At 35.2% G+C, this 144,179-nt stretch overlaps 4 protein-coding genes and 2 long non-coding RNA genes across 8 annotated transcripts; 4 read left to right on the forward strand and 2 right to left on the reverse strand.

Moving 5' to 3' along the window:
* Positions 1-5,071: 5,071 nt before the first annotated feature.
* LOC127149452 (uncharacterized) lies at positions 5,072-6,092 on the forward strand. The gene is made up of 4 exons (XM_051084957.1): positions 5,072-5,168; positions 5,244-5,435; positions 5,517-5,871; positions 5,957-6,092. The coding sequence occupies exon 3, from the start codon at positions 5,523-5,525 to the stop codon at positions 5,862-5,864; it is 342 nt and encodes a 113-aa protein (XP_050940914.1). The 5' UTR covers positions 5,072-5,168; positions 5,244-5,435; positions 5,517-5,522; the 3' UTR covers positions 5,865-5,871; positions 5,957-6,092.
* Positions 6,093-32,743: 26,651 nt separating this feature from the next.
* LOC103496918 (eukaryotic translation initiation factor 4G) lies at positions 32,744-85,185 on the forward strand. Of its 3 annotated transcripts, none has more exons than XM_051084593.1 (10): positions 32,744-32,945; positions 33,074-33,334; positions 33,492-33,598; positions 33,857-33,982; positions 34,095-34,168; positions 34,313-34,369; positions 34,776-36,233; positions 36,339-39,490; positions 84,337-84,531; positions 84,655-85,185. In XM_051084593.1, the coding sequence occupies exons 2-10, from the start codon at positions 33,168-33,170 to the stop codon at positions 84,983-84,985; spliced, it is 5,667 nt and encodes a 1,888-aa protein (XP_050940550.1). In that variant the 5' UTR covers positions 32,744-32,945; positions 33,074-33,167; the 3' UTR covers positions 84,986-85,185. The 3 variants fall into 3 exon arrangements, with proteins under 3 accessions (XP_050940550.1, XP_008457179.2, XP_008457180.2); XM_008458957.3 differs by lacking the exons at positions 84,337-84,531; positions 84,655-85,185 and adding exons at positions 40,743-40,937; positions 41,058-41,502 and having other exon boundaries at positions 32,755-32,945; XM_008458958.3 differs by lacking the exons at positions 84,337-84,531; positions 84,655-85,185 and adding exons at positions 40,743-40,937; positions 41,058-41,502 and having other exon boundaries at positions 32,755-32,945; positions 33,863-33,982.
* On the reverse strand, positions 43,906-45,889 carry LOC103496917 (uncharacterized). Its single transcript, XM_008458956.3, has 3 exons — positions 45,701-45,889; positions 44,702-44,771; positions 43,906-44,219 (listed from the first exon to the last, which is right to left on the reverse strand). Exons 1-3 carry the CDS (start codon positions 45,833-45,835, stop codon positions 44,173-44,175), a joined length of 252 nt encoding a protein of 83 aa, XP_008457178.2. The 5' UTR covers positions 45,836-45,889; the 3' UTR covers positions 43,906-44,172.
* Positions 56,889-71,821, reverse strand: LOC127149380 (uncharacterized). The gene is made up of 4 exons (XR_007820911.1): positions 71,646-71,821; positions 71,205-71,275; positions 57,288-57,342; positions 56,889-57,144 (listed from the first exon to the last, which is right to left on the reverse strand). It is a non-coding gene; the product is annotated as an uncharacterized LOC127149380 (long non-coding RNA).
* Positions 85,186-90,736: 5,551 nt separating the features above from the next.
* LOC103496914 (uncharacterized) lies at positions 90,737-97,142 on the forward strand. Its single transcript, XR_539276.3, has 2 exons — positions 90,737-91,320; positions 96,691-97,142. It is a non-coding gene; the product is annotated as an uncharacterized LOC103496914 (long non-coding RNA).
* Positions 94,617-96,023, forward strand: LOC127149466 (aromatic aminotransferase ISS1-like). The gene is made up of 3 exons (XM_051084984.1): positions 94,617-94,746; positions 94,980-95,136; positions 95,764-96,023. Exons 1-3 carry the CDS (start codon positions 94,651-94,653, stop codon positions 95,769-95,771), a joined length of 261 nt encoding a protein of 86 aa, XP_050940941.1. The 5' UTR covers positions 94,617-94,650; the 3' UTR covers positions 95,772-96,023.
* Positions 97,143-144,179: the final 47,037 nt, after the last annotated feature.

Genomic DNA, 144,179 nt, shown 5'->3' on the forward strand with positions numbered 1-144,179 from the left:
TTAAGATGGACAAATGCTCTTCAAGTGTAGTTCCAATTCATAAGGGAGATAAATTTAGTCTCATGCAATGTTAAAAAAATGAATTGGAACGAAATCAAATGGAAACTATTTTTTATGCACATATTGTTGGAAGCTTATTGTATGCACAGACTTGCACTAGACTAGACATCAATTTTGTTGTGAATATGCTAGGCAGGTATCAAAGTAATTCCGGAATGGATCATTGGAAAGCTGTAAAGAAAGTTTTAAGGTATTTACAAGGAACAAAGGATTATATGCTTACTTACAAGAGATCTGATAATCTTGAGGTGATTGGATATTCATATTCAGATTTTGCTAGATGTGTGGATACAAGAAAGTCCACTTTTGGCTATTTGTTCCTATTAGCTGAAGGAGCAATTTCATGGAAAATTGCAAAGCAGTCTATTATAACTGCATCCACTATGGAAGTTGAATTTGTAGCATGCTTTGAGGCTATAATTCATGGTTTATGGCTGCGGAACTTTATCTCAGGACTTGGAATTGTCAACAGTATTACCAAGCCACCGAGAATTTATGGTGATAATTCTGCAGCAGTTTTCTTCTAAAAAAAACAACAAGTATTGTAAAGGTGCTAAACATATGGAATTAAAATACTTTGTCGTTAAAGAAGAAGTTCAGAAACAAAGGGTGTCAACCGAACACATTAGCACTAAACTTATGATTACGAATCCACTGACTAAAGAATTGTCACCAAAGACGTTCAATGATCACGTTGAACATATGGGCATCAGTAGATATCATTATTGAGATCAAGATTATGTTATTTGACACTTTGAGCTCATTTATTTATTGTTTCTGATTTTATTTTATGGTTCTGTTCTTATGATTAGTATATACATAAATGAATTATGTAAACCAAACAGGACATCGTCTTTGATAAAGACACTTATTGTTAGACCATTATTGATTATCTTTATTATAGATCATGTTAATAGAAGAACTATTTCAGTGTTACATGGAAGAGACTATGTTAATGCAATGACGTATGACCGTCATGATCCTTTAGTAGTTTCTTTGACTTGACATGATATGTTATGAAGTTTAATTTTGCGCATTATGTCTATGAGCGTATATGGTAAACAATGTCAATAGGCCAAGTGAGAGAATGTTAGATTTATTCTTAAATTTAATATTACTTTTAATGTGACCCAATTGCATTATATATTATTTATCTCTTTTGGGCTTATTATTTTATTAGACCCATTAGGTTTAAAGATAATGTCCTAATTCAACACCATGATGGGTGGTGTCTATAAATAGAATCTTAGGGATTGGTCATCTCACTGCCTCATTGAGTAGCTTATTCTTCCCATCAAGAAATCTAAATTAAGTCCTAAAGAAAGGCAAGTGAAAAAAACATAATTCTTCAACAAGATTATCATGGATCAAGGTATGTTGTTCCTTAACTAATTTTAATTTGTAAAATTATCTAGTTCAAAGATCTTGACACTTATCGTTATATATACAGTGTTAGGGTTTTATTGTATAATCATGAAACTAAAGTTTACAGAAGTAAGGAAAAAAATAAGAGAGTATAAGAAAAGAGAAAAAAGAGAATAAAGTAAGGGGATTGCTCCTCCTTCTAGGGGGTGCGAGTAGCCAAGTTGATCAGGTAACTCGTGATTTCCCTTATGCGAAAAATGTCCCTAAGAATTGAGTAAGTCTAGACAACTTAAAAGGTTAGGTTGCTTGTTGTTTGCTACCTCCATCACCCCATAGTTGGTATGTCAAAACAAAGGTAGCGTGGACTGGATTTGGTTTTCTCTTTAGCAAAAACGAAAACAACGAAAGATAAGAAATAAAATTAAATTAAGTTTGAGATTTCTTTCGTCCTACATTTCTAATTTGAGTCAAAGAAGCTTAGCACTAAATCTTCCGAGCCAAAGTATAGAGAAAACGAATTGAGGGTCCTTTAAATATATTTTGAGCGTTGTTTTTAGACTTAAGTAGAATAGGTTTTGAACTTGTTTATACATGAATAGGTCTGAAGAAAGAATTCTAATCTTGCTTAAACTGATTGCTTGTTTTTTTATTGCATGAAAGATGATTTGCTTGATTTACGTCGAGTATTAAGGCAACAATATGGAAATAGGCAGGTAAACAAGCTATTTTGTGTGATGGCATGTTTTTACCTTGCTCGGGGGGGATCAAGGATAAAAATTGGACATGGCGATAGTATCTAAAATACGTTATCATTCACATCTTAATTCTCGATCATTCCCGTGTTTAATGAGTTTAATTAAATGTCTAATTTGCAGGTTATAAGAGGTATAACGGAGCATTTGGAGCAAAATGGTGCAAAAAAGAATTGCATCAGGTAGAAAATGACTGAATCACCCCTAAGGAAGCGTAGCGAAAGGCGTAGGAAGTGTTTGGCCGATGCAAAGTTTTCAGAGCTGCAACACTATACGACTTTATAAATAGAGGATTGCCGAATTAGGTTATACCATACGGCGATTGATCTTCTCCTTCACCATTGTCTTCTCTCCTCTTTTCACATTTTTGGGGTGTATTAATGCCCTTGTAGTCTATTAGCACTGGGTTGAGTGCTCATCCGCATCTCTCAATACGAGCAGAAAGCTAATTATGCGCTTCCAAATCCAAGTCCAATTGAAACTTTCATCATATAGTAGTGATTTTTTCGTTAGCAATTATGAGCCAACAAAAACTCCCCTTCTTCTCAGGCTTTATCGGGCCCTAGGGAGTGATTTTTTCCTTTTTTTTTTTTTTGTTTGAGTTTCACACTTTTCTTGTTCGAATAGAATGTGAACTCCATAAATTTTATTATGTCCTCTAATCCAAACCTACCTATAATATTAAGGCCTCAGTCCCAAGTTAGGATAGGTTTCAATCAGAGACCAATATGGAAGTATAACTCAGATCGCCCATTACTCAACTTAACATTCTTTTTTCAACTAAGGTTTTTTTTTTATCGATCGAGTTTATGATTAACTTACTACTTCTGTGTCTATATTTTTTTAGCCTACTTTTTATCAACCAGGTTTATAATTAACTCACTACTTCTGTACTTTGTTTCTAATAGTGTTAATGCGATTTGTCCCTCTTGTAATTTCCACATGAACAAATTGGGTACGTATGTGAAGCCATGCATATTCCTATTGGAAACAAAATTAATTTGAAGCACAACTTTTGAAAGTTTTTTAAATGATATTTTTCTAAGATATTTTCTAAATTATTTTTTCCTAACGAGTCATATTCCTCGAGTTATTTTTACAAATTACATTTGTCAATTTTTCATAAATATAACAAACAAAGCGCATAACGCTAACCATTTTTTCGTGTATTAAATAATCTTGAAAAAATCGTTTACCTAAATCGATCGTGTACCAAATCTTTTAAAAAATCATTTAGGTATAGAATTTGTACGTAGTACATAAAATTGACGAGATATTTTTCATATTTTTCATTATGGGTCTACTTTTGTTATATTTTTTTAGAGGGTAATTATAATGGATAGCAATTTTTAGAATAATTATTAAACATGTAGCAATATTTTTTAAAAATTGCAAATATAGCAAAATCTATCGGTAATAGACTTCTATCGTTGATAGAATCTTATGGTTTATCAGTTATAGACCAACATTCGCTACATGGTCTATCAGTGATAGACTCTTATCATTGATAGATTTTACTATATTTGTAATTTTTTTAAAATGTTGCTATATACTTAATTATTTTGAATATTTACTACATTTGCAACTATTCCTTTACTAAGATCCCTTTATTATTCCTAACCGATTTTTTTTTTTTTTTTTTTTTGCAAAGTTGTTATTTTTCCTCTTATTAATTCCTTTCCTTAGTTATTTTTGCGTTCTTTTAGAAAAGAAAAATTGTTGATAGTTAATGACATCAAAGAAAATCATGAAAATGATGCTAATATATTCCTAAGAAAATTATAGTAATATATTCATTGAAAAGTAATTAAGAAAGCCCACATACACAATTCAATTCGGGTACAAAGATTGTTAAATATATAAGTGCCTAATTCTTATAGTAAAAGTAAGAGTATTGAAACATATGAAAAACAATGCAAAAAATAGTCTGCAGAAGCCGTCAACGAGAAACGGACAGAGATATGATTCCATTCGGGTGGTTCATGGTTTTCAAAAGTTACAATTAAAGACCCATATCAGTAACAAATCTACTTCGTTCAATAACTTGAACTCAATTCTGACAAAAACAACAAAATATTGCCCGCAAACAAAGACAACAAAAAATTCATGCACTGGAATCCTATCGAACTCATGAAAAATGCAGAAATCTTGGAACAATTAACTGAAGTACACATAACTGCATTTAAAATTGATATTCAGAGAAAATTGAGGGCCCATTCCAAGTCCCCTACAAAGGCAACCGATAACAGAAAACGATTGAAAAGGAATCACTAGTATTATTGATTATAAATCAATCCATAAATAAATCACAAACATCTGCCTGAGAAAGAAAATTAGAGCCCTTTAACCATGAATTTCAAACAATAGGAGAAACAAAACAAAAAGTAAATAAGTTCCGACGAAATATCGGATTCCAAGTTTTTCCTCTTCCTTTTCCTCTTCCAGCTGAGAATTGTTGTTCATTCATATATATAAAACAATATAATTTTCCCTCCAGCTGATGTATCGCCGAGAAGGGTTTTTCTGGCAGTTTCGGCAGGTGTTAATTGACACAAACATCTTTATTAGAACAATGCCTGAAAAACATCTTTTTTGTTTTGTTTCTCCTATTATGTCCAATCTCATGAGACAAGAAAATGGAGCATTCCCGACGCCGAAAATCACGTCGGCATAAAGAACGTCGGGAATAAGGGCTTTCCCGACGCCCTCAACAACGCGTCGGGAGATGCGTCGAGAAAACAATCTTTCCCGACGCACCACGAAGGCGTCGGCAAGAATACGTCGGGAAAAGGGGCTTTTCCCGACGCCGTGCACAGTGCGTCGGAAGCGGCGTCGGGAATAGGGGTTTTTCCCGACGCCGCGTGAAACGTCGGGAAAAGGGGTTTAATGAGCGACCCGGAGGAGGCTCGTGCCAACCCACCAAACGCATTGGTTGGACGTGATGAGGATTGGCACTTCCTCTGCGACCATTATATCAGCCGTGCATTCCAGGTATTTGTCATGATTAATTATGATAACAAGTTTTTATATGTATAAGAAATAAACAATATAATTGTTTTAATGCAGGAGCAATCACGGACAAACAAGGCTGCTAGACAGAAGCAGCCTTACAATCATAGTAGCGGGTCCAAGTCGTTTCTACAACGACAGTATGAGCTCGCTGAAAGAAGAGGGCAGCCGGTCGATCGTGTGGAATTGTTCCGGGAAACACACGTTCGAGCTGGGACATTCGTGTCGCAGGCCGCCGAGGATGCGCATGTAAGTTATACCCTTATTAATTATCCACTTTTATTATATATTTTTGCGCGTTACCTAACATAATTTTTAAATTTGTTGCAGAATCAAATGCTGGAACTCCAATCCCAGTCTACCCCAGAGGGTAGTCAGCCACTCTCTGAGGATGAGATATGCGATCAGGTGTTGGGTAGACGACCAGGCTACTCAAAAGGCCTTGGTTGGGGACCCAAGCCGAAGGCCCGCAGAACGGCAAGTGCAAGCAGTTCGTCGACATCTTGTTCGCAGTCCACACAAAAAGAGATTGAATTACAAGCTAAACTTCATGAAGCTTTGGAACGGATTGAAGTACAAGATAGAAATCGCCAAGCATTAGCTTCACAAGTGGAAGCTATGAAAAAGATGATTGAAGACCTAACTCGTGCACAACAGGGACCACCACATGATCCCTAGCCCTGCGGTACGTCGTATATGTCTCTATTATTCTTAAGTTTTTGCAATATATGATTATGTATTAAACTTAGTTATTTTTATACCATTTTTAGGACCGAAGGTGTAGAATGACGCGCATACGCACCTCGTTGGGAGATTGGGTCTTATGTTTATGTTTTTTGTATATTGAGAACTATATTTTCTTGTAGTCAACTTATTCGTATTATTAATTTTAATTCTATTTTTTAATTTGTGTTTGTATATTTATTAATTTAATCCAAAACGTCGCCAAATTTTTTTGAGCAATCCGAACATCATTGTGAATGTTTGAGCAAAATATTATAAGGAAAAAAGTAAAAATAAAATATTTAAAAAAAATATAAAAAAAATATTTCCCGACGTTCATTACGTCGGGAAAAAAACGTCGGAAAATAGGCTTTCCCGACGCCGTGAGATGCGTCGGCATAGACGGCGTCGGGAATAAGGTTTTCCCGACGCCGGGAGATGCGTCGGCATCTCCCGGCGTCGGGAAAGCCTTTCCCGACGTCGTACCAAATCGGCGTCGGGAAAGCCTCTCGCGACGCATTTCCCCCGACGTTCTTCCCGACGTCGTTTTGTACGTCGGGATATCCTTTCCCGACGTGCTTTGCATTTTCGCCGACGTATTTGTGCGTCGGGAGTACCCACGTCTCTTGTAGTGTCAGTTCAACGCATAAATCTCAACCTCAAATTTCCAACTCAAAGTCTTGTTATAACAAAATCAAAACAAAAACTTCCTCAAAGTTTTAACAAAAGGAAATGCCCATGCATTAACAAAAAACAAAAATAAATAAATAAATAAATAAACAGTGCGGCAAATATAATATAATCACGAATCTTGAAAAAGAAAATGTAAAAATAAAAAAACAAAAACTACCGTTTCTTAGTCTAATACTGGACTCTTCGGTGTTGATGTTGCAGAGTACGCCTTCGTATCTAATTTCACTCTTGGAAGTTAACCTAATCAAGCTTTCAATCTACGAATCAACAGCTAAAGTTGGTCTGGAACAAGTATCCGAAGGCATAGCTATGAAAACTTGAACATGAACTACCAAAATGAGAAGGAAGGAGAGAAAAACGAAAACATTTTTTTACGACGGAGAACAAATTAAAGATTCACGGAGGAAAATGAAACGTTTTTGCACGAAGAAATTCTTCGGGAGAGGAAAACGAAAGGGCTTTTCACGCAAGAGATGGCATTAAATGGAAGAGAAAAACGGGAAGTAAACATTAAGGGTGCGTTTGGGGGAGAGAAAGAGTTATGGGGAAAAAGATTATAATAATCATACGATTATCATAATCCTAGTGTTATAATAATATGTGTTTGGGGGAAATGTTATTATTGATAGTGTTATGCTAATATGTGTTTGGGGGAAGAATATAAAAGGTACTGTTATGATAGTATGTGTTTGGTAGAGGAATTATGATTGTAGTAATTTAAAAAATAATAATAGAATTTGGATTGGGTTATTTGAGTAGGGTAATGTAGGGTTGTAAGAAAGCAAAAGAGCGGATAAGATAAGGTTATTTAGGGATTAGGATAAACCTAATCCCCATTTATCATATTTCTTGGACCAAACGATTTCATAATCCTTTTCCTAATCCCACTCCAAACACACCCTAAGTAGATGAGATTTGGAGAGGAAAACGAACAGGGAAACAGGGAAAGAGGAAGAAGACTGATTGGTCTGAGAAGGGAAGGAATATTAGCATAAAATCAGGAAGGATTGGAATAAAATCAAGAAGGATTAAGCACTGTTTTAGGGGGTATTAGAGCAGAGCGAGGGAGTAGTGTGAAAGGGATTTAGGGGATTATAAAAACCCTAATTCTAGGGTTTTCATAATATGGGCCCCAAATAAGAAGTGGGCTATGATACTTGTCACGTCCTGTCCCAAAAGTCGCTTTCTGCAATCAAGTGGAGGTGTACCGCCTAAACCCTCAACACGCTTACCAAACCGCATAGTAAACATCGAATGCCTAGTAAACGGAGCTTCTTTTTTACAACCTCAACGCAGAGCTTAAACAGCCAGCTTTCTTAACAAGGCAACAGAATACAACAACATAAATTTCATTAGCTTAGCCTTATGGTCAAGCCTTTAATACCTAGCTTAGCAATACCTTTCAACTACTTATGCGACAGACACAATATAATATAACAACATGAGTATAAAAATTTTTCTTTATTAACTTAACACTTTTACAAAGTTCAAATAGAACTTAGACTTTTCCTTACAACAAAACTTAAACATAATCTTTAGGTCTCCCTTTGCCTAGACCTGCTTTTCCAACTTGACGTCTAGTTTGCTCGCCTCATCGTGTAGTAATATGCCTTTTCTCTCTTCGTCACTGATATTTTTATTGAATATTGGTATTTTTCATTGATATTTACCAAAGATACAAGCCTAATTAGCTAATTGTCACTTAAGGAAAGAATATGCAAAATAAATACAAGAATAATATCCCAAAATATATTCTAATTACGATAATACCCTCCCTCAAACTCAAGATGGTAGAGTAAAGACCACCTTAAGTTTTTGAAGTAACAGAGTGAATAGAGGAGAATGGAGAGCGGAGAACTTTAGTGAAGATATCTGCTGGTTGGTCAGTGATGGAAATGATATGGAGATGAAGAGTGTTGCTCTGAAGATGATGGCGAACAAAATAACAGTCATTATCAATATGTTGTTCGTTCATGAAGTACATCATTGTGTGCAATCTGAATAGCATTATAGTTATCACAATGAAGAATAGTGGGTGACCTTTGTGGAACCCCCATATCAGTAAGAAAACAAAGAAGCCATAGTAATTTTGAAGGGGCATCAGCCAGAGCACGATATTCAAACTCTGTCCTGGAACGAAAAACAACATATTGTTTCTTGCTACGTCGAAGATTAGAGTATCACCTAAATAGAAACAATAACAAGTAGTAGGCCTTCTATCAGTGCGATCACCCACCTAATCAGCATCAAAGAATCCAAAAAGAACCATAGAGGACTATAAGGAGAACTATAGACCATGACCCAAATTGCCTTTAATATAGCAGAGAATACAAAGAATAGTAGTAAAGTGAATAGTGTGAGGAGCAGCCATGAATTGAGTAACAATATGAACTGCAGATGCAATATTTGGACGGTCAAAGTTAAGTCAATTAGGATGCCAACAAGTTTTCGATACAAAGTGGGATCGTCAAGAGGAACACCATCAAAAGGAGTGAGTATAACATTTTCATCCAGAGGCATTGAAGACGTGGCAGAATCAGTAATACCAGATCGACTGAGGAGATTAGAGGCATATTTTGCTTCAGATAAGTAGTATCCATTAGCCGAGGATGGGATCTCAAGACCAAGAAAATAGTTTAGGGTTCCTAAATCCTTCATCTCAATGTGCTTATCCAAGTAGCATTGTCTATTAGATATGGCTTCTGGTCATCACATATAATAATCATGTCAACAACATATAAGAGAAGGAGAACAATACCATCGGACATCTTGGCGAGTAAATAAGGTCGAATCATGAGAGCTAGAGGTGAGTTCAAGTTGGGTAATAGTGGAATTAAATGTTGCAAACCAAGCTCGAGGAGCCTATTCGAGACCGTAGAGAGCACAACGAAGAAGACACACTTTCTGAGGTAGCAGAATTGTACCAAGTGGTGGTTTCATATAGACTTCTTCAGATAGGGTTCCATTGAGGAATACATTTGTAACATCCATTTGAAGGAGAGGCCATAGTTTTGCAGTTGCGATGGCTAAAAGACTACGAACATACGTTTCTTCATAACCAATGCCATACTTCTAAAATAACCTTTGGCCATAAGTCGTGCTTTGTATCATTCAATCGAGCCATCAGAGTACGTTTTGATTTTTAAAAATCCTCTTGCAGCTGATATGTTTCTTTCCAGGAGGTAAGTCAATATAGTCCTAAGTATGAATCTTTTCTAAGGCTTGAAGTTCTTCATTTATTGTTTGCTACCACAAGGGGTTAGTATTAGCTTTTTTTTTACAAGGAATGTTCAACCAAAGATATAATAATGGAAAAACAATGATATCCTTTAAGATGAGGAAAAGTTTCTCTTACCCGAGTGGATCGTCAGATTGATGCAAATTCAGGTTCCTCACAAGAGGCATATGGAAATTTTGGGAGCACAGAGATATGATTAGATTGAGTGAGCTCAGATATGGGTAGAGGACAAGGTGTAGTGTCGGGTGGTTTGTTAGAAGTAAGGAATAGGTCAGTAGAAGGATCGATGAAGAATGGACGATGACTAGGTAGAGATGCATGGAATGAAAAAAAGACTAGAAAACATACGATGTTCTCAAAATGTGACATGATGAGATCTACGTAATCATTAAGAGATGGGATCCTAACAATGAAATCTTTTACTTTCAGTACCATAAACCAAGAAAAAACATAGACGAGCACGAGATTCAAGTTTGGTATGTTGATGAGGATGCAATAACACAAAACATGAGCAACCAAAAACTTTGAGATTTGAGTAAGAGGGGGGAGTACTGTATAGTCGTTCAAAGAGGGAAACATTGTGAATGACTTTAGAAGGAAGACGATTGATGACATAAACAAAGGTAAGGGCAGCCTCTCCCCAAAAAAATTCAGGACATGAAGCATAAAGAAGTTGAGCACGAACAGAGTCTAGAATGTGCCAGTAGAAACTAAATTACAAAGTTTATCAGAGGATGCATGACCCAAGTGACGATGCCACTAATATATAGTGTTATCAGTGACTGGTGCAGAGATGAGTGGAAACACAAGAGAGTGCTGGAGAGATGTGACCTCAAATAATCGTCCCACCTTTCATCCCGTACCAATCAATTGCCCCATCTGAGGATCCTGAACTTGGCACCTATGAGAAGAAAAAACAACGATTAGTCTGAGATTACATAATTGGCCAATAGAGGCTGGTTGAATGTGAGATTTGAGACATTATAAGTGTTTGACAAATTTATGATGGGTGTATTAACGGGGCCAATGTGAGAGATAGACATGTGATTACCATCAGCAGAGTGAACTGGGGGAAGGGATTGAACAGGAATAGGGGAAGATAAGAACGAAATGTCAGAAGTCATGATTACAACAAGCTTAATCAAAGAGTCAAGAAATACCTAGGGTGATAGCAAGAGCAGTGCAGTTGGAAGAGATCACCTGTTTCAGTAAGTCATGAAGATCAATTAACCGAAAGGTCAGAGGTACGGTGATATCAGATGGAGTGGCAGCAACAAAAGATTGACAATCAGTTTTAGGAGAATACTTGGGTTTATGAAAGTGACCGAAGGGCGAGGTGGGCGAGTTGGACAGTTTTCCAAAATATGACCTCGTTTGTGACAATACCTACACTTAATAGTAGGACAGTTAGCAAACTTATGACCATGAAGTTTACAATTTTTGTAGAAAGTGAACTCATTAGCAGATCATGAATGAGTGGTTGTAAGAGCGACATCAGAAGGTAGAGAGAAGACAATGTCAAGTCGTTTTTCTTCAAATAAAATTTCTTAAACAGCGGCGTCGAGAGATGGCAGAGAGTTGCGATGTAACAGAGCAGCCCGAAGGGATTCATACTCTAAGTGTAAATCCATGAGGACTTTTATGAGAAGAATATGGCTAGGACTTATTTTTGCCTTATATAACTGAATCCAAATTGGATGAAGAGTGGCAAGATACCCATTCATAGATTGTCCTCCCTCCCTGTTTAGACTAACGAGATGAGAATGTAATTGACAATAGTGAGCAAGCCCAATAGACTGAAAATGTGTGGACAGAAAATCTAAAAATGCATGGCTTTTTACATTTTGAGAATTTACAGAAACTAAATTTACTATAACCTAAAGGCTAAACTAATTTCATTTAATTTGATATTGAAATTATTAATTAATTTAAATTTAATTTAATAATTAATTAGCTCATATTTAATTAATATTTCATTTAAATCATATTTAAATGAATACCTCGGACATAACCTATAGTTTTAATTTAACTAATTCAATTAAATAAAATTTAATTAAATAAAATTAAACTAAATTGTTAATTAATTCCCAATTAATTCATTGCTAAATTAAATCTCTTACATTTAATTTAATCCAAATTTGATTCATATTTAAATATAAATTTCTCTCATAACTTATAGTTTTAATGTGTATCATACACACATTAAATTTTAACCTACGGTTTTAATAGGAATCTAATTCACATTAAATTAATATTTGAACTTATTCAAATATTTTATTCTCTAATAAATTAATTTAGAATCATATCAAAAATTAAATTTATATAATAAAGTTTAATTAAAATATAAATTTTATATTATAATATATCAACATATATTATATTAATTTCCAAAGTAAATTTGAACATTTCAAATTACAACCAATATATGTTAACCTCATTACCATTTACGAGATAGGAAGAAGACCTAATGGACCTATAGATCAGAAACTACAACGATATTATGAGATTAATTGGCTAAACTCATTAACCACATTAATCAATATTCGTTAACTATGTGTACACTCCATTAAAGATTCACAGCTAAACTGTTCTCACTTTAGATACAATTTTGTGTCTATGTATATAGACCAATAACAGAAAGTTAGTCCTTCACAAGTGTTAGTAACACTAGCTGGGTCAAATTACTGGTTTACTCTTGAGTTACTTCTAGTCCTTAAATACGAGAGCTCCTTTAACGAACAACATGTTTATGGTTCAACAAATAAACAGAAACCTCTCTCGTACCATAGAAAGGGTAGGACCCTTTGTTCAAGTCTTGGATACACCATTTAAGGGAACACTCATCTACTTACCTTAAAGCCGAGAATGACTGAATTCCATCTTATGTGATTATGTTTTTCCAGCATCCCACTCGGTTTTGTCCCTAAAATGATAAGCATATTGAGTCGACAATTTGGTCATTCTCACTTGTACAAATCAAAAGATAATTCCTCACGAACATGAGTTTATAATACACTTAAAATTAAGACTAAGTTACTCAGGTCATCCTAATGAAATAGAAACCTAACTAGTTACATCTAGTGGTTATTATTTTGTGGTCCAACCTTATGCAAACTCATAGCATAGGATACCCTTACTCGCATGTCACCTACACAAATGTGTTGCATCATTGTGTTTGTATCAAATAGAAAGTGAGTTGTATTGATATAGCTGAAGTAACCTCAAGGAGAAATCCACCAAGAACCAAGATTGTGGATCTTTTGTTAGAATGAATAATGTGCTTCATACAAGTGGAGAAAACTCGTACTTATAGAGTTCTATTATAAATGGGGGCAAAAAGGGAATTAACCTAGAATATTACCTAATTACCCAATTAACCTTTAGTCTTCTTACATCATTCTACCCCTCCAAAAAGACAACTCGTATTGAGTTTTAAAAAGAATAAACTTATGAAGCAAAAACAAAAAGGAATGAAATAAACTTGTTCAACGAGTATGACCAAACCAACCTCCTATGTTTGGGACAAAAATATTATGATTGACGGGATAAAATCGAGACAAAAAATCAAATATGACCCCTAAATAATGAACCTCTCCATCAATCGTAAACCCGAAAAAGATGTTTCTGTAACGCCTAAAATTTTGAGGTAATTTCTTAACACTATTGTCCTGAATTTTGAAGATTTTATTTTGTTGGGAGTGGTGTTATTTGAGTTTGGTGAGAAAAAGGAAAAAAAAGAAAGGAAAGGAAAATATAATGGGAGATAGTATAAAATAATAATGAAATAAAATAATTATCTTATATTATATATATTATATTATATTATATTATATATTATATTATTATTATTATTATTATTATTATTATTATTCTATACTTTAAAAAAAACTACACATCTCCTTCTTCTTCTTCATACAACCGCCCTCTACTCTCATATTCTTCTTTTCCTTTACCGAACACTAGCGCCGCCCTCACCTCCTTCTCCTTTTTGCATTCCTTCATTCGGCCACCACCGCCCTCTGTTCGCCAAAGCCCAGCGTCAACCGCCGTAGAGTCCTCACAAAAGCCCAATCGCTTCCGTCTGCTTCCACCTCTGTTGTGCGTCAACTTTCATCTTCGTCGTTCGTTTGAATTTCAACATCAGCCGTCGCTCTTCACCTGTCCGTCATTGACTCCTTCCATCGGTAGTCATCAAGTGTGATCGAGCCAAACCCCGAACGTCTATCCGTCGTCCTTGGTAAGGGTGAATTAATGAGTTTCATAGCAATTTCCATTGCCGATTTAAGTATAATGTTGGATTAAAGCATTGGATTAATTGGGTTCATTATCATTGAATTTCTTAAAGGTGTGGAAGTCGAATTTTTAGATTCTATGATGGGTTTGTTTGGAGTTTGATTCTCCTCTTGCTTGGGTAAGTGGTAGAACTTGAAATTGTGTGTTTTGGTTAAGTGACTTTACTTATTATAGTACTTGAACTTTTATATTTACATTAGGTGAATTTTTTTGACTTCATTTAAGCAAGGATTTTAGCTATTTCGAGGTCAGGAAATTTCCTACTACAGGACTCAAACTTGAGATTTGAAACATAGTAACCGATGTGAAAGTTATGTTATAGAGGCTATATTATATCGATCGTTATGTGTTTATGTAGAAAATGTTAGTGATATACATTCTTGACTGGTTATAGACGACATGATTGTTAGTGTAGTTTTTAATACATTGATGGACTGTGTTGTTGATGGAGTATGGATGATTGGGTGTTATGTGTAGTTTGTTTTGGCTGATGGTTTGTGCTGTTTACTGAATATAGATGATGAGGATTTGATTGTTATATGTAACTTAGATATATTGATGGGTCTTGCTGCTAGCTGAATAATGTAGATGATCTGACTGTCAGGTGTACTTACGTATTGATGGTTTGTACCATAAAAAGGAATTAGATGGTGTAACTTTGATGTATAGTTTAGTTGCATATACTGACTAAGGTACTATGACTACACTTAGATTGCTTGATTGATTATGCATAGAGACCGAACTAATAGTTAAGATGTTTTGTATATTACTGTCATTGACTATTTAGACTGGACCAAGGGGTAACTATTAGCTTTCCCTATGAGGTAGAGTACCTTACGGGCACGATGTCCTACGGGATCACCATATGTTGTGTATCCTTCAGGATCACTAGACTGAGATGTGTATCCCTCGGGATCACTAGACTGATATGTGTATCCTTTGGGATCACTAGACTGATATGTATATTCTTTAGGATCACTAGACTGATACGTGTATCCGACGGGATCACTAAACTGATATGTGTATCCAACAGGATCACTAGACTGATATGTATATCCGACGGGATCACTAGCCTGATTGATGTATGCATCCTGCGGGATCACCAAACTGTTATGTTGCAGGGTACCCTTTAATAGGAAGCTAACTGTTATTACCCCTAACGGGACTAATAGTAGGTCTCTTACTGGGTATATCTTATACTCACACTTTTATGTTTAACTTTTTCAGGTAAAGGTAACGTACGAGGTAGATCGGCGAAGGGCAAAAAGGATTCGTGAATGCCATATGGGGACGCTTTTTCTTTATGTTTCCGCTAAACATCTTTAATTTTAATTGTTTTTAATGATTGAAAATGAGTCCCGTTCAGGATATTTATTCGTTTGTTTTGTTTTTGATAATTTTCTAGATGATAAAATGAATATCTGAATTTGCTTTGAAATAAGGCCCGAAAACGATTTTGTTTTATGTTTGGATGTTTGATGATTTTAATAGGTTTTATAAATTTTATGTATGAATGAAGTGTCTTAGTAGTAAAGTAATTACCTCGGCTTATTCTGAAAGGTTGGATCGTTACAGTTGGTATCAGAGCCTAAGTTTTAGGCTCTGTAGACTGACTTATGAAGTAAGTCTATGTGGTTGAGTCCCTATGGCTAGAACAATCCTTTGCCGCTCTTCAAGTATGCTTCCATGAATTATATGTATAACTCTATATGTATAACCTTGCCTAAGTTAAACTGCGAAGTGAATCATTATTTGAGACTAAAAGAGTTATTGGTAGTTATTAGGAAGATGCCACCAAGGAGAGATGAGCGTAGGGGTGGTTGAGGAGGTCGAGAAAAAGGAGGAGGACGTATCCAGCTTGAAGGTCAGCGTGCAATACAAGTTATCTGTTAGTAATTCTTGCACTAAATCAGAGAACGCAGCGGAACAACCAACCAGAACACAATAGTCAGATAATCACAAAGAAAGCGATAAAAGAGTAAACGACACAAAGATCTATAGTAGTTCGACCAATTTGGTCTACATCCACTTTGAGAACAAGTTTGGAGGGATTTTATTAAGAGCAATTCAAAGAACAATTACAGAAAACAACACAATAAAATGTAATCTGTGATTTTACCGCCATATACGACTTTACCGTCGATCAAACACCAAATATATGAGAGAACCACGTGCCGGATGTCGCCTTTGATACCGAGACTCAAAGTCTACTGAAAACCGCCTTCTTTAATTGAAGACCCACGTATAGAAGTACCCACACAAGTTAAACAACCCACGGTAAAACTCCGTCACCACCAAACCCGCCGGAAAAACAAGCATCACAGACCCAAAACAACGCCGCTAAATCCAACCCGTCGCAACACGCCAGAAGAACACGATGTTACTGCCTGAAAAATGGAGATCCAATACGCCGAAATGCCACCGTCCAATCACAATGCCGTCAACGCCGCTGGACGCCGGAAGAATGTCGCTCTTCTCCGTCTAACTCGTTAGACACACGTCACAACACCCACGACGAATGTTTCTTCTCCTTATGTGTGAAACAAAATTTCTCTCTCCCTACTGTGTTTGCGGCTGCCCCTTTCTCCTCTCTCTTTTTCATCTTCTTTTCTTTTCCTTTTTAACCTAAAGTAAAGAAGATAAGAGTAATTGCAAAAATGCCATTGAGGCATAATTACTATTCTACCCTCAACTTAAAAAACCCATATTTAACCACTTAAATATTTGTCACTTTTTCTACAAATCTCCCTCGTGACAAACTATATAAGTCACCAAATTGATTCTCCCAATTACCCTATCATTCAGAATTAACCTTCAGCTCAGATCGGTATTTAAACCTATGAGCTGGAAGAACCTTGGCTACCAACCTAGCCTTATACCTAGGCTTACTGTCACCTCCTTGCTTAAACCACTTTGGTTGATTGAGTTTCTGAATAGGAGGCTTTGTAACCAATGACCATGTCTGATTCTTTCGCAAAATAAACAACTCCGCTTCCTTAGCATCTTTCCGTTGTTTCTTCAAATCAGATGCAATACTGTCACTGCAAACTCCCTCATCAATCAAAGTCCTCTCCTGTTGAGACTGTACACCATCAAATTCAAATTGCTCTGTAGCCTCTATTTGTGAAACTAGTGGTGATTGATCACTAGATATATCTGAACCTTTGCCTGATGACTGTACACCATCAATTCTGACCTCTGTCACAACATGATCAACTGTCTGCTGTTTCTGTTGCTCTAATGCCTTAGTAGCACTACCTGAAACTGCAGTACCCTCCAACACATACAGACCATTCCTCAATGTTCTCCTCAGTTTAACCAAAGAACCCTTGGTAACTTTCATAATTCCATTCTCAAATTTTATGGTATAACCTAATCTATCTAATTCACCTAGAGATATTAGATTATGTTTGAGTTCTGGAACATACCTTACATTTGTAAGCATCCTGATCATCCCGTCATGTGTTGCAATTAGAACTGAACCAGTTTCCTTTACTTCACAGGTACCATTATCACCCAATAAGACTTTTCCCCCATCACTTTTCTGAAAGTTAATAAAAAAATCTCGATTAGGAGTCATGTGATACGTACACCCTGAATCCATGATCCAAGCATCCTGTATATCTCTATGAGACACCATCAAGACCTCTGCAGACTCATACCCAATCTCTGCTGAATCATACCCATCAGTAATCTTTGCTGAATTATACCCATCAGTAACATTAGCTTCACTAGTTGATGCTTCTCTGCTCTTATTCAAGGGGCAATTTTTCTTAAAGTGTCCTTTATAGCAAAGGAAACATTTTCTAGCTTCCCCATTTGAATTCATCCTGGAACTCTTCTCTTTGCCTTTCCAGTTCTTTTTGTCACTTCTTCCTCTAGCCATAAGTAACTCTCCATCCTTGCGTTCTTTCTTAATTTCGAGATTTCTAGTCTTCAAGGCATCCAACACTATACTCATGGTCAATGAATCTCGACCATATTTAATAGCCGCCTTAACCTCTTGATATGTTTCTGGCAATGAATTTAAAAGAATAATTGCTTGATTCTCATCCGACATCTTCTCACCGATGTTATTGAGATCAACTACAATCTTCTGAAATTCATTCAGGTTCTCTTCTAAACTTTTACTTTGGTCCATTTTCTATCCAAAGAATTTCTCCTTTATATATATCTTATTTGGCAAGGACTTTGTCAAGTAAAGGCTCTCTAGCTTTTTCCATTACTCTGCTGTAGTAGTAGCCTCATCTACTAGCCTAAGAACTTCATCTGACAGATACAGAAGAATAGTTGAATAGGCCATCTCATCCATATCTTGTTTTTCACTTTCTGTAATATTTGTTGGAAGTCTCCTTTCATCTAAGATCTTTGCTACTTTATGTTGAACCAAAATAGCTCTAATCGTTTTTCTCCAAAGGGCGAAATCTCCATTCCCATTAAACTTAGACACTTCAAATCGCGTCGAAGCCATCCTTACAAAAAATTGATTTAACCAAGATATGTAAACTGCAACTACTACACAACACCCAAATCTCTTTTGGATCAAATGGAGCTCTGATACCACCTGTTAGTAATTCTTGCACTAAATCAGAGAACGCAGCGGAACAACCAACCAGAACACAATAGTCAGATAATCACAAAGAAAGCGATAAAAGAGTAAACGACACAAAGATCTATAGTGGTTCGACCAATTTGGTCTACATCCACATTGAGAACTAGTTTTGAGGGATTTTATTAAGAGCAATTCAAAGAACAATTACAGAAAACAACACAATAAAATGTAATCTGTGATTTTACCGCCGTATACGACTTTACCGTCGATCAAACACCAAATATATGAGAGAACCACGTGCCGGATGTCGCCTTTGATACCGAGACTCAAAGTCTACCGAAAATCGCCTTCTTTAATTGAAGACCCACGTATAGAAGTACCCACACAAGTTAAACAACCCACGGTAAAACTCCGTCACCACCAATCCCGCCGGAAAAATGTCGCTCCTCTCCGTCTAACTCGTCGGACACACGTCACAACACCCACGACGAATGTTTCTTCTCCTTGTGTGTGAAACGAAATTTCTCTCTCTCTCTACTGTGTTTGCGGCTGTCCCTTTCTCCTCTCTCTTTTTCATCTTCTTTTCTTTTCCTTTTTAACCTAAAGTAAAGAAGATAAGAGTAATTGCAAAAATGCCATTGAGGCATAATTACTATTCTACCCTCAACTTAAAAAAGCCATATTTAACCACTTAAATATTTGTCACTTTTTCTACATTATCAACCTTGTTGCACCAGTCACTCATACGGACCTCGCTACTATGAAGTAGAGGTTTAGAGACTTATTGATAAAGGCGCGAGCACTGCGACAACCTGCCCTGCCAGCTCCTGTTCATGACCCAGTTGAACCCCAAAACGAGCCAGACCAGTTGTCGGTAGAGGCTAAGCATTTGAGGGATTTCAGGAAGTACAACCCCAAGACATTCAACGGGTCTTTGGAGAACCCCACCAAGGCTTAGAAGTGGTTGTCTTCTATGGAGACCATATTTCGATATATGAAGTGTCCTAACAACCAGAGGGTCTTGTACGTCGTATTTATATTGACAAACCAAGGCACCCCGGTGGCAGATAACAGAGAGGATGCTAGGGGGTGACGTGAATCAAATCACCTGGGAGTAGTTCAAGGAGAATTTCTATGCGAAATTCTTCTCTACCAGTCTGAGAAATGCCAAATGGCAAGAATTTCTAAACCCGAAGAAAGACGATAGAATTGTGGAGAAGTATGATGTAGAATTCGACATGCTGGCCCGCTTTGCTCCTAAGATGATGGCGATTGAGGCTGCCAGGACCGACAAGTTTGTTAGAGGTCTCAGGTTAGATCTTCAAGATCTTGTTCGAGCCTTTAGGCCAACCACTCATGCGGATGCACTACGCCTGGTAATGGATATCAGTTTACATGAGAGGTCTGATCTGTCGACGATTGCAAGGAAAGGGTCAACCTCAAGACAAAAAAGGAAGCCTGAGCAGTAGCCTATTGTAATGTCGTATAGGAACTTGAGATCAGGTGGCGACCTTCGCCATTTTCAGCAGAAACCTTTTGAGGCAGGGGAAGTTGTCAGAGAGAAGCCATTATGTACCACCTGTGGGAGGCACCATCTGGGTCGTTGTTTGTTTGGGACCAGGACTTGCTTCAAGTGTAAGCAAGAGGGGCATACAGCTGACAGATGCCCTATGAGGCTTACTGGGATTGCATAGAACCAGGGAGCAGGTGAACCACAGCATGGTAAAGTCTTTGCTACGAATAAATCTAAGGCTGAGAGAGCAGGCACTATAGTGACAGGTACGCTTTCAGTGGTGGGGCATTATGCTTTAGTTCTATTTTATTCTGGTTCATCACATTCCTTCATCTCTTCTATATTTATATTGCATGCATGTTTAGAAATAGAGCCCCTAGATCATGTTTTATCAGTGTATACTCCATCTGGGGAGAATATGTTGTCAAAAAAAAAAAGATAAAAGCATGCCAGATTGAGATAGCGAGTCATGTAATAGATGTAACGTTGTTAGTCCTAGATATGCATGATTTTGATGTAATTCTAGGTATGGATTAGCTAGCTGCTAATCATGCTAGTATAGATTGTTCTTTTAAGGAGGTAGTGTTTAATCCTCCTATAGGAACCAGTTTTAAGTTTAAGGGGTAAGAACAGTAGTATTACCTAAAGTGATCTCAGCTATGAAAGCCAGCAAGCTACTTAACCAGGGTACTTGAAGTATCTTGGCCAGTGTGGTGGATACTAGAGAGGCTATTGTTTCCTTGTCATCGAAACCTATGGTGAGGGATTATCCAGATGTCTTTCCTAAAGAACTTCTAGGATTGCCCCATCACAGAAAGATTGATTTTGCTGTTGAGCTGGAATCTGGTATTGTTCCTATATCTAAAGCTCCATACATAATGGCCCCAACAGAGTTGAAAGTGTAGTTGCAGGAGTTACTTGACAAAGGCTTCATTCGACCGACCGTGTCACCTTGGGGTGCACCAATTTTGTTTGTTAAAAAGAAAGATGGGTCGATGTGCTTGTGTGTTGACTACAGAGAGTTGAATAAGATAACTATTAAGAACAAATACCCTTTGTCGAGGATTGATGATCTGTCTGACCAGTTGCAGGGAGCCACAGTGTTCTCTAAGATCGATCTTCGATTAGGATACCATCAGTTGAGGATTAAGGATAGTGATATACCAAAGACAACTTTTCGTTCGAGATATGGGCATTATGAGTTCATTGTGATGTCCTTTGGATTGACGAATGCTCCAACAGTGTTTATGGATTTGATGAACAGAGTGTTTAAGGATTTCTTACACTTTTGTGATTGTATTCATTGATGATATCTTGGTGTATTCCAACACAAAGGCAGAGCATGAGAAGCATTTGAGTATTGTTTTAGAGACCCTTCGAGCAGATAAATTATATGCAAAGTTTTCAAAATGTGAGTTTTGGCTTAAACGAGTTTCCTTTCTAGGTCGTGTGGTTTCTGAGGATGGTGTTTCTGTGGATCCTGCTAAGATAGAAGTTATTACTAGTTGGCCTCGACCTTCCACAGTTAGTGAAGATCGTAAGTTTTTGGATTTAATAGGCTATTACTGACGGTTTGTGGAGGACTTTTCTTATATAACTACTCCCCTTACTCAGTTGACCAGGAAAGAAGCTCATTTTGTTTGGAGCAAGGCTTGTGAGGATAACTTTCAAAACCTTAAACAGAAGCTCGTTACTGCATTGGTCCTTACTGTACCTGATGGTTCAAGGAGTTTTGTGATTTATAGTGATGCTTCTAAGAAAGGTTTGGGTTGTGTTTTGATGCAGCAAGTTAAGGTAGTCGCTTATGCTTCTCGTCAATTGAAGAGTGAGTAAAATTACCCTACCCATGATTTAGAGTTAGCAGTAGTAGTAGTTTTTGCACTGAAGATATAAAGACATTATTTGTATGATGAGAAAATATAGATTTTTACTGACCATAAGAGCTTGAAATACTTTTTCACTCAAGATTTGAATATGAGACAGCAAAGATGGCTCGAGTTAGTAAAAGATTACGATTGTGAGATATTGTATCATCCAGGTAAGGTGAATGTGGTAGCTGATGCTCTTAATAGAAAGGTATCACATTTAGCAGCACTCATTACCAAACAGACCCCTTTACATTGAGACTTGGAGAGAGTTGAAATTGCAGTATCAGTAGGGGCAGTCACCTCACAGTTAGCTCAATTGTCAGTGCAGCCGACTTTGAGACAAAAGATTATTGTTGCTCAGCGTAATGATCCTTATCTAGTTGAGAAGCGTCGCTTAGTTGAAACAGAGCAAGCTGATGAGTTTTCTATATCCTCTTATGATGGGCTTTTGTTTGAGAGACATCTTTGTGTGCCAGCAGACAGTGCAGTTAAGGCAAAATTGTTGACTGAGGCTTATAGTTCTCCATTTTCCATGTATCTAGGTAGCACAAAAATGTATTAAGATCTAAAATGAGTTTACTGATGGCGTAATATGATGAGAGAGGTGGTAGAAATTGTCAATAAATGCTTAGTGTGCCAGCAGGTTAAAGCACCAAGACAGAAACCAGCAGATTTATTGCATCCTTTGAGTGTGCCAGAATGGAAGTGGGAGAATGTGTCTATGGAGTTTGTTGCAGGATTGCTTAGAACCCTGAAGGGTTATATAGGGATTTGGGTTGTTGTTGACAGGTTTACAAAATCAGAACACTTCATCCTAGGGAAATTTACTTATACTGTTAGTAAGTGGGCACAATTATACTTGACTGAGATTGTGAAACTGCATGGGGTGCCAGAATCGATTATTTCTGACAGAGATGTCCGTTTCACTTTCAAGTTTTAGAAGGGACTTCAGGCTACCATTGGCACGAGGTTAGATTTTAGTACAGTTTTTCACCCACAGGCTGATGATCAAACTGAGTGTTTGAACCAAGTTTTAGAGGACATGTTGCAAGCTTGTGCATTAGAGTTTCCAGGTAGTTGGGATTCTCACTTGCATTTGATGGAGTTCTCTTATAACAACAGTTTTCAGGCTACCATTGGCATGACGCCATTTGAGGCTCTGTATGAAAAATGTTGCAGATCCCCTGTTTGTTGGGATGAGGTTGGTGAACAGATATTGATGGGTTCTGAGTTAGTTTAGTCTACTAATGAAAATATATAGAGAATTAGAGCACGTATGCAAGCAGCACAGAGTAGACAGAAAAGTTATGCTGATGTGAGACGAAAAGATCTTGAGTTTGATGTAGGAGATAAAGTGTTCTTGAAAGTAGCACCTATGAAAGGTGTTTTACGATTTAAAAAGAAAGGGAAGTTGAGTCCTTGTTTTGTTGGACCGTTTGAAATTCTAGAGTGAGTTGGCTCTGTGGTGTATCGTTTGACATTGTCACCAACACTTTACTGTTCATGATGTGTTCCATGTTTCAATGTTGAGAAAATATGTGACAGATCCATCTCATGTGGTGGATTACAAGCCATTAGAAATTGATGAGAATTTGAGTTATGTGGAACAACCAGTTGAGGTTCTGGTCAGAGATCGTAAAAATGTTGCGTAATAGAGGAATTGCTTTAGTTAAAGTTTTATGGCGGAATCACAAAGTTGAAAAGGCTACATGGGAAAGAGAAGATGACAGGAGAGCTCGTTACCTAGAATTATTCGAGGATTAGAACTTTTGAGGACGAAAGTTCCTTAAGGAGGGAAGAATGTAACGACCCAAAATTTTGAGGTAATTTCTTAACACTATTGTCCTGAATTTTGAAGATTTTATTTTGTTAGGAGTGGTGTTATTTGAGTTTGGAGAGAAAGGAAAAGAAAAGGGAAAGGAAAATATAATGGGTGATAGTTTAAAATAATAATGAAATAATTATATTATTATTATTATTATTATTATTATTATTATTATTATTATTATTATTATTATTATTATTATTATTATATATATTTTTTTTAAAAAAAAACTACGCATCTCCTTCTTCTTCTTCATACAGCCACCTCCCATTTTCATCTTCTTCTTCTCCTTCACCGAGCACCAGCACCGCCCTTACCTCTTTCTCTTTTCTGCGTTCCTTCATCTGGCTGACCACCGCCCTTCGTTCGCGTAAGCCCAGCATCAGCTGTCGTTAAGTCATCACAAAAGCCCAGCTGATTCCGTCTGCTTCCACCTCCACCGTACATCCGCTTCTATCTTCACCTGTTTGTTTGAATTTAAGCATTCGTTGCTGCTCTTTGTCTGTCTGTCGTCGAGTCCTTCTACAGGTAGCTGTTGAGCGTGATCGAGCCAAACCCGAACATATGTCTGTCGTCCCCTCATTAACTGCGTGCAGCCCCCTTTTCAAGTTGTGAGTTTAAACAGGTAGTCACTCTTTTCAGAAAGCCACCACGATCGACTTGCACGTCACATTGGCTTGTTTGTGCATCGCTGCCTCTATGTTTGTGAGCCGCTGTGAGTCCTTGGTAAGGGTGAATTGGTGAGTTTCATAGCGATTTCCATTGCCAATGGGTTCATTACCATTGAATTTCTTAAAGGTGTGGAAGTCGAATTCTTTGGATTCTACGACGGGTTTGTTTGGAGTTTGATTCTCCTCTTGCTTGGGTAAGTGGTAGAACTTGAAACTGTGTGTTTTGGTTAAATAACTTTACTTATTATAGTACTTGAACTCTTATATTTACATTAGGTGAATTCTTTGGACTTCGTTTAAGCAAGGATTTTAGCTATTTCGAGGTAAGGAATTTCCTACTACTGGACTCAGACTTGAGATTTGAAACGTAGTAACCGATATGAAAGTTATGTTATAGAGGATGTATTATATTGATCATTATGTGTTTATGTAGAAAGTGTTAATGGTATACACTCTTGGCTGGTTATAGACGACATGATTGTTAGTGTAGTTTTTAATACATTGATGAGCTATGCAGTTGATGGAGTATGGATGATTGGGTGTTATGTGTAGTTTGTTTTGGCTGATGGTTCGTGTTGTTGACTAAATATAGATGATGAGGATTTAACTGTTATATGTAACTTAGATATATTGATGGGTCGTGCTGTTAGCTGAATAATGTAGATGATATGACTGTCAGGTGTACTTATGTATTGATGGTTTTTACCATAGAATGGAATTAAATGGTGTAATTGGGATGTATAGTTTAGTTGCATATACTGACTAAGGGTACTATGACTAAACTTAGATTGCTTGACTGATTATACATAGTGACTGAACTAATACTTGAGATGTTTTGTATATAAGATTGTCATTGACTATTTAGACTAGACCGAAGGGTAACGTTAGCTTTACCTATGCTTACCTTGGGGCATAGTGTCCTACGGGATTACCACATATTGTGTATCCTTCGGGATTGCTAGACTGAGATGTGTATCCCTCGGGATCACTAGATTGATATGTATATCCCTTTGAATCATTAGACTGATACGTGTATCCGACAGGATCACTAGACTAATATGTGTATCTGACGAGATCACTAGACTGATTGATGTGTGCATCATGTGGGATCACTAGACTGTTATGTTGTAGGGTGCCCCTTAATAGGAAGCTAACTGTTATTACCCCTAACGAGACTAGTAGTAGGTCTCTTACTGGTTATATCTTATACTCACCCTTTTATGTTTAACTTTTCCGGTAAAGGTAACGTGCGAGGTAGACCGACGAGGGACAAAAAGGATTCATGAATGCCATATGAGGACGCTTTTTCTTTATGGTTCCGCTAAACGTCTTTAATTTTAATTATTTTTAATGATTGAAAATGAGTCTCATTTAGGATATTTATTGGTTTGTTTTGTTTTTGATAATTTCCTAGACGATAGTACGAATGTCTGAATTTGTTTTGAAATATGGCTCGAAGACGATTTTGTTTTATGTTCAGATGTTTGATGATTTTAACAGGTTTTAGGTTCTTTCTTTGATCTTCCCAAGAGCTTCTTTTACTTTACGAAGGGTATATAGGGGGAAATTTTGGTATTTGGATATTATTTGCATGAATGATTTGGCCAATCATGAATGATTGGTTATGAGACCATGTAAATGAGAATTTTACTTAATAAATCCTCATGAGATACCAAAAAAATTCATTAATTTCTATTATGAAATGTTCATTTGGTAAGAGTTGATCAACAAAATATTCCACTTTCTTAGTGTAAATTTTATGTTTGAATGAAGTGTCTTAGTAGTAAAGTAATGACCTCAGCTTAGTCTAAAAAGTTGGGTCGTTACAGTTTCCTTCAATCTCACTCAAAACTGTATTCAAAGAATAAATTTCAAAAGAATTAGCTTTCGAAGAAATTCCTTTAAGAATCACATTTTCTTTATCATTCGCTTCAAGTTCTTTGACAGTTTTAAGATTCATTTTCACTACAACCAATATGTCGTTCTTGTTCGATTTTTGCTCGGTGTTCGATACTTCTTTTTCATCTTCTTTGTTGAATTTTTCTTTACTTGTGACCATTTCCAAATCAACATTTTCAAATTCTTGTTCTTTGATTTTATCTTCAAGAGTTTCTATTTGAAAATTTTTCAACCTTGATTCCCTTGATTCTCTTTTGTATATGAAACCAGTCCGTTCTTGAACTCTTACATATGAATTGATAGTTAAACGATATGCTGAGTCATTTTCCCCAATGAACGTTGAATTTCTTTTGTTGCTTTCTTTATTTGTTCCAATGCCATAGGATCTAAGTTGTCATTTTGTTGGATTCTTGAACATGTTTCAATCTAATAGCGAGTATAAGACTTATCCATTGATTTTCTGGAACCAATCTTTCTTGATCGTGTTTCATAATCAAAAGAGTAATTTTAAGTCTTGAACGTTCTTCTTGGATGGTAAAAATCCATTCTTAACCATTCTTTAATTCATCCAACTTTCAATCTTATGTTGATTTCTTGAAAATGGGTTTGATTGGATTGTTGGGCCATTTTTTGATACTGACGCCTTCTTATTCCATTCCAAACTGCCTTAGAAGCATCGTTGAAGTCACTAGAATCAAATTTCCAATTTGGATAATGATAGTTTCTATTAGAAAATCGAGCATGGCCAAAATCAGAATGTTGAAATTCTTCTTCTGAATCACTTAAATAAGAACTCCAACATTGTTTATGAAAGTAAAACTAATTTTCTTATCTATACCAACTATTGGTTTTTGTAACGCCCCGAAGCTCGAGGTAAAAATTTTCGCATTTTTAAGTGAATTTTTAATAATATAATATTAATTATATTATTAGTATTGGGTATTATTGTCATTCAATTTTAATGTTAATATATTTTTTTTCCTTTTACTATTTAATTAAAATAAATATTAATATTATTATTTAATATTATTATAATTATTTAATAGTAATATGTTATTATAAATTATATTTACTTTGATTAATATATATTATTATTGATTATTAATAGAATTAATTAATATTAATATTTAATCATTAGTTATAATTATTATTATATAATATATATATTATTATTATTATTATTATTAAAAGTTATATATATATATATATATATATATGTTAAATTTTTTTTTTAAAAGAAAAACCCTAATTTTGCGCGCCGTCTCTCTCTTTTTCCCTCCCCCGATTTTCTTCTTCTTTTCTTCTCCCTTCCACGCCGCGCCACCGCCCCCGAGCCCCATCCATCTCCTCTTCTCCTCCATCCCTTCCTTCCTCGTCTCTGCATCGCCACCATCACCATCATCTCTCCTTCTTTTCTTCTCCTTCTTCTTCTTCTTTACAGCCCCTCACCGACGACAGCAGACGCTCGTCCGCCGCGGCCTCCATCCATTTCCGTTTCGCCTCCAACCGCCGGCAGCCGATAACTCCCTCTCTCTCTTCGTTTCTACCACCGCCGGCTTCCTCTCCGTCATCAGCTCGTGTTTCCGACGCCGACAGAGCACAGAGGGAAGCGCCGTCGTTCGCCGGAAGGAAGAAGCCTCAGAACCGTGCTGCCGTTTTTCGTCTAACCCGACCCGGTTCCAAGCTGACCCGAACCCGTTTCCGGTCCGAGCCACACAAATCCGGGTGAGCCGAGCTGAGTAAGCCGAGCCGAGTGAGCCGCGAGCCGAGCCGCGAGCCGAGCCGCGAGCCGAGCCGCGAGCCGAGTGAGCCGAGCCGCGAGCCGAGTGAGCCGAGCCGCGAGCCGAGTGAGCCGAGCCGCGAGCCGAGTGAGCCGAGCCGCGAGCCGAGTGAGCCGAGCCGCGAGCCGAGCCGAGCCGAGCCACAAGCCGAGCCGAGCCGAGACCAAGCCGAGCCGAGCCGAGGTGGAGCCGAGCCGAGCGCCTTCAAGCCGAGCCGAGTTCCTTGTTTCACCAAGCCACCTAAGCCTTCCTTCCTCCGCTCCGGGTCACGGTGAGTCTTCGGTAAGGATTGTTTTCGATGAATTCCCTAATGTTGCTACATCCGATTAGAGTTTGAATATTGGAATAAGTTATGGCCCTACTTTTCTCCCTTGAAGGTAGTTTAGAGTTGACACTTGGGTTCTCGGGTCTCGCGGTAGGCTTGGTTGGAGATAGCTTCTTTTCCTTGGGTAAGCCAACGGGTGTCGTTTCGGACCTTTTAAAGCGACTTCTGCTAGAGTCATCAACTAAAATCCTTGTGTTTTCGTTCAGGTTGATCTGTTGAGCGTGGATTTGATCGAGGGGCATAACCGAGTATCAGGTAAGGGTTTTCCTACTACTGGACCCCGAATCCAGACTGAAAACGTAGTAATCCACAGGGGATTACACGTTAGTGATTGTACTGAATAACTGTACGCGTGTTGACTGTTAAGTACTGTTATTATATTTGTCTGATGTAAATATACTGTTACTGCGAGTTGTGGATTGAGATTTTATGTTAATGGACCTTGAAGTACGTTTCAGTATGTAGTAAAACACTGGTCTGGTTGTAGTTCATGGAAATTGGACGGGGATGGACAGTGAGTCCGGTTTTGGTTGGTTAGTCGATTGGACCTAGGGTTTTCTCTATTGGTGTGCGAATCGGTAATGCATATAGCAACTGAGGGTGTAGATGTTTAAACCTATACTATCTGACTGACAAAGCCTATGGCGGGACTGTGATATGAATGCCGTTGGGATGTGACTGATGTAGACAGTTTAGTTTGGACTGAGGGGTAACGGTTAGCTTCATCTATGGGGTAGTGTGCCTTACGGATATGTGCGTCCTTCGGGAGCACTAGACTGATATGTGCATCCTTCGGGAGCACTAGACTGATATGTGCGTCCTTCGGGAGCACTAGACTGATATGTGCGTCCTTCGGGAGCACTAGACTGATATGTGCATCCTTCGGGAGCACTAGACTGATATGTGCGTCCTTCGGGAGCACTAGACTGATATGTGCGTCCTTCGGGAGCACTAGACTGATATGTGCATCCTTCGGGAGCACTAGACTGATATGTGCGTCCTTCGGGAGCACTAGACTGATATGTGCGTCCTTCGGGAGCACTAGACTGATATGTGCATCCTTCGGGAGCACTAGACTGATATGTGCATCCTTCGGAAGCACTAGACTGATATGTGCATCCTTCGGGAGCACTAGACTGTTATGTAGGGTACCCCCGAATAGGAAGTTAACTGTTGTCCCCTAGCGGGCCCAGTAGTGGGTCCCTTACTGGGTATGTTTATACTCACCCTTTTTCTCCTTTAACTTTTCAGGTAGGGGTACCGCGAGGGGCAGATCGACGAGAGGCAGGAAGGATGCGTGAAGGCCATATGGACGCGTCTGATTTTCTTATCGCTTCCGCTATGTATTTTGTCAGAATATTTTGACTTGTGATTTTGAACTGGTGACTTGATATTTTTATTTTGTGATTTTTTTGATTATTTAAAATAGGGCCCGAAACTGTCATTTGTAAGATTTTTAATGTTTTAATGAATCGTAACTGGTCCGTTTTAAATTTTATGTTGAATGGTCGAGTTTTGGTGTTTGGTAGTGACCTCAGCTTAGTCCGGAAAGTTGGGTCGTTACAGTTTTTCTCTTAAACATCTTCTTTGATCAATAGTAGTTCATTCTTGCAAAACCTTGATAAATCTTTGGTATCTTCTTTCTTTATTGGAATTTTAAGGGTTTCCCCTAATTAAATATGTGTTGTTTGGCAACAACAACAGTACTCAAAACTCCCTTTTGTGATCGGCGTCAACAAGAGTTTCCCAGTCTTCCACCGGCGACAGTCAATGTTGGCCCAAACGGTTTGCTATGATACCAAATTGATGTGGCTTAAGTAACCTCAAGGAGAAATCCTCCAAGAACGAAAATTGTGGATCTTTTATTAGAATGAATATACTTCATACAAGAGGAGAAGACTCCTATTTATAGAGTTCTATTACAAGTGGGGGGTAAAAAGGAAATTAATCTAGAATATTATCTAATTACCCAATTAACCCTTAGTCTTTTTACATCACGTATCCATACTGTTAATAGGATAAGGTACCAAATCTTATCCCTATACTATAGACCCTTTAAGCTATAGCTTGAACATTAATCCTTTTATGTCTTTACATACTGTTTAAACTCATCAAACAACTTAGGATGTTAGTTTATTAGATTTAGGTTATTAAGACAAAACTAATAATATAATAAATAACGTTTTATTGAAATTATAATAACACTTTATTAATAACGATCAACGAATTATATAATATGGGTCCATTGAGCTCTCATTAGGCTTGCTTAGGATCACTTTATGGGTCCATCGAGCTATCACTGATCTCATTTAGGTTTACCTCATGGGTCCACCGAGCTCTTACCTGGCTCGCTTAGGTTTGCTTCATGGATCAATTGAGCTCTTACTAGGCTCACTTAAGCTCCCTTATATAGGTTTTCATCTCATGGGTCCCCTAAGCTCTCATTAGACTCGCTTCGACTCTCCCATAGGTTCTCTTTGAATAGGCTAGGTTCACCTCATGGGTCCACCGAGCTCTTACTAAACTTGCTTAGACTCTCCCATAGGTTCTCTTTAAGTAGGCTAAACTTTACCCACAATAGCATATATAACAATATTTTAAAAGATTGTAAATATAGCAAAGTCTATTAATGATTATTATCTTGCTATGCACTTGATTATTATTCTTTTAAAATGTTGCTATACACTTAATTTTTATTCCTAAAATTGCTATCAATTATAATTACTCAAGCAACAAAAGTAAAAAATGCATGGATACACCTGGTACACTTGATACATCATATCTTGATAAGACAATTGATACCTTTTAATACACTTTAATTAAAATGATACATTTAGAATTGAAAAAAAAAGACTCGAACCTTCTCTTCTTCTAAAGCAGCACACCCCTCCCCAACACCGCTCTTCAAATAACTAGCATTGCTCCACACCGTTTGCCATTGCCCACCTCCTCGTTGCATGTTAGTTGATGTTGTTCTCTTTCTCTCTCTATCTTTCTTTCCCCGACATCCCTTTTTCACCAACTCCACACCATTTGTTTCTGTGCACCACTTACCTTCATTGACCATTGACACTTCAAATCATCGATTACTGATTGTCACTCTTCTCTCTCTAACTTTTTTTCTCTCTATCAATTAATGGTTTAGGACAAATAGGTAATAAAAATAATTAAAAATTTAGATTTGATGATTTTTTTCTATTTACAAAACATCAAATATGAATGACACGCCTACAAAATGACATATTCAAGTCGATAGCATTGCGATTTCTCATTATAAATTTGTTTCATATGGTTGAGAAAAATTATAAGTTAGTCTATATATTTTTTAAAAGTTAGAATCACCTTCCCATTGTTATGAAACCTCATAGATAGGTCTATATGCTAAAGAGGTGGTTTTGTATATGTACCCGATTGTGTGAGTTAAATAGCCTGTCTTAATACATGGGGTTTTTGGGTTTATTTAAACAACATTTTGCGTGAAAATTCAAACTTTTTATGTCTTGGTCCAATATTAAATACATGTCTTAACCATTTAAATTATGTTAAGAGAATTAGATCAATAAGTTAAATAATGTGAGTTAGGGGAACTCACTGATGGATTAGGGGTACTCAAGGATTAAGTTGAAAAAGTTTTAAACTAAATCCAATTGTTAGAGTTGTAAGTTTCCCATATACTTGAACAACCAACTTTTCTTAAATAATAACACAAAAATATTTACGTTGATTGAATTGATTCAATTACTTTGAAGATTTTATTTAATACATTATATAAATTTAAATTTATATCGTAATAAAAAATGGGAATTATAAAATGAATAATAAGTTTGAAGTTGGAATTAGGAATAGAGTTAAAAAGTAGTTTAAAGAAAAAAAAAGAAAAAAAAAAGGAAAAAGGAAAAGGAAAATAAGAGAAAAAAAGGAAATAAAAAGGAAATGGTTGAGAAGAGAGAGTGTGTTTGTGAATTGTGTGTGTGTTTTAATGAAAAATGATTTTTAAAATTGTTTTAAGGAGAAAGGGGAAAAGTAAGACTCGGTTCGATCTCCGATCTCCTAAAAAATCTACCTCTTTTGACCCATCTTACCAGTCAGTTTGTTACCCTCTTTTTTTCTTTCTTTCATTCCGATTCTCCTCTCTTCTCATCAATCTCTCTCTCTAAACAAAAACACTTAAAATTAACTTAATACACACAATAACTCTCACACCCCCAACCTCTCTTCTTTCCTCCTTTCCTTTAGCCCTTTCCCCTTCCTTCTTCTCCTCCCCCCCCCCCCACCCCCCCCTTTTCTTCTCTCCTCTCCTTTCCTCTCATCCCATGGTTTCCCATTAAAAACCCTAATCTCTTCTTTCTTCCTCCCTTCACTCCTCTTACTCCTACAGGTTTCTTCATTCTCACTCTTTTACTCTCTCCATTTTTTCTTTTTTTCTTTTTTTCTTTTTTGCTTCTTTCTGCCTTTGCCTTTGATTTTACGGCCTTGTTTTTTCATGGGCTTTCTTTGTTTTTGCAGGGGGTAATCGCAATAAACGATTTTTATTTCTTTATTTATTATTATTCTTATTTCTTTTCTTCTTCTTTTCGGGAGAGATTAAGGGTTGGAATATATGTCCTTCAATCAATCAAGGTCCGATAAGAACGAAGGCTACACTCAGTATCGCAAATCCGGGCGATCCAACAATTTTAATCCACAGCGAGGCTCTTCAGGCACTCACTCTAAGCCCGGCGGTGCCGGTGGGTCCGCCCCTACCTCCTCCATCGCTTCTAATCGTAGGTAATGATCTAGGGTTTCCTTTTTTTTTTTTTTTTTTGGTTTTACCCCCTCCCCCCCCAAATTGTTGAATTTTCGTCTTATGTGTGTTTGTAGTGATTTTTGTATCTTGATTTCTTTGATTGTTTTTATAATTGTTTTGTTGGGATGTTGTGTTTAGTTTTAAGAAGACTAATAATGCTCAAGGAGGGCAATCCAGAGGAGGTCTACCTGCTGTAAATTCTACGGATTCCAGTAATGCTCCTAACCCGCGAGGAGTGCAAAATGGTGAGTCTACAGATTCGCGTGGTATCATTACTAAATATATTGCTTTTTTTGTTTTGTTTTAATTGTTTTGTTATTTGATGATTCTTACCTCTTGTACCGGAGGAATTATGGAAACTGTACCTAGTTTTTTTAAAGGGCAAATTGTTTCGGATGTTCAACAGTTTTTTTCTTTACTGTCCTGTCTGGAGATTTCCTTTTTGTTGTATGTATGCATGTATGACTGTATTGCTATAGCAATATCTGATGCAAAGTTTACAGGTGCAGTTGCCAAGCCTCCAGAAGGACCACATTCCCAGAGAAGCACCAGAGATGTTCCTAAAGCTCCAACTTCTCAATCTGCCCCCTTGAGTTCTGATGGGCCTGCGCCGACTACCCCAGCAAAGGGTAAGTAGTAGTGTACAGTTTCCACGTTTGTTTTCCTAACCAATGTGTATCATTATTTTTCCTCTTTTAGCTACTTAGTGATTAGTGATAGTGATTGCCTTTAATGTCTTAGGTACTGGTGATCAACCTAAGGAATTTGCTTTCCAATTTGGGTCAATTAGTCCTGGATTCATGAATGGTATGCAGGTATAATTCCACAAACTAATACACTAAATGAAAATTTAATTTTCATGTAGGTTCTTTTCCTCTAAATTTTTTGATGCTGTTCTTTGTGTGCATCAGCACATGTATATGTGCATTTGTAATGGAGGTTCCTATTTTGTTTTGTAGCTTCCAGTTAGGACTAGCTCAGCTCCTCCTAATCTAGATGAACAGAAACGTGACCAGGTTTGTATTGCTTCCTTCTGGATTGGCTTATTTCTAACTTTCTAGGAGTATCAGTTCCTCTACTCGGTAGCCACTGATGCAAATATCATTTGGTAGATTGGTTCGAACCACAAAAGAACATTTTGAAGTCTAGTTATTACACTGGTTGATGCAGCATGCAAAAGCACTTGGCATCCTTTTGCATGTTCCAGTGTTACATTTTATATGTCCAAGAAGCTGCTAACTATCTAGGATTTTATCTTGTCTGGATTTGAGATTACTGCTTGTATAATAAAATAGATTGGCAATTATGATTCCTATATAAAAAAAATAGATTGGCAATTATGATGATTCGCTGCACCATGCTTAGCTTTTTATTAGTTCCAGGTTTTAGTTTCTAAAGCTGTATGTTATTGCTGTACATCAGGCACGCCATGAATCTTTTAGACCAGTTCCTCCAATGCCCATACCTTTAGCTCCCAAGCCACAGACACAAAGGAAGGATACTGGAGCTGGTGATCAACCTAATGTCGGACAGCAGTTACAACAGAAGGATACTGGTATTATTAACCAACCTAGTACTGGGGATGCTCATACAGTTCAAAAGGCTAAGAAGGATATGCAAGCATCACCAAATCATCCCACAAACCAAACTCAAAAGCCCACCACTCCCATGTCGGGAATCTCTATGACAATGCCTTACCACCCACCACAAGTACCAGTGCCATTTGGAGGTCCTAACCAACAGATGCAATCACAGGGCTTAACTCCCACTTCACTGCACATGTCCATTCCTGTGCCATTGCAGATTGGAAGCTCTCCTCAAGTGCAACAGCCAATGTTTGTTCCTGGTCTTCATCCCCATCCAATGCAGCCGCAGGGGATCATTCATCAGGGACAGGGCTTGGGTTTTGCAACTCAAATAGGGTCTCAGTTGCCTCCTCAATTAAGCAACTTAGGCATGAATGTAACTTCACAATACCCTCAACAGCAAGGAGGGAAGTTTGGTGGCCCTCGTAAGTCTGCTGTTAGAATTACTGATCCAAAAACACACGAAGAGTTAATATTTGATAATAAGCAATCAAATGCATATGCTGATACTGGTACTTCAGGCCCTAGGCCTCCGTATAATCTTCCTTCTCAAACACAGCCTCTTCCATATGCACCAAGTCATGCAATGAACTACTATCCTAATTCATACAATCCCAATCCTTTATATTTTGCAAGCCCCAGTTCTCTTCCTTTGCCTAGTGGTCAATCTGCACCAAATTCTCAGCCTCACAGATTTAATTATCCAGTTAGCCAAGGCTCTCAAAATGTGCCGTACATTGACATGCATGTTAAGAAGCCCAGTGGGGGCCCAATGCATGGAATTTCAGATCCACCTAATAGAGAGCATACTCGTGATACTCATACTTTCCAACCCCCTGCTCCCTCAGGAACTGTTCACGTTACAATCAAAATGCCTACTGATCCTACAGGTGGCAAGGGTTCTGACACATTGCCGAATAAATTACCTACAACTGAAGAAGGCAAATCACAGAAACCCTCAAGCCCATCTGTAGATTTAATCCCACCTTCTCAAAGGGCAGTAGATACAACCTCGGAGAGTTCTCTACATGATTCAAAACTTGGAAGAGAGCCATCCGGGATTAAGTCTTCACCTGTAATATCTAAACAGTTTACTGATGGACCTCCAATGGTTTCTCTGGAAAGCCAAGATTCCAGCTCTGTGCAATCTTCATTGACTGCTTCTTCTGAGGAATCTGAGTTAGCTGTAGCACATAGTGAAGTGAGAAGGGAAAATTTATTAGGGTCTGATTTGCACAAGGACCATCAGAAGAAAACGAGCAAGAAAGGGTACGCCCAATCACTACAGCATCAGGTATTTTTGTCGGTTCTTAACTTGCTTGGTGACCTTTGTAATCATGGTTTTTCTTACTCTAGATTGTTACATTATTTTGGTATATGTTTTTCATCATTTTTACAGATTAGTGGACAAGCTTCATCAGCATTGGGACTACCTTGTCAAGTGCAGGATACAACTTCTCCTTTAGTTTCTGAAGCAGTTGAAGCTAAATCTTTGATCATTCCTGCAGTTGTGGGAGGAAAGTCAGTATCAGTCAGTGCTGTGACTTCTGATCCTTTAGAATCTAAGGATGCTGGTTTGGTTTCTGTAGCTCATTCATCTTCTCCTGAAAATCCTGGTCTGGGGAATGTCAAGAACTTGGATCTCATTTCTGATGATAATCAGGATACATCTTCAAAAGAAAAGCATTCAGAACCCGTGGTGCTGAAAATAGAAGAACAAGGACAAGCAACATTTTCTGAACCTCCTGTAGATCTTAAGAATTCTGAAAATGTTTTGGATCATGATGTTTCAAAGTCTGTGGAGGTTGCTGAGAAAACAGAAAGGGACTTGATTGTGAGCTCAGCTACTGTTAGCAACGAGGTTTTGACCTCTGAAACTGCTCAAAGGGCTGTGGATGAACCTGTGAGTTGTAATGCAGAAGCTGATGTCTCTGCTTCCGTGAGTTCTAGTTCAACTGTTCCTGAAAATTCTCAAGATGACAAGTTAGTTGTTGATTCTTCTGGTAGATATGACAATATGAGTAGCAATGAAGTTCTGAAAAACGTTGTCAAATCCGACCAACCATCTGAACCTGCTCTAAACCCCGGACTTTCAGAAGGAAAGAATGATGGAGAGGTGCTGGATACTGTTGGTACCGGTGCCAATAGTTCACAAGGTGTTTCTGGTACTAAGGATAAATCTGTTGTGGAGACTAACAGGGTTAAGGGTACTACTGGGAAAGCTAAGAAGAGGCTGAAGGCAATTCTTCAAATGGCAGATGCTGCTGGAACAACTTCTGACCTTTATAATGCATACAAGCGACCTGAAGAGAAGAAAGAAACAGTAGCACATTCAGAGAGTATTGAGAGGACAGAAAGTAGATCATCTAGTGTGGACACAGAGCAGGAGTCCAATGAGGCTATTAAAGAAGATGCTGGTGCTCTGAGTAAAGCTGAGCCTGATGATTGGGAAGATGCTGCTGACATTGCTACTCCTGATCTGGAATCAGCTAATGGCGATGGTGTAGGTACATCAATGCTCGACAGTGGAGACAGAACAGGAGATATGGCCAAGAAGTATTCTAGGGATTTTCTCCTCAAGTTTGCCGAGCAGTTTCTGGACCTTCCTCATAACTTTGAAGTTACATCTGATATAGAGTCTTTAATGAGTACTCATACCAATGTATCCCATCATCATGACCGTGATCCATATCCAAGTCCAGGACGTGTAGATAGACCTTCGAGTGGGGGATCACGGTTGGATCGTCGTGGTAGTAATTTGGTTGATGATGACCGATGGAGCAAATTGCCTGGACCTTTTGCTCCTGGACAGGATCCTCGTTTGGATCTAGCTTATGGAGCTACTGCGGGTTTCCGACCTGGTCAAGGACCCAATTTTGGTGTTCTAAGGAACCCCCGGGCACAGGCTCCTGTTCAGTATGCTGGAGGAATACTTGCTGGGCCTATGCAGTCCATGGGACCACAGGGTGGGTTACAGAGAAATAATTCTGATGCAGATAGATGGCAGCGGGCTACCAATTTTCAAAAGGGTTTAATTCCTTCACCGCTGACACCATTGCAAACTATGCACAAAGCTAAGAAGAAGTATGAGGTGGGTAAGGTGTCAGATGAAGAAGAAACCAAACAGAGGCAATTGAAGGCTATACTAAACAAGCTAACTCCTCAGAACTTTGAAAAGCTCTTTGAACAAGTAAAAGCAGTAAACATTGATAATGGTAGAACGCTAACTGGAGTAATATCACAGATTTTTGACAAAGCTTTAATGGAGCCTACTTTCTGTGAAATGTATGCCAACTTTTGTTTCCATCTTGCTGGAGAACTGCCTGATTTAAGTGAAGACAATGAGAAGATTACTTTTAAGAGATTGTTACTCAACAAATGTCAGGAGGAATTTGAGAGAGGTGAAAGAGAACAGGAAGAAGCCAACAAAGTTGAAGAAGAAGGTGAGGTAAAGCAGTCTGAAGAAGAAAGAGAAGAAAAACGGATTAAGGCACGGAGAAGAATGCTTGGTAACATTAGATTAATAGGGGAGCTGTACAAGAAGAAAATGTTGACTGAAAGAATAATGCACGAGTGCATCAAGAAGTTACTGGGAGAATATCAGAATCCAGATGAGGAAGATGTTGAAGCTTTGTGCAAGTTGATGAGCACAATTGGAGAGATGATAGATCATCCCAGAGCTAAAGACTATATGGATTCTTATTTTGAGATCATGACAATGTTATCAAACAACATGAAATTATCATCCAGGGTTCGGTTCATGCTAAAAGATGCTATTGACCTGAGGAAGAACAAATGGCAGCAGAGGAGAAAAGTTGAAGGCCCAAAGAAGATTGAGGAAGTACACAGAGATGCTGCTCAAGAGAGGCAGGCTCAAACTGGTAGGTTTGGTCGTGGCCCAAGCATAAATTCTTCAGCAAGGAGAGGGGGCCCACCTATGGATTATGGCCCTAGGGGATCAGTTGTGTCATCCCCAGGCAATCAGATGGGGGGTTTCCGTGCATTTCTACATCAACCCCGTGGATATGGTGGTAATCAAGATGCTCGTCAAGATGAAAGACAGTCTTATGAAGCTAGGACATTGTCTGTTACATCCCAAAGAGCAGGTGGTGATGAGTCAATTACTTTGGGACCACAAGGTGGCCTTGCTCGAGGAATGTCCATTAGAGGACCACAACCAAGTTCTGCTGCTCCTGCTGATATGTCCCCACTTCCAGGAGATTTGAGAAGTGCACCAATAGCTTCTTTGAATGGATATAGTTCTGCATCAGAGCGTGCAACCTTAACTTCTAAGGAGGATCTAATTTCAAGACATATGCCGGAGAGATTTGCTGGTCCAACTTCAATGGACCATATAAGTAGTCCAGAGCGTTATTCAAATTATGGGAATAAGGATTTGAGACATTCAGGTCGGAGTTTTGATAGATCTCGTCCAATTTCACCTGCCACACCACCGGGGCCAGCTTTGACCCCAAGTCTTCCATCTGAAAAAGTACTGTCTGAAGATCGGTTACAACAATTGTCATTGACAGCAATCAAGGAGTTTTACAGGTATGCAATTTCTTGAGTACTTTATTTCCTTGCATTGTAAATGAACTTTATGACCGAACATGGATGGTAATATTGGATCAACGTGTAATGGGGTTTTGCTACAAATATTAGTTCTATGATGAAGTTGGCTTTTCAAAATTGTATAAAATGTGTTAATGTAACCATGTCATTAGTTTTTTGAGATCACTTTAGTTCATATAATCCTAAACCCGTTGGTAAGCCTTTAGAATAAACGTGGTGTATTGTGAGACCTTGAGCTTCTCAATCTTATTTAGAATAAACGAACGTTCCTTATGACCAGTCTATGAGATTGTTAGTATTTGTAAGGCAATTTCTTGGATGAAGTTCTAAAGATTGGAACGCGCAACCTTCCTAATTGGTTTTTTTTTTTTTTTTTTTTATACGAGACAGTCATTGTTTATTTTGTTTTGGGGACTTAAATAAGCACATTCAGCCTGAGAACAAGGTAATACTGCGTCATTTTTTGGTGAGGTATCAAATAATTGGACTGATTGTGCTTAGGGAATCTATTTTAGAAGTTAATTTATAACTCTAATAGGCTGAAAGTCCTTTAGAAGCACTTGATGTCCTATGTCTTAGCTTTGTCATATTCTGCCTTCAAAATGGAGTGGTTTTTGTTCTGACCTCATTACGTTGAAGTTTCTTGAGAATCATAGAGCAGCTGATTTTATTCTGCCTTCAAAACTTTGAAGCTCGCGCTTCATCGAATGACTTTTGTCATGGTAATGAGTTTTTTACTAGGGCACTTGATTTTATTTGCCCGAGTCCAAACACGAGTTTTGATGGTTGAAGAGAAGATGTTAAAGTTCATTTTCTTTCTCGATTTTTCTAGTGCATAATGAGTTCTCAGTTGTATAAATGTTTTACTGTTAGAAACTATTGAACCACATGAGTTTGACTGGGCATGGTAATATATTTAATTTACCATTTTAAAATTTTCATATATGCTACTACATTTATTTATTTTTTAAATCTGGATTTTCAATGGCGCAATGATGTCATATATCTTATATTTGGATAAATAGTTGGCCTTGCATAACTGGGGCATGTGAAAGAAGTAAAATTAGTTCAAATTTGTTGGTGGCTACTGAATTAGGATATTTAAACGAGTTCCTTGCAATCAAATGGTTATAGGGTCTGATGATATTATTGTGTGAGAGATTCATACCATAATAAAAAGGGATATGATAACCTGCTTTGCTTCATCTTTTGTTGTTTTTTCTGCTTTCAGTGCCAGAGATGAGAAGGAAGTGGCTTTGTGCATTAAAGAGTTGAACTCTCCAGCCTTCCATCCAACCATGATCAGTCTGTGGGTCACGGACGTGTTCGAGAGGACGAATTTGGAAAGGGATCTATTGGCCAAACTTGTTGTTAACCTCTCGAGGCCTAACAATGGCACATTGAACCAGGCTCATCTTGTTAAAGGGTAATGAGGAAAAAAAAAGCATTAACCAACCATCCATTTGTTGAATGGCATTATATATTTAAGAAATTTTCTGACATTTTCTTTGTTATTAATCTCCCTCCTCTCGCTCCATTGGGGCAGGTTTGAAGCAGTTCTCGGCAATTTAGAAGATTCTGTAAATGACGCCCCAAGAGCTCCAGAATATTTGGGTCAAATTCTTGGGAAAGTGATCACAGAAAGCATGGTTTCTTTAAGAGAAGTGGCAGATTTGATCTGTCAAGGTGGAGAGGTACCTGGGAACCTTCTTCAGTCCGGGCTTGGAGCTGATGTTCTTGGCAACATTTTGAAAACAATCAAAACAGAGAAAGGCGAAGGGTTCTTAACCGATCTGCGCACAAACTCGAATTTGCGGTTGGAGACGTTTCTGCCTCCCGACCCTGTGAAATCAAGAGTGTTAGAGGAATTTATTTAGGAGTAGTCAATCAAAATTGCTGCTGCTGTAATTTTGTTAGATGGAATCGTGATCATCTCTCCCAATGCTTTTTTAGTCTACTTAAATTAATTTGCAGAAAAAGTAATTTATATATTTTTCCTTTTGAGGGTTGGGTGGGAAATTTCATTATAATTGGGGTTTATCCATCATCATCTTTTAACGTAATTAAATTCAACAATGCCTTCTGAAATTATTATTATAGAATAGGTTCAGGTTCGGCTGAGAGTACCAAGAAAACATTGAATTTTTCTCTTTCTTTTTCTTTCTTTCTTTCTTTCTTTTCCTTTCTATGGTTCCTTCCTGCTTTTGAATGTTGTGGAGTGCTCGTTTAGTTGTTTTCTTTTCCTTCTTTGAATCATGTATAGCAAAGTTAATAAAAGCCATGAGCTGTCACGATTTATTTATTATATACTAAATTGCATTAATTTTTTTTGCTCCATTTGTATATTAATACGTAATATAGTTATTTTATTTTATTAAAAGTCTGTTAGGTGGGAAACTTAAGCTATTGTAATTTTACTTGAGATTTAAGGAAGTTGTTAATACTATGTATAGGATATTTTTTTATTTTATTTAAGTGATGGTTAATAAAAGCACTTAAAAAAGCATCTTTTAAGTGGTTTCCATCCGAAGTCATTTAATTATGTTTAGTCCTAGTCCTACTTTAACGTGTTGCTTTCATAGGATTAACATCAATTTGAAAAGCATTCTTAATCACATCTAATTTTATTTTATCTTTTAATTTGGGATTTGCAACAAAAGGTGATCTTTTTTTTTTCATTGGCAAGGAAGGAACATTTTCTCTTTTTTGTAACTTTTTATGTTTTGAGCCAAAAAGTGTGAAATGTTGTCGATACCTTCACTCTTTAGTTCGTAGATATAATAAAAGGCATTTTCAACTCAATTCATATTCTTGAATTGGTTGGACTGCCCATCCTAATAACTCGAATTAAGTTTCCACCATTTAGCATAAATTAAATATGTTTTGCATCAAGTTAAACATAATATGACCAATTTGGATTGGATAGTCCGAGTTGTTGGGTTACTTTGTTATTCTTACACCTCTAAGACACGTGAGGATCAATTCACTTTCGATCTTTATAATCTACTAATTTTAAGTTTCTGTATTTTAATTGTTAAATGATTTTTCAATATGGTAGCGAGAGGATTTTAATACAATACTCCCTCAATAGTTCCAGAACCCTCTTAGATTAGTGTCAAAAAATGTTCTTTTCAAATTCTTTACGATAGACATTGAATTTCTCCCAAAATTTCTCTCAACGATCTTTGAAATTACATCTTTGTTGAGTTAAAAGATATATCTTAAAAATAAATAAAATCTAGTTCGTTATCATTTTAGGAATTTGGTAATTTGTAGCAACGATGGTATTCTTGAAATTTGGTAATTATTAAATAATGAAATATCAATTCATCTGCCATTCAAAAAAAAAAAAAAAAAATATATATATATATATATATATATATATATATATATATATATATATATATATATATATATATATCAATTCATCTTTCTATTTCTTCAATTTCATTCCCATCCCATTCTCTTTTTTATTTCCAACTTTTGTTGCTGTGTTGCAGAGCTCTATCTCAGCAGAATAAAACAGATCCCCACCGCAATTAGTTTCTTTTTCTACCAATCAATCTTAATCTGAAAATATTGGACTCTTAACTATATTGCAACCTTTCTTTCTTCCAGCTTGGAGTTCTTTTATGGTAGATTCTGTGTGAAGTAAAGGTCAATCATTTATTTTAAATGTTTAGATCGCATTTTAGGTTTTTTTTTTTAATTTTTTCAAGAGGTTGATCTTATCTCTGTTTTTAGGAGTTGAATCAAATGTTATTTTCTTTAAATAAAATATATTTTAAATGGGAATAAATCTAGGTTATGTAGGGTATTTTGTAATCAAATAATTAGTAATCAACTGTATTCAAATTCATTTTGCTATTTCTCTTTTAACCTAAATACATTCGGCTATTTTTCAAAATAAAAGTTTACTTCACTTTTTATCCCAGAGAAAAAGGTTTAAGTACTACTATACAATGTGATTGCATATAATTTCTATATTTAAAAAGTTATTGTTTGAAAACAATAGAAACAAATTAAATATGAAGTTTTAAATTGACATTCTTTTAAGTGAAAAGGAAAGGTTTAGGTTGGACTGGAAAAGAAGCCTTCAAATATTCCAAAATTCTTTCACACAAGAAAGTGATATTTCGGATCTCCAAAAAGGTTTCTTTTTGAGTGCCTAAAGAAACAAAAAACAATCCGTTTTCACTGACGAAGCCCCATATTGAAACAGCCAAGATTCTAACTTTCCAATTTAAAGTTCAAATTAATCAAATGATAAAATATCCAACAAAGATATGACACTAATTACACTTTGTAAGATTCCAAGGTAGAGCATTAATGTTATCAACAACTCTACCAAGTGACCACCTAGCCAGAAAGTGGAAATTTGAACATCAATCTAGTTTGGTCAAATGGAGAATTTATTTTCGTCTTAGATGAATTATCACTTCAAATTGTTCAAAATAGTGCATAGATTCTAAGGCACAAAATAAGTAGTATAGCATTACACATTTATAGACAGAATAGGCAGTGATCAAAGTGAAAGAAGTTTTAGCAAAAAGATTTTACTAAAAGGAATTTTGAACCTCTAATAACCCTTTGCTCCTGAGTTTCAATTAAAAACGCTTTTTGAAGCACTTAGAAAATACTCCCTTGTTGGAGGGTCCGAATCAAGAATTCAGTCTTTCAAGCCTTGCTTTAGCCGCATCAAGTTTTTCTAAAAGGAGAAAATAGCCACAATCAAAATGGTGAGGTGGGATCAAAACGAAGTAGTTAATTGAACTTCATAAATTTGAAGGACGAAGCAAGTTCAAACAGAAAAAAGATCATATACATATCAGGAACTCAAAAATGATTTGAACTCTCACATAAAAAGGCAAACATTTTTCCAGTTACTAATTTGTGGCTTGCGCTATGTTTCAATAACGTCCCCCTTGGACTTTAAAAAGTTCACTCAACCCCTTTTAACTTAGACATTTTGCTATATATCGAACTTTTATTGATATCTATTCAATACTTTAACCACACTTCCACAACATATTTTCAAAAAAGAAAGTTTCTTCCTCGAAAGGATAATCAAAACCTTGAGTCATAAAAACATTGATGGAATTGCCTAAAATGAGGAAGTAAATTAGCTTGAATTGAGAGGAAAGACATAAAACATGGGGTCTAGAAGTTTTTTAAAGCAAATATTCTTACTCTGTTCCGAAGTAGTTGCTTTTTGAACAGTTGTGCGAAAAAATAGGTTTCCGTTTTTCTGATAGACAGCCTGCAATTTGCAAGAGTAATGGTCAGAATGAGTAAAAGATTGCTCAGAGAGAGTCGATGGCTGTTCATCTTTTAATCTTCTCGATGTTTTTCTCCCCAAAAGTAGGAAACCTAAGTTTCATTGAACAGAATAAAAAGAAAATACTAAGACATAAAAAAACCCATAAAAAACATAGAACTCCAATCCAATGAAATCAAACTAAGATCATAATCACAAAAACACCTAGTTACTGAAGTGATATTATGTGTTCAACCATCATGAGTGACCTAATGTTAAAAAATGATAGATTAAAAAATGAAAAAATGTCAAAGAGGTCAGTGTTGACTTGACTAGAATTTAATATCCTAAAGACTATCAAATGTCGTCAGCTTGTCCCATGAAATTAGTCACAAACACTCATGGATATAAAAAAAATTGAGTTCATCCACATATTAATGCTTCCACTATTATTTGCAGAAATGAAACAATTTAGTATCAATATCTGTACATGTTCTTGTAAGAATATCAATTGATTCACATGAATGTTTTCACATATATTTTCCTTAATTTGAGACATTTTAATCCTTTATTAGAGCTCAATAAAATGAAAAATAGAGCAATCAGAAGTGACTACCAAACTAACATTCTTCGAAACTATAAGGAAAAAAAGAAAAAAAAAACCAGAAGTTCGTCTAGAGTTTCAAAAATACCTAAAATCGAATAAAAAAGCAGATGAGTTCAGCAATTATTCGAAGACTCAAAACCTAGATTAACATGTAGCGAAGATTTCAGTTCCACTGTACCCTAGTAAATAGCGAGCGATAAGAGAAAAGAAAAATAGGCAGAGTTCGGACAATTTTTCCAAACGGAATGGCAGTACATAGTTGTACATCTAGTTCAAATTTGAAGAAGAAGACAAAGTAGTAGTGAAGGAGCGTGGTAGGGCTTACTCTGGTAGAGGAAAGATGATTGAGCTCTGCAATGGCGACCTCAAGACTTCTCATCTGTTTTGTAATTTCCAGTTTCTGTTCTTCCTTTGTAATCGACGGGGACGCCGCCGTGCTAAAACCACCGTCGGCAGCCATTTGCCGACTGATCTCACCCGCGATTCGATTGCTTTGTTTCGTTTCGGGTAGAGTGAAGTGATTTTAGAAGGGAAGCAGATGCTGGGCCATCCATATCGAGTCCAAAACGATAGGCCCATCTTTTTTAACTCAACACAAGCCCAATTCTTTGGCCCATGATTTTACCAAATTTGGGAAAACTATTGGGTGAACCGAAAGAATAACAATTTTAAATAATGGGAAAATAAAAATATATATAATAAATAAGAATTTACCAAAATCCAAAATACTGCGATATAAAATGGGGTCTTTTAAAAAATATAACAAAGTGGCAAAATATTTACACTGTATAGAATAATTTCAAAAACTGAAAAAGGCCACAGGTTCACGATGAAAAATACCAAAAATGTCTCGTCAATCACACCGTCAACAATGTGCGTAATATATTTGATACTTGGTCGTTCATATTTGGCTAAACGATTTATTTTTTCAATTCTATGATTTAATTTGATTATATGATTGTTTAGATTTGGGGTAGTCAAATCTAAACGAATTTTTTTTTTCAAAATTTGGTACATAATCGTTTAGATTTCACTAAACAAGTTTTTTCAAGATTCTTTTGGTATACGATCATTTAGATTTGTTTACAAGATCGTTTATTTTTTCAAGATTCTTTGATACGCGATCATTTAGATTTGCTAAACGATTTTTTTAATTCTTTTAGTATACGATCATTTAGATTTGTCTACACAATCGTTTAGATTAGATGAAGGGTTATGATTTTGATTGAACAAGTATATCAGCGTAATTATGTTTCAACATTTATTAAAGTGTAATTATTTTTTATATACTCTATTTTATATGCGAAATTTTTATAAATATATCGAACCATAAAGTTAGCCATCTTTTAAATATTATTTTAGGTTTCCCTTTCATCTTTCTTCTCTTTTTCGTCACAATTTTTTTCTATCATCTTTCTTCTTTTCTTCTTCCTTTGCTTCCATCGTTTTTCTTCTTTTTCTCTTCTTTTTTTACGTCATTCAGATTTGGTATCCAAATCTAAACGATCATGTACAAAAAATAGCAAAATTTAAAGGGTCGTGTATCTAATCTTGAAAAAAATTGTTTAGATTTGGAATATTTATATTATTTAATTAATAAAATGTAGATGAGATTTGGGAAGATTTTATCTAAAAAACACAATATCTTAGCCTATTTTGTTAGGAAAAAATAGAATAATAAATTCTTTTAAAACCATTTTTTGTATAATTAAAAGCGACGAAAGAGAAGAACACCACGATGAATGCAACACAAATGAAACTTTTGAAACCATGATTGAGAGTTACATGGGTAGCTAGAAAAGGAAATAAAAAATCTGAAACAAACGAAACTTTAAGTAGTAAAAAAGAGGTGCTCCCTTTTTTAAAAAATAATTATTTCAAATGCAAGATCATAATAACGAGGAACAAGAGGCTAAAGATGATACATAAGAGAAGGAGGAAAAACAAATCAATGAAGAGATTGGCTACGAGTTAAAAATTCAAACTTAAAAAATAAATTAAGATCTAATATGAAAACTAATTTTAATTTTCATATTAAAAATTCAAATTTTTAGAAAATAAATTGAGATCTAATACAAAAACTAATTTTAATTTCAAAATTATTAAGGTTGAGATTAAGCCAATTAATGTTATTTTAAAATAAAACAAGTGTTGAGATTTAGTCAATAATAATATGGTTATTTTAAAATAAAAAATGAATAAAGTTGTTAAAATCTTTTACAAAATTGTTAAATCCCAAGATATTAAGAAGAGGTCATGATAGAGGTTGGATACTTTATTAGCACGTCAAAATTAATTACAGACTCATAAGTGTATATCACAAATTAATTACACTGGAGATACTTTTGATAAGAACACAAATATTAAAATAATTATAGTTCGCGAATGTGAATATTTTGGTGTATTATATAAAATACCATGCATGGGTGACACTCTCGAAATCATGTTAGTTGGTACTTTATTTCTTCAATCATATGAACATCCAATCATAAACGTCAAACCAATATTGATAGAAATTATAATTTAATTTAATGCTATTTAGTCAAGTAAACATATGTTTTGATTTAAAAGTTTTTCTAAACACAACTAATGCAATGGTTTTTTAATTTTAATTCATTTTCGCCATAATTAATGGTATTGAACTAATTGTGTGAGTGCGTGCGTGCATGTGTGTGTAAACATTGAGAAACAAATTAGCGAGTTCTCACTAAAACAAAAAGGGCATGAAAATAGAAGATTAATAAAATAATTTACATTTAAACAACCATTATTACTTAAAATTACACAAAGGTAAACACATAGAAACATTAAAATTTGATCAGTGCAACTATTATTGTAAATATATAAATAAATAAAATTTCAAGTATATATATAATGAACATAATAAAATTCATAAGAAAACAAATTTCATAAGTACTTCCACATAAACGCTACAAGAAAAAGGACCTATTATGACAATTCATTCCATCCCAAATTGAAAGGAGGAAAAAAAATGTCATAAAATGTCAAAATATGCCTCTTTGGTGGAAAAAAACGGTGTTTTCGGATTTCACTAACACATGATAGTTATTTGTTGTCGTAATACGTAAAGACATTAAAATAATTATTAAAATATTTTTTAATTCAAATTTATTAAAATAAAAATTATTTTAAATTAAAAAAAGAAACAAAGTGCAAAAACCCTTCATCTCCCTAAATGCAAAAACCCTCAATCCCCCTTTCCTTCTTCAAATGCAAAAACAATTTCCCTGTGAACTCCCTGTCCCCATCCTCATCTCCTCTCCCTGAACGCTGCTGGCCACTGCTACCATTAACGTCCCAGTCTTCAAACGTCATCGGCTGCTGCTACCCTTAATGTTTGAACACCGTCGCTCGCTTAGCCTTAGCCTCCCCATCCCCGTCTCCTTTCCCTGAACGCCGCTGCTATCCTTCAAATATCGCTACTATAATCGAATGTCGTCGCTCCTTGAAACCCTTTGTAAGTCTTAGTTTTTGAATACCTTTTTGTTTTCACCACTTCTTTTTTTTATTATTTTTATTATTATTCTGATTGACATTGTGGTTATGATGTTGAGATTGAGATTTTCAAATACTGTCACCGCCTCCTTTTCTCTGCATTTCTCTACATTCTGATTATGATGTTTATTATTTGGTTGAGATTGTGGATTTTTTTGGAGAGAAAGTTGAAAATCTTTGTGATGGAGAAGAAATGTTTCTTCTTTTAGTTGAGAATCTTTATGATGGAGGATCGTTGTAGTTTTTTCTTTCCTGTTATAGAAAAAAAGGTTTTTCTATTTCTTGTTAAAAAAGGAAAAAAGAACAAAGACTGGTATGTTTTGCATTGGAAGGATGTTTTAATACTCTTTGATTGCCTTTAAGGGAAACCATTGGCAGTTCTTATGCATTTTCTTATTTTCCGTATAAACAGGCCTTATAAAATAGTTAAGTTTTGAAGGATTTAGTCCCCTCTAAAAAACAATAATTGTCTCGGGGCAGCCAAGTAGGACCAATCTTCACCAAACTAGTTTCTAACCATAAGAAATGGAGTTTGAAGATAATGAATCTTGAAGGGTATGTTTGAAATATTAAAAACATAGAAGGAGCAAACTAAGAAAATGTAGAGAGGAGTCAATTTTTATAAGTAAACTATGCAAGTTATAGCATTTTAACCCCTTTAATTCACCTACTAATTTAAAGGAAAAAAACACTAGTTTCAATCAAATTGAGTTTTGCTCAAACTTAATTTAATCCATTTGCAATATGTAGTTGTAGAGAAGGTGTACCAATTTGTTTATCTAATGTTCTATATGAACCCAAGTACTTCATCTTGTGCGAGTTCTTTTAGTTTCTAGTGGGTTCTATATAAAATATGTGTATCATAGGATGTAGTTACTGATTTATTTCCTTCGGTTGCCATCCATCTCTTTTGTAACCAGGTTTGTTTTGAAGGCGATCATAGAAGATTCAAGTTTATGACAACTACACAATGGATAAATCATGGATGATGGATAACTTAAAGTAAAGGATTCAAATTTTGATTGCAGTAGTCTAATATGTAGTCTTATTATTTCACACGTATATTTAGGAATCACTGGACTTTGGTTGTAATAAACCGATCGAAGGGTGCTGCCTTTTGGATAGACTCTTTGAAAAACTGTATTGACGAAGATATATCCTAAGTAGTTGAAATGTATGTGATACTTACTTATTGCATTACTTCTTTTTTTCTTTTTTCTTTCTTTTTTACTTTTTTTTTTCTTGGAAGATTTTGTTAAGAAGAATTCTGGTTGGGTTGAAGAGCTCACTTTAATGGTGAAGACAAATCACAGATTCTGATATCAATGAGGTAAGATCATCTTAGAGGTTAAGTAAAATGCAATGTTTGATTGATACGCATATGCTTAGGGTTGATCTTCTATTTAAATGGAGACTAAAACATTCTGTCCTAAGTAGGGATATGTAGTTGGAGGAATATAAACTAGTGTTTATTTTTTGTTTTATTTTCTTACACTTTTGCGCTAACTCTTCTATTGGTAAGGTTTTGTATTAAGTTGACTGGTGGTGTGTGTGTGAATGCGTTGTGTTATGTATGTGAATGTGTTGTGTTGTTGAAGTGAAACTTATGTATGTGAATCTTTTTATGTGAATGTGTTGTGTTGTTGATGTGAATGTGCTGTGTTGTTGAAGTGAATCTATGTATATGAATGTTCTGTGTATCTGAACCTGAATGTGTTGTGAAGTGAATCTATGTATATGAATGTTCTGTGTATCTGAACCTGAATGTGTTGTGTAGTGTTATACTCTAAGATTTCATTTTGTTTTCTTACTAGGTTTAGGACACACACACACACACGCACGCACGCACGCACGCACGCACGCACGCACGCACGCACGCACGCACGCACGCACGCACGCACGCACGCACGCACGCACGCACGCACACACACACACACACACACACACACACACACACACACAAACACACACACACACACACACACACACACACAAACACACACACACACACACACACACAAACACACACACACACACACACACCCACGCACGCACGCACGCACGCACGCACGCACGCACGCACGCACGCACGCACGCACGCACGCACGCACGCACACGCGCACGCGCACGCGCACGCACACGCACACGCACACGCACACGCACGCACACACGCACGCGCACACGCACACGCACACGCACACGCACACGCACACGCACACACGCACACACGCACACACGCACACACGCACACACGCACACATGCACACACCCACACACACACACACACACACACACACACACACACGATAGCGTTTAAATGTCATTGTTGGCCTTTTTTCTAGCAGCAAAAATTCATAAATGTTCCAAACGAAAAACACTCTCATGCATGAATTGAAGCAGCAAGAACCATAAAACAATATTTGAATATGCCATCATCATTTACTTCTTGTGTTGCATATGTACATATCAAAAGTTAAATAAAAAAGTAATCATAGGTCAATAAAATGGATGATAGATTGTATAATTATGATTTAATGACACTATAATTATAATGTAAAACCTACCTGGATTATTTTTAATCAACGCATTCGAGAATGGAGATAGTAGAACATATAATGACGTTGGAGACCTACGTACAGAGATTAATGCAAGCTTGAGGACTCTCCAAGCTTATCATAACTGACATCAACCTCATATTTCTTTGAGGCATATTTGCTGCTAAAACTAGAACTTTCTTTTATGCAGAAGTCTACAGAACACGAATCCAAATCTACTAAGTAAATGACATTAGATGTGCAATTGGAAGTTCTTGATGAGGAACCCAAAAGAGGAAAATTTGATGAACAAGACAGGACATGATCAAGAACAACAGAAACATGATCAGAAGAGGAATAATAAATAAGGTATAACAACCACAACACACATCTTTGTCTTCAACAATAGTCTTTACAAGAAAAATGGCCTACCACAACAGTTAAAATATGTCATATTTAAATTTCTTGACAGTTTTTTAGTCATCGTATTGCCTGTAAAGCTATGACTATTTATGAAAAATTGAAAAACTGTCACAATAAGTACTTTTATGACAAAAAAATTGTCACATATCCAGTATTATTGACAAATAATGAATGCCATTATTTTATATTTTATAATAATAACTAACATCAATTCACACATATTTGAGTAATTATCTATCATTCTTTGCTTATTAACAACTGTTATAAAATGTCACGAAATTATATAATTTGACATTTTTTTCCCATAAAAAACATGCCAATCTTGACAGTTCTTTTTTTTAAAAATCAAATGTTATATATTCCTCTATTACTACATTTTTTTTACAAAAAAATACATTCAATGACAGTCCCTATTTTTCTTGTCGCTCTGCCATTACACAAACCAATTTAATTACAAAATACTTCTAATACAACACACCCATATGGAAACAAACAGTCAACACTTTAATATATATATGTTATCATACACTTTGTAATATTTGTACAAAAAGATGGACTAATAACCAATTTTGGTAAAGGGTTTACAAGGAAAGAATAAACAGAGACGTCTTTTGCTACGGTCAAGCTTAAAACAAATACATTGCAACTAAAATTTTGCTACCAACCCTACAAAAAGTCTTATAAATCAATCAGTTGCTCCAATATGGCTTCACCCATCCAATGGATTCTTGCAAAACCTAGTAAGAAAATAAAACCTCATTTTAGACTGACTCTATACATCAATATAAGAATATATATAAGTAGGCTTTACCCTTTTTAATGCCAACACAAGGTACCAAGAGCCTAGTTAAAAGGAGAGATAAATCGAATCTACTTCACCCAATTATTAGTTCATAATATATCTCAATATATCCCTTCCAACCCCCCCCCCCCCTCCCCCGAAGTATAACTTTGAAGTCATTGAAACTAATATCAACAAAAACTCATAAGAGTAACATTAAACATAACAAAACTTGTTGTAAAAAGACCTTCATAATTGTCGTGTAAAAGTAATCACTTACTTGGTAGCTTTTTCACTATAGTAGATCATATTTGTGCAAAACCTAATAACAATGCAAAAGTTACACTTTTTAAACTACAATAGAGGGTTTTGAACTACAATATATAGCATACAACAAATGTCAAAGAAAATCTAAAACTTTGCATTGAGAGTTTTGAACTACAGTAGAAACCAATATTAACTCTTTAAGAACAAGAACATGTCATCTATTTGTTGGGTTTTATGTCCTAAAACTCGTAGATAGTAAATATAACTCATTGACCGTTATTAATAAAGTAGTATTATTATAATTTCAATAAGTGTTATTGGTTATACTATTAGTTTTGTCTTAATAACCCAAATCCAATAAACTAACATCATAAGCTGTTTGATGAGTCTTGAACAGTATGTAGAGACATACAGGGATCAATGTTTGAGATTAGCTTAAAGGGTCTATAGTACAGGGTTAAAATTGGGTACCTTATCCTGGTAACACTATGGATATAGTTGCTCACTTTGTATTTGATATAAACATGATGATCCAATGCATTCGTGTAGGTGTCATGCAAGTGAGGATATCCTATGCAATGAGTTTGCATAAGAACGGACCGTGAAATAGTAACCACTAGATGTAACCCTGTTAACTAGTTAGGTTTCTATTTCATTAGAATGACCTAGGTAACTTAGTCTTAATCCTGGGTGTATTATGAACTCTTGTTCGCGAGAGATTTTCCTTTGATTTTTACAGGTGAGAATGACCAGATTACCGACTCATTATGCTTATCATTTTGGGGACAAGACCGAATGAAGAGCTACATAATCACACAAGATGAAATTCACTCCTTCTCGACTTTAGGGTAAGTAGATAAATGTTCCATTAAATGATGTTTTTGGGACTTGAACAAAGGGCCCTACCCTCTCTATGGTACGAGAGGGGTTTCTATTTAGTGGTTAGACCATAAACAAGTTGTTCATTAGAAGAGAACTGTATTTAAGGACTAGAAGTAACCTAGGAGTAAAATGGTAATTTGACCCAGCTGGTGTTACGAACACTCGTGAAGGACTAACTTACTGGTATTGGTCTATATCCGTGGACCCATAAATATATCTACAGTGAGAAAAGTTCAATTGTGAGTTTTTAGTAGAATGTACATACAGTTAATGAATATTGATTAATGTAGGCAATTAATGAGTTTAGCCAATTAATCTCATATATGATACACATTAAAACTATAAGTTATGAGAGAAATTTATAGTTGAATATGATTCAAATTTGGATTAAATTAAATATAAGATATTTAATTTAGCAATTAATTAATCGGAGAATTAATTAATAATTTAGTTTAATTTTTTTAATTAAATTAATTAAATTAAAACTATAGGTTATGTGAGAGATATTCATTTAAATATGATTTAAATGAAATATTAATTAAATATAATTAATTAATTAATTAATTAATATTTAGGGGTCTTTTAAAAAATATAACAAAGTGGCAAAATATTTACACTATATAGAATAATTTTGAAAACGAAAAAAGCCCAAGGCCCACAATGAAAAATACAAAAATACCCAGTCAACCACGTTGTCAACAATGCGGGTATTATATTTAGTACATGATCGTTTAAATTTTGCTATTGTTTGGTACACAATCGTTTAGATTTAGTCGTTTAGATTTTGGATAGTCAAATCTAAACGATTTATTTTTTCAATTTTATCGTTTAATTTCGTTACACGTCATTTAATTCGGTTACACAATCGTTTAGATTTAATTGTTTAGATTTGGGTAGTCAAATCTAAAAGATTTTTTGTTTTTCAAAATTTGGTACAGATCATTTAGATTTGGCTAAACGAATTTTTTCAAGATTCTTTTGGTACACGATTGTTTAGATTTGTTTATTCGATCATTTATTTTTTTCAAGATTATTTGGTAGACGATCGTTTAGATTTGTTTATAAGATCATTTATTTTTTTTCAATATTCTTTGGTACACGATCGTTTAGATTTGGCTAAACGATTTTTTTTAATTCTTTTGTAACGATCGATTATTCTTTTATACGATTGTTTAGATTTGGTTATTCCAATCTAAACAAGTTTTTTCAAGATTCTTTATACACGATCCTTTAGATTTGACTATTCTTTTGTACACGATCATTTATGTTTGGTTTCATTTAGATTTAGGAACGACGTAAAAAATCAAGAGGAAAAGAAGTAAATAAAAAGAATAGGAAAAGAAGAAAGACAATGAAAAGAAATTGCAGTGGAAAAGAAAATTAAAAGAAGAAAGACAATAGAAAGAAATTGCAGCGAAGAGAAGAAGAAAGACGAAAGGGTAAATTTGGAATATTTAAAAGAAGACTAACTTCATAGGCTTTGTTACATGAGCCGTAAATATTTTAGTGATTTGTTATATTTGTAAAAATTTCTCTAATATTAATTTTTTTAATAATAAGTGATTATTAAATTAATAGAGAATGTGAGTGGTTCTCCTACGTTCCTATTTTCTCTCTCAACTTCCCATTTGTTCCGTCTAAAGAAGAGGGAGAGATCTGTGTAATATTGCGGAACAATTTTGTGATGTGTACTGGAATTCTCTCTAGAAAAAATTATCGCTCTCTTAGAATTCCCTTACTCTAATTTTGGTTCCCACAAACCAAAATTTCAACCCAGAGAATAGGAAGGTTTCCGAGTGGTGGTGCCTTAGCTTAGAGTTTTGTAGATCCAGAGTTGTCAACGTGGGTATGTATTCTTGTTCTCTGTATTTCTCTATAAAGTAATTTTTTAGCATGCTTAGCCATAAATAAATTATTTTTTGTAAATATACTGGTATTTTTAGGTTTCAATTAAAATTGGGTAATGATTCTGTAATTCTTCCGCTGTGCAAGGGCTTTCATCTCTTTACTATCAAAACCTTAGGTCCTTCTGTTTGGGATATCAATCGTTCTTTCAATATAAATATTACGACAACGAAATACTTACCATTGTAAAAATATACAAACAAAACGTCTTTAAACAAAAGCATACTTGAAATAATTTGTCAAGAAAAATAAAAGCAATACTGTAAAAGTTCTATATTTACAATTACAACATCCTAAGTAGATGAATGTTCAACACCTATACATGATCAGTTAACAAAAGGGAACAATATAATAAATGCAATCACCTATACATGACTCTCTAAAGAAGAGAAGATCATAATTGAAAAACTGAATGCAAACCAACATAAAAATCAAAATGAAATTATTACCAAAGCGACTGAAATGGTTATACTTATTCCACTTTAGTTCATAAGCTTTCATATGTAGGTTATACTTTTTCTTACCTGTCAGCAAAAACTATTTTACTCTAATCAATATATGTATATATATCAATCATCAATTTCAGAGGAATTTAAAGGAATTGATTTATGAGTTAATCACCTAGTAGAAGTCAACAACAATGAAGTTAGGCCATCTAGTTCCTGCCGCATTATGGTGGTGTTCACCATGTTGAGTAAAGGAGCTGAGTTGTCCTTGCAAGTTTTGGGAAAATTTAAAGATGTTTGTATATCTCTCTAACTTCTTCTTCCGTTTTTCCTTCCATCTCTGAAGCCATACTCTTTATATCATTTCCCCCATATTTCTCACAAGCCTTAATAAATGTATTGAAATCTTTGGAAGAAAATCGCTAAACCAAAAAAATCAAGTTCAGTGAAGTAATTATGAGACAAACCCTTGAAACATAAATCCACCTACTTCCTCACTAAAGTGACTGTGAGACAAACCCTTAAAATATAAACCCACTTACTTCCTCTAAGAGTCGCTCCTTCTCCTCAAGGATCACCCACTTCTAATTATTATTTCTAAGATAATGGTAATTAAAACAATGATGGATAATTAAAGATAATAATAATAAATATAATAATAAAGCAAGTAAATTAGCTACTGAATAATAAATCAATTCAAGGGCCTTACAACTGAGGCATGCGAGGTATCCTGGTTTTGTTGGACTACCCTGCCGCATCGTTTGCTTAAAGTATTATGATTCTGAGTAACTATTAGGAGGGAGAAAACATAAGTCACGATTTCCATAGACTAAATATTAAGTATGAAGTTCATGTAGTCGAACTGGCCCGGAATATTTACAAGAATCTTTTATAATTGCATTTACTTTGTAAGAATATTTTCTTTAATAGCCTTTGAATAATATCGGAAGTGATTTGCAAGAATCTAATATAATTTCATTTACCTTTTCATCATCAAAATCGTACAATTCAGCAACTGTCAAGACCACACATAAACGCATTAGTGAAAACTGTTACTCAAATAACCAAATCTACATTTTTAAAACAATGATTAGGACTAGATAGTCTCATAAACAGTAAGACCAAGTATAGAAGTTCTAATTTAGAGTATCCATTTACCTCAGTGTAGGGACTATCACGGAAAAGAAAAACCTTCTGCCTCCTTATTTTGCAACTGTTTGAAAAAAAACACGAAATGACAAACAAAAACTAAAACTAACTATGTTATAGGCATATAGCATCATCAAAGGATTCCATTAATCAGAATTCTCACCAAAAGAAAAGAAAAGAATTATCAAATCTAACTGTTTCTATGATTGCAATGTTAATGTAAGTTTGATGCAACTTCTTCTATGCTTGCTTGTTGGTACCACATATAAATTGAAACTTTTTAGATCATAGAGACTTAAAGTTAAATTCAAACCATAGAGTTGATATTGAAAATTTTACCAAACTATAAGTACTAAATCAAAACTATTAATTCTAAAAAAAAAAATGAAAAATCAAAACTTTTTGTTAGTTAATTGGTGGGACCTTTTCGTAAAAGATATTTATTTGTTCAGAAAATATTTTTTCAAATTAAAAAAGTTTTCCTTATGAGTTTCTCTTACAAAAAGATTATATTATTTGGCAAAAATAATCTTGTTTAGGAAAGATTTTATATGGCAAAGATTTTATTCTCCCAAACTGTTTACGGCATTCTCTCCTATATATACATCTAGTTTGAAGCATGGTAGTATCACACTCAAGCATCCCGACATTATTGTTTACAGCAAACTTCTAAAGAAAGAAAAAGAACCGTGTAAGTTTGCCTAGAAAAAGAACCGTGTAAGTTTGCCTAGAAAAAGAGTTCGTTGTTCTGTAGATCTTGACTGAAGAAACAGCTGTGTGCGATGTTCGCACTGTGTATGTGAATCATTGAGAGATAATTAATTCAGGGGGAGTTCTTCCAAATAACCTCTGAATTGTCAAGTTAGAAGAAATACTTGAATCAAGAAAAGTATTCCTTATTTGATTTATTCCAAGTGATCTAGGTTAAATTGTACTTAATGGGATCACTTTCAGTATAGAGTATTGAATAATCGACTGTGTAAACGTTGTACTAAAGATCACAAAGTTGTTAATGATCTAAATCAAATTAATAAAAGGTCTAGCTTTGGGTCAAGGACCGTCCAAACGTAGATGTCGTGTCATCGAACTGGATTAACAATCTTGTGTGTTTAATTTATTAATTCCTTTTTTTGGTTAATCTGAAGGTTCATTTGATCAATTGTTGTTGACGCTTTTCTTGTTTTATCACTCTTAAAAGTATAAACATCACGTTGCGAACTTTTTCTAAACTTGAAATTAAATAACAAATATAAATGAAAGACATGAGATATTTCCAAAACTTGATGTAATAACAATTTCTTACTTTGTCTCTAATAGATAGTAAACGTTTTTTTAGAGATAAATTCTAAGTGAACAATATCATATCCTTTAAAAGCACATATAAAATCATAGGCACATATCTAGTTTTAAATCAATAGATTTAATATCTATCATCAATATGAGACTTTCTGTCCAGAAGCCAAAACTAAAAATTTACGTGAAGTAAAAATATTAATGGGGACCTTATATCAAACTTGTAAATCAAATGCGGAATCTATATTATGAAGGAATGGAATTCCTAAAGCGAAAGCTTATGAACGCCCGTGCGAGTGAAATTCAATTTATGAAACCAATAAATTCAAAGAAAAATAATAAACATGCTTCTCATGGAAAAAGGTGAAAATAAACTGACCTTTGTAGAACCAATTCTTCTTCCAAGCTTCGTGACACCACAAAATCTTCCTCGTTATTCTCCAAGTAAAGAATCACATAGAGTTGTGGGCTTCTGTAATTTTGGTGAGGGAAGAAGCTTTTGAGAGAATTTTGTTTTGTTGGGATACAGGGAAAGATCGTAAGATTGTGTTGTGCTGTTCTAAAAGGAAAAATCTTCCCTTTTTTTTTCTTTTAAAACAAATCTCAACAATGGAGGGGGAAGTTATCAAATAACTTCCCCATCCTTCCCACGTAGAATAACTCCCATATGTATGTATGTATGTATGTATTAATTAAATTAAATAAAATCAATATAAATTTAATTAATATATATTATATCTCATATAATATAAAATTAATATAAATTTAATTACAAATATATTATATCTCATATAATATAAACTTTATATTATATCATATATAATATAACCAATGATTTAGATCTCTCATATAATCTATAGTTCTAATATGAATCGAATTCAATTTTAACCTACAGTTTATTTATGAATCTCATTCATATTATTATTATTATTTGAATCATATTCAAATATTAACTTCTCTCATAAAAAACTTTACATTATAATGTATCAAATACATTATATTAATTGTATCATATACAATTTATTCCCTTAATCAATTTGAACAATTCAAATTAAACCAAAATAAATTTGATTCTCATTTATCCTTATTGAGCTAACAAGGGGACCTTATGGACCTACAGATTGAAGCTCTAATGAAATGAGATTAATTAATTAAACTCTTTAATTAAATTTAATCTCTATTCATTAACTATTAGTCATTCCACTAAAGACTAATAGTTGCACTCTTCTAACTGTAGATATATTTTTGTGTCCATTAGATATAACCAATCAACAGTGCAATGACCCTTCACAAATTGCTCGTAAGTACAGCTAGGCCAAAAATTACCGTTTTGCCCGTGTAGTTACATCTAATGTAACGCCCCGAAAATTCGAGGTAAGATTTTCTCGTTTTATGTAAATGATTCGGAAATCTAAATGTTGGTGTAAGTTGATATAATGATAATATAATATTAATTATATTATTATTATTAATATTTATTTTATTTATTATAATATTAATATTATAATTATTATTATTATTTAATATTATAGTAATATTTTTATTTTAAAACAATAACATTTTTATTACATAATATTAATTTATTTTTATTTAATATTAATATTATTATATATTATTATTTTTACTTTATAATATTACTATTAATATTATATAATTATTAAGAGTTATATATATATATATATATATATAATAAAAATTATTATTATTTTTTTAAAACTAACCCTAAATCGCGCGCCGCCCCCCCCCATCCAAATTTTTTTTCTTCATTTTCGCTTTCTTCTTCCTCACGCCGCGCCACAGCCGCCCGAGCCCCATCCATTTTCTCTTCTTCCTCCATCTCTTTCTTTCTCGTTTCTGCATCGCCGCCGGCTCCTCCGTCTCCGTCCGTGTGGTAGTCGTCTGCCTCGGCCACCGTCGTCCGCCGCGGCTCCCCATCCATTCGGATCTCCTCTCGGCTTCAAATCGCCCGACGCCGCCGCACCTCTCCGTTTTTTTTTCTCTTCCGCCTTCGTCTCCGCCACCATCTCTCTCTTCCTCTCCGTCTCCGTCTCCCGTAACGCCTCCTAGCTATCGTTCGTCACGGTCGTCGGACGTCGGAGAGCCATCGTTCGTGATTGCCGATTCGCGCTGCAAAAACCCGACCCGGTTCCAAGCTGACCCGACCCGAAACCGCTTCCAGTCCGAGCCGAGTGAGCCGCGTGAGCCGAGCGAGCCGCGTGAGCCGAGCCGAGCGAGCCGAGTGAGCCGAGCCGCAAGCCGAGTGAGCCGAGCCGCGAGCCGAACTAAGCCGAGCCAAGCCGAGGACCAAGCCGAGCCAAGCCGAGCCGAGCCGAGAACCAAGCCGAGCCGAGCCGAGCCGAGCCGAGAACCAAGCCGAGTTAAGCCGAGCCGAGCCGAGCCGAGCTGAGCCGAGTCCAAGCCGAGCCGAGCCGAGCCACCTAAGCCTTCCTTCCTCCACTTCGGGTCACGGTGAGTCTTCGGTAAGGATTGTTTTGATGAATTCCCTAATGTTACTACATCCAATTCGAGTTTGAATATTGGAATAAGATATGGCCCTACTTTTCTCCCTTGAAGGTAGTAAGGAGTTGACGCTTAAGTTCTCGGGTCTCGCGGCAGGCTTGTTTGGGGGTAGTCTTCCTTTCCTTGGGTAAGTCAACGGGTGTCGTTTCGGACCTTTTAAAGCGACTTCTACTAGAGTCATCAACTAAAACCCTTGTGTTTTCGTTCAGGTTGATCCGTTGAGCGTGGATTCGATCGAGGGGCATAACCGAGTATCAGGTAAGGGTTTTCCTACTACTGGACCCCGAATCCAAGCTGAAAACGTAGTAATCCACAGGGGATTAGACGTTAGTGACTGTACTGAATAACTGTATGCGTCTTGACTGTTAAGTACTGATATTATATTTTGTCTGATGTAAAGATACTGTGACTGCTAATTGTGGATCGAGATTTTATGTTGATGTACCTTGAAGTTACGGTTCAGTATGTAGTAGAACATTGGTCTGGATGTTGTTCATGGAGTTTGGACGGGGAAGGACAGTGAGTCCGGTTTTTGGTTGGTTAGTTGATTGGATCTAGGGTTTTCCCTAATAGTGTGCGAATTGGTGATGCATATAGCAACTGAGGGCGTAATTGTTTAAACCTATACTATCTGACTGACAAAGCCTTTGGCGGAACTGTAATATGAATGCCGTTGGGGTATGACTGATGTAGATGGTTTAGTTTGGACTGAGGGGTAACGGTTAGCTTCATCTATGGGGTAGTGTGCCTTACGGATATGTGCATCCTTCGGGAGCACTAGACTGATATGTGCATCCTTCGGGAGCACTAGACTGATGTGAGCATCCTTCGGGAGCACTAGACTGATGTGTGCATCCTTCGGGAGCACTAGACTGATATGTGCATCCTTCGGGAGCACTAGACTGATGTGTGCATCCTTCGGGAGCACTAGACTGATATGTGCATCCCTCGGGAGCACTAGACTGCTATGTGCGTTCTACGGAACCACTAGACTGTTATGTAGGGTATCCCCGAATAGGAAGTTAACTGTTGTTCCCTAACGGGCCCAGTAGTGGGTCCCTTACTGGGTATGTTTATACTCACCCTTTCTCTTCTTTAACTTTTCAGGTAGGGGCACAGCGAGGGGCAGACCGACGAGAGGCAGGAAGGATGCGTGAAGGCCATATGGACGCGTCTGGTTTTCTTATCGCTTCCGCTATGTATTTTGGTCAGAATATTTTGACTTGTGATTTTGAACTGGTGACTTGAGTTTTTATTTGTGACTTTTTGATTGATTTAAAATAGGGTCCGAAACTGTCTTTTGTAAGGTTTCTAATGTTTTAATGAATCGTAACTGGTCCGTTTCAAATTTTATGTTGAATGGTCGAGTTTTGGTATTTGGTAGTGACCTAAGCTTAGTCCGGAAAGTTGGGTCGTTACAGTTGGTATCAGAGCCTAAGTTTTAGGTTCTGTAGACTGGCTTATAATGTGAGTCTGTGTTTTGTGTCCTTATGGCTGAAACGATCCTTGCCGCTCGTCAGGTACGCTCTCATGAAAGTATATGTATAACTCTACATGCATTACCTTACCTAAGTTAAACTGCAACTTCAATTACCATTTATGACTAAAGGAATCGTTGGTGGTTGTTAGGGAAATGCCACCAAGGAGAGGTGCACGTAGGGGTGGCCGAGGAGGCCGAGGAAGGGGAGCAGGACGCGTTCAACCTGAGGTGCAGCCTGTAGCCCAAGCCCCTGACCCGGCTGCGCCAGTTACTCATGCGGACCTAGCCGCCATGGAGCAGAGGTTTAGAGATTTGATTATGCAGATGCGGGAGCAGCAGAAGCCTGCCTCGCCAACTCCGGCGCCAGCTCCAGCGCCAGCTCCAGCACCAGTTCCTGCTCCAGCTCCGGCTCCAGTACCAGTTGCGCCCCAGTTTGTGCCGGATCAGTTGTCAGCAGAGGCTAAGCACCTGAGGGATTTCAGGAAGTATAATCCCACGACGTTCGATGGGTCTTTGGAGGACCCCACCAGGGCTCAGATGTGGTTATCGTCCTTGGAGACCATACTCCGTTACATGAAATGCCCTGAGGATCAGAAAGTTCAGTGTGCTGTTTTTATGTTGACTGACAGAGGTACCGCATGGTGGGAGACTACAGAGAGAATGCTAGGTGGTGATGTGAGTTAGATCACGTGGCAGCAGTTTAAGGAGAGTTTCTATGCGAAATTCTTCTCTGCTAGTTTGAGAGATGCCAAGCGGCAGGAGTTCCTGAACTTAGAGCAGGGTGACATGACAGTGGAACAGTATGATGTGGAGTTTGACATGTTATCCCGCTTCGCTCCCGAGATGATAGCGACCGAGGCGGCCAGAGCTGATAAGTTTGTTAGAGGCCTCCGACTGGACATTCAGGGTTTGGTCCGAGCTTTCCGACCCGCTACTCATGCCGATGCACTGCGCCTGGCAGTGGATCTCAGTTTACAGGAGAGGGCTAACTCGTCTAAGACCGCTGGTAGAGGTTCGACATCGGGACAGAAGAGGAAGGCTGAGCAGCAGCTTGTTCCAGTGCCACAGCGGAATTTCAGATCAGGTGGTGAGTTTCGCAGCTTCCAGCAGAAACCTTTTGAGGCAGGGGAGGCTGCCAGAGGGAAGCCGTTGTGTACCACTTGTGGGAAGCACCATGTGGGCCGTTGCTTATTCGGAACCAGGACGTGCTTTAAGTGCAGGCAAGAGGGTCATACAGCTGATAGATGCCCGTTTAGACTCACGGAGAACACGCAGAATCAGGGAGCAGGTGCTCCACATCAGGGTAGAGTCTTTGCTACCAACAGGACTGAGGCTGAGAAGGCAGGCACAGTAGTGACAGGTACGCTCCCAGTGTTGGGGCATTACGCCTTAGTTTTGTTTGATTCGGGTTCGTCACATTCTTTTATCTCCTCCGCATTTGTGTTGCATGCCCGCTTAGAGGTAGAGCCCTTACACCATGTTTTATCAGTATCTACTCCTTCCGGGGAATGTATGTTGTCGAAGGAAAAGGTGAAAGCATGCCAAATTGAGATAGCATGCCATGTGATTGAAGTAACGCTGATAGTCCTGGATATGCTAGACTTTGATGTAATCCTGGGTATGGATTGGTTGGCCGCTAACCACGCCAGCATAGATTGTTCACGTAAGGAGGTAACGTTTAACCCTCCCTCGATGGCCAGTTTTAAATTTAAGGGAGGAGGGTCAAAGTCGTTGCCTCAGGTAATCTCAGCCATCAGGGCCAGTAAACTGCTCAGTCAGGGTACTTGGGGTATCTTAGCGAGCGTGGTGGATACTAGAGAGGCCGATGTATCCCTGTCATCAGAACCAGTAGTGAGGGACTATCCGGATGTCTTTCCTGAGGAACTTCCAGGGTTACCTCCGCACAGAGAGGTTGAGTTTGCCATAGAGTTGGAGCCGGGCACGGTTCCTATATCCAGAGCCCCTTACAGAATGGCCCCCGCAGAACTGAAAGAACTGAAGGTACAGTTACAAGAATTGCTTGATAAGGGATTCATTCGACCGAGCGTGTCACCTTGGGGTGCGCCAGTTTTATTTGTTAAGAAGAAGGATAGATCGATGCGTCTATGCATTGACTATAGGGAGTTGAACAAGGTGACCGTAAAGAACAGATATCCTTTGCCCAGGATTGACGACCTATTCGACCAGTTACAGGGAGCCACAGTGTTCTCTAAGATTGATCTTCGGTCGGGATACCATCAGCTGAGGATTAAGGATGAGGATGTACCGAAGACAGCATTTCGTTCCAGATATGGACACTACGAGTTTGTTGTGATGTCTTTTGGTTTGACGAATGCTCCGGCAGTGTTTATGGACTTAATGAACAGAGTGTTTAGGGAGTTCCTAGATACTTTTGTGATCGTGTTTATCGACGATATCTTGATATACTCCAAGGCGGAGGCCGAACATGAGGAGCATTTACGTATGGTTTTGCAAACACTTCGGGATAATAAGTTGTACGCAAAGTTCTCGAAGTGCGAGTTTTGGCTGAAGCAGGTGTCCTTTCTGGGTCACGTGGTTTCTAAGGCTGGGGTCTCTGTGGATCCAGCTAAGATAGAGGCAGTCACCGGTTGGACCCGACCTTCCACAGTCAGTGAGGTTCGTAGCTTTCTGGGTTTAGCAGGTTATTATTGACGGTTTGTGGAGAACTTTTCTCGTATAGCTACTCCTCTTACTCACTTGACCAGAAAGGGAGCTCCTTTTGTTTGAAGCAAGGCATGTGAGGACAGTTTCCAGAACCTTAAACAGAAGCTAGTTACCGCACCGGTTCTTACTGTACCTGATGGTTCTGGCAGTTTTGTGATTTATAGTGATGCTTCCAAGAAGGGTTTGGGTTGTGTTTTGATGCAACAGGGTAAGGTGGTCGCTTATGCGTCCCGTCAGTTGAAGAGTCATGAGCAGAACTACCCTACACATGATCTAGAGTTGGCAGCAGTGGTTTTTGCTTTGAAAATATGGAGGCATTATTTATATGGTGAAAAGATACAGATATTCACGGATCATAAGAGCTTGAAATACTTCTTTACTCAGAAAGAATTTAATATGAGACAGCGAAGGTGGCTTGAGTTAGTGAAGGATTACGATTGTGAGATACTGTATCATCCGGGCAAGGCAAATGTGGTAGCTGATGCTCTTAGTAGAAAGGTATCACATTCGGCAGCACTTATTACCCGACAGGCCCCATTGCATCGGGATCTCGAGCGGGCTGAGATTGCAGTGTCAGTAGGGGCAGTTACTATGCAGTTAGCCCAGTTGACGGTACAGCCGACTTTGAGGCAAAGGATCATTGATGCTCAGAGTAACGATCCTTATCTGGTTGAGAAACGTGGCCTAGCAGAGGCAGGGCAAACGGCTGAGTTCTCGTTATCCTCTGATGGTGGACTGTTGTTTGAGAGACGCCTCTGTGTTCCGTCAGATAGTGCGGTTAAGACAGAATTATTATCTGAGGCTCACAGTTCCCCATTTTCTATGCACCCAGGTAGTACGAAGATGTATCAGGACCTGAAGCGGGTTTATTGGTGGCGTAACATAAAGAGGGAAGTAGCAGAATTTGTTAGTAAGTGCTTGGTGTGTCAGCAGGTTAAGGCACCAAGGCAGAAACCAGCGGGTTTATTACAACCCTTGAGCATACCGGAATGGAAGTGGGAAAACGTGTCCATGGATTTCATTACAGGGCTGCCGAGAACTCTGAGGGGTTTTACAGTGATCTGGGTTGTGGTGGATAGACTTACTAAATCAGCGCACTTCGTTCCGGGTAAATCCACCTATACTGCTAGTAAGTGGGCACAGTTGTACATGTCTGAGATAGTGAGATTACATGGAGTGCCAGTATCGATTGTTTCTGATAGAGATGCCCGTTTCACTTCCAAATTCTGGAAGGGTTTGCAGACTGCTATGGGCACGAGGTTAGACTTTAGTACAGCTTTCCATCCACAGACTGACGGTCAGACTGAACGTCTGAACCAAGTTTTAGAGGATATGTTGCGAGCGTGTGCATTGGAATTTCCAGGTAGCTGGGACTCCCACTTACATTTGATGGAATTTGCTTATAATAACAGTTATCAGGCTACTATCGGCATGGCACCATTTGAGGCCTTGTACGGCAAATGTTGTAGATCCCCGGTTTGCTGGGGTGAGGTGGGTGAGCAGAGATTGATGGGTCCTGAGTTAGTTCAGTCTACTAACGAAGCGATACAGAAGATTAGATCACGCATGCATACCGCTCAGAGTAGGCAGAAGAGTTATGCAGATGTGAGGCGGAAGGACCTTGAGTTTGAGGTAGGGGATAAGGTGTTCTTAAAGGTAGCACCTATGAGAGGTGTCTTGCGTTTCGAAAGGAGGGGAAAGCTGAGTCCCCGTTTTGTTGGGCCGTTTGAGATTCTGGAGCGGATTGGCCCTGTAGCTTATCGCTTGGCGTTGCCACCATCACTCTCGACAGTTCATGATGTGTTTCATGTTTCTATGTTGAGGAAGTACGTGCCAGATCCATCCCATGTAGTGGATTACGAGCCACTGGAGATTGATGAAAACTTGAGCTATGCTGAACAACCCGTTGAGGTGCTTGCTAGAGAGGTGAAAACGTTGAGGAATAAAGAAATCCCTTTGGTTAAAGTCTTATGGCGGAATCACCGGGTAGAAGAGGCTACATGAGAGCGAGAAGATGACATGAGATCCCGTTATCCCGAGCTGTTCGAGGAATAAAACTTTCGAGGACGAAAGTTCCCTAAGGAGGGAAGAATGTAACGCCCCGAAAATTCGAGGTAAGATTTTCTCGTTTTATGTAAATGATTCGGAAATCTAAATGTTGGTGTAAGTTGATATAATGATAATATAATATTAATTATATTATTATTATTAATATTTATTATAATATTAATATTATAATTATTATTATTATTTAATATTATAGTAATATTTTTATTTTAAAACAATAACATTTTTATTACATAATATTAATTTATTTTTATTTAATATTAATATTATTATATATTATTATTTTTACTTTATAATATTACTATTAATATTATATAATTATTAAGAGTTATATATATATATATATAATAAAAATTATTATTATTTTTTTAAAACTAACCCTAAATCGCGCGCCGCCCCCCCCATCCAAATTTTTTTTCTTCATTTTCGCTTTCTTCTTCCTCACGCCGCGCCACAGCCACCTGAGCCCCATCCATTTTCTCTTCTTCCTCCATCTCTTTCTTCCTCGTTTCTGCATCGCCGCCGGCTCCTCCGTCTCCGTCCGTGTGGTAGTCGTCTGCCTCGGCCACCGTCGTCCGCCGCGGCTCCCCATCCATTCGGATCTCCTCTCGGCTTCAAATCGCCCGACGCCGCCGCACCTCTCCGTTTTTTTTTTCTCTTCCGCCTTCGTCTCCGCCACCATCTCTCTCTTCCTCTCCGTCTCCGTCTCCCGTAACGCCTCCCAGCTATCGTTCGTCACGGTCGTCGGACGCCGGAGAGCCATCGTTCGTGATTGCCGATTCGCGCTGCAAAAACCCGACCCGGTTCCAAGCTGACCCGACCCGAAACCGCTTTCAGTCCGAGCCGAGTGAGCCGCGTGAGCCGAGCCGAGCGAGCCGCGTGAGCCTAGCCGAGCGAGCCGAGTGAGCCGAGCCGCGAGCCGAGTGAGCCAAGCCGCGAGCCGAACTAAGTCGAGCCAAGCCGAGGACCAAGCCGAGCCGAGCCGAGCCGAGCCGAGAACCAAGCCGAGCCGAGCCGAGCCGAGCCGAGAACCAAGCCGAGTTAAGCCGAGCCGAGCCGAGCCGAGCTGAGCCGAGTCCAAGCCGAGCCGAGCCGAGCCACCTAAGCCTTCCTTCCTCCACTTCGGGTCACGGTGAGTCTTCGGTAAGGATTGTTTTGATGAATTCCCTAATGTTACTACATCCAATTCGAGTTTGAATATTGAAATAAGATATGGCCCTACTTTTCTCCCTTGAAGGTAGTAAGGAGTTGACGCTTAAGTTCTCGGGTCCCGCGGCAGGCTTGTTTGGGGGTAGTCTTCCTTTCCTTGGGTAAGTCAACGGGTGTCGTTTCGGACCTTTTAAAGCGACTTCTACTAGAGTCATCAACTAAAACCCTTGTGTTTTCGTTCAGGTTGATCCGTTGAGCGTGGATTCGATCGAGGGGCATAACCGAGTATCAGGTAAGGGTTTTCCTACTACTGGACCCCGAATCCAAGCTGAAAACGTAGTAATCCACAGGGGATTAGACGTTAGTGACTGTACTGAATAACTGTATGCGTGTTGACTGTTAAGTACTGATATTATATTTTGTCTGATGTAAAGATACTGTGACTGCTAATTGTGGATCGAGATTTTATGTTGATGTACCTTGAAGTTACGGTTCAGTATGTAGTAGAACATTGGTCTGGATGTTGTTCATGGAGTTTGGACGGGGAAAGACAGTGAGTCCGGTTTTTGGTTGGTTAGTTGATTGGATCTAGGGTTTTCCCTAATGGTGTGCGAATTGGTGATGCATATAGCAACTGAGGGCGTAATTGTTTAAACCTATACTATCTGACTGACAAAGCCTTTGGCGGAACTGTAATATGAATGCCGTTGGGGTATGACTGATGTAGATGGTTTAGTTTGGACTGAGGGGTAACGGTTAGCTTCATCTATGGGGTAGTGTGCCTTACGGATATGTGCATCCTTCGGGAGCACTAGACTGATATGTGCATCCTTCGGGAGCACTAGACTGATGTGTGCATCCTTCGGGAGCACTAGACTGATATGTGCATCCTTCGGGAGCACTAGACTGATGTGTGCATCCTTCGGGAGCACTAGACTGATATGTGCATCCCTCGGGAGCACTAGACTGATATGTGCGTTCTACGGAACCACTAGACTGTTATGTAGGGTACCCCCGAATAGGAAGTTAACTGTTGTCCCCTAACGGGCCCAGTAGTGGGTCCCTTACTGGGTATGTTTATACTCATCCTTTCTCTTCTTTAACTTTTCAGGTAGGGGCACAGCGAGGGGCAGACCGACGAGAGGCAGGAAGGATGCGTGAAGGCCATATGGACGCGTCTGGTTTTCTTATCGCTTCCGCTATGTATTTTGGTCAGAATATTTTGACTTGTGATTTTGAACTGGTGACTTGAGTTTTTATTTGTGACTTTTTGATTGATTTAAAATAGGGCCCGAAACTGTCTTTTGTAAGGTTTCTAATGTTTTAATGAATCGTAACTGGTCCGTTTCAAATTTTATGTTGAATGGTCGAGTTTTGGTATTTGGTAGTGACCTAAGCTTAGTCCGGAAAGTTGGGTCGTTACATCTAACTCCTTAAGTACCATTGATTCCTCTAATGAACAATAATTATAGTCCTACTATAACTGAACTCCTCTCAGGCCAAGAGAGGGTGTGACGCCACATTGTTCAAGCCCTGAAATCAACCCTTAAGAGAGCAAATTCTCTACTTACTCTATCTATAGAGAAGGAGTGAATTCCTTCTTGTGTAGCTGCGTTCCCAGCTCCCCAATCAGACGAATCCCCAAAATGGTAGGCATATTGAGTCGGCTACATAGGCCACTCTCACCCATACAAATCAAAGGATCGCCTACATAGGCAGGAGTTCACAACTCACTCAAGATTCAGGTCAAGTCACCTATAGTCATCCTGGTGAAATGTAGTCTCAACTAGTAACGGTGTTAATAAGAGAGACTATTCATTTCATGGTCCGGTCTTATACAAACTCTTTGTATAGAATACCCCCGCTCTAATGTCTCGACATAAATAATTAGGATCAAATCATTTGTAGCACTTTAGAACAATTGTAACAACTACAAAGCAGGCCGTATTCGTAGTGTCACCAAGATAAGGTATCCAGCCTTATCCATTTACTACAGACCATTTAGGTTATCACTTAAACATGATCCACTTGTATATCTCCACATACATGTTTAGGTTACAGAAGATAACCTTGGATGTTAGTTTATTGGTTTTGTGAGTTAATGCAACTAAATATCAAATAAAATAAAACACTTTATTTTATTAGATAAATAAAAAGTTTGTATAATATATACAATTACAAACTACAAGACCACGAGATTTAGGGCATCAACCCCAACATATTAAACTACAAACAGAGATGAAACAGAAAGAAGGGGCTCAAAGAAATCAAGTACCAGAAGACACAGTTTACCAAATCTTCAATATTTCTAATGACATTATTCAACAAGCATAGAAGAAGTTGCATTAGATTACAGTGATACTAATAATTATGCAAATTTTTAAGAGACTATGAGGATAAGTTAAATCCATTAAATTACATTATGTACAAATTCCAGTGATACTAATAATTGTAGTTGGTACTACAAGTTTTCATGAAAGGATGAAGTGAAGTGTAAAAGACAAGTACAACAATATTTTCATGAAAGAAAGAAGGTCGGTAAATTCATAATCTTATGGCAACAATTATTTCAATTGAATGTGAAAATATCATCTAATTGATGGGTGAACCATAAAGGCTATGGTCATATAATCTTTACTACAGCTCAAACATAGAAGAAACTAAAATCTCACGTTTTCTTTCAATCCTGTGAAGTTAAAGGTCCTATACATTATCAAAGTTTAAAATCTTACCATTCATTTTTCATTCTCGTTTTCTCAAAGCTTCCTCTCATAGCCATGAATTCTTCCTTGGTCTTGATTTCCTAATTTGAACAAACAAAAATCAATTAAAAATCAACCAAATGCTTCACTAAGGCATTTCATCAAACACATTGTAAGCTACCACAATGCTTCATCACATAGTCAACAATGGAGAAAAAATGTTAGACTGACGTTAGGAAGATGATTGTAAACCAAAATTTTTTTTCTTTAGTATAGGAAAAAGCTTTCTTCTTAGCATGCCAAAAATGATTTGTGATTTCCCTTTTGAAAAATTGAAGAAAATGAAAAGGGGAAACCAAGTTCGTTTACGTGGAACAATAGATTCGAGTCCATCAACCATGGGTCACCGTCAGCCATGTGTGGAACTTAGAAAAGACGACAACTTGAGAAAGATGAAAACTGAGACCTTACTAGCTTTAAGAGTTTTAGTAACTAGGTGGAGCAATAAGGTGTAGAGCTTGGGTGATGGAGCGAGAGGGTGTGGTGTAGTTGTCTGTGGTGGAGCGTTAGTCGTGCGCAATGGAGCTGGGGCAATCGAGAATTTCAAAGAAATTGGGGAAGGAGAAGAAGATTCGGATTTTCGTGGATATTTAGGAAAAAAAAGAAATTCGAAGAAAGTGTATGAGAGAGAAAAAGAAATAAATACTTATAATTTTATTATTTATATTTAAGGATATTTTAAAATTGTCATAGACTATATAATAAATGTTTATATATTAATTTAATAAAATTATATCCTAATTTAGAACCTTCATAATTAATAAATGTTTATATATTTATTTTTTAAATTTATCGAAAATATATATTTAACTAATTCATAATATCCATTTTTGTAATATTTTGAAAAAAATATACATTTAATAAAGTTTTTGAAATATCTTATTCCTAATATCAATGAAACTTTTTTTCTTTTAGTTAATCCATAGAGTCAACCACAAAAATAGTTATACATAGATAGGATAGTGTTTAAAATAGAATTAAAAACAATATTTTATTGCTAAATTTATTAAATGTATATTTGAATAGAATTTGATAGTTTTACTCTGATAAAATACATACAAGTTTTGTTCTTTTTTTTTTTTCTTTTTTTAAATACCTTTGACATTGCTTAAATTCTTTCACATATACAGTTAATTAATTTATATTATATTCAGAAATAGCAAACCAATAGGGGATGTCGTGCCCCGCCCCAAAAGTCACTTTAGACGACCTAGTGAAGGCATGCAACCTAGACACTCAACTCATATCATTCCGCGTGAGAAACGTCAAACGTCTAGGAAGCGAAATAACTTCTTAAACCAGTCTTAACGTAAAGCTCCAACTTAAAACTCAAGATATTTTACAACACAACACAGCGGAAAAATAAATAATAACTTAACATCTTATTTCACTTATTCTTCGCTTTGTTGCCTAGTTTTCAACCCTTAAGCTTTTGAGCTCTAGGTGATAAGTGCAATACAATGTCGTGGAATACAAAAACAACATATCTTCTCATTTTATTAGCTTTAAAAACCATGCGTTCTACAATCTTAAAGCATAGATCCTCAAGTACATTAACTGTAACACAAAACTTTAGAACGTTGGGTCCAACTTCTCCACTTTACTTGCTTAGCTTCTTAATACGAGGACTTAGCTTTTCGTAAAATTGAGATGCAACCCTCTACTAAATATGATAACTTCAAAGTAACCGAAAATAAAAGACTTGGTCAGCTTCCTCGCGTTGCAACACATCTTACCCTTCTTTACTTGGCCTTAATGCCTAATCACTTGGGAAGGAAGAACTTAAAACGTAAGTTGAAGACTTAATGTAATGACTCAACTTTTTTTACTAAATTGAGGTCATTACTAAAAAGAAACAATAACAAGTGACACTTTCTTAAAAAAAGGAAGACTAAATTTTCATTAAAAACATAATACTGAAATACTGATATATAGGCGCGAAAGCAAAACTGAGTCCCTATATAACATGTCACGGATCCTTCTCTGTCGCTCGCCAACTTTCCTCTACCTTTACCTTTGCCTGAAATATTAAACATAAAAAGAGTGAGTATAAACATATACTCAGTAAGGGACCTACTACTAGTTCCGCTAGGTGTCTGTTAACTTTCCATTAGAGTCTCGTAAGGAAGTACCCCTAAACTGGCACGTTTCCGAACACACGCAATCTAGTGATCCCGTAGGAAGATATCTGGTCTTTGGTGAACCCAAAGGAACACCTATGATAAAAAACTGGTCTTTCGTGAACTTGAAAGAACACCTAGGACAAACTGGTCTTCAGTGAACTCGAAGGAACACTTAGGACAATCGGGCTGTAAGTGACCTGTCAGACCACTCATATACATAACATCTCATGAAACTGGTGATCCCGTCGGACTGCACAGTGATAAAAAAGGTGGTGATCCCGAAGGACACCCATATGGGTACGACTCTAATATACAAAGTTGACAGAATACTCATTCATAGCATGTAACATACCATAAACTTCATAACATGGCATGAATATTAATCTTAATGTCCTTAATCATGTGATTAATATACCATGCATCATCATTAACATAAATCAGTCATCAATATAATATCAATCATCATCATCAATCATCAACATCAACACATTATGCATCTTAGCTACATCAATGCATAATGAAAAATTACATGTAAGCTCTTAACTTCAGTTTGAAGGTCTAGTAGGACAATCTCTTACCTAGAGATTTTAGCCAAACAAAGTACTTCCTAACTGAGAGTAAAATTTCTCCAATTAATTTGATCCTAATCATAAAAGGAAATTTCAGCATGTTAATAAAATTAGCAATTGGCTATCATCCAAATTTTTTTCCAAATTAATTAACTTAAAGAAAAATTAGGGTTGAAACCAATTCAACCTTGATTGGAAAAAATACAAGATTAAATTTTCAAGAATTAGTCAATTGAACCTTTAAAAAAACCCCAACTAGATCTAAAATTAAATTAACAAATTATTGATTTAATTACCTTAGCTTACCAAGGTTACTTAAATGGAAGTTGAAAAATTCTCTTACTCTTGATTGAAAAATTCATCACTTTAAATCTTCAAGTTTTGTCAAAGGGACCAATCATAACTAAAATTGGTGAAGCGGCGACAGTAGAGGGTTATCTTAGTGAAGAAGATGAAGAACCTTTTCCTTTTTTCTTTTTCTCTTCAACTTAAGCATTCCAATGCTATTTATAAATCCAAATAATAACAATAGTATTTATTATTATTATTTCCTTTTCCTTTTAAGATATATATATATATATTATCAAAATATACATATATCTTTATTCTCATTATCTCTCATCAATAAATACTTTAAATGCACAAAATCTTAGGCATTTATAACCATTAATAATAATAAAGAAGTATTGTTATTATTATTATTTTTCTCTCACCAAATTTTATAATAACATATATATTTATTTAAGGGGTCTTTTCAAACATATAAAGAAGCGGCAAAGTATTTACATTATATAAAATAATTCTGAAAATGGAAAAAGCCCATAGGCCCACCGTGTAAAATCCAAAAAATACCCCGTCAACAATGCGCGTAATATATTTGGTAACACGATTTGGTACACGATCGTTTAATTAATTGGGTATACGATCATTTAGATTTGGCTTCAGTACACGATCGTTTAGATTTGGCTACACCATTGTTTAGATTTGGGGTTCCAAATCTAAAAAAAATTCAAAAATTGGTATTTTAGATTTGGCTATGCGATGGTTTAGATTTGGCTACACGATCGTTTAGATTTGGGGTTACAAATCTGTTTTTTTTTTTTTTTCAAAATTTGGTATATGATCGTTTAGATTTGGCTACACGATCGTTTAGATTTCCCTAAACGATCGTTTAGATTTGGCAGCCAAATCTAAATGATTCTTTTTTCAAAATTTTGTATAAACGATTTTTTTCAATAGTCTTTGTACATGATCTTTTAATTTTGGTCACTCTAATTTAAATGCCTAACCAATTTTTTCAACATTCTTTATACACCATCTATGTAAAAAAGAAAAGAAGAAAAAGAGTTTTTCAATATTCTTTATACACAATCTTTTAGTTTCTGTTAGTCTAATTTAAATGCCTAACCAATTTTTTCAAGATTTTTTATACACCATCTGTTTAAAAAAGAAAAGAAAAAAACGAAACAATGCATGCAGTGAATGAAAAAAAAAAAAGAAGAAGAAACAGGAATAAAAAGAAATAGAATTTGGATAGAGGAAGAAGACGATAAAAAATCGTAGAGAGGAGAAAAGAATGGAAGGGCAAATCTGAAGTATTTAAAAAATAGCTAAATTTATGGATTTTTTACACGGGTCGTAAATATTTCGTTATATTTAGGAATGTTTCTCTTTATTGAAATCATCATTCTCTCTTCTAAATAAATATATCTTTTCTCGTTCAATAAAATCAATCATCTTCCTCCTCATGGATTATCTTATTTTCCAAATAATTATAATTATATGTCGTCATATAATTAACTTTACTTTTCCATATTAATTATTTATATAAAAACAAATAATCAATATCATATTCCACCAAAAATCTAAATTATTAATTAAATACATATATCCATATATATGTACTCAATTAAATCCAATTCCACCAAAATCAACTTTTCACTTCAAGATCTCAAATTAACTTAAATCTTCAGTTCTTTTAATCAATCAGATCTTTTCCAATAAATCACTCATAAAATTTCAATATTAATTATCTTAATCCAACAATTAAATTTTAGCTCTAATCCTTAATATAACACCCAAATAATTTAATATAATTAATAAAAACTCCTTAAAAATTTGGGATGCTACATTCTTTTTCCCAATAATTATATTTCAATATATAATTATCAATTTTCATTTTAAATAAAATCAGTTCATTCTCTTTACTTATTTGTCCAATCATAACAACTTCTCTCCAGAATCAATATTTGTCTTTCTCCAAAATAATTAATTATTTTTTACAATAATTAATTATTATTTATCTTTCTCCAAAATAATTAATTATCAATAATTAATTATTATTTATATTTCTCCAAAATAATTATCCTTTTACAAATAATTATATTTTCCTAAAATATAATTATTTTCTTTTTTCTTCCTTAATAAATATCATTTCTCCAAAATACATATTATGTTTTTCTTAAATAATTATATTTCAACAAATATAATTATTTTTTTTTTAACATAATAATTATATATATATTTTTACATACACGTATAATTATCAAATCTCCAACAAAATTTCCCCTCTACAATTTAATTAAATAACATCTGTATTATTTAATTTAATTCAATTTCAACAACAGCAAGAATCCTCAACTTTACTCAAACCTCATAACATACAATTTAATCAAAAACTCAACAAACACCACAAGCCAAAACCTCTAATTAATTAAATATTCATCCAATAAATATTTAATTAATTCTAATTTCCACAAAAAAACAAATAATTCTCATTAAAGAAATTCAAAATAATACCCAATTAAATCTAATTAAACAAAACTAAGATAGTTAGCTCCAAAATTATCTTAATTTTGGGGGGTGTTACACTTAATGAGTGAGATTTTAAAAATATCTTTTTAGGAATATAGTAATCATATAAATTCATTTTCATTTCATGAAACAACTGGCTCACAACGTGTCATTTCATAAATCACAGAAATTGCACTTTAGCTTCCTCTTATTCTTTTCCACTAAGAACATGAATTGTTCCTTGCACAAAGACTACGAGGATTCACTCTCGCCAGCACCATGCACTTAAACTACTCTGATGTTCATTCCATCCACAACATCCGAGAATTTCCCTAATTCATTTCTCGTTGTACAGGTCGTCCACATGACGCCTTTACTCATTATCTGCACACCACATAATATCTGTTCACTTGATAAGAATAAGGCTAATGGTTTACTTGCACACAATCTACATAATCATCACATAGAAATCAATAGCTTTCTCTTTTCAAATAACAACATCAACAACAACATAACAGTCTATAGATATACAAAACTTGTTATGCATAATTATAGACTTGAAAGGAATACTTTCAAATACATCTTTTCTTTATGAAGATTAATCACAAAAACACTTATTTTTCGCATGAAGGTTACTCATTAAAATACTTGATTCCCTTTCTCAAAACACCTAGATTCAGTTCTCTTTTTGCCTAGCTTCCTTAATAAAAGCACAACACTTAGCACTTTCTTGGCAACTTCTAAGAATGACAATACTTTCTTTGATTCTTTCAATCTTATTTATACTAATACTTTTAACCAAGTTCTTCTCTTTACCCGCCAGTTCTAACTTACAACTTTACACGCATCAACTTATTGCTTTGTCGGACCATGCAATCAATAGTTAACTCAAAATTAAACATTTCCCTTAGAACGACACTAAGCTTATCATCTTGGTATGCTAAACTTTGGATTAGTTTCCCTAGAAATACTAGGTTTATCTTCTTGGAATGTTCAACTCTTCCTTGTCTGCCTTTTCCTCACGACAGACCATAAACGCCCACTCCTCGCCAGACTTCGTCTCATGTTGCTATGCAAAATGCCAAACTCTTCAACAAAACGCCTGCTTTACAGCAACCATTTTGAGACGCAAGTACTTCTCCCCGCATCGCCTTTCCTTGAATCGCAACCTTCTTCACCATTAAAGTCTTCTTTAGAACAGTCATTCTTTTACCTTTGGAATAATCATTCTTTTCTCCAAGGCTCCTTCTCAACAGACTCCCTTTTTTGATCTGGGCCTTACAGTGGTAGCAACATCTTGGATGATTTGATTCTTTTTCACAAAACATAAATCTTAGATTATTTCAACCAAATAACATAAATCTTTGACATTGCTCAAGTTCTACCAAATATATATTTAATGAATTTATATTATATTTAAAAATAGCAAACTAATAGTGGAAGCAACATCTTGAATTATTTGATTTTTTTTTTCAAAAAACATAAATCTTGGATTTTCAAAATAACGTAAAAAAAAAAACACATTCACTTTTATTTCAAAATATTTCATTAATAAACTTTATAAAATACTAAATATTTGGTTGTTATAATAGATTCACTTTCATTTACCTACAACAAATAAGATTGTTTTTTAAATTTATTATATAAAGTTTCTTAAATAAATAAAGCCATGTCAAACGTTATATTTCTTATATAAAATTCAATCTTTTAGCAAAGTTTTTATTTCCCTCATTCTTATAATTGAAGATTTTGTCTTCTTTTTCCATTCGGCTCTATTATATAGGACAAAAACACATCCTATTGGCAATGTAGAACAATTTACAAATGTGCACCAAGTTGATGATGATCCATTTATTCCTCTTTAAAGTCAAACGTCCCACTGAAAGGCTACTGAAAGGCTTGAAAAGAAGAGAATTACTACTAATTATTTGGAAAAGAAAGTTACAGCATGATGTAGATCTTGCAAATAACCTTTATATTCATAATTCTAAATACAGCGTTGAGTCCTACAATGTAGTTAGTAGCTTTTATATACATACATATACATACATACATATATATATATATATATATATATATATATATATAAAATATGTATTGTTGTTGTTGTTTGTTTTTTGGTTAGATTGTTTTGGAATTTTTGTTCGGAAATGAATTATCTTTATTTTGTTATCAATCTTTATATATTGGTTTGTCCCGAAGTCATTCAATTACCGTGTATTTTATATATTAGGGAGCCATAAAAGTATAACTACTTTGTGAGTTACGCTATATTGTAGTTTATTGGTATTAAATTTAACCCTCAAAGTTTGTAATTAAATTCTTATATGTTTTTATAATCGAAATTTGATGACTTATGTTCTCATTTAGGACAAGATTCATTTTGTGTTATATGTAATCATAGTTACCTTACAGTATATTTTTCCACTATGAAAATTGTTGTCTTCAAGTATGGCATATTTCACGTACATTGTATTTCTTTATATATATTGGCACCTTCGAAATGACTTACCATTTAAATATATTACACAATACATTATCGTTCTTTAAAGATATGCAACTGGTATTTTCTAAATTATATTCAACAAACTCGAGTTACGCTAGTGTAGTTTATTAGTACTAATTTCAAATTTGTTTAGTCATGTTTATTGGTTTCCATAATCAAAATTTGATGACTTGTGTTATCACGTTTAATGACAAGATTCCTTTATATGATATGCAACCATAATTATATTAAAGTGTATTTCCTCTATGGAAACTCTTGTAATCAAATATGGTATTTTTCACATATAGTGTATTTCTGTGTAGGGGTACCATAGCAATGGGCTTCCAATTTAAGTCTATTAGAAAATATAAACATTATTTTGTATACCTTGAAAGATGCTAGTGAATACTTAGGCATGCACTCACAATTCACCCTCTGTATATATGATATATGACATTTCTAACGATCAATATTTCATAAATTATGATTTTTTACTACATAGAAAAATGTTGAAATTTCCTATCTTATATAATAACAAGTCAATTCCCAAAAAACTATATCAATCAATCATATAAAGACTCAAAGTTCTAATAATTCTAAAATGAAACTAGGCTGGCAATTCAAAAGATCCTAAAAATATATAGTTTGAGATGTTCAAATCATAAGTAGAAGTTTAATGAAAGCAAGTCAAACAGAAGTTCCATACAAAGATATTAGTTCTTTTGAAGCCGATTTCTTTGTACTTGTTATTCCAGCAACTCTTAATCCTTCACTTACCCTTGTTCTTCCCTTCACTTGCCTGTTTTGTCATATCCTTCATATTTATTAGATAGATAATAAATTTTAAATATTGATTTGTTATGTTACAGATTATTCTTGAGAGAGTTGCAAATATAGCAATTATATTCAAAATAACTAAGCATATAGCAACATTTTTAAAAAAATTGCAAATATAGCAAAATCTGTCAAAATCTATCAATGATAAGAATCTATAACTGATAGACCATGTAGCAAATGTTGGTCTATCACTGATAAACCATAAGTGTCTATTGTAATTTTTTTAAAATATTGCTACATACTTAATAATTATTTTAAATATTGCCACCTATTATAATTACCCATTATTATTCCTATAAATGAGGTGAAAATTTGTTAATATTAGTTATCCTAAAATAAATGAATATTTATTTATAATTTGTATTCCCTTATATAATATCTAATATCTTCCATTTTGAACAAGAGCATATAGTTAAAAAAAAATTTCATAAAAACTTCTGTTTAATTTTAAATAACTCATACAGCATGTAAAAGAAAGCTCTTACCTCTGAGTAAGCTGGGATAATGGATGGTTTTTTACGGTGAAGGTTTTTAAACCTTTATTATGCAGACAAGGTTTTTGACGGAGAATATTTTGGCCATTGGTGAAGGGTGATCGATGGGGTTTTTTATGGTGGGGGGCAGTTCACGGAGAAAACTTTCGGAGGGGGTTTTCGATAGTGAACGTTGACAGGATTTTTGACGGTGAAGGCGGTCCAAGGTGAAGGCCTTTAGAATGGCTGGGGAGTGGTAGACGAGGTTTTCAACGATGGGGAACGACTAGGGGAGAACGTTGAAGGCTGACGGGAGAATGTTGAGCGTTGAACAGCTGGTCCACAGCAATGAAAAATGATTTTCAATGAATGACGAGTAAAAAATCTTTGCAAAACAATTGAACCAAGAAGATTAAAAAGCTGAAGAACGACGAGTTGAAAACCTTCTTTGCAAAAAGAAGAAGGGGCCCGCGGTTGAAGAAGATGAAAATATTTTGGGTGGGATTTTAGGGTTTTCTTTGTAGGAAAACATATAAAAGGTTTGATTTGATAGTTTGGGATTGTTTTTCTAATTATGCTATACTTTTCTTTTTTCACAATTATCGTATTTTGAAAGGTATCTTTTCTCCTAGGGTAGAGACATTTAAGTTCTATTGTAAGCATTTATATATTTCATTTTTTAGTTTTTGCAATCTTTGTAATTAAAATAGGTTTTTGCTATTTTTCCAAAGTAAACTTGAATGTTACATTCTTTTGTTTTCGAAAGTCTTAGTCCTCGAAAAATTATAGGTACCATACTCTCACGTTATCCGATCCTCTCGTTCCATGTAGCCTCATCCAATTGTTGATTCTCCCATAAAACTTTCACCAATGCATTTTCACTCCTCTCGACAAAATGTACCTCCCGAATTGAAGGCAATTTTAGTTTAATTATCTTGAGTTAAATGAGTGTTTTAAGTTGATTATTATGATTTATTTGCTGATGGATGTGAATTAATTTGAATTTAAAAGTTTAGGTGATAAGTGGGATTTGGTGGAATTAATTTGAATATATATATGTATGTATGCATTGTATGTATGTAATAATATATATGTATGTACGTGGGTATATATAATTAATGGGAACAAATCGAAAAATTGATGAGAGAAGTAATGATAGATGTGTATATAATATATAGGGGTCTTTTCAAAAATATAAAAAAGTTGTATAGAACAATTCAAAATACGAAAAAAGACTAGGGGTCCATCGTGTAAAATATCGAAAATGTCCCGCCAACCACGCTGTCAATAACGCGCGCATAATATATTTGCGATCGGTTAGATATGACTACAATTAGATATGACTATAATATATACGATTATTTAAATATGACTACAAGGCGATGTTTTAGATATGATTGTAATTTATATGTGATCGTTTAGATATGATTCAATATATACGCGATCGTTTAGAGATACTATAATTTATATGTGATCGTTTAAATATGGTTATAATTTATATAATTAGATATGGCTACAATTTATTTTTTTAATTCCATCGTTTGATTTTCTTTTATACATGATCATTTAGATTTTTTTACACTCGTTTACTTTTTTTTAATGATTTTTTTCAAGATTTATTTTTTTTTATACACAATCTTTATTTATTCTTTTTTATACCCAATCTGTTCTTTTTTAAATGATCGTTTATATTTGGCTACTTCAATAATTTTCTTTTTCAAAATTCTTTATACGCAATTTTTCTACTCCAATCTAAATAATTCTTTTTTTCAATATTCTTTATACACTATATTCTATTTTTTTTACCCATTTGCATTTGACTAATGATTTTTTCAAAACTACTCCAATCTAAATGATTTCTTTTGAAGATTCTTTCTTAGAAGATGTAAATATTAAATGATGAAAAAAGAATAAAAAAAACAAAGGCGAGTGAAAGAAATCACAAAATACGTAAAAAGAAGCAATTGAGAAAAAGAAAAAGACAATCAAACAAAGACGACTTACCGGCCGAGGGTTTTGTTACTTTTAATTCCCTAATATTAGTACAATTTATCTGAATGAGATTGTAATTAATGGGATGAGAGGAAATTAAATATGTATTATTATATATATTTAATTAGTTGAGGAAAAATTGCCGGGAAGGTAAAAAGTTGATTTAGGGTTTGTAGGTTATTTAAGAGCCTGGTGGAACGTGCGTTGTTATTAAAAAAGAGAGAAAAATTTGTTGCTTTCTTCTTCTTCCAGGAGATTTGAGAATTGCGCCAACAGCTTCTTTGAACGGATATAGTTCTGCATCTGCGCTTGCAATCTTAACTTCTAAGGAGGATTTAATTTCAAGACATACGGAGAGATTTGCTGGTCCAACTTCAATGGACCATATAAGGTGTCCAGAGCATTACTCAAATTATGGGAATAAGGATTTGAGACGTTCGGGTCAGAGTTTTGATAGATCTCGTCCAATTTTGACCCCAAGTCTTCCATCTGAAAAAGTACTGTTTGAAGATCGGTTACAACGATTGTCATTGAAAGCAATCAATGAGTTTTACAGGTTGCAATTTCTCGAGTACTTTATTTCCTTGCATTTTTTAAAGAACTCTATGGCCGTGCATAGATGGTAATATTGGATCAACGTTTAATGGGGCTTTGCTACAAATATTAGTTCTATGACAAAGTTGGCTTTTCAAAATTGTATAAGATTCGTAAATGTAACTAAGTCATTAGTTTTTTGAGATCACTTTAGTTTATATAATAATAAACCCGTTGGTAAGCTTTTGTGCATAAGGAAATGGTGTAGTTTTAACGTGGTGTATTGTTGAGACCTTGAGCTTCTCAATCCCAGTTATTTAGAAAAATTGAAGGTTCCTTATGACCAGTCTATGAGATTGTTGGTATTTGTAAGGCAGTTTCTTGGATAAAGTTCTAAAGATTGGAACGCACGCAACCTCCCTAATTGGGGTTTTTTTTACACGAGTCAGTCATTGTTTATTTTGTTTTGGGGATTAAATAAGCACATTCAGGCTGAGAACAATGTAATACTGTGTCATTGTTTGGTGAGGTATCAAATTATTGGACTGGATTGTGCTGAGGGAGTCTGTTTTAGAAGTCAATCTGAAATTCTAATAGGCTGAAAGTCCGTTAGAAGCATTTGATGTCCTATGTCTTAGCTTTGTCATATTCTGCCTCAAAATGGAGTGGTTTTTCTTCTGACCTCATTACGTTGAAGTTTCTTGAGAATCATAAAGCAGGCTGTATGTGAAATAAATATAAATGGGAAAACTTTGAAGCTCACTCCATCGAATGACTTTGTAATGATAATGAGTTATTTACTAGGGCACTTGATTTTATTTGCCCGAGTCCAAACACGAGTTTTGATGGTTGAAGAGAAAATGTTAAAACTCATTTTCTTCCTCGATTTTTCTAGTGAATAATGAGTTCTCAGTTGTATAAATGTTTTACCGTTAGAAACTATCGAACCATATGAGTTTGACTGGGCATGGTAATATATTTAATTTACCATTTTAAAAATTTCATCCATGCTACTACATTTATTTATTTTTTAAATCTGGATTTTCAAAGCCGCAATGATGTCATATATCTGAGATTTGGATAAATAGTTGGCCTTGCATAATTGGGGCATGTGAAAGAAGTAAAAGTACAAATTTGTTGGTGGCTACTTAATTAGGATATTTAAATCCCCCTAGTTCCTTGCAATTAAATGGTTATAGGATCTGATGATATTATTGTGTGAGAGATTCATACCATAATAGAAAGGGATATAATAACCTGCTTCGCTTCATCTTTTGTTGTGTTTTCTGCTTTCAGTGCCAGAGATGAGCAGGAAGTGGCTTTGTGCATTAAAGAGTTGAACTCTCCAGCCTTCCATCCAACCATGATCAGTCTGTGGATCACAGACGCTTTCGAGAGGACGGATTTGGAAAGGAATCTATTGGTCAAACTTGTTGTTAACCTCTCGACGGCTAACGATGGTACATTGAACCAAGCTCATCTTGTTAAAGGGTAATGAGGAAAAAAAAAGCATTAACCAACCATCTATATATTTGTTGAATGGCATTATATATTTAAGAAATTTTCTGACATTTCTTTGTTATTAATCTCCCTCCTCGAGCTCCATTGGAGCAGGTTTGAAGCAGTTCTTGACAATTTAGAAGATGCTTTAAATGATGCCCCAAGAGCTTCAGAATATTTGGGTCAAATTCTTGGGAAAGTGATCACAGAAAGCATGCTTTCTTTAAGAGAAGCGGCAGATTTGATCTGTCAAGGTGGAGAGGTACCTGGGAACCTTCTTCAATCTGGGCTTGGAGCCGATGTTCTTGGCAACATCTTGAAAACAATCAAAACAGAGAAAGGAGAGGGGTTCCTAACCGATCTGCTCACAAACTCGAATTTGCGGTTGGAGACGTTTCTGCCTCACGACCCTGTGAAATCAAGAGTGTTAGAGGAATTTATTTAGGAGGAGTCGATCAAAATTGCTGCTGCTGTAATGTTGTTATATGGAATCATGATCATCTCTCCCAATGCTTTTTTAGTCTACTTAAAATAATTTGCAGGATAAGTAATTTGTATATTTTTCATTTTAAGGGTTGGGTGAGAAATTTCCTTATAATTGGGGGTTTATCAATCATCATCTTTTTCTAACGTAATTAAATTCAACAGTGCCTTCTTAATTTTCCAAACTCTTGCTCATAACTTTTAGGCTCGAGATTTAGATATCCAACTCCATGGGTATCTAACTTAGTTCAAAATCTTGTATGTAGATACACTTTGATCCCCACTATCCACGAGGGTTGGTATTTATCGTCAAACAACTTAAACACTTGTTAAGATCATTCGAATCGGTTTATGCTTGAATTCAGGCTCTAGAAATTTAATATAAGTTTATAACTTTTTTAGGTTTTAATTCAAGACTTTTGGTTTTTGAATTGTATGGAGTGTTCGATTAGTTGTTTCTTTCCTCCTATTATTTAATTATTCTCGGTCCAATTTGTAAAATTAAATCTAACATTTTCATTTTAAGTACATAATCATCATATTCAGTTTTACTCTTGTCGAACATTTGATAGTAAATCCCTTGCCTCGACATTAAAGTCTATTCCTTGTCTTAAAATTTAATTCTCAAATCAACCAAAACATAACATATTCATGTAAGGACCCAACCTCTTATACTAAGTTGAGGACTTTACTTTGAAAGAAAAATATTAAAATTTATTTAAAATAAATATAAAATAAAACAAAACTACGAATTATCGTTAAAATCATAAATAGAATGTACGAAAATAAATTAAAACAAATCCTATCTCGGGCCTACTAGTTTTAAAGGGAAAGAGAAACAAAGAAATAAATAAAGTAGAATAAAATGAAAGGAAAATGTCAACTCTGAGATCTGACACATGACGTAAGCGGAAGCAAACGTGTCCCCATGGCTCGCCACGGTCACTTCTGGTCATTCGCCAGCTTGCCTTGCTCTTACCTCTGCCTCTGCCTGAAAATAGAAATGAAAAGAGTGAGTATAAAAATACTCAGTAAAAGACCCACTACTAGTCCCCCTATTAACTTCTTATTAGAGTCTTGAAGAGTGGTACCCCTGAACTGATATGTTTCTGAACACGTGCAATCTGTGATCCCGTAGGAACAAGTTGGTCTCTAGTGAATCCAAGGGAACACCTAAGACGATCAGACTGCGAATGATCCCGTCAAATCACTCAAATCATGTCTATGTCAATGTCAATGTCAGATTGGTGGTCCCATCGGACTATTCAGTCATAGGTGTGAGCGATCCCGTTGGATCTCTCAAATCATGTTTGTGTCAATGTCAATGTCAGACTGGTGATCCCGTCGAACTACACAGTCGTCAAAAGAGTGGTGATCCCGAAGGACACTCATGTGGGTACGACTCTAATAGGTAAAGCTAACATACACCCTATCCATAGCATGCACATAACATATCATCATCATAACATATCATATCATAACATGTCATACTACAACAAATCATGCCATAACATATCATACCATAACATATCATACCATAACATATCATATCATGCCATCCTCAACCACAAAACTATGTCATTAGAACATAGGCGATAGCATCGACATACTATCAGCGCTAACCATAAAGTCAACCAGCAGACGCAATTACAATATCAGCCTCTCTCTCAATAACCCCGAGTTATGTACTTAGCTACCAGTGATACATAACCATATATTCATACATGCGGTCTCTTAAATGTAACTCGAAGGTCAAGTAGTAGAATCTCTTACTTGGAGATTAGCTCAGTCGAAATCTACAACAAAAAATCACGCTTCCCAAGCAACAAGGTCCTAACAAACAAAAAGCACCAAATTTAAATAAACTTAACCATCTAAACAACCAAGGGCTCAAGAATTCAGTCGAACTAACTTACCCGAGGTCGAGGTTGCAACAAGTTAGCCCTTAACTGGAGAAATCCCACACTCCAACTTCAACTGGTCCAAATGGTCATTTAAGAGAAATAATTTAATTTTACCCAAGATTAAATTATTTAAGATCCAAAAATTTTAATCTTAGTTGGGTATTCCAAAACCTAATCAAAACTTACCAAAATAGGTGAAAAAGGACCCAAAACAGGCTTGTGGCTCGCAAAAAAGCTTGGTAGCTCGACTGGGAGGGAGACGGCTCGAACGGCTGAGGTAGGCAGCTCTAGGCGCACGCAGGGCGGCTCAACTGGAGTGCGGGTGGCTCGAAAATGCGACTGGCGCAACTCGGCTTAGCGGGCGTGCACAGCTTGGAGGAAACCCGACTCGACTTTACGCGGCGGCTGGCGGCTCCTCGTGCATGGCTCGACTTCACGCGGCGGCTAGCGCAGCTCGGGTTTACGACGTTCTCCGACGCGGTTGGGCGGAGCCTCGACGACGGATAGAGACGAACTCGACGACGGTGGAACTGCTCACGGTCGGCTACCTCAGCGACGAAGGCGGCTCGGACGGCGTCGCTTCGACTTGGATGCTGCAAACGACGAACGACGACGGAAGAAGCGGCGGCTGAACGACAGAAGAACCGGCTGGTACGATGCAACAAAGGACGACTCGACGGCTGCTCACACTACGGTGTTCGTTGGCGGCGGCGAGTGACAGAGATGTTGGCGACGGCGGGGTGGATTTTGGTTAGGGTTTTTTTTTCTTTTTTTTAAAAAATAGGGTTTCCTTTTCTTTTTCTAAATGTAGAAGATGAATAGTGGTTCACACATCCCAAGCCTATTTAATAAAAATAATTTCTTTTATTTTTTATTTTTCTCTTTTTCTCTTTCCCTTAAATCTTCACACACTCTCTCTTTATTTAAAACCCACAAAATCTCCCTTTTTATCTTCCTTATCTTTTCCCAAATAAAATCACATACTCTCTCTCCTCAACCAAACTAATCATCTTTATCTTATCAAACTATCTTTTCATAATAAATATATTATTTCATAATACACTTATTAATTCCTTAAGCCATATAATACCTAAACATAAATAACCAAAACAAATATAAATTCCAACTTAACAACAATTTGATATTTTTCAAATATCCAATAGAATCAAATCTCCATAAAGTAAAATACTCCAACATTTAAATAACACCCGAAATCTCAAAATTACACTTAAGATAATAAAATTAAATTCCTCAAATTTTGGGGCGTTACACTTTATCAATTTTTATCCATAAAAAATGATATCAAGATTCTAATTAACTTCCCTTATTTGCTTACCAAATTGTTGTCGTGATCCGACCCGACCTTGTTGGAAAATCCACAAAGTAATCCAAAAAGCGCCAAGTAACCCTTCAAATAAACAATATTCACTTTCCAATTCAGACTCTTAATTAATTCCTTAATGGATAAACACCAAAATCTTGGAAATTGCCAAAAATAGGTTAAAAAATGAGGGTTAAATGATTTTTGGGATAACTTTTCAAAATGAAGAGTTTAAGGACAATTTAGGTGTGAATGGACAAAAATGCCCTTCATTAAATTTCTCTCTCTTTTCCTTTCCCTCTTCCATGTTCGCTTTCCCTTTTCTTTCGCGTAGAACATCTGAAGTAAAAAAAAAAAAAAAAAAAAATCCTTTTGTTGGCTTTTAAAATTTTCCGCTCTGCTCTTTGAAGATACTCCGACTGTTCGTCGCTTGCCGTTCGTCGGTCCTCCAGTGCATTTTGTCGCTTCTCCTTTTCGAACCATTCAATTAACTTTGAGCGTCTTCTCTTATTTTAGTGAGTTTTATCTCTAACCTAGTTTCAATTTATTTGCTGTAAATGTTTGGTTTAGGTATTTGTTGCGAGTTTCATCCGTCTGGTTTAGACTTTTTTGGAATCGACTTATTTGGTGGAAATTAGTTTAGTCAAAGTTTGGTTTAGGTTCTTAGAAAGTTAAATGGGTAGTGAAATGAATTAAAGTTAAATATAGTTGGCATTTTGCTCATTTTTCTTTGGATCCCTTCTTTAACTCTAAATTCGTTCATTTTTGTTTAGGCTTCAATTATGACATCGACATCGACCGACGGACCCGTGTACAAGATTAATCCTTTCCATCATTTTTATGCTTTAGTAAGTTGTTTGTCTCATTTAGAAAAGACAACACATAATATTAATGCCAAACTCAAACCCGATAAATTAGCCTTATTTAGGAAAACAAAGTTTGGACACTTTTTGGACCTAAATATTGTCTTTAATGGGCCACTCATCCACTACTTATTGTTAAGGGAGGTGGAAGATGAAGGAAATGATTATATAAATTTCTTACTAGGTGGTGTTGTTTGTACTTTCGATAGGAGAGAGTGTGTGCGAGATACGTGCGAGATAAAGCATGAGGACCTAAGAGACTTACTAAACATGCAAAGAATAGCTTTAAATGGATTAGAAGGTGTACCAATTTGATTTTGAAATAAATAGTGAAAGTTTGGAACGTGCGAGATGTGTGCGAGATATGTGCGAGATAAAGCATGAGGGCCTAAGAGACTTACTAAACATGCAAAGAATAGCTCTAAATGGATTAGGAGGTGTACCAATTTGATTTTGGAATAAATAGTGAAAGTTTGGAACATGCGAGATGCGTGCGAGATACGTGTGAGATAAAGCATGAGAGCCTAAGAGGCTTACTAAACATGCAAAGAATAGCTTTAAATGGATTAGGAGGTGTACCAATTTGATTTTGAAATAAATAGTGAGAGTTTGGAACGTGCGAGATGCGTGCGAGATACATGCGAGATAAAGCATGAGGGCCTAAGAGACTTACTAAACCATGCAAAGAATCGCTGTAAATGGATCAGGAGGTGTACCAATTTGATTTTGAAATAAATAATGAAAGTTTGGAAGGTGCAAGATGAGTGAGAGATACGTGCGAGATAAACCATGAGGGCCTAAGAGACTTACTAAATATGCATAAAAACTATTCAAACTAATGCTCACAATATAAGATAATACATAATAGATAGAAGCTAGAGTGGTTTGAGAAGCATCCATAGCAGCAGCATGAAAAATTGCTCACAATATAAGATAATACAGAATAGATAGAAAGCAATGTAGATAAAAAAAAAAAACCTCCTCTATTTGACCAAACTAAATCCTCTAGTTCAATTCATTTTTTACTACCCATTGAACTTTTTAAGAACCTAAACCAAACTTTGACTAAACTAATTTACAGCAAATAAGTCCATTCAAAAAACCAGACATTTACGGATGAAACTAGCAACAAATGCCCCAACCAAACATTTACAGCAAATAAATTAAAAATGGGTTAGAGATGAAACACACCGAAATAAGAGAAAACGCTCGAAGTTGATTGAATGGTTCGAAGATGAGCGACAAAATGCATTGGACGATCGACGAACGGTAAGCGACGAATGACAAGAGACGAACAGCAAGCGACGAATGGTCGGAGTATCTTCAGGTGTTCTACCTGAAAGAGAAGGAAAATGGGACTCTTCGCGAAAGAGAAGGGAAATCGATTGGGGAGAGAAGGGAAAGCGAACGTGGGAAGAGGGAAAGGAAAAGATAAAGAAAATTTTAATGAAAGGGCATTTTTGTCCATTCACACCTAAATTGTCCTAAAACTCTTTATTTAAAAAGTTATCCCAAAAGTCATTTAACCCTTCCGTTTTAACCTATTTTTGGCAATTTTCCCAAAATCTTATCCACAACTCACCCCTTTAACCAGATCGATGAGCCACGGTGAAACAGATCGGCGGTGGGCAGCGGAGTGAGGCAGTGGAATAGATCGATGCTTGGTGGCAGAGTCCAAACCAATAGAGGCGGTGGACGAATGACGCGAAGGGCGTTGATAGTGGCTCAGCAGTCGTGGAGAGGTGGCGTTTTGGTCGGCCGATGGACGAAGAGACAAAGAGTGAAGGTTGGGCGAACTGAATTTTTTTTAAGGGGGCAGTTGACAAGAAAAAGGAGGGAAACTGTTTGGGAGGAGGTTTAACACCATGGGGTTTGGTTATGTTAATCCTAACCCCCATTTGGATGTTTCCATAATTCTCGATTTTTCCCCTCAAACTCTTCCATTATGTCTGCAGATTTGTCTCCTTCGTCATTTTCTTTCAACCCGTGTTAACCCATCTCGTTCAATCTGTGTTCCCATTCGATTCCTCCTTCCTCTTCAGTTCCGATTTCACTTCTTCTTCTTTCTCCCTCTTTCCCTTCGATTTCGATTTCGCTTCCTTCTGGTTGTCGTTTGGTCTTCAATTCGATTTCGATTCTGATTTATGAGGAGAAGGAGGGCGACTTGGGTCTTCGCGAGCTGATTGATGGTGGCTATTCATTTATTTTGGTGAGTGAATTAGGGGTTGAATGTGATCTCAAGATTGGGGGGTCCAAATACCTTTATTTGCTTAGTTTGTTTTATACTTTGGTTATCAATTATATCTCAACATATTTAGGTTCTATGAGTTGACAATTTCACCTCCAAACGGAGATTCCCAAGTAACGTAATGCACGACGTGTTTTTTGAGGTTTAGCTTTTTAGGGATTTGTGTTGCTGCCCTTTAGTTTCTTGTCAAGCTTTAGCATGAAAGACTCTACTTGGAAGTACTAATTGAATGAGCTGATTCAGTATCAAACTCCACAAGTTACGGCTTTCTTAAATCTGTTGAACTCAAATAATTTTGCTGAAATTTCAATCTCCAATTGTCATAGAGTCAATAATATACATTTACTTTTATTTTTTTGTACGCCATTTTGTAAATGGTTTGCGGCCACTGCTCTTGGAATTGTAGTTGTTTTCCAGTTAATTTCTTGGTTTAATTTATCTTGTACGTTGCTCATTCACTTTATTTGCATTTAACTGGGCTTTATTTGCAAGGTTTGCTTTCCTTTTGCTTCAGCTTTTGATTTTCACATAGAGACTTTTGTTTCTCATGTGACTGTTTTTGGGGGGCTGTTGTTTTGTTTAATAAAGTTCTTATGAAGCTTTGAAATGAAGATTCACAGCTTTTACTTTTACATGCATGAGTTGTGGGTGCCATTAAAAGTTCAGGGGATGATTTTTTTTCTTGTTTTCCATGTTCTTTTTGAATATGCACTAGAACAAATATAGGCTTTAATGTCGGTTGGGAAAAATGGAAAATGAACATTAATGTCGGTTTTGAAAACGCGGATGTTTAATGTCGGTTTTCCACCGACATTAAAGACTAAGCTTTAATGTCGGTTTTAAACCGACATTAAAGGTCCGCCATTTTGAAAACCGACATTAAAGGTCCATTTAATTTTTTTTTAATAATTTTATTTTGTGAAAAAATAATAGTCTCTCTCTTACTTTACTCTTTCGACCCTCTCCTACTCGCGCAATCCCTTTTCTTCTCCAAATGAATTCGTCCATTTCTTCTTCGACGACTTTTTCTTCTCCGATGCCCGTTCCTTCTCCGACTTTTTCTCATTGTTTTTCTCATCTTCTTTTCTTTTTCTGAATCCTTCCCATATTCATCCAAAGGCATGCTCATCCACTTTCTGTAGAGGTAAATTCGTATTTTACATTTTCCATTCTTCATCTTCGATTTTGATTTTCGATTTTCATTTGGGTTTCCTTCCTTTGAGTTTCTGTTTTCCCGTTTCGTTCAATGGGAATGTTGCGGTTGATTGATTTGTTTTTTTATAATTTTATGAACTATTCATATCCAACTTTAGGGTTTAGGGTCGAATCACCATCGCTCTCTATTTTCTCTTCTTCTTCGATAGTTCCGTCACTCTCTTCTTATGGATGAGGAGAAAAATGGTAAAAAAAAAGAAAAAAAATCAATTCTTTAAATCTATCTATATGTATTTAATTATTTTTAATAAGAAAAAAAAAAACACTTTTCAGTTCGAAGTTATCGTTCATGTTTTCCATATGTTTAGTTTAACATAAAAATATAATTCAATTTAATCAGTAGAAAGAAGAAAAGCAGTTCTCTGTTGTTTCAAAATTTTCTATTTTTTTATTTCTTTTGAAATGGTTTGTTTTGTCAAATTTGTTTTTTGTGAGAAGCTTATAACGTTTTCAGACCAGAAAGTAGTTTTAAAAATGCTTTTCCAAACAGTACATCAGTTACTTTCTTTGCGAAGAAATTGGGTAGAGGTCATTTTCTTAGGTATACATATCTAGTCTTACATGATCTTGCAGTCCAAAGAATTGTGGAAGTGTATTTTTTCTTCCTTTTTTACCATTTTTCTCCTTTTCCTTCTTTATTTGTCATCAGGTGCATAAATGAACTGATTGAATGTATAGTCCTTGCCACTAGAGCTGAGAACGACTCTGTGATAGGCGGTCAACAACAAACTTACTCTTCAGATCTTGACAAAGACCGTTCTTCTACTGCTGGATTTGTACATGATGAAGATATGAACAAAAGGAACTCATCTTTAAATCCTGGGAGTGGTTCAGAGCTCACGAAATTTAACAATAAAAAAGAAATAAGCTCAAATTATTGTAAGTACTCATTTTTCTAATCATTAATTTGCATTTTCCTCTTTTTTGGATTTCATTTAATTTAATTTCCTATGCATTTTCTTGTTTTAAATACTCTTTTTTCTCCGGAAATTAAAGGGGTCTTTTTAATTGTGTTTCTATGTCTTTTGATTGTTTAGTTCAAAGTCCATGAAGTGTAATATAATTAATAGTATAACATTGTGCACTTTTTTTTTTCAAGTACTTCAATATTTGTGGAGTTTAAGGTTTGAAACTATTGATATTTGAAATAGTAATTGATGTTTTATCCCAATGACAAATGAACTTAAAGTTTGTGTATGCAAATTTTTATTGGGTCATGATGTTAATGCTAAAAGAGGTGATGCAAATTTTTTATTGTATACAAAGAAGATTGTACCAATGAAGGAGAATTAAGTGCTGAATGCTGAATATATTAATCAACAACCCGGTACTTACAGTTTATTGGGTCAATTGAAGTCATTTAGTCTCTGGAATTACTCTTTCTACTTTTACAAAGTTGAAAACAGTTAATTGCTTTTTGATGAATATTTTGTTGAGTTCTTTGCAGAAATTTACTTCCAATCTATTTAAATTTTCAATGGTTCTCGTGATATGTATGAAGGTCACATACTTAACTTCCTTGTGATATTATGAGGGAATATACAAAAGAGGTTCAAATTTCTTTTTCTAGGTAAGAATGATCACATTTGCAGACTCCTTGTCAGTTTCGGTTCCCCAGTTAACTGAAATGCGCAACATACAGCAATGTTAATTTCACATCTCTCATTCGTAATACGTTCTTATAGGGTCTAGGTTCCCCAGTTAACTGAAATGCAAAACATAATTCAAATTCTCCTTGTCTTTTGTAGCTCTCTATTTGACTGCATCCTATCCTGTATCTGTGAATTTGCTACCAGAAGTCGTTTTTCTTTGCTCTGCTCAACTTATCATTTTGCTTGGTTTCTGAAATCTTGAAATGATTGACCTTGTCTACTTTTCATATCGATATCTTTCTTGTTCCTTTATTTTTTTTGGATAAGAAACAATTTCATTGAATAAATGAGATATCCGAGGATTTACAGAAGAGACCCTCTTGAAGGGTGCAGAAGTAAGATATTGAATTCTCATTCTTTAACATGACAGGATTGTTCTCTCTCTGAAATTGTGTTCTTATTTATATTATGGAACCAGACAGTCATGGACTTACTAAATCATTGTTTTTTTGTTTTGCAGTTGAATGAGGAAAATAAACTGTACAAGTCCTCTGTGATGGTTACAGCCGGTGCAAATCAGGTGATGATAGTGCAAATCATTGAATTTTTTTATAATAATGAATCAAAACTGGCAAGAATGGCCAGCTTAAGTTGCAGCATTACTTATCTATTAGACATCCTATCATTCATTGGCTTAGAAGTACAAAGGAAAAACTCGGTTAACGCTTGCATATATTATCAGCTTTCGTTTTGGAACACTTCCTTATGTTGATTGTCTTCTTATGGTAAAATGTAGTGCTGATTTTACTGCAGGCATTCGTTAACCTTGTTCTTACATTGTGTGATGCTGGGGATTCTGTGGTTATGTTTGCTCCGTATTACTTCAATGCCTACATGTCTTTTCAAATGACTGGTGTCACTAATATATTGGTTGGTCCCAGTGACCCAAAAACACTTCATCCTGATCCAGGTTAGTCTTACAGGTTGATTTTACATAGCCATGTTACTTTATTCAATTCTTAAGCATTATGTCTTTAGCTCGTCCATTATGACACTTGCTTTTGTTCTTTCATTGCTCTTATTATTTTAGAAAAACATGTGGATATAATGATGAGAAAAGTACTAGCAACTTCTGGTCTTATTATGATGTATAATTTGGGACTGGAACTAGAAAGTCAAGCTTCTGCATATCTGCTTCAGCAAAAGTTTAAAACATATATATTATTATTACAAAAGAGATCTTTAGTTCAGCATAAACTCTTTCTCTGGTTTTGTTTATTATTTATTATTTTAGTTAATTTTTAATGATGTTTATGTTTACTTGGAATGAAATTCCATTGGTGACGTAAGGGACATTTTTTCTTTGCGCTACTTATGCTTACGTTGGACTACAATAAGCTTTACTTTTCAGCTTATTGTGTTGATGTTGCTTATTTCTTTATAGATTGATATTGGTTTTCATAATAATGTTATGTAAAAAAATGTTGATTATTCATTTGGTGGGCAATATTAAGAACTTTTCATCCTTTTCTGCAATTTCAGTACTTCAAACAGCTTTGTTATTCATATAAATGGTTTATTTGGATATTGTTTGTAGATAATTGAAGTGATATCGGGTTGAAAGCTAAGCGATTGTGTAGAAATGGTCAAGCGACCGTTGAAAATTGAAGACTGAGAAGGCATTTAGGATTTTTAATTATTTAATTCTTGTATTAGAATTTTTTTTTCATGTACTATTGTAGAAATGTATATATAAACATAATATTAATATTTTATTTTGTGTATTCAAATGTAAAAGACAAATGTTATAGTTTCTAACATAATATGAATTTCATTGATTTGTTGGCGTGTGAAAAACATATTTATCTACATTGACCCAATGTCGGTCTATAGGACAATAATGTAACAATTAAATAAAAATAAATTTGTAAAAATGAATAAAAAAACTAGGCTTTAATGTCGGTTTTAAACCGACATATCAGAGTTCAACCGACATTAAAGAGCTTCAATAACACTATCAAAGATGTCGGTTGAAAACTAACAAACCGACATTAAAGAGGGCTTTAATGTCGTTTTTAAACCGACATTAAAGCCCAACCGACATTAAAGGGCTTCAATAACACCATCAAAGATGTCGGTTGAAAACTGACATTAAAGGCCTTTAATGTCGTTTTTAAACCGACATTAAAGAGGCCTTTAATGTCGTTTTTAAACCGACATTAAAGCTCAACCGACATTAAAGACCTTTAATAACGCTCACAAAGATGTCGGTTGCCAAGTGACATTAAAGGCCTTTAATGTCGGTTTTAAACCGACATTAAAGGCCAAAATTCTTGTAGTGATGGGTCATGGTATTAACTTCATTTTTTTTTCATTTGAAAATGTGTTTGTTTTTATTTGATCTAGAGTGGTATAGGCCTTTTGAATTCAAGAGGTTTCAATGTTTCTTGAATTTAATGGGAAGCTTGTGATTTCTTTGATTTGGGTTTCACCTTGTTTTCTCATGTATTCGTTGTTTTGTCAGTTTTGCAGCTTTGTTATAATCAGCTCAGTGGAAGCATACCTACACAATTTTCATCTTTGAAGAAGCTTACTGTTATTGTTCTCTAATCTATAATCAGTTAATTGGTGCAATCCCTGCAAGCTTGGGACATTTGGACTTGTTAGCGAGAGTAAACTTGAGCTCCAATCATCTCTTTGGTTCTGTTCCTTCAAGACTTACTGATGCACTTTCGCTTGAAGTTCTTGATGTTTGAAACAATACCCTCCCTAGCAATGGTATCAATTGATCTTTAAACTCCCTAGCAATGGTATCAATTGATCTTTAAACCATTTTATCACGAAGATGTACTTATTTTTTTGTGTTATGTTCATTTTTTCTTTCTTTTACATGAAGCTAACTAGACATTGTTTTGCTTTTGTGCTTGATCTGATGAAGCTCTGAACAACTTGGGATTTTCTGGTGTTGGGTTTCCATTTCATCCTTTTTGTTTATGTTTATGAGAAATTCACATATATTTCTCATTTTGATATGTATTTCTCAATGGTCATAAAATGCTACAATATTTTAACTTTGGATACAATTAATTAAACAACCTTTACTCAAACATTTTAACCCATATCGTTTAGTTGTGAATATTTCTTATTTTTAAAAATTGAATTGGACGTCCAAAATACTTGGTAGAAATTGGCTATAAAAAATATTTATGTTATTCAACCACATCCAATAATACTATTTTGGTTAAAATAAATAATTTTAAAACTATTTATATTATAATCTACCATCATGATAGATCACTAAGATATATTTTGTGCTATTATATAATAATTATATTTTTAATAAAAAATCAACGATAAATTTAAGTCGGTGGAGCCTCTTTAGCTATTCGACATGCACGATTTTATTGAGATGACTGACGAGGAGAGGATGGGATACAACACAGTCCTACGAGAAGACCCAAGACTGTTTTTTTTACTTCCACCGATTTACTTTATATTTTCTTACTTCAGTTCGTATATGATTTGCACTGTTCTTGGTAATCTTATTTTATGAAATGCATATTAATGCAAGTCCTAGTATCGAATTTTAGTTTAGCACGTGTTGGTTGCAATGATTTAAATTTGTATGGTGTGTAAATTTCTTTAAAAATAGTGTTAAAGTGCTATGTAATTACTAATTGAAGCAAGTTAAACATGAACGTCTGCATTCGAGCACGTACGACAACATGTTAAAAAATTTTAGGACACACTAAAAAATAAAAAATACGCAATAAGTGGTTTTGGTTTTTATATTTTGAAAATGACTTAGAAGAAAATTGTACGAATTTGTAAAGAAATTATTGGGAAATTGTTAAAATGTATTTACTAATTTAATAAAATTAAAGATATACGTCGGAAAATCAAACTGTTACAAAAATTTTTTTGGACGCTTTTAGAAAAAAATAATATACAATAATTTTTTTTATATTTACAAAATGAATTGAATTTTTTTTTTAAAAATCATAACCCTACCCATATAATCATTCCCTTAAACACATCTTATCATAACACTATTATAACACTACCTACATAACCCTTCCCCCAAATACATGTTATTCATAACACTATCATAACCCTTTCCCAAGCACCTCTTATCATAAAACTACTTTTCTAAACTCTTTCCCCAAACAAGGATTATGATAAAACTAGGTTTATCATAACACTAACCCTTCTATAACCCAACCTTTCCCCCAAACGACCTATAGTTTCTTTTCTTCTTTTTTACTTATGGCACCCAGGGTATTTATTAACCTAAACCCTAATTTAAGTTTTAACTTTTCTATAATATATATATATATAGATTTTAAGATATTAAGCTCTAAAAGTGAAGTTAAGGTCATGGCCAAAAAATGGTGTTCTGGGCAGTATTGGTAGTTGGTCAAGTGTGAGGGGTTACTGGATGAGATGGGCGTGCATTTTTGGTTAAAAGAGGTTAGCTTGTACATTGGACTTGAATTGGACGCACAGCCCGCGTGCAGGGTGCATGTGGTCAAGCAAGCACACGACAAGCCCGCACGAGCGAAGGGCCATGCGAGACACATGAGGTGCATGCGGCATGCCCCCCTTGTGAGGTTAACACGCGGTAAGGCCTGCCCAGGCCTTGTGTGCACGTGCCAACCTTGACAAACATGTATTTTTGGGTTGTTTTTTGTGTTTTGGGAAATTTTTAGCAAAGTTTCAATATTTTTATGATTAAATGAAATTAAATGGAATTATTTCTTGTTATTTCATGTCAAGAGGAGATTGGGTAACTTTACAGGCTGAGGGTTTGAACTACCAACTATGAGTGACAAAATGATTTTTAAATGAAGTTTCTAAGCATATTTTACAAGCTTACTTATTTAGAAAGTGATTCCAAAGCATGATTTTAGAAATGTTTAGTAAAGCATGTATTTAATGAAAAGTTGTCGATGAGATTTACAAGCAATGTTTTATGATTACATTTTAAATATTTGAAACAAATTTATTAAAAGTTTTAGAAAGTTGTTGCAAAAGAATGAGTTATTGAGAATGGTTTGAAGCAAGAAAACCTTATTTGTTCTATATACTGAGTTCTCGACGGTCAATGTGCATAGAGTTTCAGGGGTATAGGGCTATGTTGACCACTTAGCCGCTACCATCGAGTTGAGGTAGGATAGTACGACCAGAGCTCTGATATCTTGATCGAGTCTAGACATGACATTAGAGTTCAGGCATGATATAATCATGATCAAGTTTAAGGCACGGTAGGTTAAGCTAGTTGCTATCGTGATTGAGTTTTCAGGTTATAGAATAAACAGAGATAAAAAGAAAGAATAGCTTTAGCAAAGAAAGAAAGTTTCAAGAGAGATTTAATTAGAAAGAGACAGCTGAAAAAGTTAAACGATTTTTATACTCTGTAGTATGTTTATTGAATGTTTTGTAAATGATTAGGGAATTATTATCTTAAAACTATGTTTTATTAAAACCGTCATTCACTGGTCTATTTAGCTCACCATTTCCAAATGTTTTTCCACTTTTCAAGTGGAGATCGTGATCCGAGAGCCTGACCGTTGTCTCCAAGTCTGCTGTGTAAAGTTGCAGATAATCTTGTTTCTGTTGGTTAGTTCTAGATTAATCCACGTCATGTGCATAAGTTTTGTTAAGGTTAAAGCTAGTCAAGATGTTTACCTTTATTTTTCTTAATGTATAGTTTGTAATCAATGGCATTTAGCCTTGGCTTCTTTTAAGGTTGCGTAATGAAGTTTGTTTCAATTGTGTATATCTTGTTAGTTCACTGCATCAAGTTTTAATTAGCCTAAGTTCTTTAGCATTGCAAAAAGATTAGTAGTCAAGGTCAAATGGTGTTGTGAAGAAGGAAAACGACATTGGTTGGCTTCATGCCATATCTCGAGCCAAGCAAGAAAGTGCTCGGGGTGGGGTGTGATAGCTTGACCATGCGTTGGCCATGCCCCTCGAGCGTGTAAACCCTAAAAAATAACCTCCTTATCTTTCTTTACACGCAACACAACCCTTGTGCTCTGACGCTCGACCCACCTTGCTAACTGCTCAAAAATTGGGTTTCCATTCGAAATCTTAATTCCAACTTTGGAGGTTAATAACTAAAGATTAATAACTTAAATGAGAAAACTTTCTTCTACAAAGTTGTTTATAATTGTCTCAAATATCTAAACTCCAAATTTTAGCTTAAAATTCCAAGTAATGCATTTTGTAACCCTCAAGGACTCAACATTGCTCAATCTTGTTCGAGAACTGACCTTTAGTGCTTTAGTTCAAAAGTTGAACTCTTTTTTGTTCGACAGGCTTGCACTAGGAACTAAACTCAATTTGAGATTTTTTTGCAATTGGAATTACTCAATTGACACTAGTGGTTTGGAAAAACTTCTCTTCCAAAGTTCCCTTTATATAGTGATCATTGCATAGCTTTAAATTGATACCTCCTACTTGTCACTTTACAACTTCTCCTAGCATGATTGACCTCTTGACACATCCTACTTGTAGCAATTTAAGTGTATGCATGCCATGACATTTGGATTCCATTCCACTTCTTACTAAAAAATGTCTTGAATCTTGCTAAGGCCGCCTACATTAATACTTAGCCAACCTCGTTCTCATCTCTTTGCTCAAGGCTACCATGTCACCTTAACCATGATACTACAACAATGACACACCAACTAACACTCCTAAATAAAATTTCTTCTTTACTTCCTTTCACTAAGGCTACTACAAAAACTTTAAAATAACTTTAAGGAGCCTAAGGTTCATGGTTTACAGTTGTACTAGTTTTTACCCCCTTAGGGTGTGGCATAGTAATCTATCCTTTATTGTTGCATACTAGTTTTTACCAACTTGGGGTGTGACACATTAGTCAATCCTTTGTTCTTGCTCAACCAGCTTTGGAGACACTAACTTAAAGTGTGACACACTAGTCCATCTTTTGTTGTTAAAGAATCAACTTTTCACCAACTTAAGGCGTGACACACTAGTCTATCCTTCATTGTTACTATATCAACTCTACTGCACCAACTTAGAGCATGACATACTAGTCTATCCTTCGGTATGATGTAATTAGTGAATTAACTTCAATATGGTGGTATAATGTGTTGAATGCATTGGATGACATATGTAAATGCATCTTTTTCTCTTTGATAGGTGCTAACATGTGCAGATATGTTGATGATATGTATCAAATATCTTCTAGACATGCAGTTTACGTGGAGTTGAGATGTAAACCATAGATTTTCTTATCCTTTGATTTCCTAAGTTGTATAGGAAATTAAGTTGTTATAGTGTTAGTTGTTGTTAATGTAGTTTTGAAGGGGAGAAAAAGCTAAAATTTGTCTAAGTGTTGGACACTTGGGGTTGAAGGTAAGCGGCCAAAGGTAGAAAAAAAATGGAAATTGGCTTAGTGTTAGGAAGCTAGGCAACCAAATTGGTGTCTTAAGAACCTCTAAGGGCATGTAGTTAAGTGACCAAGAGAAAGCCATAGGTGGCCAAGCATCCTAGATGGTCAAGCAAGTGCAAGGCGACCAAGTTTGGATGATGTTATGCGGCCAAAGGCTTGTGTTAAGAACCTCTATGTGTTAAGGCAAGGCGACAAAGGGTTTGAGAGTGGCATGTGACCAAGCTGTTGAGTTTCCTATGAATAAAGTGAACCCTAGGCGTTCAAAGGTGTCTTAGGAATTTCAAAGATGTTCAGTGTGGAGTGGAGTACATATCGCTAGGCATGCAAAGACTAAAATTGCGGCCAGCAGGAGATGTCACCTGACGGTCATGCACATACCATTATATAAAGGTAACTTCAGAATTCAATTGCTCTTTTTTCACTCGTTCATTTTCTCTTACTTTGGTCTCAAAAGAACGATATGTGAGTGTAGCTTATGAGGTAGGACTATCGGAGAGAAAAGATACTGAGAAGGTTTTCAACCATTGAAGTTTATCAGTAAAGGTCACTTCTCAAATGGATTCTGAGCACTCTTCAAATACTTAAATCCAAAAAACAAAATACTTGGAATTTGAAGCTGAATCTTTAAGGTATGATAGTTAAGAGAATTCTAAGAAACTTTATAGAAGGAAGTTTTTCAGTTTAACTAATGGATATTTTAAGTTATGAGCTTTGAAAGTTGAGATTGTTTCCTGAAATGCACATGACATCTAGATAGAGAGTTTCACTAGAAGAAATTTAACCTTTAATGTCTGGTGGAAAAAATAAAAACGGAGCTTTAATGTCGGTTTTCAAAAGGCGGATGTTTAATGTCGGTTTAAAACCGACATTAAAGAGTGAGCTTTAATGTCGGTTTAAAACCGACATTAAACATTCTCTTTTTGACAAGTGACATCAAAGCTCATTTTTATTTTTTAATTTTTTTTCAAAATTTTAATTTTGTAAAAAATTAATGGTTTCTCTCTCTTACTTTACTCTTTTCTCTCCAAGTCATACAATGCCTCTCAATTTCTTTCCTTCTCCTCAATCTCATCTCACTTTCTTCCCTCTCTTCTCCAAATAGCCATCGTTGCCACCACCACCACTAGAAGCAATCTCTTGTATCTAACCCATGCCCAGTCGTCGTATAACCCACCACCGTCGTCCCTCGTGCCCAGCCCGTACTTTGTCGTCGTCGAACAGTCCATCGACCTCTGTTGTGCTCGCCACCACCTTCGAACATAAATGGGGAGTCAAGGTTTTTGGAGTTTTGGTAAATAATGTACTTACAAGGCACTCAACTTTCTTTTTTATCTTTTCTTTCTTTTTTTTCTTTTTAGTCTGAAGTTTCCATCACTTTTTTTTCTTGTTGCTTATAATGGAAGAATTGTTGTTTTTTTTCATTTTCTCTTGGATTCTATATCTATTCATTTTTGGCATTATTCTTGATGGTTGTTTGAAATGAAAAACTGAAGATATCATTTCTCATATCATTTAGTTTTTTTTTTTTTGCAAGGAATGATGAAAGGAGAAATTTGTTTAACCAAGTCAAATTCCCTAAAATGTTTATCCCTGTGCTTTTTTAGTCTTGTGAACTAAGGAAGTAATGAATTTCTGTTGTTGTGCATTATGTTTGTCGATAAATTTGCAGCCTAAAAAATCCAACACTTTTAGGGTTAAATGTGGGATGTGGAATTCGTGTGAAGTTAAAGGCTTCGAAGGCCAAATATGGATGGAGATTTCTTCCATTCAATCAAGTTTTTGATACAATGTTACACGAATTTTGCCATAATCTTCATGGTCCTCACAATGCCAATCTCTACAAGCTTTGGGATGAGCTTTGAAAGGTGTATCATTTATGTTTGTTTTGTTTTCCTAGTCCAATATGATTTTGTAATAAATATCTGAAAAAGACACAAAGATTGATATTCATGTGTTGTCATAGGATCATGGTTCACTTATTTGCAACCTTTCATTTATTAGCCTTTGATAAGTGATGATGCATTTGATTGATTAAACTCTTTGCCATGGTTTGCCACCTGAAAAATTTGTTAGTAATTTATTGTATTGCTTGGTAGATGATAGTTCATTGTTATAAATCCCAAATCTCTAATTCAACTAATTAGCATTAGGAATTGTCTAATTTTATTAGATTGTTGTTCTTTATACAGTAAGCTTATGAGAACTGAATGTGGCATCATGCCATTAATTTCAGCAGTCACACACAAATGTAGAGTGAATTAATATAATTCTCTGCACATTGTTTGTTCTTCATTTAACCCCTAAAATGATTGAATGTTCCATGCAATGTCTTATTTATGTTATATATGTGTTAATTCATAAGTTTGCTTTTGTGTATAGTTTTTCTCTTCACGTGAAGTTTTAAACTTCAAGCTTCTGCTAATGGAGATGGTTATTCATAGATTTTAACAAACCTAGCCATTTTGAAGCAAGCTAAATAAGCAACCATTTCAATCAATTTTTAACTTTTTTGTTGCACCAGTAAGAAGAAATCTTTCAATTTTTTGAGTTTACATTGTGATGTAGATTCTTTTGTATGGTGTTGAAGTGGTGCTAATTTTCATTTTTTGTGAGTATTTTCTTTCCTCATTTGGAGATTTAATGCTTTAATTGTTGTAGGAATATGAAACTCTAATTTGTGCACTTTTCATTTTCCATTTTGATTAGCATTCTAGTTTTTCTTTCTATATTTTCACTTTTTTGTGTTTTGTGTGAAAGAGCTTTCCAAAAAATTCTTCCTTAGGCCTCACTTCAGTTTCAAAACCTAGATGGAACAACAAGGTTGGTTGGTTCAATTTTCCTGTTTAAATATAATCTTCTAGCACTTGCTCGAATGTTAATCTAATATGTGATTTTCAACAAGTTGTAAATTCCAAAAGAGATTGATAGTTTTGTTTTCTTTATTGCATTGTTCTTATTTCTTGATCCAAGAGCTTTCTTATTTTCTTGTAATTTAGTTTATCTGCAGTATATCACAAGATCGGACTGGCTATTCCCCTGTTTTCGAATATTTGTTGGGTTTTTCTGTTTGCAGGGATTAAAAAAAAAAACTCTAACTGAGTACTCTCATAAAGAGTCAAAAAAAAAAAAGTCATCTATATATATAACTAAAACATCAAACGATTAAAGCAAATTAAACTAAGTAATATACATCTAATACAGACCTAACTTTATTGATAAAGTATTTATTACATGAAACTATATGAAATCAATATTTTCCTAAGGGAATGACAGTTTACTGGTCCGCTTGATACTAACTACCAATTTTGTTTTTATTTTTCTTTTCTGAAAAGAAAAAACAAAAACCAAGCTACAAAAGCAGTAGCTAACAACTCTTAAATCAAATGTCAGTTTATGGTAGGTATTTCAACCAAATTTGTTCTTGTAAACAATTTTTTTCATGGTGTATAACAAAACTCATGTTCTCAAGGGATTGTCCTTTGATTAGTATGAGATTTTCGATTCAATAAGCCTATTATTTTTTTGGGACAAAGCAGAGTGGGGAGTTGGAAACATAATCACACAAGATGGAATTCACTCCTTCCCAACTTTAGCGTAAGTAGATTTGTGTTCCCTTAAATGGTGTCTCTAAGACTTAAACAAAGGGCCCTACTGATAGCTTGTAGAGATAGAAGTTATTGTGATCTTTTAAGTAGAATAATGGAGCATAATTGTGATATAAAGAGGAATGATGTACAACAAAATATATTGAAATAGGAGAATTGATGTCACACTCTGCTCCAGCTCACTCTATGCGATGAAATGGAGACGTGACCGCGTAGACATTCTACTCGATAATCTCCCGGAAGTAACGCACCAAATACCTAGTAAGCGGAACAAAATGCAATCGCCAAAAATTTAATGTGGAACTAGGATAATTTTCAAGAACTTCATTGATATTTCAATTACAAGCACCTTTAGTGTCGTTTACAACATTCAACACAAACCATTATGCTATTCGAGTAAACAGTGACCACTATCAAAACAATATGATTAGGGAGGCATAGTAGTTGATTAAGGCTGCAAGTTCAATGCTGGATGTCTTTCGCTACCTTTGGGGGGGGGGGGAGGGGAGAATAAAACAAAACATTTGAAAAGTTAGACTAAAACATCTAATGAGCGAGATCTTTTCTTAATTGCCTTAAATAAATTAAGTTTGTCTTATCGCACAATCGTTACCAAGACCGACGCGAAAGAAAAATGTAAGTCAAGTATTACATTTTAGGTTTAAGTACTGATTCAAATGTCAGATGTTTTTCAATCATAAAAAATTATCAACAAATCATAATTCTGAAAGATCTTTTCGTTTATGATGATTTATCCACTAGAAGAAATCTGATCTTTAATGTCAGGTGGAAAAAATAAAAAATGGGCTTTAATGTCGTTTTTCAAAAGGCGGATGTTTAATGTCGGTTTTAAACCGACATTAAAGATAGAGCTTTAATGTCGGTTTAAAACCGACATTAAACACCCTGTTTTTTTTAGAACTGACATTAAAGCCCATTTTTATTTTATTTTTATTTTTTAATTTTGTAAAAGTTCAACTTTCTCTCTCTTACTTTACTCTTTTCACAAACCCTCCCACACACGATTTTTCATCTTTCTCGAATTTCTTTCACCCTTCTCAATCTCATCACTTTCTTCTCTCTCTTCTTCAACAGTTGCCGCCACCACCACAGCATACATCAGTTTCTTCCATCCCTATCGTCGTCTGTGTTCTGTCGTTGTGCTCGTCGTCGCCACCACTGTGTCCAGCCGACCCCTTTCTTCGTCTGATCCCTTTCTTCCTTCTAAAATCTGTATTTTTCTCTCTTCTTAATCGATCTCATACATTCTTTGGCCCTTTATCAGCTTCCAATATGCCTCAGCTTTAATTTGTACATTACAAAGAGTGGAATCACACAGAGAGGGAAAACCCAAAATAAACCCCACTGCTGTGGCCACGGTGACGGACGACAACAATTCCCTTAAAGAACGAGTGAAATGCAGTATCATCATCTGGGTATATCATCCTTCGGCGAAGAAGGGAGATTCCAGCAGGCAGCGGCGTATGGTCAGGCCGGGCGAAGCAAGAACAAAGTTATGTTTATTAAAATAGAAATTGTAGAATTATATACTACTTTTTGGGAGGCAATATTTGTCTTTTCTAAAGCAGCTTTAACCTTATACTTGGTATTTGACAATCAATCATTCAAAATATCTTCAAGTTAGGCAATTGGTAATAAAAAATTACTAATCTTACGTGCATCGGTATTTAACCTACTAATTAGTAATAACCCATTTAGCTTTTAATTTTGTTTGCAAATTTTGCAGGCCAAACTCCGAAGTCCTTCGTGGTGGAAAAGGTATTTAAATCAAAAGGAGTTGGAAGAGAATGAAGTTGCTAGAAAGAGGTTTAAAAAAAAATTAAGGGAAATTTCATATAAACCAGCCTGCCAAATCTACTTTCTCAAGTCAGGATGATGCCATTAAAAAATTTTAGGGTTTTGTTTCTTTAGCAAATAGAAACCATTCTTCAGGGGTAATTTATTAGAGTAGCTCATTCATTTTAGTATAGGAAAATTATCGCAAATTCATTTTAGTTTTAGTCTGGGAAATATTTTAGCCCTTTTGTTTGAACTTCTAAATACCTCATACCATACATATTTGATGGTACAATTGAGTTTTGATGCTTTAAATTTATATAATTTTGAGTTGTATATATTATGTTTATAATCATCTATATGTGTTTTTTGTGTGCACCAAATGATAATAAAAACAATAAAATTGACAAGTTTTTAAAAAGAATCAAATTCCTCAACAGAAATCAATAATAATACAGAGAAAATAAACAACATATAGGATAAAAGTACATATATAAGCATGCTATTACAGAGAAGGTATTTGAAGTACATATATAAGCATGCTATTACTTAATAAGTATGTTTATTAAGTCGTCAACCTTCAATTTTGTAGAAATTTTTATTTTTATCCTGAGAGTTGTTAGCAATATTTCCTTGTCATATTCCAAATTCTCAATCTGTTTTTCATGTAGATAAAAAATCAATGCCTGAGTAAAGTAGGCTCTGGAAAGGATGTGCGCCACTTCGAATTTGAATTTGTTTCTTCGGTAAGTTGGTAATTTCCACTTTTTGGTCATTCATTATTATTATCTTTTTTTTGCTGTTTTCATAATATGTTGCAATGACTGCATTTTGAACTAATTTTAAGTAATAGAATATGAAGTTGGTGATGTCCTTGAGGTTCTTCCTAGTCAGAGCTCAGCTGTAGTAAATGCTTTCATACTGTAGTTATGTTGTTCAAATCAGATTCTTGTTTTTGATGGCTCTATTGTAATAATTGTTGTTTAGCCATAAGAACAACCAAGAGATATATTATTCTCTTATCTGTGTAATCAAGCAAATCACAAGCACCAAATAATATGTAGGAAATTGATGGTTCAAGTTCAAGATTCAGTCAACTGTTTGGAATTGAAGGTATTATACAAAAAAGTTTATCTTACCATGTTTCTCAATTTTTTTTTAGGAAGACTTGAATGAACAAGTTACAATATTATCTTGGTAAGACTGTTATGTGGTTGCACTTGGTTTAGAATTTTTTTTTGGTGATGTTGTTTCAAATACTTAGTTTAACAATTTAGAAAAGCGGAAAGTTTAATTATGTGAAGAAAAAACTTTTTTGGTGGTGACTTTATGTTTGGTTCTTTTGTTTGGCAATGAAAAGACTATTATGGTGGTGACTATTTCTCAAAACTTGACTTGGTTTTTGAAAAACATGAATAGAAAGTTGATAACAAAACAAGAAATGTAGATGTGGTCACTTATTAGATGCTTGGATTTTTTTATGCACTTATATTTTTCAAGTAACTAAAGGAGAATTTGTTCATGGGAAGTTACTGTTGTTTTTGACACTGGTAGTTCAAATTTGTGGGTTCCATCATCCATGTGCTTCTCTGTAAGTTCCCACCATCTTAGTAATTAAATGATTTATTTGTCTATTATATATTATAGCATGAAATGATTTTGAGTTGTCTGCAGGTGACTTGTCTACTCCATTTCAAGTACAAGTCAAAACGTTTGAATAATTATAAAAAGAATGATCAATTTGATTGATGTTGTACCATTATTGATGAGCTGTTTTTCTTCATTTTGATCTTGTTGTACTATCATTGTGCTGAGAGTTTGATTGATGTTGTAATCCCACAAACTCTTTTCGAATGTGATCATATCTTTACCTCTGATTTGTGGTTCTATTTTATAGTTACGATATGCTTTCCAGTGCTATGAAGACTTCATATTCCCCTTTGTTAAGAATTTTGGTCACTTAGTTGGAGATTTGATACAGGAAAAGCATTGGTCTTGGCCCTTTTGGAGAGCTTAGGTACTTTTATAATAATTATTGATATTTAAACGGGAACTTCAAAGGTGTTGCTTGAGGGCTTATATAGAGGGACCTTTTACAGGTATCCTGCACATCCTTTTACTGATGGAAGATGGATGTTTCTCGAGATTGTTGAGTTTCATTGCTAATGATAAATACATGTAAGTCTGAAGTTTTTTATTTTTCTTGATTTTTAACTAATATAGTCAATCGTCATCTTCAGTTCTCCTATGATTTACTTAAATAGCTATAATGACTGTTGTTTTAGTTAATGTAGTTAATCGAGGAGTGAGTTTTTAGTCTCTTAATTTAATTTATTGATAATGAGAAATGGAAATATTTATGCTAACTCATGTTTTTAATTTACTTCAAAAAAAAAAGTTTTGGGTTCTTTTGCATATTCTGATTGCTGCCATCGATCCATCTAACCACCCTCAGACCCTTCCGCATTGCGCAATAAAAGTTATGTTTGGTAACCAACCATTTGCTTTATTAATTAGTAATCAAATGTGAATATTTCTACTAGCAACTAGGTCATAACATTGTTCAACCATCTTGATGTCTTTTACAGGGAGCTGTCACTAAACAAATGACTGCAATAGAAGAAATGGTTGCAAGTTAGTACAATTAGCCAGACCCTCATCTTTGTGACAAGATCTTGAAGATGGTCATTTGTGAAGGGTTTTAGTTTGCTATTAATTGCATTTTTAGTTATTGCTCTCTCAATATATTCTTTTTTTTTCCAAAGAATGATCAGTGTATAATAGTTAAGCTTCATAATTTCTTTGTGTTTGGAGCCAAGTTTATGTACACATTATTAAGATTTCATTTTGTATATGTATAAGTAAAAGATTTCATTTTTAATTATTTGGTGTCATACAAAATGGACAATAATGCAAGGATTTAATAAAAATAAATTTGAAAAAGCGACATTAAAGACAACTTTAATGTCGGTTAAAAAAAAATTAAAGACATCTTTAATGTCGGTGGAAAACGACATTAAAGATGTATCATAAGTGACATTAAAGACATATTTAATGTCGGTTATCCACCGACATTAAAGATGAATCGACATTAAAGGCCTTCAATAACACCTTCAAAGATATCGGTTTATAACCGACATTGAAGGCCTTTAATGTCGGTTTATAACCGACTTTAAAGATGTCTTTAATGTCGGTTATAAACCGACATTGAAGCCCAACCGACATTAAACCCCTTTAATAACGCTCGCAAAGATGTCGGTCGCCAAGTGACGTTAAAGGCCTTTAATGTCGGTTTTAAACCGACATTAAAGGCCAGATTTCTTATAGTGATCACAATTCATATCGAATCGTATGCCTCTCGCATACTACATGTCTAACTCGTAGAATCATGATGCATAATGCATCTTCCAATACCAGATCTCACAGCACGAAAAGGGTATACCATACCAGATTACACAACAAGTATGAGGCATCATATTTAAGATCATACAGAAGAAATGAGGCATTCTATTCAGATCACATAGTAAGAATAAAGCATCTTAACCCAGATCACACAACAAGGATAAGGTATTATATCGCATAGGGTACAAAGATAATTTTTTTTCATGAAACATGTAATGACCCAACTCTTTATACTAAACTGAGGTTATTACTATTTAAAAAGGTAATAAAATTTTCTTAAATCCAAATGAAAAATAACTAATCTTTCATAATTAAAAACCTTGACTACTCTTTAAAATTATAAATAACTAATGTATGTAAAAACATATCTAAAAAAATGAAATCCTAGCTCGGGCCCTATCTAATTTTAAAAGAGTAATAAAATAAATTAAAAAATAAAATACTGAAAAATACTGAAATCAAACTGATAACATAACAGTGAAAGCAAAACGTTTCCCTATGGCACGCTATGATCACTTCTTGTCATTCACCAGCTTCCCTATACCTTTACCTCTACCTTTGCATGAAAAATTAAACATTAAAAAATGAGTATAAAAATATACTGAGTAAGGGACCTACTACTAGTCCCGCTAGGTGTCTGTTAACTTCCTATTAGAGTCCTAAAAGTAGTACCTCTAAACTGACATGTTCCCAAACACGCGCAAACTGTGATCCCGTAGGAACATCTCTGGTCTTCGGTGACCCTTAGGGAACACCTAGGACAAAACTGGTCTTCGGTGAACACAAAGAAACACCTAGGACAAACTGGTATTTAGTGAACCCGAAGGAAATACTAAGACAATAGGGTTGTGAGTGACCCCGTTAAGTCACTCTTAAAATATCATCTTATCTGGACAGGTGATCTCATCGGACTACACAGTCATAAAAAGGTGGTGATCTCGAGGGACACCTGTGTAGGTACGACTTTAATAGATAAAGTTAACTGAGCACCCTATCCATAGCATGTAGCATAACATAACATCATAAGCATGACATGAATATTAATCATAACGTTCACTAGAAGAAATATAGGTTTTAATGTCATTGGAAAAAATGAAAAATGAACATTAATGTCGGTTTTGAAAAGGCGAATGTTTAATGTCGGTTTTCCACCGACATTAAAGAGTAAGCTTTAATGTCGATTTTAAACCGACATTAAACGTCCTCCCTTTTGAAAACTGACATTAATGCTTCATTTTAATTTTAATTTTAATAATTTTATATTGTAAAAAAGTAACCTTTCTCTCTCATACTTTACTCTTTCGCGAATAGTTCTTCTCCTCCTCTCAATCACTTCGCTCAAGCCCTTTCTTCTCCGAATGGGATCGCCCCTTTCTTCTCCGAATGGGATCGCCCCTTTCTTCTCCGAATGACCATCGCCCCTTTCTTCTCCGAATAACCATCGCTGCAACCATTGTGATTGCCGCCACCATTTTTCTTGTCACCACCATTGTTGTGTTGGCCCACACCTTCTAAACAAATTCGCCTGCATTTCCCTCTTTCTAAACAAACTCGCCCGCGTCTCCCTCTCACATTCTCACCCGAGACTATTAATGTCGCTCCTACCTTTAACACTCACAACTTCTGCAGCCACCTTCTAAACAAAATCGCCCATATCTCCCTCCCTCTCACATTCTCACCTCTTCGTGAAATCACAGTTGCTGGGGCCTTCACCGTGCTATTCAAGCTATAAGAGCATTCGACGGCGACGTCCCTACTCGACGCTAACATCTAACTCCGGCAGTGGTGGCAGAAGCTTCATAGCAACGGTAATTTCCACCTTCTTTCAAGTGGTCACGATTTTTTGGATTTGGGGTTTAAGCTACAATGTTTTTTTTTTTTTTACTTCGATTTAGACTACAAACTACCCATCAATCTCAAAATTCAACATGCGTTGTTTCAGTATTTGAGTCCTATATCGGATGTGTGTTTATGAGTTGTAAGCTTTGGCTTTTATACTCCGTTGGATCTTCCCTTCAGTTCGACTTTTACAAATTTGAACCTTTAATGTTGTCATTCTAATCTGCTTACTCAGGTTATGGAATGCTGCCAATTTTAAGATCATGTAGTTTAGTATCGTATAGGAGTGGTAGCATTCTTTGAAAAGATCAAGTGGTTAGCTAGGCTTTTAAATGTGTTTGACTTTCAAACTAGTTGAGTTGATTGAGCAGTCTTCTTCTATGTTGAGCTCTTGGTTAATATGAGATGGTAGACGTTGTTGGGACTGGGAAATATTCATTTTCAAGAAGGTATTGTTATTTGCTTGCTCCGTCTCTTGTGGTGGGATTTATACTTACAGTGTTATCTAATAAGCAACCCCCACTATTAAGAACAGAGGTTGGCTTTCACAGCTCATGTAGCTTCCCCCTTTTTGAAGAAATAGTTGACTCTTTAAGGATATGGAACCTGAGTACCGTTCTGATTTTAAAGAAGCCTGTAAAAGAGGCTTCTAAACTAGGTAAAAATGAGAAGTATGAGTGTATAATATAGAACTTTTAGGTTTGGGTTATATAGAACTTGTTAGTTTTTGGTATGTGGGTAAGAGTTTAAATTTACTTAATTTCGTTGTTTTCTTGACTTTTTTTTTATAGATTAAATTGCATCTTATTTCTTTTTTTAGATTAAAATTTATATTTTGGTTTAAATCATTATATAATTTTAGATATTCTCTGCCTTTTTTCATTTTATATTCATTCATAGTAATAATTTGTAGATTTCAATTTTGTATCTTGATTACAAATATATGTTACTCCTCATCAATAATTTATGCAATTTTTCAGAGTTCTTCCTCTAATGCTTAAAAAGGTAGAATTAATTTTTTTTTTCATTTATACTTAAAAGAGATATGCAAATCATAATGTTCTTAAATTTTGGGTTTAAAAGGGAAATTCAAAGGGAACTATGGCATTTTGGAATAAACTTTTTTGCATATTTAGGTCGTGAGTTTTTGTGACATATGACCATCCTTTGTTGTTTTTTGTATATTATTAAAGAGATTTAGAATTGTTTGAAGCATTGAGTTGAGATAGGATGTTAGAAGTTCATATGTATGTGGAGTTCGTCATATGTTTGGGAAAGTCATATGTCTGTGTTTGGGATGCATAGTTGTTTTGTTTCATTGAATTTTTTATTGGTTTGATAAGTTTTAGAAGAAGAAGCCTTTTTTTTTTTTGTCTATTTTTATTCCCTCAGATTTTTTTTGTTATGTTTTGTTTTTTGTTCTAATTTCTTCTTCACATCATTGAATTGTTTGTTGGTCTAATTCCTTCAGATTTTTCCTCTGTTAGAGTGTGAAGCAGTTTTTGGAGAAGTTTCTATTTGGCTATCGAGGAAAAAAATCACAAGATTTTTCTTTGTGGTTTTCGTGTTGGTAGACAAAAGAAGTTAAATGTAAGTTTTTCTTTTGGTTTTGTGTAATGTTGATGTTTGTTATAAAGTTTTTTTTAGTGTTTTTAGATTATGTTTCCTAATTCATTGGATAGAATTTATTGGTTTTGTGTAGTGTTTTTTTAGTGTTTTTAGGGATTTATTATTATGTATGCATGACAAGTGGTGGGGTGTGGTTCCATGAAGTGCTTATATATATTATCTCAGACTCTATGCATTATATTGTATCGATCCCATAATTGAGTTTTCATTCATATACTCTTTTTCTTCCCTTACTATTCTATATAAATGCATGACTTATTGCACTTTGAATGAAGTTCAATCAAAAGCTAAGCATATAAAAGAAGCAAATTTATCATTCCTCTCCCATGCAAGCTTTAATTAATAGAAGTGAAGCAGAATTTTTTTAGTTAGAAATAGAATGAAGAAACATAATAAATAGAACAAAATCTTCAATATAAGCCTAAATCAAGAGCCAAGATCCATCAAATTATGTAACAAAAGTATAGTAAATTTAACATTAATTACAATCTAAGCCTAAATCAACAGAAATAAGGGTCTCAAGAATTATACATTTAACAAGTACAAAAAATTTAATAAAAACAAATAGAATTTTAAAAAAAGAAGAAGACGAAGAAGAAGAAGGGCAAAAGCTAGCTTATGGTGATGGTGTGATGTTCATAGGTAGCAAGACTCTGATCAAAACTTTACCACAATTTCAATAAGTTAGTTCACGATTCTGACTCACGAACTCTTCTTCATGACTCGAACTAAGCTTGTGTTTGGTCTTTGTGGATGGTTTTAATTTGAGATTTGCTTGTTAGTTGATTGAGTGATACAATTGCGAGTTTTATAGTTGTTTGAGTGTATAATATAGAACTTTTTGGTTTTGGTTATATAGAACTTGTTAGTTTTTGGAATGTGGGTAAGAGTTTAAGTTTACTTAATTTCGTTGTTATCTCGATTTTTTTTGTAGATTAAATTTCATCTTATATAATATGGATAAGTCGTGAATGAAAAAGAATAGAATGTCAACTGAGTATGTTTTTGGGGTTGAGATGTTTATTAAAAATGGGTTGGAACATTCGAAGACGTCGAACGTCATGGCCTGTCCTTGTTTAAAGTGCGTGAATGAAAAAACTTTAGATGTGAATACAATTAGAGATCACTTGTTTTTTAATGACATCGATCAGAGTTATCAAGACTGGATTTTTCATGGTGAATCCCTACTAATAAAGAGAAACAATGAAAGTGTCTTTAGTAGTGTAAGAGAAAAAATTGACAAGGACGATGTTGATGGCACAATTGGAATGTTTGAGGTTGTGTATAATTATTTTAATGACAAGTCAGAAAATTTTGAGGAACTTGTAGATGATGCTAAGAAACCATTATATCCTAATTGTACGAATTTTACCAAAATATCTACATTGATAAAGTTATATAATTTGAAAGCTAAATTTGGATGGAGTGATAAGATTTTCACAGAGTTGTTACAATTAATTTGTAACATCTTACCTACTCCCAATGAATGCACTACTTCTACTTATGAAGCAAAAAAGATTTTGTGTACTCTTGGAAAAAAGGACGAGAAGATTCATGCCTGTAGGAATAATTGTTGCTTGTTTATGAAAGAGTTGTTTGATGCAAATGTATGCCCCTCTTGTGGTATGTCAAGATGGAAATTCTTAAAAATTCAAAAAAGGAGGTTAAGAATGTTCCAGCGAAAGTCATGTGGTATTTCTCCCCAATCCCAAGATTTGAAAGAATGTTTCGAAGCAAAGAAACATCAAGATTATTGACGTGACATGCCAGAAAAAGAGAAGTGAATGATTTATTAAAACATCCAAAAGATGCATTATTGTGAAAAAAATAGACAACTTATGGCTAGAGTTTGGGTCGAAACCTAGAAATCTACGTCTTGCTCTTTTCACAGATGGGGTAAATTTGCATAGAGATCTTAGCAGTAGATATAGTTGTTGGCCAGTGATGTTAGTGACGTACAACCTACTCCATGGTTGTGTATGAAGCGAATTTTTTTTAATGTTGACTGCACTAATATCTGGTCTCAAACAACCGGGACATGAAATAGATGTTTATTTAGCTCCGTTAGTTGATTATTCGAAAAAACTTTGGCATGATGGGGTGGAATGTTATGATACATATCAAGATCGATGTTTCAGGTTAAAAGCTATTTTATTATGGACCATTAATGATTTTCCTGTGTAAGGAAATTTGTGTGGTTGTACGGTCAAAGGATATCATGCATGTCCAATTTGTGGGGAGAAAACTTCATCCATTTATTTGCCAAAAGGAAGGAAGATGACATATATTGGGCATCATAAGTTTCTACCATGTCATCATCCATATAGGAAACAGAAGAAAGTTTTCAATGGTGCACAAGAATTAGAATTGGCTCTAGAACCATTGGTGGGGAAGAAATTCTTGTACAAAAAGGTAAGTACGAACACTCATTTGGTAAGAGAATTATCAACGAAAAGAATAGTGAAATGAGTTCTTCAGGAACTTATTGGAAGAAAAAATATATTTGTTTGAGTTAGAATATTAGAAGTAACTTGATGTGCGACATTGTTTAGATGTGATGCGCATTGAAAAGAATGTGTGTGCAAATCTCATTGGCACATTGCTTGATATTCTCGGTAAAACAAAAGATGGAGTAAAAAGTCGATTAGATTTGGTTGAACTAAACATTAGATCAAAGTTAGTCCCTCAGCATGTAGGGGAGAAAAAGATCTTTTTACCCTCAGCATGTTATACATTATCTCGAGCAGAGACGTTGAGTTTTTGTAAGACACTATCTAAACTTAAAGTACCAGAAGGCTACTTATCAAACATTCAAAGTTTAGTGTCACTCACAGATTTGAAACTGTATGAACTTAAGTCGCATGACCATCATGTTCTTATATAACAATTGCTACCTGTGGCAATTCGTGGTATTCTATCGAAACATGTAAGACTTGCAATTATTCGGCTATGCTACTTCTTTAATGCTATATGTAAGAAGACAATTGATACATCATGCTTGAAAGGAATACAAGAAGATGTAGTTGTCACTTTATGTCAATTAGAGAAGTATTTTCCACCATCATTTTTCACTATAATGGTACATCTTGTAGTGCATCTCTTAAGAGAAATTGAGTTTTGTGGACCTGTTCATCTAAGGTGGATGTATCCTTTTGAACGGCATATGAAAGTCCTAAAAACTTATATGCGAAATAGAAATCGACCAGAAGGATGTGTGGTAGAAAATTATATTATTGAAGAGGCTATAAAGTTCTGTTCTGAATTTATTGCTGGAGTTAATTCTATTAGACTTAACTCATTTGTAATAAAAAGGGATTCAAACATGGATAGAACATTATCAGTTATTTTTTTATTAGACCGAGTAAGGAGCAGTTAGATCAAGCTCATCTTTACGTCATCGAATGTAAATGATGTTATACTATACGTCGAGTACGTGCTAAACCCTATCTATTCTCATTCTACATAAGTTGGTTATGTAAGTACTTAATAACTTGTCATTTATGACAGACAACATATGGAGAGTTTGCGTAAGCTTAACTCTAATAAAGCTTGAAGTAAAAAGTGGATTCAAGAATAGCATAATCGCACATTCAGTTAGTGGCTGTCCACATGGGTAATCACTAGAATCATACTCTTTCATGTTCGTTTTGGATCTAACTAAATCCAATATATTGTGTAGGTTGTACTTGCTCTCGAAGTACCTAAAAATTCCATCACGCCTTCTTTAAGATGGATAGCTAACGGACCTTCTCAGATGTGGCCACTTATTCTGGTTACATGATTAATGGTTATTACTATCATACAAGAAGACGTGATGATATTAGAAGAGTTCAAAATAGTGGAGTTAGTATAACCGCTACTATGATACAAGTCTCTAGTTCTAGGACAAAAACCCTGTCATGTCAGATATGATGTTTTATGGTGTAATACAAGAGATATGGGAGATTGATTACCATCAATTATCTTTTATTTTATTTAAGTGTGATTGGGTTGACAATAGAAGTGGAGTCAAAGTGGACGAGCTTGGGTTTACCATTGTGGATCTCAAACATATTGGGCATAAATCAGACTCATTTATTTTAGCCACCCAAGCAAAACAAGTATTCTATATCCAAGATTCTTTAAATCCTGAATGGTCAATGGTTTTAACATCTCCACCAATAACTATTGAAGAAGATTTCTTTAAAGATGAAATAGGAGATATGCTTTAAGAGTGTGGGTATGGAACCATTCAAAGGATGCCCAATGTTGATACACCTAATGAGATTGATGATCAGCTTCAATTTATATTAGACATGATTGTGAGGGTAGATGAGTAGAGAAGGGTATGTCATTACTTTCCTTTAAAATGTATTTATGTTTAGACTTTGTAATATAATTGATATGCTTATGATATGTCATTACTTTTCTTTATAATGTATTTATGTTAAGAGTTCGTAATATAACTGCTATGTTTATGGTATATCATTACTTTACTTTACAATGTATTTATGTTTAAGTTCGTAACATAATTGCTATGCTTATGGTATGTTGACTTTGCTTACTAATGTATGTCCTTTTTTTGTAGATTCATAAATGGAGGATAGCAGTGAAGATGAAAGAGAAATGCTTCCAGAAGTAAGAAAAAAATCATTTGTTCCACGTGGCCCAACTACTATGTCTGAGTTGGCATCAGTGAGAAATTCTGAGCAACGGTTCTCATTCAATTTAATGAGCATGGGTAACCTGTTGGAGCCACTTCTAAGAAAATGCAAAGTTACATTGGTGTGTGCGTTCGACAGCAGATTCCTACCACATACAAATCTTGGAAAGAAGTTCTGAAGGAGCTGAAAGATAAAATCTATGATTATATATCAGTATGAATTCTATTATTATGTTTTTCATATAATAATGTTTCATTTACACCCTAAGTCCAACTACACTTTTCTTTTTTATTGTGCAGATGTCGTTTGATTTACAACTCAATGCCAAACATTCTATACTTATGTCTGTATCAAGAAAGTTTCGAACTTTTAAGACCACGTTAACTCAGAAGTATATACTTTCGTCTAAGGATCAACCATCACTCTTGCAGGTTTCTCCTAAAATCTACTCTCATATAAATCAAGAAGATTGGAAATCGTTTGTGGATGCTAGACTAAGTGAAGAATGGGAGGTAAATAATTTTGGTTACATGTTTACTTTAATATTGTTTTGGTATCTACCTACAAACTAATGCGTTATACAGGATTATTGTCGTATTCAAAGGAAAAAACGGTCGAAATGCGTATAAAATCACCACATGTCTCGTAAAGGGATATGCTAATCTTGTCGATGAGCTAATGAGTATTTCTAATTAAATTAAAGAATTTATCTTAATATGTTTACATTAATTAGATATGTATCTTTGGTTGTAGAAAATAACACATGATGTTTCCTACCGTTCAACGCTTTGGAAAGAAGCACGGATAGGAAGAGATAATGATTATTTTGATGATGCTACTCGAGATTATGCCTCTCGATTGTAAGTATATTTATGATTACAATACATAATCCTTTTGTTAACCTAATTGATGATGAAAATACTTGTATTGTTTTATAGGATGAATTAGTTGCCACACATAAAAATGACGACATCTTAATTGACGCATTGGGTTCCAAGGAGTACGGTGGATGTGTAAGAGGCGTGGGTGGTTTTGTCTCTCAATCATAATATTTCAACACAGTAAAAGGGAAGTAGAAAATGATAACTTGTAAACTCGATATTTTCTTGATTTAATTTTTTTAAATGTGGAAAAAAAAGAAAAGAAAATGGAAATTAAGTGTAAATATATATATGTATGTATGTATATTTATATATTTAATGGTTTTATTAATTAAAATAAAGAAAAGAAAGAAAAGAAAGGATAAAAGGAAAAAAAAAAAGAGAAGAAAATTTCTTTTTTTCTTTTCTTCTTCTTCTCTTCCCTTCACCGCCAAATATTTTGAAGAAAAAGTTCTCATCCATCTTCCATTTTTCCTTCTTTAATTTACAGAGAACATTTAAGAAAGAGTTTGGAAGGAAGAAGAAGAGGAATTTTACTAGAATTTTGAGGTTGAAGAAGAGAAGGAGAACTCAAGCAAAGTGTATCCATGGCTGAATCTTGGTTCATTCTGCACATCACTAGTTTTTAATTCAGTTTGAACTCTTCAAAGGGAATTAAGAGGTGAGGATTATATTTACTGAAAGTTAACTCATTTTCAAACAAATTTTATGAAGAAAGTTGGAGCAAATTCGAATATTAATTGGGTGCTTTTGGATGAAGAAAACAGGGCAGTTGGTTTCACACGAAATCAGGAGGTCTCTAGTTTTTCTTGTATTTCAGAATGTAATAGTGGAGTTAGGATCTCTATAATTTTGATATAAAGAACACTCGTTTTAGTTAAGTATTGAGGAAGTTATAGTCATTTGAAGTTTATGTTAGAAATCTGGAAATTTCAGAGAGTTGTTGAAATAGGATTTTATTTCTTAAGTTTTGTTTTCGTGAGCGTCATCTTTAGTGCGACATGTTATGTATATCTTTAGAAAACCAGAATGTTTAGAGTTCTAATACTCGGTTCGATTGTTGGCAAGCCGAAAAGAATTAAACCGAGCTTATAGACCAAGGATCTAGCCCAAGAAGGTGAGTGTCAAAACCAATTTTGAAATATTTTTCATAACTGTTATTTATGATTGAATGCGATAAATGTTTATTTACAAAGCCATGTAAGGTATTTGAATTTCATGACTATTTTCAAGTATACATTTGGAGACTAGATTTCTTAAAGAAATTTATGCTAGCACGTGGATATTAAATGTTTGGAAAGTATTTAAACCACAATGTTTTAAGCAAAGCATGAATTAGTAAGAAGTTTTTTTTTAAGAACTACAGTTTCCCACGAAAGATCTGAGTAAAGTTCGAGCTTTGTGTAAGATTTATAAGCAGGCATGTTTTAATATTTTTAGATGATTTATGAAATTTTCATTAACTACATGACTAAGATCTTGAGCTTGAGGTTAGAGATTACCGTGTGCAAACTGGTTAGATTTCATTGTTGACGTTGAGCGTACTCCGTAACAACGATGCTGTCGTGAGTGCTGGGCGGACCCCACTACGAAAAAGACGATGGGAGTGTTGGATGGGTCCCACTACATCGTAGAGCTTGTAAGCGTTGTTGTACTGGGTGTACCCTACACAACGTAGATTTGTCATGTTAGTTATCTTTAAATTCATAGTTTTAAACTGAGTCACTCACTGAGCTTTATAGCTCACCCTTTCCAAAATGTTTTACCCATTTTCTAGGTAGAGATCGAGTTTTAGGTGCCTGATAGACTGCCTTAGTCTACTGAAGCTCCGTTATCAATTGCCAGTACGTGTTTCTAGTTGGGCATAGAGTCTGTTGTGCTATGATGTATATACACCCTTGTATGTTATAGATACTCCACAGCTTCTATAAGCTTTAGGAGCTGCAGTTGTGTAAATTTTTTTTGGTTATATTTTGATTAAGGTGTCTTTAGGTTTACTCGTGAAATCAGTTAATTTCGAGGTACACTACATGTATGTGTTTGACTAGCCTAGGATCCACTGTGTTTTTTTGCATGTTAGTTTATATACTAGATTGACAAGTTCATCACATTAAAGTTTTAAACAGAGTCCATAGATACAGGTAAAGAAAAACGTTGTTCGTCGGCTTCACGCCATCTTTCGGTCTAAGCTAGCAGGTAGTCCGGGAGGGGGTGTGACATAACTCCTGAAGTTGAAATATGTCATAAAGAAGAGGATGACTCGAGATGCAAAAGTGACAAGAAGAGAAGTAATGACTCAAGGTCATCCATTAGAAGTATTAACATAGATCTTGATGTCGATGAGGATCTGGTCAACACACCTAGCAACAAAGGAGTGGAGGAAATTGACTTTGTTGTCACTTTTAATTTTTTAACGATATAGGATCAATTGTCCTTAACATTGATTTTAATATTTGTAAAGGGAACACCATACTAGTTGTCTATAGGATGCATTAATAATATCGTCGCAGTAGCCACGGTAGTTGAGGATAACATTGGCTATCCCAATGTTAAAGTTTTAGTAGATGTGGTTACGGGAGAAAATTTGACTATACCCAATCCAGTGAAGGAAAAGATAGAGACCTTAAATCAAGTATCAGGTAACATTATAGAATGGCCTCGTCGGCTTGTTTCTATGATTAATGACAAATAAGTGTATCTCTTTTTTACTATTTAAGTTTTGATTTTATTTGTGGATGTATTGTTAATTTAGAACCATGGTTGTAGTAGAAGCATTCAACCAGGAAGGATGTCATGTACTCTTCAAATTATACTGACGTTAATGGGACTATTAAGCTTTTAAATAGACATGCCGTGAACAACATGAAGGATGTAGACATGATTCACATCCTAATAAATGAGCTAATATTTGGAAGTGACAAAATTGTTTATTTAGATTGTGAAGACTTTTTGCATTATAGCGGCATGGTTGAAATCGACTATATGTTTATACTAGCGTACATTACGTAAGTATAAGATAACTTTTACTCATCTTTATCTCCAATACCACTGCTGTAGTTAGTTTGCTCATATTTTAACTATGGTTGCTTTTACTTAGATATCTTTGAGATGAATGTGACTGTGCAAGGAAGTTTTTTTGTCATTGACCAATCAAAAATATCATCACATATCAAGGATCATGATCTTCGATCTAGAAATTTAGCCAACCAGTTAGAAGTAGTTAACTTGGAACAAAAAGTGTTAATCCATATAATATCGGGTAAATAAAGAAGAGGAACACATTAATTTTTTTTCCATTGAACTTAAATGTGTACTCACATTGAAGATGTTGCTTATTGTAGTTTTCATTGGATGTTGCATGTCATCGATCTTCGAGAAAATTGTGTTTATGTCTTGGACTCTCATCAGAGTAAAGTCAATGAACACCATGTAAGTGTATTCACTTTATTACTTCTTATTTCACTTTATTGTCTTCTAATGTTTCAAAATATTTAGAGGGTTGAAGAAACGGCAAGCGAAACACGATCTATAATGTTATCGATCAACTCCAAAATGGAGACCTGTAAAGGTAACTTGCATTTACACGTAATTATTTTTTATTAAACATAAGATTAATTTGTATTCAATTTATATATATGCAATGCCCTCGTCAATTGGATTCTGTAGGGTGTGGGTACTACGTTCAAAAGTACATACATGAGATAGTGCATAATTCTAGTACTTCTATTACTAGCCTTATAAGTTTCTACTTTCACTTTTTATATATTAAAATTTATGATTTAAACTCATACTTTCCATATCTTTCTCTCTGTGTGTAGTTCAATACCAAAACTACATATAGGAAAGAGGAGATTGACGAGATTTGAACCAAATGGGCAGGTTTTATTAGTAGATTTGTGTAAGCTTTTAAATGTTTTTTCAATCGAGTAAAGTTAGTAGTTGAGTTTTGTAAATACTTCAGGTTTGGGTTTTTTCACTTGAAGTTTTTAATTAAGTTTTTGTAGGGACGGGCAGTCCTATAGTTTTTGGAAAGGCATGCGGTCTTGTACTAATTGTTGTTTGTTAGATAGTCTGTACGTATACTTTAGTTAGTGGAGGAAATTTTTGTTGTACATATACATTGGTTATTAATCCTTATCTTATATATTATCATTAGATTTTGAGTTTTCACTTACAGTTATTGGTGTGTTTATTCAAATATGTGATTATATATAGATGTTGGATGATTGTATTTGTTGTAGTACTATATGTGATTATATGGAAGTGTGGAAAGGTGTACTGGTATTTTAGGTGTTGGATGATCGTATTTCTTGTAGTACTATATGGAAATGTGGAAAAGTGTGCTGGTATTTTAGGTGTTGGATCTTGTGCATTGTAGGTGTTTATTATTGGTTTGCCATGGAGGGCAGCTTACGTTGCTTGATATGTGTGATTATATAGATATAGGTGGATATATTGGAAGATTTGGAGTAGTTGGACTTATGGTGTTGAATATAGTTCTGTTCATTGATATGTGATTATATGTAGGTGTTGGATGATGTGTATTTGTTGTAGTTCTATATGGAAGTGTATGTTGGAATTTCAGGTATTCTTGTGTGCATTGCAGGTGAAATAGTTATAAGGTTTGCCATTGAGTAGTAGGCATTCTATAGCTAGCGTGCAAGCAATTTTTTATTTTTTACAATATACGATGACGAACATTTTTCGACGTAATTCGAGACAAACAATGTCGGTTTTGTTGTCATAAAAAATAGTTTAAATCCAACATTAAAGGTATGTTTAATGTCGGTTTAAAAACGACATTAAAGATATCTTTAATGTTGGTTCTACACCGACATTAAAGACCAACCGACATTAAAGGTCTTCAGTAACACTATCAAAGATGTCGGTTTAAAACCGACATTAAAGAGGCCTTTAATAATGCTCGGAAAGATGTCGGTTGCCAAGTGACATTAAAGCCCTTTAATGTTGGTTTAGGGTTTTAATTCATGAGAATAATATTTAAAGGCCAGATTTCTTCTAGTGGTTCTAATTCATGAGATTAATATTTCATTCATTAACATTAACATCATCAATCATCATCATAAACTCTGTCATAACTATCAGTCGTCATCATCAACCATACATAATGCATTTTAGCTAAGTCAATGCATAATATCACATGAAAACTCTTACTTCAGTATGAAGGTTTAATAGGGAGAATCTCTTACCTGAAGATTAGCTTAACTTAAAAAAATGTAATCCTAACAGCAAGGTCAAGCTTCTTAAGAGAAAACCTAAACAGTGAGGGTAAAAATATACTAAGTTCAATAACTTAATTAACAGTTGCTTAAGGATCCAAAAATCCATTTATTCAACTTACCTAAAGTTGAGGTCGAATCCAATTTCACCTTAATTTAGGAAAAAAGTCAACAGCACCAACTCCCAAATTGATCTAACCAGTCCTTTATGAAAAAAATAATCCAATTTGATCCAAAATTAAATTATTTAGGGTCCAAACTAAATCTTTATTGGGCATTAACCAAAGCTCAATCAAACTTACCAAAATAGGTGGGAAAAGAACTAGAAATAGGCTTGTGGCTTGGCTAAAGGGACTCGATTCAGCTGAAGGTAGAAGGCAGCTAGTCGGCTCGAGCGAACGGCTTGTGTGGCTCGGCTCAGACGATGGCTTGGACTATGCGTATGGCTCAGATCTGAGGCTGGCTCGAGTTACTAATGGTAAAGGACGGGTCGGCTGGAGACTTGGCCGGTGACATTGATGGAAGAGGCGCGGTGACCGATAGATGAACAACGATCACTGGGCAGCCGACAGCTTATGATCGATAATGGCCAACGGTTGCTGATAGGTGTGCGAGGCGAAGATGGATGAAGAGCTCGAGAGAAGACAAACATGGATGGTTGTCGAATGAAGGAAGGCACGGCGGAGATGGTGGCGGTTAGGGTTTTATGGTGTGAAGAAGAAGATGGATGAGCTAGGGTTTGACAATAAAGGAGAAGGTGAATAGTAATACACGCACTACGAGGTCCTATTTAAACAAAATAATAATATAATTATTATTATTTCCTTTTCTTTTTTCTTTTCCTTTTCCAAATAACCAACTCCTTTTCTCTCCTCATTTAAAACCAACCATAATAAAATTGAATTGGAAATATGATAAAAATTATGTGTATATGATTCTAGTCCAAGGCTCCAAAAAGATAAGGCACTGTAAGCATGGGAGCATGGTATATCATCAAGATCCCAATGACAACAGGAACAATTTCGAGTAAGAATGTTGACAATATTGTTTGGTACCACTGTGGACTTCAAACTCATGTTGGTTAATGGGACATCTTTGTAATAAAAATACCAAAAATTTAAAGAAGTGAAATATAAGCATGATAAATTAATAAAGTATATAAACAACTAGTAAATCACTCACATCCATTAACCTACTATCCCTTAATGCCTCTCGTATCACACCTTTTGCATAAGAGGTTAATTCTGAACTTTGGAAACTAGAATTACCACGATATTCATAAAACCATCGTTGAATCAAACTTTGAATAAATTCAAGAAGGTTAATAATAGTTAGCTCACATGCATCCTTAAGAATGTTGTTTGAACTTTCAGATATAAACCTTTTTTTTGTACAAAATGTCCTACACCACTTATGTTTGTCTAATCCTTCTAATTCAATCCTTATGAAAGGGGAAATATCATCCAACTGCCTCATGTAATATTCATACTCAATAGTTGTGTAGACCCTAGCACAACTATAGAACGATCCTTCAATTGGAGCTTACTTGTAAGTTATTTTAAGATTCTTAAATATGTGAAAACAACACCACCCATGTTCAACTGAATTGTAGACAACACTTAAAGCCTTTGAAATACTCCTATGGCCATCAAACACAATTACAAGATCATTGTACCCACCAAATGTAGCTTTTAAATTTTAGAAAAACCAACACCAGGAATCATCATTCTCATAATCAACTATACCAAATTCAAGGGAAACAACTTTCGAGTTACCATCCAACATGCACTCAGCTAGTATAGTCACTAAATTTGTTCTTCAATGTTGCACCATCAACTAAAAGTACCGACAAACAATACTCCCATGCATGAATTGAAGCAGTAAGAGCCATAAAATAGTATTTTAATATGCCATCGTCATTTACATCTTGGGTTGTATATGTACCTAAATAAAAATGTAACAATACATATATACATATGATGTAATGACACTGTAATTATAAAGACATACCTATATCAATAAACGTATGATAGACTTTTTGAATATGATTTAATAACACTGAAATTATCAAGTAAAGCTAATTACCTAGATTATTTTCAATCAACGCATTAGAGAATGCAAGCAACAACGAATATGATGACTTTGGAGACCCATGCACTAAGTTTAGTGCAAGCTCATAGGCACTCCAAGCTTTATCATAACTGACATCAACCTCATGTTTATTTTTTTCATAAAGCTTATTACATCTGAGGGACGACATGGACTCGTGGAATCCATACTGAATAATGTCTTCATACACTCAGATACTATCCAGGAAGTTTCCTGTTTATGAGAATTCTTTACAACGTCAATAACACATTTATGAACATTATAAAACTTTTGAACAACCCATAAAGAACTTTTCTTATAAATAGAAGATCTAAGAAACCATTGATAAGTGTCTTTGCAAAAAAGTTCAAGAGAAGTTTGATTGCAGCAGATAGTTCTAAGCTCAAAATTGTGTTGAATAGAAACAAATAAATAGCTTTCTTCAAGGCATCTTTGCTGCTAAAAATTGAACCTTCTTTTATGTATAGGTCTACGACATACGAATCCAAATCTACTAAGATAACGACATTAGAAGAGGAATTGGAAGTTCTCGATGAGAAAGCGAAATAGAAAAATTTGATGAACAAGATGGGACATGGTCGACAACAACAGAAACAAGATCAGAAGAGGAATCAGAAATGAGGGACAATAACCATAACACATCTTTGTCTTCAACAATAGTAATGACATTAGGATTGCTGCAACCATCACGATATAATGTAATTCGAGAAATTAAATATTTAGAAAAGGGGAAAAGATTAGATTGAATTACATAAACAAACTGGTTGAAAGATGTGTTCAATGGGACATGCACTTCACCCAAATGGAAGTTATGATAAAGGTTGTTTTCATCCCATCTACCACTTAACAAGACTCTTAAAAGTTTGAGGTTCATGACAAAAAACTTCAAATTTAAAAAATAACAAAAGTTCTAATATTAAAACTAGTTTTAATTTGCTAATTACTAAACGGTTGAGATTAAAACCATTAATGTTATTTTGAAATAAAATAAATGGTTTCAACTTTCCAAATTCAAATATTATTTTGAAATAAAACAATTCACCATTAATGTTATTTTGAAATATGAAAACCGTTTTGTTATTTTGAAATGAAATCATTAACCATTAATGTTATTTTGAAATATGAAAACCATTTTGTATATTATTGGTTAATCAATCGTTGGGATTCTCTAATTCAAAAAGTAATAATTTGATTATTTTGAATTCAATTAAATTAAGGTTATTTTGAAATAAAATCAATGGTTGAGATCCTCCCAAATTCAAAATAATAATTTGGATATTTTTTAGACTCAACCATAACATGACATTCTCCAATCTTGAAAAATAATAATTTTTTATTTTCAAATTCAATTAAGGTTATTTTTATATAAAATCTATGGTTGAGATTATTGTTGAGATTGAAAATTAATAATTTTTTATCTATCGTTGAGATTGTTAAATTTTGAATCTAAAAATAATAATTTTTTATTTTAAAATTCAATTACGGTTATTTTGAAATAAAATCAATAGTTGAGATTCTCCAAACTTAAAATGTTGAATCAATTAGTTGAGTCCCGGGATATTAGGGAATAAGTTATTATATGGATTGCTCTATATTTACCACATCAAATATAATTAAAGGCTCGTCAATGTATAAGACAAATTAATTACAAGGTAGAGATAAAATAATTACAGTTGGGGAATGTGGGTATTTTGGTATTTTATAAAATACCATACACATGCCAAAAATGTAGTTTGCAAAAAATCAAAAGAAAAATGTGGTTTTGCCACTTTCTAAAATGACCCCTAAAAACATTGTTATATCCTTTATTATTCCTAAAAAATACTAAGGAAAAGAAATAAGCGCAAAGTTTTTTTTTTCTTTCAAAATGTCCAACCTCTTCCAAAAATCCCCAAGAGCCCAATTTATAAAGAAATCACATGGAAAGTTGCATGTGCATACAAGCTATAGGCCAACAACACATAACCCACTAACCATTAGAGGACTTAATTTCTTAATAGTGTGGTAGCACCTAGCCCACTATAGTTAGTAGGATTGTCCCACAAAATGTTGGATTTTCCTACTAACTTTGGTCAAAGGGCAAAATTGTCATTTGGTCAAAGTCAAACTTTGACTTTTCAAACTAAAAAGTCAACATTTTGACTTTTTACAATTTTGTCACTTCTGACTAACTTTGACCTTCTGAGCATGAATCCACATTCATTTTCTTAAGATTTAAATCAATTTGAATATATTGTCGGTTAAAGTTTGACTTTTCAAAGTCAATAGTCAACATTTTGAGTTTTTTACAACTTTCACTATTTCCATCACTTTCGAGCTTCCGAGTATGAATCCACATTCATATTTTTAAACATAAATCTCTATCTCTAATCTGAAATCCAATGGCTATATCACATATACTTGTCAGTTTCGACTCATTCCATCATACTGTTCTAAGTTTATTCCATATGAGCTAGTAGGGAAACCTAATGAACCTATAGATCATGGGCTTCAATGATCCAAGATTAACTGGTTAGACTCTTTTAGACCGAGCTAATGAACATTCCTAACTAACGGATCATTCCACTAAAGTCCCGTAGTTGCACTCCCCTTACTATAGATATATTTGTGTCCACTTGATATAACCATGATCAGTAAGTTAATCCTTCATAGGTTATTCGTAATCTTGGCTGGGTTAAAATATTGTTTTACTCCTAAGACTACATCTTGCTCCTTAAATGCTACTGATCCACTATTGAATAATTGGTTTAAATTCCAATCTATAAACCGAATCCCTCTCAGGCCAACGAGAGGGTGGTGGATTCAGTCCTAAAGGGAACAACCTATCTACTAACCTTAAAGCGGGTAGGAGTGAATTTCGTCTTTCACTATATGTCTCCCACTATCCATCTGATCTTACCCTTGAAATGGAAGGCTTATTGAGCCAATGCTAATGAGCTATCCTCACCTATGCAGATCTAAGGATATTCTCATGTGAAAAAGAGTTCATAGTTAGCTTAGGATTAAAATTAAGTTACTTAGGTCATCAATAATCAAGATAGTCAATTTTAAATAGTAAACAGCGTTATAACGTAAAAGTGACTATTTCATGGTTTAGTCTTATTTAAACAATTTACATAGGATGCCTCCACTTTCATGTCTTTACATGAACGATTCAGGATCACCTCGTTTGTACTAACTACAAAGTGGGCCGTATCCATAGTTTCTCTGAATAAGGCACCCAACCTTTATTCATATACTATATACTATTTAGGCTATATACTCGAACTTAATCCACGTTTATGTTTTACATAAAATTCAAGTTTACTCAAAATAGCCTTGGGACCTTAGTTTATTGGATTTAAGATTATAGTATTCAATTTCTCAATAACAACTTTATTGAATAAAATATGATTACAAATCACGAGTTTTAGGACATAAATTCCAACAAACTCCAACTTGAACTAAAACTTCTTGTGGGATAAAACAACGTTTGAATTTAACCATGAGAGAGAATAATACGTATGAGTACAATAAACATATAAATATAATAAACTAGGGCACATGCCCAATAAGTCTCCCACTTGTCCTAGTTTACAAACATCGTAAACCTAAACTCTGTAGGTGACCCTCAAACACTTTAGCCGTGAGGGCTTTTGTAAAAAGATTAGTAATGTTTTGCTCAGAAGATATCTAGGTCATTACAACATCACCACATGCACTATTTCCCTTATAAGATGGTACTTGCATTTGATATGCTTTCCCCGTATAAAGTGATTGCAACTGCACCACTCTTGTCATAGTATAAAGTGATTGGCAGATGTATATTTGGAACAACTTCTAGATCTGTCAAGAATTTCCTTACCATACTGCTTTCTTTGCTACTTCGCAAGCTGCTATGCACTCAGCTTCCATTGTGGAGTCGGCTATACAAGTTTACTTTACGCTTCTCCATACTACTACTCCTTCGTTTAGAGTGAATATTGATCTTGATGTAAACTTTCTAGCACCTTTATTAGTTTGAAAATCAGAATAAGTGTATCTAGTAAGGATCAGATCCTTAGTACCATACACGAGCATGTAGTCTTTTCTTCTTCTAATATATTTTCGAATATTCTTAACGGCTGTCCAGTGATTACGTCTGAAATAATTGGACTAATACGAACTGACCATCCCTACTGAGTAGCAAATGTCAGGTCTAGTACATAACATTACATACATCAAACTCCCAACAACAGAAGCATAGAGAATATTTCTCGTATCCTCAACCTCTTAAGATGTCTTAAGACATTGTTCCTTTGAAAAATGAGTTCCATATTTGTAAGTCAACAGGCCCTTTTTGGAATTCTTCATCTTATATCTTGACAACATTTTTTCGATATAAGATGTTTAAAACATTGCTAGTGTTCTGTTCTTACGATTTTGAAAATTATTTGGATTGCGAGAACGTATTTTGCATCTCCCAAATCTTTTCCATATACGATAAGTTAGCAATTTAAGATCAAATAAAAAGAAATGGTCGGTATTTTTCAATTAAGAATCTACATTGGGGTATGTAGTAAACACTTTGAACTTTTCCTAGTGAACATCAATTGAGTTTACTTGGCTAATCAGTGGACTTTATCAAAGAAATACGCTGTCAATTGTTACTTGAGATTCCAAATGAAAAATGACAAATCAATGGAGGTTCAATCCCATGAACTACAAAAAATAACCCATGAAATAATCAGCTAGTGTATGTCTCTTGATGCACAAATTCAGATTGCTGCTATTATTAACAAACTACCTCTTCTATGGAAGGATTTCAAAAACACCTAAAGGCAGAAGACTAAGAATTTTTTTTTTGTAAAGTTTGATTACCTGACTGAGGATTGAGGATGAATCCTGGAAGCAAGACCAGAGGGAAAAGGTAAACTTTGTATTGAGACCCTAGCTGTTATGAAACCAGAACAGAGGAATAAGTGTAAGAGAATCGAGGATCCAACGACTAACAAAACCAAAAGAATCAGAAACACCCCTCAGAAGAAAGGATATAGTTTCTCTGTTGTAACTGTAATAAACTTGGACATATGGCTAAACATTGTAGGAACAAAAGTTGTCCTGCTGGTCAAGCAAACTTGTTAAAAGGACCATCAGTTGCCATAATCACAGAAGTAAATGTGATCTATGGTTTTAAAGGGTAGAGGATAGACACTGGAGCTACTGCCATGTCTATCACGACCTTAGTATTTTTTAAACTTATAATGATATTAAGGATAAAAGTATTCTATTCACAGTCTAATGAAGAGTGCATACTTTAGAAATAATGAAGAGCCTAGTCTCGGACTATCTCCTTAACAAGGTCGGCTTCACTTATACTATAGGGGCAAATCTCTTTACTTTAACAAAAAATATTGTCTTGATGGGAAAAGGTTATGCAACTGAGGGTATGTTTAAGCTAATTAAATCTTGAAATCAATAAGTTCAAATCTTGTATGTATCTATTGTGTTCTTTTAGTATTTTGCATGCTAGACTTTGTCATGTTAATAAACAAATAATAAGTAACATTAGTAGATTAGAAAAGATCCCAAAGTTATCCATGAATGAATTTTAGAAATGCAAATTTTGTAGTCAGACTAAAATAACTACCACTTTACATAAATTTGTACTTAGCAAATCTAAGCCTCTAGATTTAATTCATTCAGATATATGTAAATCCAATGGTATCTTGGCTAGGGTAGTTAAATATATTTTATTAGTTTCATAGATGATTGTTGTGACTTCACATTTTTTTTACTTGCTGAAAAATAAGAGTGATGCTTTAGATGGTTTCAAACCATTTGTATATGAAGTAGAAAATCAACATGATAGAAAAGATAAAAGACTTCGTAGTAAAAGTGGAACTGAATATGACTTAGACATTTTTTATGCTTCAATAACTCATATGAAATAATACATGAAAAGACGCGCCTTACTCTTCTGAGATGAACGATAAAGTCGAGAGGATAAAATAGGACCCTATTTGAGCTAGTAGTTGTCATTTTACTCAACTTAGGAGTTGAATCTTATTGGTGCAGTAAAATTATCCTTACCGTGTATTATGTCTATAATAGAATTCCAAAATCTAAAAAAAACTACTTCACCTTACAAAATCCTTAAGAATAAAAGACCAAACTTGTATTACTTTAGAACTTAGAGGTATCTGGCTTTTGTTAGGATTCCAGACCTTAAAAGAACAAAACTTGCTAGTAGAGCCTATGAATGTATCTTTATAGGTTATGCCTTAAATAGTAAAGCTTGTAGGTTCTATGACCTAGTAAACCAAGTAGTCATTGAGTCAAATGACGCTTACTTCTTTGAGGATAAATTTTCCTTTAAATCAAGGAATCGTAGGGGTTTGGAATCAAGTAGTCTAACTCTAGATAGAAATCCTATCACATTAAGGAAGCTAACACAGAACCTAGAATGAGCAAAAGAACTAGAATTGTCAAGGACTCTTGGGAGGACTTCCATACCTTCAATGTAGAAGAAGACCCTAAAGACCTAAAAGAAGCTCTGTCCTATGTAGTTGCCAACTTAAGGCAGGAAGTTATAAATGATGAGATAAACTCTCTTGAATCAAACAGGACTTGGTATCTAGTAGACCTACCTCCAAGTTGTAAAGCCATAGATCGTAAGTGGATTCTAAAGAAGAAACTCGTACCTAATGGAACAAATAGACAAGTTTAAAGCTAGGTTAATAGCTAAAGGATTTAGACAAAGAGAAAACATAGACTTCTTTTACATATTCTCCCGTGTCACTAAGGTAATTTCAATTCGTGTACTATTTTCTTTTGTTGCCTTAAATAATCTCTTAGTACATCAAGGGGATGTTAAAACCACTTTCTTCAATGGGGAACTTGAAAAAGAGATTTATATGGAATAGTCTGAGGCTTTGTTATCCATAGTCAAGAAAACAAAGTTTGTAAGTCAAATAAATCTCTTTATGGTCTAAAAAACGCTCCTAAGCAATGACATGAAAATTTTGATAGCCTAATTTTATCTAAAGGCTTTAAAGTCAATGAAAGTGAAAAAAGCATCTACCATAAAGTTGAAAACAATCTTTGTTCAATCTTGTGTTTATATGTAGATAATTTGTTAATTATTGGGTTAAATTTCCCACATCATAAATGATGTAAATATTTATTGAGTGCAAACTTCGACATGAAAGACTTAGGAGAAGCTAGTGTAATATTAAGGATAGAAGTAACTAGGTTTAAGAAGAGAATTTCTTTGGATCAATCTCATTACGTAGAAAAGATTCTAAAGAAATATAATTACTTCGAATGTAAATCAGCTACTACTCCTTATGACTCTAGTGTAAAGTTTTTCAATGTAAGACCTTGATCGCAAATCACACTAACGAGATGAAAGCCCTGCGATAAGAAAGATGCTTGAGAAGACCCTTCTTAGTAAGGTATAATTTACAAATGAATTAGGTGATAAGGATCTTTATGCGGAGAGGGTGTGCAACGATCAAACGGACATGTTAGCCTATCTCACCTAGAGATAGTGATGTAACTCAGATATCAGTAGGTTTACGATTAATGGGACTTGGCCGTCCAATCTGAGTTCAGGATAAGGGTCAACAGAGGCACGTGGCATTCCAAGATTGGGTCATTTTTTGCCACCAGTTAGAGAAATCATTTCGGTATGGAAAAACTTATCGAGAAAGGTCTATAAATAGAGAGATTGGGCCATTTGAAGTTGTCTTTTTTTACCTTGATTTTGTTAAGAAACAACTGAAGAATTGTCAAGGATTTGAGACGAGGAACGAGCTCATCTTTGATTAAAGATTTCAAAATGGGCAAGGAGGTTTTGGCATGGGAAGCTAGCTAGAAGACTAGTCGATTATAATAGTGAGTGGTTCTATCTACTAAATGTTTCTAAATAAAGAAAAGAATTTCTCAAAACATATTTGAAATTTTGATGACTATCTCTTCGAGTTCCTAATTCGTGTGATTTTCATCATGCTTTCCACCCACATACGTAAGTGATTTTACTTAGGGAAAGAAAATGTTTCTTGAATAACTCCGAGTGGAAGGACACCATGATAAAATGCCCTCTCAATACTATATTTCTTTATACTAAAATATTGAGTTTTAATGTTATATTCGAATAAAGTCAACTTGTACCCTCAGCGATATGATACCTTATCCTTGTTGTGTGACTAGGATAAGATGCTTTATTCTTGTTATGTGTTCTGGACTAGAATGCTCTATTCATGTTGTGTGATCTTGAATAAGATGCCTCGTATTTGCTGTATGTTCTGATATGAGATGCTTCATACTTGCTGTGTTTTTTGGTTGAGATGCCTCATACGTGTTGCATGTTCTGGTATGAGATGCATATTGCTTGTTGTGTGATCTGACATTGGAAGACGCGTCTCGCTAGAGGAATTAATGAAAACTTGCTATATGTCTTGAGTTTATTCTGCATAGCCACAACTTGGAAAAAAGAGTGTGGTAAACACTTGAGTAGAGGAAATGGACAAGGATGTAATTGCATACGCAGAATGATTTTATGAAATAATTATTCGGTATGCGAGGGGCATACTACTCAATAAATTGTGAAAAATGATGAAATTGTGTTTTTCTATAACACCTGCTTTGATAAATGTTTTGAGATAAAACGACAATCTGATATGTACAAGTGATTATTTAAAGACCCTACTCACTAGACGTTTTCATCCAACTTTTCAAATGTTTGGGACAACGGATGTTCCAACCATTGGAAGCTCCAATGGAGCGTATACATCGGATGAAGTGTCTAGTAACCCACACGGTTTAGTAGCAAGATGGGCTGAGGAATCATGGGTTTCACCTTCCTTAGAAGATAGATAAAAGGTTTAGTATACAGAGGCTGAAAGCATTGGGGGCGACGACCTTTGTAGGAACCACTAGTCCAGCTGACGCGAAGAAGTGGTCGAATTTGATAGAAAAATGATTTGGGGTGAAGGATTTCTCCAAAGAGAAAAAGGTGAAGTTAGCAAGTTCTTGTTATAAGAAAGCATGGAAGACTGGTGGACTCTTCGCGCGGCCAGGGCAAGCGAAGAAGGTATCGTCATATGGGATGACTTCAAGAAAGCCTTCAGAAATAAGTTTTATCCTTGTTCGTTCTATGACATGAAGAAGAGCGAATTAATGAATTTGGTTGAAGGCAACATAACTATCGTAGAGTATAAGAAAAGATTTACTGAGTTGGCGAAGTAAGCCTTAGCTCTCATAGCTAATGAGGCAGACAAATGCAAGTGATTTGAAGAAGACCTACGGACAAAATTAGGGCACCAGTCACTGCTAGTAAGGAGTGGTCTGACTTTTCTAAGATGGTTGAAGCTTCTATAAGGGTTGAAAGATGCATGGCAGATGACAAGAAAAATAAGGTTCTGAAAAAGAGCCTAGGCGGTCTAGGTTTCAGTGGCTCGAAAGGGGACAAGTGACATAACAAAGCATGGCGAAAAATGCCAAGAGTCTAGCAATAGGGAAACTTCAGAACTTGTTCTCATAGCCCCACCAACATCATAATCAGTTACGGAGGAGGATTTTAGAGGCAATAGCGAGATCAAGGAAAAGGGGTACCTTAGTATGGACGGAGAATGAGCTTCAACGAAGGCTGATGGAAAGGTAGAATTTAAAATTTAAGGAAAAAAGTACTTTCCAAGGAGTTGTTTTAACTATAGACAACCTGGGAATTTTGCATGGCATTATCTAAAAGTGGGAGCGCAAGGTAACCCACGAACTGTGTCATAATCGATCACTCAGCCTTACAATTAAGACAAAACTAATGCAAAATTTAATGGAGTCAGAGGACTTGAAAAGCCTAAGTCGCAAGGAAAAGTTTGCGTTATAACTAGGAGTGAGGCCATGGACAACCCGTACGTAATCATAGGTTAATTAATGATATGTAACTCCCTTACTTCAGTGTTGTTTGACTTTAGGGCCATGCATTCATTTGTTTCTGTCTCGCACGTTAAAACCTTAAATCACCAAATAAAACCTCCAGAAAATGGGTTGCTAATTAGTACCCCTTCCGGAGAGGTGTTCTTAGTAGAAACAGTATGCCACAATTAAAAAGTACGTATTGGAAATGTTGTGATGAAAGTCAACTTGTGTCTTTTTTAGCTTGATAAATTGAATGTGATATTGGAAATGGATTTTCTCGCAAGTACCATGAAATTTTGGATTGTTTTAATAAGGAGGTTATACTAAGAGACCCTAGAAAGTTTGAGATTATTTTCAAAGGCAATAAAAGAGTAAATTTAGGAAGGATCATATTCGTGTACTTAAGACGAGAAAGTTGATGAAGAAAAGGCATGTCGCCTACTTGGCACATGTAGTGGACACACGAGCACCGAGAGACGACAACATCAAAGTTTCGACAATTTGCGAATACATGGACATATTTCTAGAAGAGTTGAGTGGACTGCTTGATAACTTGTAGAAATACAAGTTACTATAGCCTTTTATGTAAAATAATGAGGTCTAATCGCATGAGAATAGAAGAAAACACGGAAAAAAAAATAGTCAATTTGATTAATCTGTGAATAACATGGTACAAAAGAACCGCATCCTTATTTTATTGTATTTTAATGCTTTAATCGAAGGATTTTAGGCAAAAGAAGTGAAGCTCGACGATATAATGGTTACGTGAGGAGACGTGCTCAACCTATGCAGCAACAAGCAAGTTAGGCGATATTAAGCACTAGGAGACAAATTTGGTTGGTGCAAATGTTTGAGAAAGGACAAAAGACGTTTATGCAACACCAATACAGCTTTTCAGAGGCATTAGTGACACATAGAATGTCCTATCAACATCAAGCCTCGCCTATAAATAGAGACTCTAACTTCACAGCAAAGTATGCACATTTGGTTAGGGAGTAAGTTCATACACCATTCGTCTTCTCCCTCCTCTCGAGTTTTAGGTGAGAGCTAAGAACAAAAGAGAGAGAGTTTTTCCCCTTCATCTTCCCTCTCATCAATAGGCAAAAATCAAAGCTAAAGAGTATGAAAAGTATACTCTGCGGCGTAACACCTTATCTTGTATTCTTGTTTATATTTTTCTTGTATTGTTTTGTAAGATGTACATCATGGCCGAGAGGCCTAAAGTTATTTTTAAGAAATCAATGCTTTTCTTCTTTCATTCTCCTATATTTCTTTTACTTTCCATGTTCAATCTATTTGGTTAGATTAAAAGCGACAAATTGTGTTTTTAATAACTCGAGAATCATAATGTTTGTGTTGTGAGTTTTGCTAAGTTAAACGGAGATATCAAAACCATTGTATATTCGAGAGAAGGACAATGATGTTGATTGTAATCATCTGACAAGTGAGAACACGCAATTAGCTAAGCAAGCAGCGAGAAGATTGTAGTGATACAATCTTATCACCAAATTCTTCCTTTGCATACGGTGCTAAGAGGCCAATGTGTGTGGCGAAAGCACCGCGAGGTTACTTATCTAAATTAAGGATAAATTACCAATAATGCACCCAAGATGGTTAGATATAAATCATAGTTTAACTTTGTGTATTTGGATCATGAGAGGCAAGCAAGTATGGCAACGGCACGGAGAGGTTGCTCGCCCTAATTCGAAGTTAAGATATACTTTGTATCTCCTTAAAGTATTAAAGCACAAATTAGTGTGGCTAGATAATTAAACTATTCCTTCCTCTCCATGCCTAGACATTAGTTCAATTTTCATTTTCATCATCTAGCCATGTTCACCTTGCACCGCTAAGCACCTCAGTGTAAATAGTTAGAGTAAAAACATATTGTGCATAATCTGTACTGTATAGTTATACAACATGTTTTAGGGGTGCGAAAAGATAATTAGGAGCTTAAATTCTTTGTGTTCGACCTTGAACTTATAAGTAATTACCAGGAAACCTCTTTTCACTTGCACTTGGGCAATAGAAAGGAAAGCTTGCGCGGCATGCATAGCTTTAGAAAGTTAGCAATGGATGAATAAGAAGGGACCTTAATGCATAACCTCATTCATTCGCTTAAAAGTTACTCACTTATAGCCTGGCATGACAAATCCAAGGAAACTTATGCATAGATTATATAAGACAATCACTGCTGCCACAAAGGGAGATTGAGTTCACCATTGAAATTGTACCACGAACTACACCAATTTCTCAAACCCCCTTATCGTATGGTGCCAAGCAAACTTAAGAAGTTAAAGAACCAGTTAGAGGAGCTAATAGAGAAAGGTTATATTCAGCCCAGTACCTTCACCATGAGGAGCCCCTGTCCTGTTTGTGAAAAAAAAGATATGGATCCATGAGGATGTGTATTGACTACCGCCAATTAAATAAAGTGACGATCAAGAATAAGTACCTATTTCCCTGAATAGATGACCTCCTTTGATCAATTGAAGGGAGCTTCGGTGTTCTCTAACATCAATTTGAGTTCAAGCAGTCACCAACTGAGGATTAAGGAGTCTGATGTACCTAAAACAACATTTAGAATGCGTTTTGGGCATTATGAGTTCTTGGTAATGCCTTTTAGATTAACCAACGCCCTGGAAGCTTTTATGGACCTAATGAAACGAGTATTTCTTCATTACTTGGATTAGTTTGTCATCATTTTTATTGATGATATATAGGTTTACTCTTCGAACGTGCAAAGGCACGCAGAACACTTGAGGATTGTATTACAGATATTATAAGAGGAAAAGCTATTCACAAAGTTCAGTAAATGTGAGTTATAGCTAAACCAAGTAGTGTTCCTTGGAGATATTATATCTTCAAACGGATTGGAAGTGAACTCGCAAAAGGTTGAAGTAATTGAAACGTAAGAATGCCTCAAAATTGTCTCCGAAGTTAGAAGGCTCCTCAGTTTAGTAGGTTACTATAGGCAATTCGTGGAGAAATTCTCTAAGTTGGCCCTTCCTTTAAAACAACACTCACCAGGAAAACGATGAATGTTGAATAGTCACATGAGTGTGAGAAATGTTTCCAAGAGTTAAAGTGCAGGCTTGTTACTGCACCTATTCTAGCATTGTTTATGCCTGGGAAAGAATACGAGGTCTTTTGTGATGTGTCTCACCAAGGGTTAGGATGCATTTTGATGCAAGAAGGGAAAGTAATAGCTTACGCGTCCCAACAACTAAAACCATAAAAACACAACTACCCCACGCACGACTTGGAACTAGCAATCATTGTTCATGCGCTAAAATTTTGGGGACATTATTTGATAGGGGAGAAATGCAACATCTTTAAGACCATAAGAGTTTAAAGTATATATTTGATCAAAAGGAATTAAATCTAAGACAAAGGCATTAGACGGAGCTCATTAAAGATAATGACTACACTATAGCTTGAGGAGGAAATTGTTAAAATGCCACTTGAAGACCCTGAATTAAGGAAGATTGCCGAAGAGGTGAGATGTAAGAGGCAATCCATTACATATTTAGAGACAATGGCGCTCTGCAGCTAAAAATAAAAGACTATGTGTTCCACAAAATAAGACGCTAAAAGACAATATTCTAGAAGAGGCACATAGTTCGAACTACAAAATGCACCTCGAGAGCACTAAGATGTACAGGACTCTCACTGTTGGGGTTGATGCCCTAAATCTCGTGGTCTTGTAGTTTGTAATTGTATATATTATACAAACTTTTTATTTATCTAATAAAATAAAGTGTTTTATTTTATTTGACATTTAGTTGCATTAACTCACAAAACCAATAAACTAACATCCAAGGTTATCTCCTGTAACCTAAACATGTATGTGGAGACATACAAGTGGATCATGTTTAAGTGATAACCAAAATGGTCTATAGTAAATTGATAAAGCTGGATACCTTATCCTGGTGACACTACGAATACGGCCTGCTTTGTAGTTGTTACAATTGTTCTAAAGTGCTACAAATGATTTGATCCTAATCATTCATGTCGAGACATTAGAGCGGGGGTATTCTATACAAAGAGTTTGTATAAGACCGGACCATGAAATGAATAGTCTCTCTTATTAACACCGTTAATTACTAGTTGAGACTACATTTCACCGGGATGACTATAGGTGACTTGACCTGAATCCTGAGTGAGTTGTGAACTCCTGCCTATGAAGGCGATCCTTTGATTTGTATGGGTGAGAGTGGCCTATGTAGCCGACTCAATATGCCTACCATTTTGGGATTTGTCTGATTGGGGAGCTGGGAACGCAGCTACACAAGAAGGAATTCACTCCTTCTCTATAGATAGAGTAAGTAGAGAATTTGCTCTCTTAAGGATTGATTTCAGGGCTTGAACAATGTGGCGCCACACCCTCTCTTGGCCTGAGAGGAGTTCAGTTATAGTAGGACTATAATTATTGTTCATTAGAGGAATCAGTGGTACTTAAGGAGTTAGATGTAACTACAGGGGCAAAACGGTATTTTTTGGCCTAGCATTACTTACGAGCAATTTGTGAAGGGTCATTGCACTGTTGATTAGTTATATCTAATGGACACAAAAATATATCTACAGTAAGAAGAGTGCAACTATTAGTCTTTAGTGGAATGACTAATAGTTAAGGAATATAGATTAATTTAATTAAAGAGTTTAATTAATTAATCTCATTTCATTGGAGCTTCAATCTGTAGGTCCATAAGGTCCCCTTGTTAGCTCAATAAGGATAAATGAGAATCAAATTTATTTTGGTTTAATTTGAATTGTTCAAATTGATTAAAGGGAATAAATTGTATATGATACAATTAATATAATGTATTTGATACATTATAATGTAAAGTTTTTATGAGAGAAGTTAATATTTGAATATGATTCAAATAATAATAATAATATGAATAAGATTCATAAATAAACTATAGGTTAAAATTGAATTCGATTCATATTAGAACTATAGATTATATGAGAGATCTAAACCATTGGTTATATTATATATGATATAATATAAAGTTTATATTATATGAGATATAATTAAATTTTTATTGATTTTATATTATATAAGATATAATATATATTAATTAAATTTATATTTTTTTATTTTATTTAATATATATATATATATATATATATATATATATATATATATATATAGAATGAATAACTCCCTTGGGAGTTATTCTACGTGGGAAAGAAGGGGAAGTTATTTTGATAACTTCCCCCTCCATGGTTAAGATTTGTTTTTAAAAAGAAAAATAAAATAAAATACAATCTTACGATCTCTCTGTATTTCAAAAAAAAAAAGGAAACAAAAATTCTCTCAAAAGCTTCTTCCCTCACCAAAATTACAGAAGCCCACAACTCTCTGTGATTCCTTACTTGGAGAATAACGAGGAAGATTTTGTGGTGTCTCGAAGCCTGGAAGAAGAATTGGTTCTACAAAGGTTAGTTTATTTTCACATTTTCCTCCATGAGAAGCATGTTTATTATTTTTCTTTGAATTTATTGGTTTCATAAATTGAATTTCACTTGCACGACGTTCATACGCTTTCGCTTTAGGAATTCCATTCCTTCACTAACGGCCTACTATTGATAGCCAAGTATGAAATGAGAGATAGCCAAGCTTGTGGCCAAAATTACAAGACGGGTTGGGTACGAAGTTATGTTTTAGCACTGTGTTCCACCTGCAAATGGATGGTCAATCTTAAAGGACCATTCAAACATTGGAAGATATGTTGAGAGTCTATGTTCTACAATTCAAAGGAAGTTGGGACGAGTGACTGTCCTTGATTGAATTTTTCTACTACAATAGTTAACATTCCAACATTGGAAGGGAAAACCGAGTCCATGATACATCGAACCATATGAGATTCTAGAACGCATAGGACCAATGGCCTGTAAGTTACTATTTCCTGCAGAACTGTCTAGAATCCATCATGTCTTCCTTGCATATGTCAATATATGCCAGATTCCTTGCATATCCTCTAAGACCAACCCATAGAAGTATAAGAAAACTCGACTTATGAAGAAAAACCCTACGCATCTTGGATAGAGAAGAGCTGAGAACAAAGGTGATTCCCATGGTCAAGGTTCTGTTGAACTGGAGTTGAGAAGGCTACTTGGAAAAATGAAGAACAAATGAAAGCCAAGTACCCTCAGTTATTCGCGCTAGCCCATTGAATTTCAAGGATGAAATTTCCATAAGAAGGTAGTGGTTGTAAGGCCCTAATCGCAAATCACTAATGCGATGAAAGCCCTATAATAAGAAAGATGCGCGAGGAGACCCTTGTTAGTAAGGTACAATTTGTAGATGAATTAGGCAATAAGGATCTTTACACGGAGAGGGCACGCGACGATCAAACAGACAGGTTGGCCTATCTACTTAGAAACAGTGATGTGACTCAAATATCAGTAGGTCGATGATTGATAGGAATATGACGCCCAATCTAACTTCGGGATATAGGTCAACAAAGGCACGTGGCATTCCAGGATTAGACCATTTTCCGCCTCGGTTAGAGGAATCATTTCAATATGGAAAAACTCATTGGGAAAGGTTTATAAATAGAGATATCGAGCCATTTGAAGTTGTTTTTTTTTTTACCTTGATTTTGTTAAGAAAGAACCGAAGAATTGTCAAGGATTCGAGACGAGGAACGAGCTCATCTTCGATTAAAGGTTTCGAAACGAGCCTGGAAAGCTAACCTAGGAGACTAGTCGACAGTAACAGTGAGTAGTTCTATCTACTAAACATTTCCAAATAAAGAAAAGAATTTGTAAAAATATGTTTGAAATTTTGACGACCATCTTTTCGGGGTTCATGAATCGTGTGATTTTCAACGTGCTTTCCACCCACTTACGTAAGTGATTTTACTTAGGAAAAGAAAGTGTTTCTTGAATAACTTCCAGTAGAAGGACGTGATGATACTATGATCTCTGAATATTGTGTTGCTTTATACTAAAATATTTAGATTTAATGTTGTATTCGAATAAAGTCAACTTGTACCCTAGACGATATGATACCTTATCCTTGTTGTGCGATCTGGGATAAAATGCTCTATTCTTGTTATGTGTTCTGGAATAGAATGTTCTATTCATGTTGTGTGATCTTGAATAGGATGTCTCATACTTGCTATTTATCCCTGACCCCTAACGTTTTATTTTTTCTGTGATGACGGTTGTTTATCCCTAGCCTCCAACATTTTATTTTGTCATGTGGCGTTTGTTTATCCCTAGCCCTTGACATTTTTTGCTATTATGGTGCTTGTTTATTTCCAGCGTCCAATCTTTTTATCTTGTCAAGAGATGCTTGTTTATCTCTGACATTTGACACTGTTAGAATGTTTGAAGTATTTTACCTTCACAAAATTATTGCTACACCTTCGTTCACCTTGAAATTCTACAAGGATGTACGAAGGGGAACATACTGTAGCCACCTATTTTTGTCTGACATTATTTAAAATCAATTTAATTGTTAGATTAACTTTTACCTTAACTTGGTTTATTTTGAATTATATGATTAACTACATTTTTCTTTAAAAAAAAAGTGTTATTTAACTACTTTTA

This window comes from Cucumis melo, chromosome 5, assembly GCF_025177605.1.
Source record: "Cucumis melo cultivar AY chromosome 5, USDA_Cmelo_AY_1.0, whole genome shotgun sequence".
Lineage (NCBI taxonomy): Eukaryota > Viridiplantae > Streptophyta > Magnoliopsida > Cucurbitales > Cucurbitaceae > Cucumis > Cucumis melo.

Coding starts and splice junctions, on each gene's coding strand:
- LOC127149452 (XM_051084957.1), top strand. CDS start 5,523: ATGCTGGAACTCCAATCCCAGTCTACCCCAGAGGGTAGTCAGCCACTC.
- LOC103496918 (XM_051084593.1), top strand. CDS start 33,168: ATGTCCTTCAATCAATCAAGGTCCGATAAGAACGAAGGCTACACTCAG. Junction 33,335..33,491: donor TCCATCGCTTCTAATCGTAG/GTAATGATCTAG, acceptor TGTTGTGTTTAG/TTTTAAGAAGACTAATAATG. Junction 84,532..84,654: donor CAAGCTCATCTTGTTAAAGG/GTAATGAGGAAA, acceptor CCATTGGAGCAG/GTTTGAAGCAGTTCTTGACA.
- LOC103496917 (XM_008458956.3), bottom strand. CDS start 45,835: ATGGCTGCCGACGGTGGTTTTAGCACGGCGGCGTCCCCGTCGATTACA. Junction 44,772..45,700: donor ATCATCTTTCCTCTACCAGA/GTAAGCCCTACC, acceptor TGCAAATTGCAG/GCTGTCTATCAGAAAAACGG. Junction 44,220..44,701: donor AGCAACTACTTCGGAACAGA/GTAAGAATATTT, acceptor TTCTCCTTTTAG/AAAAACTTGATGCGGCTAAA.
- LOC127149466 (XM_051084984.1), top strand. CDS start 94,651: ATGGACTTACTAAATCATTGTTTTTTTGTTTTGCAGTTGAATGAGGAA. Junction 94,747..94,979: donor TTACAGCCGGTGCAAATCAG/GTGATGATAGTG, acceptor ATTTTACTGCAG/GCATTCGTTAACCTTGTTCT.